The sequence below is a fragment of the Stegodyphus dumicola genome, chromosome 3, assembly GCF_044657685.1.
Source record: "Stegodyphus dumicola isolate Sdum_Otavi_A_Nest chromosome 3, ASM4465768v1".
Taxonomy (NCBI): Eukaryota; Metazoa; Arthropoda; class Arachnida; order Araneae; family Eresidae; genus Stegodyphus; species Stegodyphus dumicola.
In genome coordinates, this window is record NC_140770.1 from 191151087 (window position 1) to 191295265 (window position 144179).

Sequence of the window (144179 nt, forward strand, 5' to 3'; positions counted from 1 at the left end):
TCGAAGATTAAACTTTCCTTCATACATTATTTCTCGAGATTTTTCGATGAACTGGATCATCTCGGATTTTTTGTCAAAACTGGCAACTACGTTATCTACGTAGAAGCTACGCAAGAGTTTAGCTATTATCTCGGTATCATATGAAGAATTTTTCATGTACTTTTGTAGATGGAATTCTATAACAGCTGACAAAAGGAAAGGACTACTCTTAACCCCAAATACTACCCTAGTATGACGAAATATTTTCGTTTTCCGTTTTTCCACATCATTCCACCAGAAAAACCGAAGCCAATCTCTATCTTGAGGCCTTACACTGATCTGTAAGAAAGCCTTTTCAATGTCTGCTATAGCAGCAAACTTGCCTTCCCGAAATCTCAACAAAAGAGATGGAATTAGTTCTATCAAATTTGGTCCACACTCCAAACACTGATTTAGAGAAGGAGACGATTGTTTCCTCGCAGACGCATCAAACACCGGACGAATTGGTGTTGAGCTATTTTCTTTGATCACCGGTCTATGTGGCAAATAATGTCCATAGTCAACCGCAATATTTTCTTTAACTTCTTCGATCACTCCTAAGTTACACCAGTCATTAAAAACTGCATTGTATGAAGAAAATAAATTTTGAGATAAAAGTTTCTGGGTGGTAGATTGTAGACGTTTCAACGCTAAATCCTTGTGGGTGGAGAATGGTACATGATTCTCCGCCCACGGAAGTGCGACTTCATAACGCCCTTCTTCGTTTAGAGATACAGAATTTTCGAATTGCAATTTTGCTTGCAAATCCCTTTCCTCTCTAGACTTTTTTGTAACTGGATCTGTTATTCCGATAACATCAAGCCTCCACAGTTCTGACAACGTGGCATCAGAAATATGTAAGGATAACGAAAGCGTGGAAAAGGAATTTTCTATTTCATAATTGTCAGTGTTCGCTTTCCCCATGACTGTCCACCCAAGTCTTGTACTTACAGCAACTAATCTTCCCCAAGGAAGAACTTCGATTTTACCTGTAAATAAATTTGCAGCAACATCTGCCCCTAACAACAAATGAATCTCTTGGGGATTCTCCTGAAATAATCTGCAATTTTCAAAAACATCACTGACGTAAATTCCTCTTCTTCTAAGTTCCCTAATCCAGTGTATATTTTTGATTTTAGGGACCGAAGAACATATTTTTCTTTCATCCAATACATTGATTTCGCAATTATACCGTTTATCTACGCTACCCAATTTTATTCTATAACGTTTATGTTTTTCCGAAACTTCTATGCCACCGAAAAGTCCGTGGGTTACAGTTTGTTCACCTAAGCTTCTTAATTGTAACCTTTCTGCTGCATACCTGCTTATGTATGAGTTTTGACTTCCGGTGTCAATTATCGCTCGAACAAATTGGTTATTCCCTCTTCCATATATGCGAACAATTAAAGTTTGCAAATATACTTCTGAACATCCTGCTTGATTTGAAAGTACTTTATTTTCTATCTGTTCGTTTTTTTTAATTTCCGAAACCTCGACAGAAGGATTTTGTTTATTACACATAATAGTTGCATGTTGTTTTTTACAAATAGAACAAGTTATTTTTGTTCTGCAGTTTTGAGCCAAATGGTGTAATTTTAGGCATTTATAGCAAGCACATTTTCTTTTTAAAATGTCCCTTTTTTCTTGTAATGATAAGCTGGAAACGAAACTACAGTCATAAATCTTGTGGAATTGATTACAGAAGACGCAGTTCATATTTTCCTCTCTGCATTCGGATTTTGTAAACAAATTTTAATTTAATTTGGTTTTGTAAACAAAAATAATTTGGTTTATTATGTCTATTTGAGAAACCATATGCGCTTTTCGTTGCAGGGGGAAAAGAAGACTGTCGCCGATCGGATACTTTTTGCTGTTGCGAAACCGTTGACCTTGTGCGTTCGCGGGATGAAAGTTCTGCGTGTAAAAATGACATTAAATCTTTTATGTTATAATCGGTGCCAACATTTTGTGTTCTATGAAATTCAAGCGTTAATTCTGAAGGCAATAACTTCAAAATCATCGGACACAGCAAAGCGCTGTAAGATTCCGATACAACATCTAACGCTTCGAGACATCTAATCTGCGTTTGTACTTTATCATACAAGTTACGAAATGTTTTTATGTCATTCGCATTTTTTAATGATTCAATATTCAGCAAATTATTCATGTGCGCATTAATAAGAATGTCTCTCCTTCCAAAACGGTCGTGTAAGATTTGAATTGCTGAATCATAATGTTTCGGCGATAACGGAAGTCCTTGAACGCAATTAGCAGCTGTTCCTCCTAAATACGCTTTCAGGTAATTAAATTTGTCTACTTTGTTCAATGATTCGTTATTATGTATTGAGGACTCAAAACTATTCCAAAAAGTAAGCCATTGACTACTGTTCCCATAAAATACGGGAATCGAAAGTTTTGGTAATTTAACATTAGGTGTGTCTTTTATATTTTGCTGTGTTTTCGGTGCATTTAAGTCATGATTAAGTTCCTTAATCCGTTTCTTAAGCCTAAATTTCCATAACGTTATCTTCTCACGATATTGTTCTGTAATTTCGAATTCATTTTTGAATTCATCTACACTCAGAATTGGTTCAACTTCTACATCGGCATTAGCTAGTGTTTCGGCTTTAGCATTAAGCTGTTCTAACAATTCTTCGAGCTCATTAATACTACCTTCAGATTTATTTAATTCACTTTCGATTTTCTTAAATAGTTTTGTAACGGCAGTTCTTAAGATACTTCTTTTCTTTTTTAATTTATCTACTTCAGCCATTATCTTTCTTAGATTCAAACACTTACACAAAAAATATACGTCTCATGAAAAACAAATATTTAACTCTTACTTAGAAAACAAAATTATTCTTTTGCTGAATACTTCAAGAACAAGTATTAAAATCTTCAATTTTAATATTCAGCTTTTGAAGTCACTTTATTAGAACTTTTCAAAAAACCTGGCGTCCCTGTTCGGGCGCCATAAAAATGTTGCATCAGGTTCTTCTATTTACAATAAAATTAATGTAAAATTCCTTACCTGCTGCATCTTCAGTGTTCACGACGCCAGGCTTCTAATAATTACGTTTTCAGTAAGAGTTTCTATTACTGCTAACAAGCCATCTTGTCTTTTAAATATTTATTGAAATAAAAAGCTAATATACACTATTTACAAGGTAGGTGATAACTATTTTAAGACAGTAGATTTTTAGTTCTGAGTCTTTACGCTCCTCCGAGCGGTTCCAGTCTCTACTGGTTCTCGAAACTTAATTACAGCAAAAGTAAAGGAAGAGATGCCCGCCATCTAGTGGCAAGAATGTGACAACTCTGTCTTAGCACTCGAGAGTCCAAAGGTCCTTTCTCCTACGGCTTGGCTCTACATCTACTCCATGACCTATTCCCATAATATTGTCAACAAAAATAGGTCGCTGAGACAAAACATGGCAGTCATTGTGTTATATTCTTGAAAACGTAGAATAAAAATTTAAAATGGTAAACAGCTCAATTCCCATTTATTCCACAGGAAATGAATTCAGATTGTATTTTAAAGATAAATGTTTTCCTCCGCAATTTTAAACAATAACTTTTCCGTACAGCAATTGAAGTGTCAGAGCACCAAACAAAGCGAAGATTCTTTTCCAAAATATTAAGATTAAAATTTCCATTTTAATGAGCCTTATCCTTTCCATATTTTTTTTCAAATCTTGTACCAAATATATCTAGTAGCTCTTTTTACACGTTAGATACAAGAAACAGTTATAATAAAATATGTTTCTACACTCATGTCCATAAATTAAGGATAATGCAAAATCACGCAAAGGAAGAGTTAGAAGCAAAACAAATTTTACTTATTTGTAAAGCTTATTTATTAAGCAAAAGGTAAGGAGCAAACAAAGATGCTATATGTTTGATATTATTAAAAACAATTAGCGATTTTTTCTCCCTGGAGCAAATTACAAAAAACAAAAGAAATATTTACAAAAAAACAATATTAGATGGTTGGTATGCTTGTTAATACATTGTATGTCTCCCAGACGATGCAATAGAGTCCGTACAACGCCTAGGCATGCTGAGTATCAAATTACTGATCTGATCTTAGGGGATATGACACCACTCACAAAGCAATGCTCTTCGAAGTTCCGGTAGACATGTAGGAGGAGGTTGAAGGGCTGCAACTCGTCGGCCAAGCATGTTCCACTCGTGCTCTACTGGATTCAAGTCCGGTGAGAATGCTGTCCAGTCCATACGGGTGATATCCTCCGATTGAAGGCATTCGCTTACGATGTTTGCACGGTGAGGACGTGCGTTGTCATCCATAAACACAAATTGTGCGCCCATAGCGCCCCGAAACAAACGTACATGTTGTTCCAGAATGACGTCCCGATAGATTTAGCTTGCCATGGTTCCAATTTGAACATGCAGGTCAGTTCTGGAACCCAGAATAATTCCACCCCAAACGAGCATTCCTGCACCACCGTAACGGTGTCGTTCAATGATGTTTTCGTGGTGGTAACGGGTACCTGGAGCTCTCCATATGAAAGTCCGGCGAGAATCAAACTGCTAGCTAAACCTGGACTCGTCGGAAAACATCACACAAGCCCACTGTTGCGGTGTCCACAATGCATGCTCTCTACTACAGGCTAACCGCAGAGGACAGTGAGTTGCAGTAAGTGGAACGCATCTGACAAGTCTACGAGCATATAGACCAATCTGCCCTAAGCGTCTGTACACGGTCTGCCTTGAAATTGTTGTACCAGTGGCTGAAGAGAGCTGACGAGACAGGTCTGAGGATGTGCTTCGCCTGTTTCTTTTAACAGTAACTGCCAAATACCGGTCCTCATTCTGCGTTGTAACTCTGGGGCGACCTGTGCTGTAACGTCTACTCACATTACCATCATTTTGGAGTCGTTGATAAAGCCTGGAGATGACACTCTGGGCAATTCCAAGTTCGTCTGATACTTCCAGTTGGGTACGCCCACATTCCAGGCGGCCGATAATTCTACCACGTAAAAAATCATCCAAATGCGTCCTTTGTGTCATAACTATTCGGTTATTGCACTGAAATGCTGATAAAGCGCCTGCGAACAATTTCACTTCTTTGCCTGTATTCCTTATATATCACTCTCTTACACTCTCGTCATTGCGACGTACCATCGGTGTCATCTGGTTACTTCCTGAAATTTGCATATGATTCTTGAAGATGTGTGTAATGATTTTACAGGTGATATATTTATTTTAGAGTTCGATTTCCGCGTGACTCCGAATTATCCTTAATTTATGGACATGAGTGTAAATACAAAATCTTAAAGGTAGTCATCGCTGTAATGGAGAAGTTTCCAAAGTTTTAAAAATATACCAAATAATTTTATACAGTGATATCTTAGTGTAGTAAACAAATTACTAATGCAACGTAAAAGTTAGCGCCATTGAAGAAAATATTTTTTCAGTATGTATCTAGGTGTAGTTTTGTTGGAATTCATTCCCATTTTATTGCGTTCAATACAGTGAGATAACAAGCTTCTTTTGCAAAATTCAAGAGAAGAAAAATAATGACTCATTTTCCAAATTAAATATTTAAACCACAAATATCATTTTAAAACATGTTGCTTTCTCCGTGCTTGGATCAAATCTCATATTATGCTCTTTCAAGACACTAGAACAAAGAGACATTTTGAAATGTCAGATGCTGAATAAAGTCCTCGTAGTAGTTTAGTTTCTAAAATTATCCAGACTGTTGTACACAGTTAGCATCACGCCGGTTAGATTTCTGTGTGTCCATCTGTTAGGAGTAATTTTGAAATGCGTTCTTGCACTCATTTATTTTTCAGATTTGATTTGTATTCTAGTCTACGTTAAAGTTATCGCCGCAGGTGAATGGTGTTTTTGTAACGCACGAAGTTGTTGTGTGTTATTTTAGTTTGAGTTAATAAAGGGTTATTTTGCACCCTTCTTCTGTGCTGGTATTTATTTCACGCCTCTGCGAAAATTCGGCAGGTTCATTGTAGGATCTATGTCAGTGTATGTGGAAAAGTAGAGATAGATCTTACAAACTGTTTTTATAAATTTTGAAACAGATAATATAATAAACAAATGAAGAGATTCAAAGTCACCACTCTAGTTGAATAGGTTACAAAGCTTTACAAATATTTCAAACACTTTTGTAGAGTTCTACATAACAGTATAGATTTTGATATTTTTTTGTCATGTTATAGCATAAAATATCTATAAAAAAAGAAGATATTTTGTAACATAAAATCTTAAACCAGGGATTCTTAACGAAATGGGAATTTCACAATTTCAAGGGGGGAAATGTCGTTAGCCTTTTATTTAGCTGTTAAATATTTGGTTCCAGTTTATGAATATTAAAAACTACTTTTATTCAAATTTTGGTATTTATCAAAAGTTTCCACACTTTTTGTTGTTTAATTTATAAAACATGTTAAAAAATCATCTAAATCTATATATGTATATATATTTATTTTTTAGTATTGAAAAATTTTTAAAATGCTAACAATATTCTAAACTCTTGTAAACAGTTACATTTAACATAACAGTCTTTACTGAACAAATAGACTCATAGTAAAAATTAGCATAATAAGAAAAAAAAATCATTTTTAATAAATTTTCTTTATTACGGCAAATTTATTAGAACGCTATTCATTTTTATCGAGATTAATAAATTTGGACTGGGTTCCAGTGAATTTGCATTTTCAGTCAACGAGAAATTTTCTTCCTTAATTGTACGAATTTTTACATTGAATATCTTAATTTATTTAGAAGTAAAATACATTAACTGTTTTTTAAAATCTGTTTCAGTAAAGTATACGTTACAGTTATTAACATGTACACAAAATTCATCAAATGGTAAGTAAATCTTAAACAGTTCCGAATGTTAAGGAAATACATTCATTCTGTAGGTAGACACATTGTTCGAATCTTCCTGCAAATAGATGTACACTGTCAATTAAAATCTATTTCGAACGTTTTTTCTTTCTGTAGTTAAGTAATAGTAAAAGGTTTTAAGCAATAAGAAAGATGATTTATAGGAGAAAAGAAAGATTATTTACTGAAAGATAAATTTTGCTTTGTACATTTATGTCAAATATTAGTAAAACGTTACTTACATGGCACAATGAACTAGGCAAAATAAGATACGCGAATAAGTTCTATAACATCTGCTTGGAAACTGATTCTTTCACTGAAAACTATATTAAATCAATATTGCATAAGGTAATTAAAGGCTTGCGTGTCTGCTACATTGCAAATATCAGATGTCAGTAACTGAAAAACATTCAAAAACTCTTTACAGTTAGAGATTTTGAATATTTAGATGAGAAAAATAATAGTCCCACAAAATTTCAATTCTCACGTGCTTATTTGCTTCATTTAAAATATATTGTTTTGATGATAAATTTTATCATTTTACATAAATCCATTAAAATCTATTTCGACTTTGTAATAATTGAATTTTTAATTTCGAATATATTATCTATTTCGAATATGTAATTACTGAATTTGTAATTTCTAATATATAATCAATTTCGAATGCGTAACTAAATTACAATATTTCTTTTCATCTATTCTTTTATATTTTATATATTATTCTTTACATTATCGTGTAAATAATGTGCTACCAATATTTGTCATAAGTATACAAAACAAGATGTTTACTTACTTAGTCAAAGATTCCTTTCTTTCTGCATTTGAAATTTTATTAGCAACTTATACTTTTTATTTAAAAATCATAATAGAGTTTCAAGCATACGGAGAAATTAGAAATAAAAACTGCTGATTAAATAGAATATCTTCGAAAATGATGAAAGAAAATTCTGTGTTAATGTCAGAGTATCTTGCTGGTTTTATTCTACATCTTTGAAAAGGAGAAAAGTTCGAAGTAATTTATCTATTTAAATTACATTTTCGATCAATAGATGCGAAACATTTTGAATCTCATGAATTTTCTATTGAGTTTTTTATAATGGTTGATTATGTCTCAAAGCTTAATCTTGTTTCCTAAAAACGCATGATTATAGACTTTAGTATTTGTGCTATTTCTGTTTACGTATTTGATCAATGCAAGATATCTATGCTAATTACATCTTCTATTTCAAGAAAAGATAAATCTATCTAAAGAATGAAAATGGCAAAATATCATTATTTTTATGAAATCTATTCTTGCAGATATGTTTAGAAAAATCAGAAGTGATTTTACAAAAATGGGTTATTTATTTACTTTTAATAATGTAGTTTACTTTCTGATTTATTTATTTTATTAAGTGCCTTTATCAGAGCTATCTTCTGGATTTCTGAATTTTTATTGATTTATTAAATTAATAGGTGAAACATAAATAAAATTGAACATTTTTACAGAAATTTCTGTTTAACATATTGTAGAGCACAAAAATGCACAATAAGATACGCGTATCTTTGCCCTTAATGAAATAAAATACACTCGTTTCAAACATATGACATAAAACGATACACTTCAAATAACAAACATTCATCTAAGCTAGGTGTAGAAATGTCACTGGTATGACTAAGAATAGACTTTATATCGATATATATGATTATATAAAGATAGAGAATTAATTTTTTTAATTATGGAAAAGCTGAGGTCTGAGGTCTGAGGATCTCATCCCTATATCGGCGACCAGTCAGAGGTCCATCTCGAATGATGTAGAGGTCTGTGCGCCCGTCAATGGAGATGCCATCATACACCAACACTCCCCCATCGCCAAATATGACACTTTCGTGCACGAACGCAGGATTGTTCCTACTGCCACGGTCCCTCCAGATGAAAATACGCCTATTATCAGGATGAACAGAAAAACGGGACTCGTCAGAAAAAAGAACATTGCTCCATTCATTTCCCTCCAGTTCACATGCTCTGTTGCCCACTCCCTGCGGTCGCGACGATGGCTTGATGTTATTCTAACACATACCATCGGTCGGCGAGCATACAGACCTACACCATGGAGCCGGTTTCGGACAGTCTGAGTTGAAACCGTGGTTCCAGTAGCCGAGCGAAGGTGTTGTTGGAGAAGAGTAGCATTTATATATCGGTGTCTCCGAGCCGTTAACACTAAATAACGATCTTCGTCGGGCGTTGTTGCCCGTCTACGACCTTGCCCTGGTCTTCGGCCTGCACTTCCAGTTTCTAAGAAACGGTTCCAGATCCTGGAAATCACACTTTGTGACACTCCAATGGCTTGCGCTACTTCGGCTTGAGTTTGGCCCCCTTCTAACCTACCAACAACTCTCCAAGCTCCTGAATCGGTTAAATGACTTCGCTGAGACATCGTACTCATCGAAACAGAGCAATCACTGAATGCCGATCATCTTTCTGTTCATTTTCTTTTATTCAGTTGAAAGTCAAATTTCATTCGCTGCCGCTGAAGCGACGTTTTTGACGTCGAAATCAAAATTAGCATACTCCACAGTTTGAAAATCAGAAAAATTTGCATTTAGATTCTCTTCTTCCATTTTCGGCAAAAAAAAAAAAAAAATCGCTTATATCTTTATTTTACATAAAACTTACAATATCCTTCATTTCTTTTGAGCAGTTTATTTAATAAGTGTTCATTCATGTCACAGGCTAAGAAATATTACGAAAAAAAACTAATAATTTTCATTTTCAGAACTGACGAAACAGAGAAACAGAAGAATACAGATGGTTTAGCCCAGGTCTGTCCAAAAGATGACCCCCTGCCTGGTTTGAGCTCTCCAAGTAAGTATACAAAGCCATCAAATCTCCAATTAGGAAACAAATTTGCTTTTCTAACTTTTGAATATTTAAAATAAGAAAATCTGCAGCAGGTATGACAGAACACTTTAAATCAATATAACTTTCCCTTTACACTATATAAAGAACTATGGGTGAACAACAGATAACACACTTATCAAAGAAGAACGTGAAATGTTGCTTCTTTTCTCTGCACCTCGAAGACAGCACAGTCCATACCACATGGATCAGTTCTTAATTTTCATACATACAATACAAAAATACTCTTATAAATAAAGAGGAATCAATACATGTGTTCTTTTCAGACGCAATTACACATGGGGTTAGAACTTCATGAAACTTTATATAACCAGAACATTGAAAAGTGGGTAAAAGTGTAAGTTGATACATCTAGAGGTGCCATCCAGCTGGCATAGTGGTTATTGACCCTGACTACCGTAACGATGAGCCAGGTTTCAAATCTCGGAGGAGGCATGGTTATAACTGTTTGTCCCTTCATATGAGATAACGGTTAGGTGCTTCCATAATGAAATGGCCACCACTTGCGACCCGTGTTGTGGCACAAGGCTAATGGCTATTAAATAAAGCGTCCGGCCATTGAAAAAATAAATTAAATAAATTTGAAGATTTTTGACAAATGATCAGCAATTGTAATGTATGATGTATCTGCAATGGCAGAAGCGAAATCGGGATAATAGGATTATTGGAAAATCACTGCATAACCCGCACGGTTACATAACACTAATAAAACATAAAAATTAATATAATAAATAACTAATAAAACAAAGAAAAAATTTGTAAAGATAGTAAAAATTAAAAATTTTATAAGGAGCAGTAACAGAATGCTTTTACACAGCCAATAACACCAAAGGATAATGAATCCGAATACAGAGAACTTTAATATCAGTTGAGGTACCTAAGGTCAACTAAGTTACATTTTCAACTGAGGAGAAGCCATATTATTTTGTTTCTTTGAACATTATCTTCTTCCTTTGGAAGCCTTCATACATTATTTTGTTTCTTTGGACACTATATGCCTAGAAAGAGGAGATTTAAAGTATTATTTCTGTTCTAAAGTGGATCTTTTAATAGATATTACAGACAATTTAAATGAGTTTAACTCTTTGAGATTATATTCACCTACTATTTACGTTTAAAGGATACATCAACGGATTCTGGAAAAAACATAAACTGTTGCAGGATAAGTTAAGGAAACTATTTGGAATAATGTTTCTTTCGAAATTGTTTAGCATTCTTGTTCGATGAAGAACTGCCGTTGTGTTCAGAAAATAGAACTTTATAAATGAAATATATACAGATTTTTCTGAGATCAATAGCAGTATAGCAATGCTTAGTGATCCATTCAAAACTTGTATTAATGAACATGATGGAATTTATAGATTCTTTAGAATGATTCTTTCTTCTGAATAAAAGTAGAAACAAAGCCAATCATTTTTCCAATTAATGTTATATTATTTGCTTGTGATGGGGAAATGACAAAATATCCTAAAGAATCTCGGCAAAAGATTTCAGCTATATCTTCTGCAACTAGGAATAATAAAAATATCGGTGGCTATCCTGACTCTTAATGATTAAATGAAAATAATCGCGTCCGTCTATTACATTGAATAAAGGCCCTCCACCCGGTAAGTAAATGCGTTTTTTTCTTTCACATTAGTGACAATGGATTCCTTGTTTCAGTAGATGGAAAATTACCTCAAGAGGTCAAATTAGATTAATTTTTAAAACCTAAAACTAATCGATGGTGGAATAAGAAAACAATAGTTAGAATATCTAAATTCAAAATTGCAATACATACACATCATAAACAGGAATTCAAAATACCTTCTTGTAACATAAAACGTTGTCATTCGTCCAAAAATGTCATCCTTTTAAACGCAGACAAAAGATTGTAGCATATCTCTAAGGCGACATGCACATATTTCAGTTCCACATTCGATTCGATGAGAAGAGGAAACGTATTATTTATCTAAAGGCTTGGAAAAGGAAAACAAACTCTTGAAACATTTCCTGGTTTGATAAGATGACAAATATTCTTAAAGAATTTATCAGGCGCTTATAAAAAATTCTGAAAAAAGGCACTATCTTTTAAATAAGATTAGAAAAAAGACTCATTGCTTCCTGTCCGTCAGTGAAAGAGGTTGCAAAAAAAGTTTCTCCTTCGAGATAGGTCAACTCAGTCAATCCAGTTCACTTCCAGTGTCCATTTGTCACCCAGCTGGTGTTTCATCCATCATGGAGCTAGAAGAGGCATTCCTTATAACTCCAACCTTCTTTATTTCCTGGCGCGTTCCTCGCCTTCCGCGGAAAAGAAGTTCCTCGATTATGGTGTAAATTAAACACTTAAAAAGAAAGACGGCGGAAAGATTTATGGTCAGCATGGGGTGGAGACTGCAAATCAACGCTTCAAGCAGTAAGATTTTTTTTTCATCGAAAATCAGAGTTCTGCGATAAAAAAAGGTAGTGAAAATGTAGTTGAAGGTCAGGCTTCCGTTTACTGTTACGAATGGAAGTTTAATACCTGGTTAGGAGTAGTTCCATAACGATTTCTAGTTTAAACGTTCTAAAATTATTATTTTTTCTAACATTATCAAGTGATTAAATGATAGCATGTCCATTTCGCTCAATTTATATTCGTTTGCGCCACCCAGAAAGGAATATATCATGGGCACCTATCTTTTAAAGCATTATTTTTCCTGAATGAGAGATTATTTTGATTTACATAAGACATCGATGACTGTTTTAGTTTCATTCAGATTACTGTGTAAGTAGGCCTATCAGCGTTAAAAATCTTAGGAAAGCTACAATTTGCAGAATAAATAAGAGATCATAGCAGGGAACAGTGCAAACCGTAACTCTCATCCTGAATGATTCCACCCAGTTACGGACTCTTATCTCGTTTTACTAGTATTATTTTTCCCTTTCTTATATTTTTTCTTTACATTACTTTCGCAGAGAATATTGTCTGATATTACGGAATGGCTCTTTCTATACGTTCTAGTTAAAGCTGCAGGAATCTGAAAACAAAAACATTGTGCGTCATTCCAGGTAAAATAAAATATAATTAATAGCAATAAAAACAGACTTGAATTGTTTTATTAAAACTTTAATATAAACTTTGCAATAATATTTATGTCGCAGAGTACCATTCTCTTCCTTTTCCAACATATTCACATACATTTAATTCAATTACCATCAGATGAGTTTGAGGACAAAAAAGATTTGCCTTATTCATTGTCGCTGCTCTACAGCCACTCAGTTATTTACGAAATCTCTGTGATAAAATTAAATGTTTTGATGAACGATGGCATTAAAGTCAGGATAGGCCTGTGCTAGACAATGGTAAATATTGCAGAATGATAAACAAAGGGTTGAAGGAATATACGAGTATAAACAGATGTTTCCTGAAAGTATAGCAATAACCACTAGCCTGTTGAATAGCAACTGGGCCTGATGATGTTTACGATATATATGAAACTAACCATCATTAACAGGATGCATATCCGCAAATTACTACACGCTTGTTGCTATTTATGCCATATTAGAATACATCTGTCACTAGCTGAATGCATCTTTCTTTTGTTACGGATCCACAGTGGATGTTCTTGGGTAATCTATAGAATTTTTAATCATCATCAGTGATTGATAGCTCTGCTTCCAGGGAAAAAATCTTAGATTATTATAGAAATACGACGCATAATACTTATGGAATTAGATCTGAAAATAGGTCTGACATGTTATGCTCATGAGTTCGTTACGCAACTTTTGCAGTCTACTGCTGGCTAATAATCGTAATAGCTAAAGCAGCTTTTATGTACATAGGTAATCCAATTATGATAAACATCGACACGCTAGTACGTGCTTATACGTAATTAGTTAGACATAGTGTTAGTATGTGCGACTAGCTAATAAGTAAATCTCTGTGATATCTGTTTCTTTTCTTCGATATTATTCGAATTTCTCTCTGAACATTTGATAATCTGATACTTATATGGCTAAGTATCAGATTATTGGTTATTCTGACTTTCAAAAGTGAAAATTTTTCTGCACTTATCAGAGCCTCAGTGAGTTTCTTATAGTGTATGTCACATGTATAGTCTGGACGACGACATTCGGCGCATGAGAAAGATGTGAAAGTAGAAAAAGAATCGAGGCTTCTTGCTTTTGCGGTAGTAATCTTGACTGTAATTCTCTCTGAGCTTAAACCATCTGCCTACATTTATGTTGCAACCAGTAGCACGTTGTTAGGAAGTACTTACTGACTGTTAAAGCGTTTGTTGATTACATATAGTGCAGTTTGCCCTCTTTGAAGCAAGTTTTTATTAATCAGGAAAAAGAAATTATGTATTTCGGGAATTTCTAGGTAATCTTGACATTACCTTTTCTATTTTATTTTTACAGGGCAAAAGTACTGCAGAATATAACGTTAACTATTAATGAAAAGTGCAAGTCTGGATCAGTTTTAATTATTTTAAGTCTAAGTTCACTATACTTTCATTATCATTACAAAGTAAAATAATTGATTCGAGGCGAAAATAAAGATAAGTTATAAGCGATGCGTTATAATATAAGTTATCGTTCCAAAACTAAACATTCGATAACAAGGCATCCATGCGTTATAGGCGTTATAAAAAGAAGTTATAAGCATTACAAGCTCCATTGTCAAATTTAGATATTTACATGGGACTTCGGAGCAATTTCAAATCTGTAGCACAGGGTGTATATATATATATATATATATATCTGTGATAAAATCAGAACTCAGACGTAAGTGACCAGCAGGAGTCATAATAGAGCAAGGAAAAAGACGAAGCACTGTTGGGTTATCCTATATTGAAGAGGAAGTATTCTGATTGCATCGTAAGCTAATGTGTTGACATCGTAAATAAAATTTGGCAGTCGAGGCGATTTTAATTCCATTTTTATTTCCAATTGACGTATGTGGCCACAGATCATTTGACATCCCACTCGTGCCTGTTCAAGACCATTTATATTATTGATATTATTACAATAGGAAGCAGCATACGGAAATTACATCCAAGCATAGCACAGACAGAAGCTGAAGTCAAACTGTGTTAGTTTTGGTTTTCAAAGCATTTTTATTGGATAGTTAATATTGCTGTAAAATTATTATTGGTTGCTTGAGTTTTAGTTCAATTTACATCACCAGAATTACGTAAGAGTCATATGACGTAGATTTTTCTCGACGAAAATGAGGCAGTGCAATTAGATGTTGCTACCTTTAGAATAGAGAAGAGAAATTAATTTACAGTGCTAATTTAATCTTTTACTTTTTCTTACATATATATGTGTGATGAAGTCAAAACTCAGACGTACGTGACCAGCAGGAATTTTGATGGCGTAAAAGTGTTGATCCATACTGAATAGAAAATTGGAGGCGAAGGCAGATTCTTTATTTCAGCAAACATATTGTGGCCACAAACAAATTGGCACATTAATTGTGCCTATTTCAAAAAGCTTATATTTTAGACAAATTTGAAGTAAGACATAAGGAGAAAAGAGACAACAGTACGTCTACGCCAAAGCGTTGAAAGCATGCTCAGGGTGAAATCTTAGTTCAGACTAAGTTAGTTTTGGTTCTCAACACATTTCGATTGGATAGTTAAAAGTGCTGTGAAATTACTATTGGTTGCTTGAGTTTTAGTTCCATTTACATCATCAGAATTATGTAAGAGTCATATGACATAGATTAGTCCTGAAATGAGGCTGTGCAAGTAGAGGTTACTATTTTAGAAAATAGAAGAGAAATTAATTTACGCTGCTAATTTAATCTTTTACGTATTCTTTATTTTTCTTACATATATATATATGTATATATATATATATATGATCGACTTTTTAATTGGAACACCGAAAGAGAATAACTCCCCCCTTAGTGCTAAAAAGAAAATTTCATTTATCTGATAATCCAAAGATTAGAACTCTGAGATGATTAATTTTATAGTTAAATAATGATTTATGAGAAAATTCGATAAGAAATAAAATGTATCTATACTGAATTTTGAAAAAAAAAAGACTTTAAAATACTGTACTTTTATCGGAGATATATTTGTATAAAAAATGTAAAGAAACTCTGATTGATTTGTTGCCCACCAGCGACTGAGCGGTAAAATCGTTGAACACTGGTAGTTCGGCTTGGGGTTGGAATACCGGAACGGGCTGGGTGCATGGGCGTTTACGTGATTTTCCCCATGCATACCTGTATACAAGCGAGTTTCTTTCATACCTGTATACAAGCCAGTTTCCCTCATACCTGTATACAAGCCAGTTTCCCTTAGAACGTCCTCCACGAAGACACTCCTCCCGGTAAGCAGATAGCCCTCGAGTGCTTTGTCATAATCAAATAAACCAAACTGATTGATTTATCGGAATCCAAGAATGATTTCAAAATTTGATTCTAAAATAGCAGAGAAAGCAAATTTTAAAAATATTGAATTCTGTATACAAAAATTTAAGATCTAAGTAAAATTATTTGCGGCTTTTGTGTAAAATGTTGTTCTAGCAGGCCGATAGAAACTCATGTACCACTAAACATTAAAATGATGTAATCGTTTTCAAAATTAAATAGCAAAAATTATTTAGAAACAATTATTAGTACATAAATGCAAGAATTAGATTTATGATAAAATTTTACTTCTTTCATAAGAATAGGTTTAAAAATGATTACGCAGCTCAATTTTTGTAAATTAACAACGTTAACAAATTCTGTCAATAGCTTATTTCTTCTATAAATTCTTTACCGAGATCTCTCAGTTTTTCATATGATACAGGTGATAATAACAAGACTAATTATTTGTTTCAAAATAAATCTTTGTAGAAATTTGCATGAGATTTCAAAATGGCTTTTAAAGCTATTATTTAACCGGAACGAGCTGCATCATTAAGGAAGACTTAAATTCGAAGCTAAAGCTCTTTGTCCTTTTTTTTCGGATTTTACAGACACAGGATGCCCATTAAATATTGAAACGACCGGAATTTAAACTATTCCAATTAGGAAATCTTTTCGGATACATAATTAGAGTTCGGTTTAAAACTTGAAAGTGATGTTCTGTACTTATTATTTAAATGGAAACAAATTTGTGATACTGCCAAATGGGAAGATATTTTAAAGATAAAAATTGCATTCTCTATACAGTGTTTCTAAGAGCATTCGTTGCTTCCAGCTGCAGACAATAAATACTTGCTTAAAAAGTGGGAAAATTTGTGGCATTAAAATGTTTTAAATAATTATTATTATTTTAAATAATTATTATTATTAAAATATTTAGATAGTTATTATTATTAAAATATTTTAATTTAAACAAATAAAATTTTTTTAATTAAAGTTTAGTTAAAAGCAGAAAAGATACGAAAACTAATTAAAGCTTTCGGGCACTTTTTGATACACGTTACAAAAAATGATTTTCTGGTTAGTGATTTATATATGCAATAGATTGCAGAGGTTTATTACATAGACAGAGCAGTGAAACTTGTAGACAAACGTAGCTGTAAATTCATGCAATTTATTTCCGGACAAAATAATTTCTGAAACGCATATTCCCATTCCCTCATCATCATGAGTGCAGTCTGCATCCCACATTTCTCAAAGCCGTCAGAGAGAAGCGAGCTGCAAGGTGTTAGCTGAAGCAATCAAACCATGAAGGAGCGTCGCCTTCAGAAGACTGTGAGACAGTCAAAAGGTTTTCTTCTAAGAGAAATCTTATTCGCTTATTGGCAAAAACGTACTTCCATTGCAGCTTTATGTATAGTGGCATGATACCGATTAATCTGAAATGATGCAATATGGATTGATATCTTTTAAATTGTTACTATTTTCAGTACAGAAAGCGCAAGACCTAAATTAAAACGAAGGGTAGAAGGGACTATTGCCAATTAAAACAAGTTTGCTCTATGTATTTTTATCCTGCACACACACATACATAATTCATAAGGTATTTATCCCGCCTTCTTGGCGTGCCTTCGTGGTGTAGTGGTCTGCATGCTGGGCGGGTATTGCAGAGGTCCGTGGTTCGATTCCCAGCGAAGGGGTTGCTAATTTTTCATTTCTCTTGCTTCAAAACATAATCCTAATGTCTTTACAAATTATATGTATATATATAAAGTACATAATATGCAAGAGGTAATTCTAATTTAAGTTTGTATTAGCCTTCGAATCCCTTTTGTAATTTCGTTCTTTATTTTTTTTTGCTCTCTATGGTAAAAATATTAATACGTTTATAATAAATCTTTATGAACTGCGTCATTTCAAAATCATTTACTATCATATGATTCTTACACAATGCTAATGAAACATGTAATTCTATAACGGCAAAAAGGAAACTGCTTGTTTTATCTAATTATAATGAAAAATTAGATCTTTTAATGCATGAAGAGTCAAAGTGTGGAATAATATTCATTTTTTAATGTAATAATAATATAATAATCCTCGTGCTTTTCTCAAGCCTCTGTGTGGCATTAAGATATTATCCGCTTTTTCTCAGACATCCTTAAGTGCAGTTAGCTTTGTGAACATGTGAAAAATGCGTTAATTAATTCAGAACTATAGTATCATGAACTTAGTTTCTCAGTCTCTTTTATATGTGATTCTATAACTATCACCTTTGCAGTTTTCATAATCACTATCTGTGGCAAACTCAATGTATTCATTACATGAGTATAAATGTTTCTTGTTTGCACATTAAAAAAGGGATATTTATCCCCTTAATCCGATTCCTCTAAGCAAATTCCCTTTTATGTTTTCGAATTATCCCCATTACCAACGCATTTGTGAAAATATTGCTGCGTAGGTACGGATTCGTAATGGGTTCAATGCACACAGAACACAGAACGACAGCTTGGTAGAATTTATTTTACCAAAAGAAACACTTTACAATTCTCGATATCTCCAGAGAAATACTCATGCAGCTCTTCTCAGTATAACAGAGCACAATCAGTAGTTATACTTCAAACTACTAAGAACGTTGAACACAACGCAATGCAAAATGCATCTAAAAGGCGATTTTCAATACTCCATTCAGCTCTGTACCAACAACTCAAATTCTAGTACCAACAACTCAAAATTACTGGAAGCCATATGAAAGCCGTACACGGTTAGAGCTGTATACAGCATCAGTTACGGATATTCAGTTAATATAACCGTTATTGTTACAAAAAGGCCGGACCAAAATGTCGCAAAATAATCGCCAAATTTCCCAACTTTTGACGATTTCTCCGAGTGAGTCGCTAAAACCATCGCCAGTTTGGCGATATCTCGTCAGTTTGGAAGATATCCATTTATTCAGTGTTAAACAGAATTCCCACTGTATTCTTACTTTTCCGGTAAAACTTCGCTTCTTTAGATTCCCATATTAAATTATACAGAAAAATACATTTCATATATTATTTCACTAAAATTATTTATGTATATACAAAATTCGTAACATCTCCCCTTTCCCAAAGATTGCATGTCCCGGACATTACAATCCCTGGACAGGAAGCCATACTTACAACTAAGGAAAATCAATGCAATAATTTAAATAATCAAACAATAGTTTCAATAAATAACATCTAACAAAACAAATACTAAATCAATCAAAAATGCATATTTTTTTTTATTTATATATAAATATGACCATGGTCGTAGTATACTATTTACATTGCATACACTATAGGGACTATTTACTATGGCCATAGTAAGTGGCTAACCTATGGTAATGAACGACTTACGTTTAGAATTTGATGAACTACGGAATCCGAACTACGACATTGTTCAGCCTGTTTGGAACTGTGTAAGGAATGTCCCGAGGAGACTGTAGCTTGGGAGAGAATCCTTTCCGTCAAATCGGATTCCATAATTACAACTTGTCAACTTCGTTGAATCGATGTCCTGTATCACTCGTGTAGTATCGGGTCACCATCCCCGGCCCAGGTGTTTGACTGTTCTTACGCACTTAATTTTTTTAATGTCTTTCTTTCTTATCGGAATACTTGTTAATTTGCGGCCAGGTTTGTGGATTATTAATGCTTGTGATTTTGTGTGTGAAATACGGAGTTTTATTTGTTGACATAGAGAGTGAAATATTGACAGAGTACTTTTAGAGTTTTCCTCTAGCGGATTGTGCATGGATCCGTTGACAACAAACACTACGTCGTCTGCAAATATTACAATGATATTCGTATGGCTGCGCCATTGATGCTGAATGATTTTGTTGAAGGTAATGTTCCAGAGGTCTGTGCTCATACAGGACCCCTGTGGGCATCCTCTCGTTTGCTGTTTGGTAACTGTTATATTGTTATAATTGCTTATACTTTTTCGGTTGTTTAGGTATTCTATTGCAAGCAGAAAGAGATTTTTAGGACAATCTATCTCTCTGAGAGCCTGCTTGATGGCTGGCCACCAGAGAGAGTCAAAGGATTTCTGAAGATTGAGACATAGCAGTGCAGAGTGAAGCTGGCGGCTCTTATTTTCTTGAATGTGCGTTATGACAGCATCGATGGCGTGTGTGGTGGAATTACTGGGTTTAAAGCCATATTGGTGCTGACTGATCCTGTTTTCCTTGCAAATATGGTACTTAATCCTAGTGATAAGCAGACGTCCTAGAAGTTTGCCTATGGAGGGTAGCAAATTGATGGGCCTGTATGAGCGAGGGTCCTCTGGAGACTTGTTTTTCTTCGCAAACGACACTGTCTGTCCGACATTAAAACAGTCTCGGAAGCAGTGAAGTTCAAGGCATTTATTTTAGAGGGAGAGCAGTATTTCTGGATTTGTTTTGCACATGATTTTAAGCAGTTGGTTAGAGATCCCATCTGTGCCAGGCGCTTTATAGTTGTTTAGACTTTTGACAGTATGAGTTAGTTTATCCTTGGTAAAAGGGCGATCGTCGTGGGTGTCTGGTATTCTCGTGTCTTCTCTAATTGTTCTTTGGGCAGGAGTGTCTTCTTCGTCGTCTTCTAGGGAAACATGGTTCAAGATGCTACTGAGTGTGCTTTCTGTTATTTCTGGGCTGTTGAGCGTTTGTGCCGTACTGGTCGCGTTGATATGAGTTGGGTGGAACACTTTGGACGTGGCCATTTTATACAATGAACCATAAACATCTTTACTGTTGGTACAATATCCATTCCAGGACTTCAATTTAGCTTGTATGATCATCTTTTTATAGATAGCTCTTTGTTTATTATACTCTAGCCATGCTTGCTTACGCTCTTCCTGATCGATGTGTGTTTTCATCCTCCTGCGAAGAGCTCTTGTCTTTTGTCTTGCTGCACGCAACTCCTTAGTCCACTAGTTGGTCTTGCTGGTTTTATTTGCGGTTTTGATAAGCCTGTTGAGATAACATTTGGAGTTGTTGGGTTAAATACGATGCACAGTTATTAATCTCCTGTTTGGTGCGACTTTCTGTGATGTTTTGTAACATTCTGTGCTTTTGAGACGAGTAGCTGCGTAAACTTCTTCTCTGAGGTTTTGTTGATTTTGAATCATTTAAATTGCATTCTTGGGCTATTGTAAAGGTAATTATTTGATTATCCGAGATTGAGCAATCCTCTCTTACTGTGCGGTAAAGGATCTTATTGGTGAGGTGATGAGTGGTAATTGTCAAATCCAGCCAACCTTGTCCGTTAGTAGTGGTGAATGTTGGTGGGTCTTCTGGGATATTATGCAGTATCAACTGATTGGCTTCGATATATTCTTCCATTGATGTACCTCTCGGCGTTGTGTGAGGGTATCCCTATAATTGGTTTGGTGCGTTAAAATCACCACTTATTACATGACGGTACGTTGGATTGCGTAGTGACTCTTGGATTATTTGCAGTATTTCGTCTAGATCTTCTGCTGGAGAAGTGTAAGCACTCGTCAGTAACAGCGTGGTGTTTGTAGTTTTAACTGCAACTGTTACCACATCTCTGTGCGTTTTGACAACAATAGAATTCCAGTTTCTGTTAAGGATTATTATTTCGGCTCTTGGAGATTGTGTTGACCCTGGCTTTTTGTGGCAATAGGTGTTCCATGTAACGGGTAGATTTCTTAACTCTCCTTCATTGCAGTAAGGTTCTTGCAGAAAGATGATGTCGTGATAATCTTCTGACAGGTATTGGATAAGGTGATCCGTTGCGGTTTTCGATCGCTGCATATTCAGGTTCAGCGCTTTGATATTGTTGGATTTTGCTGGGTGATCGATTAAGTGGATGACAGTATTTTCTTGATTCGTTAAGGGATCACTCATGATAAGCTGTACGGGATTTTATTCTTTTCACTTCTTCTTTGAATCTGGGACACATGTAGGTATACGCTGGGTGGCTTATTTCGCAATTGATGCAATGGGCTTGGTTCGTTGTAGTACATTCCTTTTCTTCATGAAATCCACCGCATTATGCACAGAGTGGACGATACTGGCAGTCTTCGGTGCGATGATTGAAAGCCTGGCACATAATACATCTGTGGGCAACTCTTTTATGACATTAGTGCGCCAACCGAAAAGAATTGAGCTCAGTTTCATGGAAATTTGAAAGGCCGTCGGTGTACATTCAACAATCCATTTTATCTTATTATTGCGGTCTTTTAATTTGAAGAGTGGCTTGAAATTATTTTCGCCGCAGCCCGTATTCTGCGCTAGGGTATTCCCGTATTCTGCGCTAGACAACATCGGCTGGCGCGTATGGTGGAAGCTGGTAGATTATGACTTTCGGAGTTCTTTTCCGTGGGATTTTAGTCTGCAGTTTTCTCTGAATTTTTCAGTAGTTTTTCGATTTTTTCCGCGTCCTCTTTGGTGTTGCACTTTACTGAAAAACCTACTTGTTTTATCGGTACGATTTTGCTAATTTGGTTCTGAACTTGTTGTATGGGAATTATTTCCTGTAGTTTTCCTGGTAGCTTGGACGTTCCGGGCGTCGTCTGCGTAAATTAGGATAGTATTATCATTCCTATTCTTAGGTCGGTCCTCTGGAGTTTCTACGTGACCATAATTCTGCTTGTTTTGTAGGCTGTCATGACTTGTAATTTGTAGTTGTTCATTGGTAGGTGTCGAAGAATTAACTTCTTGCTGTTGGAATGTGTTCTGTACCTTTTCGGTAGTGGAAGTTTCATGCGTGCCCTCTTTTATATGACAGGCGGCGAGATCTCGAAGTGTGGTAATAAGAAAGATAAACTCTTCTCGCTGCTCTTGCGGTATCATTGGCTTGGAGCTAAACCTGGTATTGCAAATCTTCAGGCAACGTGCGTCAACATTTGTTGGATCAAATGTGAAATCCGTATTGTTTGGGAGGTTATGAATAATTGTTCCAGTTAAATCAAGTAGGACGTTCCGGGATTCCGTGGGGGTGCCTTCTGTGTAAGTGTGTGTTTGTGACCTTGTGTTAACAGGCATATTTAAGCAGGTAAAGGAGCTTATACACTACAATACTAATTAACACTAAAATAATTCACAATATTACCAGAAAAACTGTATAGTAGTAATGGAGAAAGTAAATTGCTCAATAACAATTAAGAACAAATTTTGACTAATGAACAAGTTAAAATATATTATCATACAATCAATCAATACAGACGGCGCAAAGAAAGCCCTAGTGAGGTAAGACTAAGCGGAAGAAACAGGTAGAAGCATTTAATTAAGGACTGCTATTACGCAGTCCTTAATTAAATGCTGCACATACACTGCTGAAACATTCTAAAATCATAGCAAATCATAAACAAGCAAACAAACAAACATAAACAAACAAAGTACTTATAAAAATCACTTTTTACAATATGTTGAAGCAATTAAGTGTGTAAGCTATGAATGGCAAAATATTACGTGGTACTGAAGTATGCAGCTAGTAGTAAAAATTAATTATCCATTTAAATAATCGATTAATAATATAACATGGTTGAACTTGAACGCAATTAAGTATCACTTAAACAAAATCTTACAGCAAATAATGTGCGCAAGTAATGACTGGCTAAATAAAACGCGATACCGAAAAATGCAGTTAATATTTAAAGTTAATTAAGCAGTAAAACAATCAAATTAAATTATTCTTGAGGGAAATGAAACACAATACAATATCGCTTTTACAACATTCTACAGCAATTTATGTTCGTAAGCAGGGAACTGCAGAATAAAAGTGGTACTGGGAGATACAGCTAATAGTAAAAATTAATTAAGCAGTTAAAAAAATATATATAATTTAAAAATAAACTTGAGGGGATTGGTATAAAAGTTATTGAGTATAACAAAAGTCGTGTTAAATGTGGAATGAGGTGGTCAACAGAGCATTAAAGTTATGTTAATTACACAGTCTAGAACTTTAGGAATTTGAATTGGAAACTGTTACACTAATTAATTTTTAAACATTACAGCCTATCTTGGAAGCGTTGCATCTTCTGTTATTCATCTGTGAAGTTAGATGGCAATCCAATTAAACACACTACGATTAGTTCACAGACACTTAAAACAAACACACTGTTTATGTATGATTATTCGTTTAAGAAGCTGAAAAATTCTAAGTCCGGATAAATCGGTGAAAAGTGGTAGAATCCGTACTAATTGTCCGATTTCTCTGAAATTTAGAAACGTTAGACCGCCGGATGATGAAACAGTAGATGGAGGTAATTTGGAATATCTATGATGATTACTTTCGAAGATACGCAGATGCTGATAATTGGCCCAGTGGTTATTGTTGGTGCGAGGTCGAATGGCCTTGAATATCACATTGTTAATGAATGAGAATCCGTTGAAGAAGCTGAAAAATTCTAAGTCTGGAAAAATCGGTGAAAGAGTGATAAAATCCGTACTAATTGACCGGTTTCTTTGAAATTTAGATTTTTTAGATTTTTGGATTCGCCAGGTAATGAAACAATGAATGGAATTAATTTAGAGCTTCTATGATGAGTACTTTGGAAGATAGGCAATTGCTGAAAGTATGCCCAGTGCCTATTGCTGTTGCAAAGTCGAATGGCCTTGAGTAAACAGGATGTTGGTTGAATGGAGACTTGACCGATGGAAGCTAACGATCACGCTTCAGTAAACTGGCCTCGTGCTTAATTCGTAATTTGATTAATTGAGGCACTTCTAACAATCCTAACGATATAAAACCACTATCAAAGTTTTCATTGTTGTTTCACGCATACGATGATATAACTCGCATGCGAATCCAAGCAGCGACTGAGCTGTTATAGGATGAGATCTGCAGAGATCCGTGACTTTGCATTGTTAGCAAAGTGCAAAAATTGAAACATCAATTACTTTTGAACTATTTATTATACATCTAAACTTTTTCATTCATATATGTAGCTAAGCATGATACTCGTATTTCAGGAGATATAAGATTTACGATGGTAATTGCAGATATTCCGTAGTAATGTGGTTGAAATGAGGAGCGAAGATAATGCGTCTTGCTCACTCCAACTACTCAGAGGGATGTACTAATTATCAATGACAAGGAGGATGTATTTGTTGCCATCCGCAGTTCGTAGCAGAAGTCCCAGGATATCCAAGGATGTCAAAGTCCTGCGTTCAAAAAGGCGCTTTACATTGTAACTTTGCACTTCCCAGGGATGCGTTTCTTCAGTCTTTTCCGACGCGCACAGACATCGCAAGATTGGCACCACCTTTCAAGTCAGAAATTGCATGATTCCAGTAGAAGCTTTCTCGAACTCTCTGCAAAGACTTCATTATTCAAAAGTGCCTCCTATTGGACTCCTATGTAATTCCTTAAGGACGTCCGGTCTCCGGGATCTTAGAAATATCATCTGTCATCGGAATGCCTTTCCGCCATTTTATTCGACCTTCCGGTACAAGATGCCATAGTATGAAAAAGATGATATTTAAAGGAAGGTTTTAGAGAGTAGAATCAGAGCGTGTTCTGCCTACTGAAGGCTACATTGCTAATTTGATTTCCATGCGAGTAGTATTCTGCGACACAGCGTTATTCTAGCTTAGGCTTGTTACCTCGACCTTATGTCAGAGCCAACTTCCTTGTCCCTGTAATTCTGCAGAAGTTAGGCTAACTTACTTCTCTTAGTTTTGTTTAATTTATTATCTTTGATTTAAGGCATAATCGTTGGCTTTTGTAAGCACAAGTAGTGTCATCTGTGAACTTTTATTTTGTTTAATAAAAGGTCCTTTTACAGCATTTTCTGCCTCTGTAGTACTAAAAGACATAGTGATAATTCACTACAGAACCTTTACGATATTTCATACATTTTATACTTGCAAAGAGAAAATGCTGTAAAGAGGTCATACAAACATCAGAATCCTCATTACATTGCCAATGCATGAAGTTGAAAACATCATGGGAAGGTGGTATTAGGCGCCTTCAGGCTGTTGTATTGATACAGCTTATTCTCGTTTGTTAAGTATATTACAATCCACATATTTCTTTAATTAAATAACTGTATCTGTAAGGAGAGTTACCGTTATTTTGTACCATATGTGTGATAAGCAAAGTACATTTCTAATACTCTTTAATGGACGGATTCTAACGCCAATCTCTTTATATCCTGTTATCTCGATCCAATATAAACTCGAATAATTATGCAGTAATTTTGCACTAATACGTGTTCAACAGTAAAGTTTGCGTTTCAATATTTTGATATTTTCGATATGGTTTTTGTTTAAAACGAAAAACAAAATATATGCGTAATGTTTTATATTTTTCAAATGCCGTGAAGAAACCCACATCAAGCTGTTTATTTATTTGTTGTCGTTGTGTCGATCTTACATAGAATAATGGTTGCCAGAGCATACTCCAAAAAGTGTAGGTGATAGGACTTCTATTTTTCCAACCAATTTTGACATAGAGCATTCCGGGTGGTGATCTAGGGGTCTCCCATCCCTCTCCCATTCCAACACGAGAGGACTTTTGGGTCGCCGCAGATTTAGAATGTCCCTATGCTGCACGGACACTATACATTTACAAACATCCATGTCTTATCCGGAATTCGAATCCGAACCTTTCTATACCGCAGTAGACTATCTTAACCACTATACATTCTGGGCGACTATTTATTTTTTCCTCTTTGCGATTATATCCTGTCATCGATATGTAGATGGTGTTGGTAATCGACGATGCACTCTCTTCTATATAACTTTAAAATATTAATATGCACTAAATAATACTCGTATAGTTGAAGTTCATGCCTTTTACCTAGATTTCTTACACATACTCACAAAAAACAAAATTCACACAAAATAGAATTTTATTTCATGATGTATAGCATGACTTCCGGAATAACTTCCGGAAAATCCTAAAAAAGAGAGAAAAGCAATCGGCATTTGACATGTTCTTTAACGTCCCATAAACAAAAAATGAAAATTATTGATTAATATGCCAGACTATATGTATGTATTATTTTTTTAATACTAAGAAATTTTACATCCTTTTTTTCTAAATTTAATTTTTACATTCTCCAGAACGATTTAATCGATTTCCAAAAACTTTCTATGGTAAATCCATGCTCAGTTAACAAAAAATTCGGATAGCGAACATGGTCTTGTAACAGATTATGTTGATTCATCTATCAGACACTGTAAGATAAAACTGTGGCAATCACATTTATTTGATCTATTAACATTTTCAATATTCATTTGTATAAATAAATTACGTATAGACGATATAGTCAGTAGGAAATAATTTTAGTACAAATCCAGCTAAATAATACAATATGAAAAATCTAGCATAAGCATTTACAAGTTCTCTATAATATATTCTCATTACTTAATGTCGTACATAACAAACTATCTATAAAAATTGCATATAAAGGAAACTTTTTTAATGTTTAGTTATTTAAATTTTACGAAGCTGTCTAAAATATATTCTTATTTCCTCTTGTCTCTATTATTTAAAATAGTACTTCTTTTTAATGGGTCGTTATTACTGGATAAGTAGTTGCATTTTCCCATTAATTAAAACCTTGTAAACAGCTACATAATTCAAATTTAAATTTATTAGTCTCTGGTTCTCTTAGTGCTAACTCTCTTTCAAGATTACCTCAAATTTTATGAGAATTCAGAAAGCCTACGTCAAATTAATTTAATGTAAGGCTCCTTTATTATGTAAAATACGTTTAATTTATAAAAGAAATTTATGTTGAAGTGAATAATTACAACGCCTACAAGCTAACTGGTTCTAAAATTAAATGTTATTTTTCTAATATGAAGCAGTGTATAATACACTTTTATTTGTAAAACTCTCAGGGAAACAAAGCAAACATACGAATAAATGGTAATTTGCTGAAAATACAAAGCAATGTGTGTAATGTATGTAATTAGAATTTCAGAGCGACAGCGCGTGCGTGAGCTGAGAAGCTGGAGATGAACTGCTGGTTAGTCGTAAAGTACAGACTTTTAGCAAAATGTTCAGCTTAGCAACTCGTTGTCTTGCAGCGATTTTTAATAAGTCACTATGCTTCCTCGACTACAAAGAACTAATATAAACAAGGTATGTTTTTTGAATAAGAGTTCTACTAGAAGGAAGATTTTTCTATTACGAATTCGAAGCTCCGTATGGGCATAATCCTCCGTCGGTCATGAGTAGAGGGAGCAGTGCACTCGAATGAACAGCTCAGGTCGCTACTCTGACAGGACAGGGGTAAGCGTTCGGGACACCAGGACTTTACCATATACAGATGATACATCAGTATGGCGTCCCGTGATGCTACTGATACAGTGAAGCAACCTGAAGGAGCTCCGTGCAAACATTTCAAAACATTTTCGTGAAGTTATTATTTAAAAGAATCTGTATACTAATATAAAGACGTTTTCGTAAAAGTTTGCTGTAAAAGGTAATTTACAATATTGCTGATTTTGTGATGAAATTGTGGATTATTTATTACATAGTTTTGAAACTTGAGTTCGTTTGTAGTTAGTCTAACGTTATCATGTGCTTGTGTTACGTTAGCATGGAATAAAGAGGTATCATCAACATGACAGAGACGGACCACATGGCAGTGTCTTTTCGGCAATTGGCACAACGTTAGAGCATTGCTATATTTGGGCTATTGTGGGCTTCAACAGTTTGCTGACATCCGTTGCGCCGTGGATTGAGTGAATGCACACTTTTCTTACGCAGGATTCCCCTGTCCTAAAACCACAATAAACTCATTAATAGATCCACTAGAAATAAATTGTCAATACCACTGTCTTTTCCAATGAATCGTACTTCAATTTTGAATATAGTGATGGTGGAGTACGTAGTAGAAGCTATAGGCAGCAATTTTTGAGCGTTAAGCTGAGCAATCACAAATAGTAAGGGTCTAAATCGCCATTTAATATGGTGATCAATCTCATTTGATTCATTGAACCCATACGTGAAGTAAATTTAGATAGAACAATATTCTTTCGTATGTTTTTAGAAATGTTCAAGACATCTCAACACGTCAGACACCACTTTTCAGATCAAATACTTCGCCTATTAATCATATCTGGTGTTTCGTGGAAGGCAACTCGCTCATGAAACTCAGCAACCGGTGCTGCCATACGGCCGGCAAAAAATTTAGTAATGAAAACATTAATATTTTTTGCCATACGACTGTCAAAATTAACCATATTAAATTAGACCACACTAAATGGAAAACTTAAGGAGCCAATGAGATTGCACCGGCGGCAAAAAATGCGTAGCGCCGACCCTGGATCTGACAAATTTAATATAGCGTACCATTCATTAGGTACACATTCATTATCTTTCCTTTGGTGTAATGCCTTTAGGAGTTCTAGGTCTCGTTACAGAACATGGCGGCTTCAGTAAGTCCTGATTTTTGATATTAAAATGCTCGTATTTTTTTTTTCCAAATTCAATCTCTTTTTTATACCACTATTCGTATGTGGAATAAGTTTCATTCAATTCTGATCATTCCTTTCCAGTGTTGCAATTTTCACAGCAAAGGAGTATATAAATTCACTTATCTCTTCCACCGGTTATTTAACAAATTATTTATAAAATTTAAAACATTGTTTTGCTATGCTATTCAACTTTTTCATCATACTGAGGTTTTTCTGAAATTAGTTTTAATCGGATGTAAGTAAAATGTGCAGTTGTCAGGAATATTAAAATGTTTTTTTCTTGCTATGCTCTTTAGATTTGTTTGAACATGGAACTGTCAAAGAAATCTGACGGAAAAACTTTAATATTGAAACCTTTTACATATGTATATTGCTCTAGCTTTCCTGAATCATTTTAAAATAGAAATTATTTTGAGAATAAAAATACATTTCCTCTTCCTTTTCTTGGCAAAGACAAAATTCTGGAAGCACTGCAAACTTATATAAAATGCGCTTCATTTTGGAAAATAAATAAAATTTCATTTAACGTGAATTATAACAACTTTCACCTTCATATATTCTTTCTTAAAAAGTGCATATAGAGTTATAAATATGTTGCTATTTAGACTGATATATTGATTCATATAATTTCTACATTTTAAATGAAAAGGCAAATCTAAACAAGTCTATTTGAACACAGTGATATTTATTGCAGAAAAACTAATTTAATTATGTTTTCAATTACATCACCAAGCTAATTTCCAAGATAAATGGTTCATCTTGAAAACATGGAAAACCGCAATTTTAAAATAAAACGTGCAGTAGATACAAAATGAGAAGGTACTTTTTAAACGCCTAGTGAACACAAAATAGCTCCGAATGATAAAGAAGTAACCACACTTGTATTGATCTTATTTAAAAAAAAAAAAAGTTTGTTTGGAAAAAGTTATTCAAAACATGTTTGGTAAAAAATGTTTAATTTAAAAAGATTCAAAAATTAACCTACGTAAGTGTTTGTAAACTGTGAATAAAGATTTTATATTTGATAAAAAATACAGTAGTAATGAAACCTTAAATATTTCGTTGGTTATGCTTTCGTTAAAAATAAAAACTATTGCTTATACTTTTATAAAATTATTTTATTTATTGTTTTCCCTTTTCAATCATGCAGGACGTATCTAACGTTCTTAGTCTAAATGCATATTACCCTGCTATGTTATAAATTGATGTTATAAATTCTTTCGCTATACCACCTGGTCTGTCTCTAATTAACAGCCTATCTCTGATTAACCGCATTAAACTTTAAAAAAACACTTTTAGTCGATCATTAAAATCTGAATTTTTTCATATTTATTATTATTATTATTATGATTTAAAAAGGGGTTATTAGTACCAAAATGGGATTTTACGTTGTTTCATTATAAACGACGTATCACTTTTCAAATTGTGTCTACTAAATGTTATCGCTCTGTATTATTTTTAAAGAAATTAAATAATGAAAAATCTACATACATGTATGTATATTCCTCCATTGTGAAAAAATCGACGGCACCCAGAACCATCAAATTTTGAATAACGTAGTCCTGCACCCGAACATGTGCACCTAGAAGCAAGAATTTAGTGTCTCGAATTTGTTTAATATTTGATTTCGTATTTTGTAGCATTTAATGAATTTTTTATTATAAACTCAACGGTCTGACAGCAAGCAGTCACAACACTATTAGAACTTTTTTATCTCCAGCTCGCGGTACTATTGCCATTCGATAAAATATAAGATGTAATTAACAAACAATAATTACATCTTTCAGGATTCTTTGAGTTGTAAATAACAAACTCAGCTCTATAAAAACAATGTGTTGCCGCAGCCGGAAATAAATACTTTTATCCTTTCACTCGCCAGCGTGTTACCATTCAGTAAACCATAAGATATTTTCTATTTACTCTGGAACTAATTAGAACTATTCAATATCTTTACGATAATATTGTAACTGATTAAAATTATTAAACGCTTTTCTTTTTTATGACAACTATTTTAGGCTGCTGGTTTACAGTTATGGCAATTTCTAATACCCTCTCTGGAATTCTAAATACATATTATTTCGAAATATTTTGTGATTTTGCTATTGAATTGATATTTATGTGGCGTAAGTGAGAAGAACGTGATCCTTAACACATAAAAAGTTAATAATAAAAAGATACAAAAATTGTTGGTGATCTTATTAAGAAAAACTGAACATTGATATGATTACCTGAGAAAAGACTGGAAAAAAAATATAAAAGTGTTTTTTTATGCCAACACTTAGCACTGCATCGGGAATTCTAAACATATGCTGTTATACAGGTTTTAAATTTTTTGTGATTTTGGTGTGGAGCAAGTTCGAAGAAAACGATGGTTAATAATAGAGTTAAAAAGACAAAATAAAGTCTGCAGCAGTGAATGTAACTGCAAACTGGTAGATTGCGAGCTCAGCGAGAGCGTAAAAAGCCTTAACAATCCCTTTTGGCGAAGGTTAAAATGTGAACTCTTTCAGGATTTCGATTATTATTATTATTATCTTAATAATATTTTCAATCGAATTTTCATGTTTTAAGTACTTTATATTAATTTAGTTTGACAATTTTATTTTGTCTTTAAACTACTCGTATATGTGCATTGTGTCTGAAAATTCTAATCCCTAATACATGGCACCATTTGTATAACATTTTAATCGCATCTTCTTATAGCGGAGTATCAAGACATTTTTCTTCATTGCCATTGTTATCATTTCTCGACTTTCCAGATATTTTCAGGATTCTGTTTTAAGTTATTCTGTTCAGCGTGATGCCGATTTAAAATGTTTCCAAGTATAAGGTTTAAAAAGTAGTTTCTTTTTTAAACAATCCGATACCTTCGTTTTCAGCTAATAATAAAAATGTTTGTAGAGACATATTCCAGTAAAACGGCTTAACCAATTTTATGACATTTTAATCCTTTCGTAGTATGATTGATGTGATCTTTGGGAGCAGAACGCAGCTTTAAATATTCCATTGGTGCCCCGTAAAATATCAAGAAATTCAATAAAACATTCTGACTTCAAGAAATATCTTTCCTCTTAAAAAACGTGGCGTTACTTTATTATAGTAAAGAAATTTTAGAATAAATACATATGTGGTTATTATTATCGATCTTTTGAAACACCCTGAGTGACATTTTAATTCAGTCTAATTTTAATAAATTTATTTTATGAAAATTGCACAATATTTGTTCGTAAATGGTTTTTCGTGTCAATTTTCTTTAAGAGGTTTTCATGTGAAGGTATATTGATTCATCGTTAAAAATAATTTACATTCTTCGTTTATGTCAGGTGCATCAATGATTGTATTAATAAAAACCTAATTTAGAATAGAAGAGAAACACGCCAATGTGACAATCAAAATCGCAATAGCAACCTTGTATTTAGCGTAAGTATATTAAAACATTCAATCGATTTCGAGGGCAGCTAAAAGTCTCTCGTCATCAGGAGAACGAAATTACTAGAAAGGGTAAAAAAGAAGAAAAATAAAGCATTGGCAAAGGAGTCTCAGAAACACGTGGTCGTTATCAGCACTGCACGTGGTCGTCAAAAATCAGCGAAGTCAAAAAAAAAAAAAAAAAAAAGTGCAGTTGCCCTTTGCTCTCAATTTTTTTTTTACTTCGCTGATTTTCTTTGTGTTTTAGTCTATGTGTTATATGTTTGATCAGATAGCCTGGCTCAGTAAAAGTAGGCGGCCAGTATAACTCTGATTCAAAATACAGTTACGACCACGTGCAGTGCTGATAACGACAACGTGTTTCTGAGACTCCTTTGCCAATGCTTCATTTTTCTGCTTTTTTTCCCCTTTCTAGTAATTTCGTTCTCCAGATGACGAGAGACCTTTAGCTGCCCGTGAAATCGATTGAATGTTTTAATATATGTACACTAAACACAAGGTTGTTATTGCGATTTTGGAAAACCTAATTTATTTAAACCTATGACAAAGCTATTGATTTCCCCCCCCCCAAAAAAAACTGTGTTTGATATTTTTTCTCCAAACGACGCATTAGAGCTTATTTTTAAGGGATACAGTATCTGTAATACAACACGTTAAAGACAAGTGTCATGCATTATCGGTATAATGTCGTGTAGTCACTCTGCAAATCGTAAGATATTTATATTTCAAATTTCATCAGAAAACATGACAACTAAAACAAATGTGTTCCCACTGCTCGAATTAAAATATTTTTATCTTCCCCGTAGCAGTATTTTATCGTTCACCAGAGCTTAACATATTTAATTTTTCTTTCAAACTTATTCTGCTATTAATCAACAAACTAATGATTTAAGAGCAGTAAACGCACATTTATTTCAGTTATTTTTAATTAATAACTGGACTCATGAAACTACACAAGCTGGATTCGTTAAAACAGAATGTCCTTTTATTTTGTGTGTGTGTGTCTGAGTGTATTTCATAGAAATCTACAGCTTTTTTATTATTATTTTAATCAAAGTTTGCATATATGACCTTCACAACAAAGGAAGTTCAACCAAGCCACAAGGTTCACAATTAGGAACGTTGAGCTTGTGTTGCTCACTATAAATTCACGCCTCCATTGTTGCGTTCCATTCTTCAGCAGCATGCATTCTAAGCAAGAAATCTATAATTGTTTTCTCAGAAGAAGTAAATATCAATATTTTTACGCAGTTTCAGTTTTGAAATCACATCACTTATTTCAGGTTCACGTCGCTGTTGTTGCGTCCCCGCTATCACTTATTAACTAAAACCGTTATGTTGCGTCGTCTTCGTTTACTCTCTAGACCAGTGCAGGATTTTATAAACCAGTTAACACCTTTAAAGCAGAAAGTAAGCCCGAATTCTATCCGATTATCGTGAATATTTTGAAAGCGAGAAGATATCAGCAATGGTCGATAAACGCTCATTTCCGAAAAAAGACATAACCGACAACAAAGCAAGTAATAGTTCTTCTGAAACCGTCACTAGTGCCGTGTTAATTCTGCACTGGGCTAAAGGTTTATTCTAGCTATGTAAATTTTGCTCAATTTACCTTGCACCAAAATAAGAGAAAATTCACCGCTTACTACGATTTCGAAAAAACTACTGCATTCACCTAAACAAAGCCTCTTCACTCTGCATAAGGCCCGGAGTACGCCGGTACTTCAGCTAATCTTATACGTTCATGAACAACAATTAATATTTATCGGTAAAGAACAATCATCATTTATTCACATATTCAAAAATCTATATTTATTCGTTTATTTATGCAAAAATATTTACATTTATTCATATATAGCAAAGTCATTATCATTATCAATGTCTTTAGTACATTAACATAAAGCTTCAAACGTCGAATTCCGCTTCATCTTGCGATTCCATTTCCGATAGAATTATTCTACCTAATCTCTCAATGCTAGCCATACAACTCCTCTTAGATGAGCGCTCCTTGTTCCTGCTATGAACTCGTAGGGCATTTATAATGCAACTGTCAGTGATTTTATCCCGCAAATACTTCATCCAAGTAACTATCTCTTGCACGTCATCGTACTCTGATCAGTATACACGAAGATCTAGCTTCTCTTTACAAACTTGAACGAGATTCAAACCATAAAACTAGCTGGGTATTCTAATTACACTACGACAGTACATTTGGAGAAATACGGCAATTACTTACATTTGCCCCACTTAAAGTGGCTGAAGATCCAATGAATCAAATCAAGATACTGATAAGTTTCCATTCGACATATTGCAGTTCGGACGTCCTTCATTGAGCTTTTTATTTTGAAGCTACCAAACAAATAATGTATATTATCATACATATAGTACTAATTTCAAAAACTAACAATTTTTAATTTTTGTTATGTACGGTAAACTTTTGCCTGTTGTAGTTAAGAGCAATATTAGAACAGAGAACACTTGCGTTTATGTCGCTGTCGCTAAGTTAATAGGATATTAAGCTAATCATGAACTAACTTTGCGAATGATATATCTACACGAAATGATTTCTCTGTTACCACGTGTTCAATTTTTTCTGGCCTATAAACCTTAATAGAAGTTTATAAATGTGAATCGTTCATTTCACGCTTCGTTATATTTATAGGTATACGTTGTTAAAGCTATTACACTATTGACTGATGATAAACTATAATACAATAAAATTTATCGTCTACTACTCAGTATTAATCCCCAGTTTTGCAACTGGCATCAAGTATGTGGAATACTTCTACTTGGACTTTACATATTACAATAAGAAATAAAGAAGAATTGATATAACAATTATACAGCAATAACAGGAGAAAATAGGAGGAGATAACCATAAAATAAGAAGTGATTTATACGAGAAGGGAATAATTTATAGCTAGCTTTAAAACTCAACGTTGTGCAAGCGAAAGTATTACAGATATACACATAAATATTTACAGATAGTGACGTAGTTTCAGGAAGATGGAGCTTATACTTAACGCTGTTTCAGCAAATCGTGGTTACCAATCGAGGGATACCTGCCTAAGGGAAGGGATGCCTTCGTAAAAGGCTTTTGCAAGATAAACTGCGTGATATACACGTTTCACAATGGGGTAAACCACGAAAACTCTCATGCAACTTCACCGTTCTCCGGGATTCGAACCCCAGATCTAACTACTAGTGTTCAGCAACTTTACCGCTCGGCAGACTGGTGGGCAACATAAATCGTGGGCGCTATTTAAGAATCACATGACATTGATTAGTGTCGAAATGACTCAATTGGTATTATAAGTATGTTTCTACAAAGAGAGCGGTAAAGAGGGCCGTAACCTCAGAAATGAAATAGAAATGAAGTATGTTTCTATTTATAAGATTTATTATTTCTGTTCACGCTTCGTTATATTTATAGGTATACGTTGTTAAAGCTATTACACTATTGACTGATGATAAACTATAATACAATAAAATTTATCGTCTACTACTCAGTATTAATCCCCAGTTTTGCAACTGGCATCAAGTATGTGGAAAACTTCTACTTGGACTTTACATATTACAATAAGAAATAAAGAAGAATATTTCTTTTTATAAGAAAAGAAACTAAATTAAAAATGATATTAAAGAGCTGCTTGCAATAAAAAAAGTTTTTTTATCTTAGCTATTTTTCTACCTTAAATATGCATACGTATGACATGAAATCCCGAAGAATAATGGAACGATTGCGAAAATGGGATATCTTCAACTGTATTTTACATATCATATAGTTTTCCCTCCGTTCACAATTTACACTTACAGAGACAAGTGTGCGCTCTCTTATAAGCAGCCCTAGCGCACGTTATATTAGCTCATTTTCAATGATTACAATACAAGCGTTTTTCACACACAGTTCTAGTACTTTACCTGTACTGATCACAACAACCGGATACAATAAAAATCGCTAACTATCTTAGGTGCAGTTGATAATTTTCTAGCACAATATAACTCTAACGCAGGCTTCTGCAACCTTTTACGCAGGGGTTCCAAGTGATCCATTTCATAATGACAATTTATAATACATAACTTCGAAAGCCTAGCTTCGTTTTTTTGTCCGCATGCGTTTCATCTTACAAATGTGAGCAAATATTTTCACACATAAGATTTATTTTAAGTAACAACAGGAGAGCAGCTGCACTACCGAAAATTCAGATGTTTGTATTCGTCTTAAAAAGAATAACTGTAATCCACATGTAAACTAAACTGACGACAGAAGTTCATAATCAGGCTACTCGTTTATTACCGAAAGGGAAAATAACGTTCTTTCGTTTATGTTTGTGTATATAATAAAAAGAATAATAATTTTAATTTTTATGTTTAGAGTGTATTCTAATTATTTTCTCAATAAAATTTATATTATTATTCGCCAAAAAGCCCATTTTTTAAAATGAAAATACTTCTGACCCGAAACGTTTTTTTAATACACACATTTCGGTTAATTTTAACCAGCAACCAAAACATTTTATGGACGCCAGCTCTAACGAATGCTTTTTATTCTTTGCGCGGGAAGCAGGTATTTCCAATAGATTTATACAGCTGTATGTAGAATATACTGACACATTACATGTGGTTTCAGTTATATATTTAAAGGAAATCTATAGTGAAATACTTCATAAATATAATATTTATCCTATGTTATCCTATGTTATAAATAAAAAATTAAATGTTTACTTTGTAAACAATGAAGTAATAAAAGTTTTTAAAGTACTCTTATCTCAGAGATCCAGTACCAAGAAATAAAACCAAAAAACAGTTATAAGTTGTTTTTAGGAAGGATATAAATTCGTTAGATACAGTAACAGAATATATAGTATATATGTATATATAACCATACAAAAAGTAATATCTTCGCTTCTGATGAGTCTTCATCCTTTCCCCCTGTCCAGCCTTCTTCAGAGAAATTCAGTTCAGATGACCACATGACTATCATCCATCCATCATGCAACGTCTTTCTTAATACAACATAATCCTCTGTCTCCTCTCTGCCTCTCATCCTTTGCTTTGACGGGTGTCTGACAAAGGTATGATTGATGAGAAGTAATCAGCCAACCTCAAGTCCAACTATATGCAGAATAAATCATTTTGGGATACACAGTGATGATCGCACATGTTGCAGATGAGATTTAGAAATCCTTGAGGAGGATTAAGACCGGGAAGCGTAAATATTAACCACCGCGTTATGTGCCAGTTCGATTATTCAAACTTAAACTGTCAAAAGATGGAATGTACATTTACCTGTTAGATTTCGGTTGTTCTAAAATCAGAGGAGTTAATAAAAAAATTCGAATAATTTGAAACCAATTGCGTTATGACATTCTTCTAAAGTTTCAGCCAAAAACGTTCTACCCCCTCCGATTTTTATTAAAAATACATCTCTGAAAGATCTTTATATATTTAATTGAATCTGAAATAGCCCATCATTATTACCATATAGCACTATATGTTTTGTCACATATACGTATACGCACATACATATATATGTATATAAAATGAAAAGTATGTAAATTAAAATTCTAACTTAAATTTGCAATAGCGCCTTAATTCTTCACTTTATTTCAAGCATTTCTTGTTTCTGTTCTAAAATTAGTTATTGCTGATATGAAAATATTTTAGACTGAGTCCTTTTTGATTAATTTATAACATATGATTTTTCATAACGCTAGGACGAAAATAACTTACACAAACCTTCACCTAATATAAATGTTTTGGAGTACTTAATCAGCAAATGAAATACTGAAATCAAAACTAATTCACATTGAGTTTAGATTTCGTCCTAAGCACATGATATTTTGATTCTGCTCCTCGAACAAGCTAGATAGCTACTTGCTGCTGCTACTCTTACCGCAAAGCTATCAAAAATGTAAATGTTCTGGAACATTCACCATTACTGCACTACTATCAATTTTTCTACGTTATAAAATCGGAACACGAATTCGTATATATAGTTTTAAGTTTCTAATTTTAATTAAGCACATCCCCATGTGAAGAAAACGTACTGCGCCTTTTTGCATTATTATTTTCCTGCATTGCGAAACCTCTTCACAAATCGCTATCAGAACTCTAAGAATTTCGAGCTACAAATACTTCAGCGGCTATACAAGTTTTACAACTGACAAATTTTTATTTTTTTTAATTTCCTGAATACTCCATTCTGGTTATGTAGTTTTCTGTGCTAATACAAATTATAACTTCATCAAAGTTTATTTGCGTCAATCTTGTCAACTTCTAATAAAGTCAAAAATTTCGTCTTAGAACACAGATTAAACTCAAAACCAATATTGAACTATTTCTTCAAAAATAACTAACGTGTTAAATTTTTGTAAGCCATAGCACAGCTTAAATTGGGATTTATTTCATTGCTTTCATAGTTTTAGCACTCCGTTTGGGGCTCTCCTTCCATATTTAAGTATTTCCTTGCTACGAGGTTTAATTGGTTTACCCCTATGCCAATATAAATGTAAATAAGTGTTTCGCAATAATTGCATAGATACCAGAGCAAATATATCATTTTGTCATGAATATCCATAATTCAAAATCTTCTCGAAGACAAATATGTATAATTTAAAATTTAAAATCCTAAACATAAAAAATATTGATAAACTAAAGAAGATTTTTCAAATATTTTACACGCCTTTCGAAGATTAATACAAAATAAAAATTAATATATTTCTTAAACGTTATAATTACGTTTATTAAATTACATTTTAGAAAGCGCTGAACAGATATTTTATAAATCTTTAATTTAAAAGAAACTTTCACTCATAAATTTCAAAAATACTTTGATATTAAATTTGTTTGTTGTAGCATAAAAACAGTTTTGACAGCTATTGAATTTTTACCAATGAGTAAGAAACAAATTTTTGTTTTGCCTTACATTTTCTAAAAAATATGAAAATATTTAAATAAATCTATACTTTTTCATAAAATTCGTAGCATTTAATATACTCGGAATTGAACGCATATATATAGCCTATAATATACACAGAATTATTACTAGTCCATAGTTTAAAAATTTTAAAATGTCGTCATAAAGTGATGTTTTAGCTGTATTGGCACAATCTCAGTGCCTGCATGTTTTCTACAAGTCTAGCTCTTATCAATGCAAATATTTAATAAAACGTTAAATAAGCATCATTAATTAATTATGCGTATATTGGTAATGAGTTTTTTCTCTCGTCCATACGTACTGTCTTGGTGAAAATCATTAAAATGCTCAGGTAGCAATAGGAAGACCCATTGTTCGAATCCAGGCGAGGGCATAATTTATTTCTCATGTTTCTGCCTCAAAGAACATGATACCTTCTATAGGACATCCAAATTAAAATGTAGGGTCCGATAAGCCGTCACTGCTTGGATTTGATCGACTGGGTTTTGTAACCTCGACTGGGGTTGGAGAGAATCCGAGCAATTATATTATTTACATGTCCATGCTCTTACGATGTAAGTAGTTAGCATGTCTTGCTAACAACTGTAATACCGTGGTTCGAATCCCGGCGAGAGGGTATTTGGATATTCATCTTTTCTTTCACACAAAGCCCTATTTTCTACCCATTCTGTATAATTGGCCGAAAAAGGGAATACAAATGAAATTAGACATGATAAAATTAATTACAAAAAATCAGCTTCACTTGATGAATATTCAGAAAAATTAATTCATAGTTATTTCGTGAAATGATGAATCCGAGGAAGGGGATCACAAAACCTCAATCATGTATTAGGGAACTGTAAGTGAAACGCGATAAAATTCTCGAGTAATACTAGAAACGATTTTTTTTTATAAATATGTAACTTGTAAAGTGTTCAAAATAAAATTAAGCGGGTGAAATATTAAGAACATTTTTATTATTAAAAACAAATAGACTGTTTAAAAGGAATTAATAGTATTGCAGGAATGTACAATAGATATAGACTTGTAAAAGGAATTAATTGTATTGCAGAAATGTATAATATGCATAGACTTTTAAAAAGAATTCGTAGTATTGCAATAATGGATACCATGTATAGATTTTTTAAAGGGAAAGTATAGCAATGAGTACTTAAAAATAGAAACACTTACAGTACTCATTTACCTATGTGAAAACTGTAAAACCTTACACAATGCCTGCCCGTTCTTCGTGAATTTAAACTTGGTCGAATTAGCTGCATTCAGTAATTTTAACACTCGGTCAACCGTGGCCTTTTACTTCTGAAATATTTGTAATTCAATTTAATTCAATAATCGCAACTGGTATAAAACATATTATTAGTTTAGTAATTATTTTACTGCACTTCATCTAAAATGGACACGCTTGTGTTTCCAGATGTGCATTCAGTTTGATGTTTTCATGCGTCATCTCGTGTCATCGCTCGATTATAAAAAATATATATATTTATAGTTTGAGCCTTCACATTACGTTTTTAGAGAAAAAGTATAATTTATATCACACACAATATATAATTTATGCCGTGCCGTGTTGCGTTTTAATATTAAAAAATTATTCGAAATTTGGTTCATCATATTACAATATTTATAAGAGTCTCCAAAATTACATTCTGATTTGTGTTCCGTCATTCGATGCGTCGGATTGTTGTTCCAATATTTAAAAAAATATTTATAAATTGATTCTTTACTTTGAAATGTTTGTATATATATTTTATCTCAAGTTGCATTCAGCTTTTTAACTTACAAATTGTTTATTCAATTTGACAATCGTTATGTCTGCATCATATCATTCTTACATAATGTCATCATTTTAATTTTAAAATAAAATATTTGCACTCAGCTGCTTCAGTTCCAAAACTAAAGGAGTATCATCTTGTCCTATGTGAGCAAAACGCAAACCATCCTGAAAAGGAATTATCTTTCCTTCGTCATGGAATTATATGTCATATTCAATAAAACATGCAAATATTTGTTTAATTTAAGCAAATACAATGCTTCTTTAAAATACTGAAGTATATATTTCTCTTTAACATATTTCAAAATTTTCAATTTGACTGTGATACGTAAATAATTTCTCTTTAATATACTTCTAAATTCTCAAAAGAAATTTTAATTATTTTGTTTTACTGATATTACGATTATGGTTTCAATTTTACTGGGATAGGTTACCGATAAATCACTATATTTCAATTCACAGGATTCCTTCCAAATATATCTTTCATGATCTGAGCTTTTATATAATGAGAACAATACATAATACTTAGAAATACACAAAATATTTTCCCATTTTAAATATTTCAAATTTTCAGTTCAAAATCATATTTCTTATTCACTTTCAAACAAAAGTATCAAATATATTTTCAAAAGAATTTCTAATTTAGATGTGAATAGTAATTGAAAAAAGTAATGTACTTCATTTCCATCCATGAAAAAAAGAATTTGACTGTGATGTACATTACACAGTAGTTAAATTCCTTTCTCATTAGAGTGGTAAATTTATCTTTTTCAATGAATGGCAAGGTAATTTGTAATTCTGTGAAACATTTAACAATTTCATGATAAATAAACTATGCAACTAATATTAAATTGTATTACATTGAAATTTAAGTTAAAATTACTATTAGCTTCACTTTTGTTCATATATTGCAAAAATGCCAATCTGTTCTCTTTTATTAATATGCCAGACATATATGCGCCATTGAGAGGATTTAAAACGTTAGCTGGTGCCAGAGGCTAATTGAAAATATGGTGTTAATCGTTATATGAGGAAAAACGTTTGGTTGAACAAATCAGGTTCAAAATGTTTGAATACAGTATGAAATTTTAAAGCTGTACTATGATAGGCAACATAAACAAAAAGTCACAATTCATCATATTTAATATTTCCTTAGCTTATGTAAAAATAGATATGTAAATGTCTGTTAAGATATAAAATTCTTAAGAAAGATATTAGATCATAAATAAAGTTTCCAAGCTTGAGGTTTGCGATCAGAGCACATTTATAAACCTCGGCATAATTAAAAACTGATTTATTTGCACAGATAATGAAGTTCCAAAAGGTCACTGAGATATTTAGGAGGAAAAGATGGTACTTGCATGTGCAGTTTTCAGTGGTTACAGAGAAATCTTAAAGTAAGCTTGAAATTTAACCGATGTTGGGTCATTCACGGTGTCGAAAGCCCACTTCTGGATATCTCCAGCACAGTAATGGCATTCGATAAACACTGTCCTTTTTCTCATTGCAGTAGATCTATGTTCTCTATCAAGCTAAATATCAGCCTGGTACAGTCTGTTTGTGTCACGTCTTAGACAGAAGCATATTTACGAATCGTACCACAGTCGTCGTATTCTGACGCCAAACTTAAAATCTGTTAAGGCTGGATTTGATACATTGACGTCTTTTTTATCACCATACCCTAAATAATAATCTCGACCAGCGTTTTAACGTACCCGAAGTAACAATGCAGTTCAGATGACCATTATTCTACGGGTCTATCCTTAATTTATACATTCTTCCTTGTTCTCGTTAAAAAATGCGGTCTCTCCTTCTTCACTTTCCATCTTACGCAATTTAGCTTTCTGGAAAGTCTCAAGAACACACTAAATAACAGTTTTATATACTTACATCACACATGAGGGTGATATACCTTCAGAAATTATCCTTCATCTCGCACATTCTTGCAGATCATCAAACCACCACTCCAGTCTATGTTTACGTTATTTCCACAGCTTTACATTTCATTTTCTTTTCCTTTCTTCTTAATTTTACCTAAACTTCTCAGAGTGTACGTCACTTAGCTTTCTTTCTTTTCACTTCGCTCTCCTGTCTTCCTTTTCTTTACTTTTGACAAAATTTTTTCATTCTTTAATTCATCACCTAATTATTCATGAAAATTGACATCTCATGCAACTATAACTTAAAGGGTCTTACACTGTCGAAGACTTTCCAAAACAGGACAGAACTTTTTCAAAACTAATATAGTGCACAGCAATTAAAACTATGAAACGGAATTATCCCTATTTCACGCCAAGAAAATTCAACTAACACATTTTTCATCTCCTCTGCTTGGCAGCAGGCTCAGGGGATTAGTCAAGATGAATCACGATAAAAACGATATGCCTATTAGACATCCCAACTAAATTTTATTTCTTAATCAGTTCAACAATAAAAGTAGTCCCATGCTTAAAAAAGGGAATAATTTTCCTAAACCTACGTCTCACCTAAACTCTTAGAGCGCTTTTTTCTATACATTTCCAGTTTACTAATTTTAGACCTTCTAGCTGTTTCAACAATCACACCCCAAAGAATGATTTCCTCTAAACAGCGTCTTTCCACGTCAGCGAGCCTCCACTCATCTAAAACGATTTGGCTTATTAAAAAACAAAGAGTATATCTCTTTTTAAGGGAAAATAATCCGTTACTCACAATTTTTTTCTTCACCTATTTTTCTTAGGGGCTTACCACAGCAAAACTTTCTCACCATTTCTTTGACGGTATGCAAACAAACAGGCAGTGTTATCCCTGAAGCCAGACTGGTGCATAACATTACGTTTTTCAAAATGACAGTTGTCCAGCTCAGCAAAAGAGTATACAAAATGTTTAAGAATGTTGCAGATTTCTCTTCATTCTGAGAGATATTTAAATGCTTGTAAAAATTAAACACTGGAACCATATCAAATTTTATCACCCAGAAGTAGAGGGAAATTTATCACGTTTATTTTTTGTTTGTTTTTCATATTTCACAAATGCTCAAAGTATTCACCTTTGTTTGTGCGGAGGATTTATAATTTATATTCGATAGACCAGGGATCAAAATCTTTTTTTCACCATTACTAAATCACCATTCCCCCCTCCTCTTCAAAGTTCGAAAAATGAATGTATACATATATCTAATACAGATTATTGTTCAAAGTGTCTTATAAAGTTTAAAAAAGTGTAAAAAATTTTGATAAATACAAAAACTTGAATTAAAGTAATTTTTTACATTCATAAACTGAAACTAAATGTTTAACAGCTAAATAAAAGTCTGACTGCATTCCTTCCTCTGAAACTATGGAATTCCCATCTAGTTGAGAATCCCTACGATAAGCCATTTCAACTCCCACCCTTGCCTTCATATTATCAGATAGACAGACAAAGGAGGCACATGTTTTGTTTTATATCCACTAAATCTGTCTTCTCGCAGGGCGAAAACACAAGCTTATATATTCAATTGAAAAAACGACATTACTGATACGGGATAAAGATTCAGTATTTTAGCAGAAGAGAGGTGGTACAAAGTCTATGTACTTGACAACATCAGACTAAAGAGTGTCACGCTGGATTAAGCTCAAAGACTGGCCATTAACGTTTTAGCTCCCCCTTTTTAATCCGGCTTATTAAATTTCATAATGAATATTGACTGAGCCATCCTCGCAGTTGGTATCTGTCATTGCAGTAAATTTTGATGCATACAGTTTTGAGTGAAATCGATAAGGATCTCTTCGGTAGTAAACCCGAACACTTATAAGGTATTTCTCCCGTCTTCTTAGCATACCTTCGTGATGCAGTGGTCAGCACGCTCGACGCGTATTCGAGAGATACGTGGTTTGAGTCCCGGCGAGGGCACTGTTCATTTTTCATGTCTATTGCTTCGTAATAATCTAATGTCTCTTGTTGTGTGGTGCTTTTAAGAAGTCACCACTAACAAATTAAATTTTCCCCAAATCTAACATATTAAGGTGTTCGCGCAGTATTGCGTTGTGATATTAAACGAACAATCCTTTTCCATTTAAGACTGGTGAAACCCATGTGTGAAATACAAGGTAATGCAAAATAAACACATACTAAATTTTATCCAACTTGAATTTTATTAAATTTTCGTGAACAGCAAGGTAAATAACTGTCAATAATCTGTGAATATCATAATTAAACAAAAATATATCTATCCACGGGGAGAATAATTAATTTTAACAATTTCTCTACACACACTATTATTTCATTTCACAGTTTTCATACAAAAATTTCGGTGATTTACTCTCTCGATTTAAAACCTTAAATTTTTTTAGCAAACAATCTATCGCACTAATTTAAAAACTAATATTGCACAAGATATATGATACTAAAGCCGGTGAAATAACCAAACCACCGGTAAGCAGGAAAATAATTAAGTATTCATGGAATTCATATCTTTTTTTATAAGCAACTTCACTCTTAGCTCGAAAGTAGTAGAAAACAGTTAAGGAAAAATATTCAAGATTTTCGTTATAGAATTTATAATTACCTACAACTCACTACTCCCCTTAACAATCCTTAGAAACCCAAAATTTATGTGCGTAACATTTAACAGGTACCTTAGAAATAGGTGGTTACACCTTAAAGAAATTTTAAATTTCAAAATCCATGCTACGTTTTACTTGATGTAGATGTAAATTTAGAGACTCAGATTTTGGAACCTACGCTTTAAATTAAACTATGCCTCAAGTATTCTTAGAAGTAAATCCCCTTGATTCTTGTTTTTAATTTTAAAAAAATGAAGTTCGAGTTGGAATTTCCACAATTTTAAGTAAGCCGTACAACAAATAAGAGTAAATAACTTAGCTGGAAACTTCTGGGAATGAAATGGAATGCCGTCCAATTTGTTTATCAGAAATTCCACCTCCGGATTTGCCAGAAAGCAACCGCTGGATATGCTGGAAATAAAGGAGGACTGACTTGAATCAGGGAAGAACTGGAGAGCCGGACATATAGGTGGCTATGGCAGGAAGATTAAGGACGGAGCCTCTCACTTGCATCAGGGAACTGGAGGGCCGGAGATCTAGGTGGCTATGGCAGAAAGATTAAGGACGGGGCCTCTCACTTGCATCAGGGAAGAACTGGAGGGCCGGACATCCAGGTGGCTATGGCGGAAAGATTACGGACGGGGCCTCTCAATTGCATCACGGAAGAACTGTAGGGAGGACATCTAGGTGGCTATGGCAGAAAGATCAAGGACGGGGCCTCTCAGTTGCATCACGGAAGAACTGTAGGGCAGGACATCTAGGTGGCTATGGCAGAAAGATCAAGGACGGGGCCTCTGGCTCCCAAAAGAAATGGCGTTCCTTAATTTTAACGACGTTTGAGCCATAAATTTTATCATGTAGGTATATTTCAAGTCGCTGACTTCTATCAATGGAGTGTATGAGTTTTGCCATCGTGTTGCATTAAGGGAGAAACAATCTCTTACTTCAGGATTACTAGGTCACTAAGGACCTACCATCAAGAAAATCGTACAGCCGCATTATATTCTTTCAACCGCTGAGAGACGCGGAGCAAGGACGATTGAGTGAGCCTTATCAGTGTAAACAGGACAGCTAAAAGCTTACCCAAAACTGTGTTCCTTCCCCCATTTACTCCTAAACGGCGAAAATTGCAAAAATTAGTTACATAAACCTCATTAACTCAAAATCTATTTTAGCTATTGACTTGAAAGTAGATTTAAATTGAAGAGCCAATTTTTCTGTTTCCAATAATATATGGGTTATGTCTAGGTAAACTTAAATTAAGTATAATTAAATTAAAAATATTACGTGAAAAAGAACTTAGTTCCATTGTCTAGTCAGCGCTTGCACAGAATAACAAGTGAAGAGTACAAAAATACATTAAGTAAAAATACATGTCGTGTTAGCATAATTTAGAATATAAATATTAATTTTTTGAAAAATCATAAATTACTTCATTAATTGAATTTCGCTACACAACACTCTACAATGGCGACCAAACTAAAAACTTTGGTGGATGATGATTCTGCACCACCAGGATTTGGAGATTGGGTCCCCTAATCCCCAGTCGCTTTTCAAAAGGGGGAGTACATAAAGAATTTCTCCTTCCTCCTTAGCATGCCTTCGTAATCAAGAGGTCAGTGGTTCGAGTCCCCGCAAGGGTCTGCTCATTAAAGGTGTTCATACAATATTGAGTTGTGATATTAAATGAACTACCCTTTTCCATTTAAGACTGCTGAAAGCCTTGTGTGAAATACAAGATAATGCAAAATAAACACACACTAAATTTTATCCAAGTTGTTGAAATGTCTCCTACTTCGAAATAACCTAATGTCTCTACACACTCTGAAGTGAAAGAGGTAACCAATCACAATATTTTCATTCATTTGTGGTATCAGCCAGCTTTCTAGTATGTGCACTGAATTTTTTCATAGCACACAATGTCTGCTGTATTAGCAAAAATGAATACATTGAAAATTCGTGAAATATGTAAAAACCAGTGTAATGTATTTCGATATCTTTGGTAACTTATCTGTAGAAATTTATTAGCGTTACACGGGCACAGGAATACCCCTGTAAAGAAAAAATTCAATATTCGTACATGTTCGAAGCTTTAACGATTTTAATTAAATATGCCAGATTATGAGAAAAAATTCTGTAAAACCGCGAAACGAATACTAAAAATAATTTCGAATTTGTTTAATCACTTTAAATTGATGAACAGTCTCAAGGCCTTCCAGGAATATTTTATAAGAATATTATTTATGCATTTTCTTTGCGACACATATCGCAACCACTTGCCATTGATTTCAAATAAAATCATTTGCATATTTAGTGTTATTTTCTCACTTTAGAATAAATTATTAATATCTACATTTTATACCTAATTTGTAAATGTAATGTAAAATACATAAAGCTTTCATTCACATGGTCCTGCTGCTATGATAAAAGATTCTTTTTACTAAATATTCATAAACAATTAAGATTTAAAGCTAGGTAAGAATCTCTGTGTTTTCCTTTCAATACCGAAATTTTTACTCATAAATTGCTGTAAACTGCTTCATATACAGCTTATTTTCTTGTGTTTTGTTGGAAGGTAGAGGATCATACTGTGTACAAAAAGAAATGCGTTCAACAAATTTTTTGACGCTTCTAAATGAGGTTAAAGATTTCAAGGTAACTTAAATTATAATTTAATATATCAGCATATAAAAGTTTTGTGTAAAATTACTTAATCATTCAAATAAAGAGCATAAGTCAGGAGATGAAAAGATAAGAAGCTGTAAAATAAAGTTATGACCTTTTTGTTAAAGTTCTTCATATTTGTTCATTCTTGTCATTTAAATGGTACCATGTATAGTTAGTTATCCATATCTATTAAATATTTACCGAGAGTTTAAGGAAGGGGAATGTGTGGTTTTTCACCTACGCCCAATAGTAGCTATACTTTGAAAGAAAAGTACAGGCTCTGATAATGCGAGTATTTCATCACACAAGAAAACATTTTTTCCCTTCCTTAAAACTTGTACTAGAGGAATTAAATGAATAAAGTTCTCCAAGTAAGATGCTGATGTAAGCAAGTCGAAAGAGAAAAAAGAAGCATGCAAGTCAAACTAATCGAACTTCACGTTTTACAAGATCCTGTGACATCGATATTAAGCTAAAGGTAAATGTTGCTATCTTATCAGGATTGAACACTATGCATACGAAAATACCTTCAAAGCATTTCCAATAAGAAAATAAGTTCTGATAAAAACTTGGAAATGTGTTTAAGATGCGAGCGTTTGAAGGGCATTTTCCCTTAAGAGCATTTTTTATGCGACGAAAACCCTAGTTTCCGGGCTTCAAGCTGCGGGACAATAAGCAAAGTAGAGGAAACTATTTCGCACTTTCGAGAGCGAAAAAATCCTTGACGCCGTCCCCCATTGCTTTCATTCACCATGCAGCGAAATTAGATCACAAAATGCACAAGAGGGACTTGAGTCATCCATCATTTTTTTGTCACTTGTTTCAGCATGCAAAATTTTAAACAAAAACAGGAAACTGGTTGATGCATATAGCCTGCATTGTATGTAAGATAAAAAACTATGAAAGGCTAATTACAATAATAATTAACGCAATGTATTCCTACTACTTACGGAATTCAATAGTAAAACAGGACATAAATGAGAAAGCACTCCTTGAGAAGCTACTACAAATGATGGATGAGAAAATCCTGTTTATAAATCAATAGTTTCAGGAGTTTCACAGAACCTTAGAAAATTCACTTAACTTGCCTTATTTAAAATACGGCAAGTTAAGTGAATCGCAATCACTTATCGTATACATAACTGAAGAGCTCAGATAAGAAATGGTGAGAACGTTCTTACTTTTCTAATGTCTAATTGTAAATTCTCCATGGGAGCAAACCCCACTTCACATTAGCATTATATTTTGAGCAATTATATCTGAAATAGAAAGCTATAAACTATACAGGACAGGGTACATCTAAAGATCATTTAACCCTTTGCGGCACACTGTGTCCGGTGTGGACACACCTGAAACTTTCCTTCTATACGTACAGAAAAATTGAATGAAAAAGTATTTATTTATAAGTTACTATAGGTTACTCTGAACCTTCTTTATTTAGAGTAGATGGCAGCTCAACTCGAAGCAGTCCATATATTTTAGACATGTTTAGTTCTTTAAGACCCTCATTTTTCAAAGAAATCTTCCATAATTTTTTAGGGTATAAAAGGTATTGTTTGAAAAGAAATTTCTATGTTAATTTTTGTTGTATGCTAATTTCTTTATTCTATATTAGCTTTAAATTTTTACCTTGAAATCTTCCTTAAAATCACACGGTGAACCCTAGGTGTGTCCAGACCGGGCTCGCCGATAATCTAGGACAGCTAAGAGTATGTATTCTTTGTTTCTCCGCATCTCATCGGTCAGTTCATTGACAACAATGCTCGTTTCAGCACTCTTTTCGAAGCTGTATTCAATCAGTGTGCCCACTTTAGGCACACCCACAGAATTAAAACGGTAAGTGCTATCTTCATAAAATTTTACTTGTGTACTCCTCTATGCCTAATTAGACTGCCTATCTTTTTTTTTTTTTTTTTTTTTTTTTTTTTTTTTTTTTTTTTTTATCAAAACTCCAACTTTAAAAGGTAGCGTACCGGAAAGGGTTATAAATGAGGACTGCTTATAATGGCCAAGAAATGTATTAAACTTTGAATAGGAACTCATTTTACAATGTAATTCTGAAATCTGTGTGGGTCTTTGAATCTAAAATGAACATATAGTTTGAAGGAAAGTTTTCTGGATATTCATGCATAAGAGGTCATAATAAATATTTGGTTGTAATTTATGAATTATTCTGAATTAGTGGAAGTCTCTGAATCAGAGCAACTAGAGAAACCGCGCTATGCGATGGGACGTTTGCTGACTATGCATGCATTAGAAGTGTTCAAAATGGTTGGTCGTAATTAAGACACATTAACACGACGAATAAATACTAATTCAGAAGTCAAACAACAAAAATCAGCTTTATAATTACAAAATTTTCACAGGACTAGATTCGATGGTTTTACCGAACCAACATCCTCAGCTGCAAAACCGCAAATGAACAAGATAGGAATTAATGATAAGATAAGATAAGAAAGCCTGGACAAGAATAAGCAAATGGCGCCATCTGTTGGTGAAATCAGAGCTAAAACATAATTTCTATAAAGGTCGAAGGCAAATTTGGATTGGAATTAGGATCGTTAACTAGAACAGAAAGAAATTTATGAATGTGAAATGCCTCCAGAAAATCCAATTCTCCAGTGGAAGATGTTTTTGAATAATTTTGGCAGCAGAAAAATTGAAAGTTTGATTTTCGGACCAACAATGTTGAGCAACAGAAGACTTCTGTGTTTCCTTTTTTCTAACATATGCCTCATGTTCCTTGACGCGAAATTTTAAGGCTCCCTTAGTTTGGCCAATGTAAATTAAACCACACTGGCAAGGAATTCTATAAATACCCCAGGAATTCATATCCGGAACTCGGAATTTTATTGATGGGAGAATAAACAACCCGAAAGTTAAATTTCTGCAAAATATGTGCAACTTTATAGCTAATTGATGAAAAGAAGGGAATGACAACAGAAATTTTATAATCTCCTAAAACAAGAGTGTGCCTTTTAGTGTGTTGAGATGAGAATTTTTTAACTGCTTGATTAATAATGTTGGGTGAAAAGCCCCTGTCAATAGCTATTGCTTTTAAATAATTTAGTTCTCCATCAAGGGCTAGTTTGGAGGAGCAAACTTAAAGAGCACGGAAAACATAGGAATAAAATGAAGCTAACTTTTGTTTAGTCGGATGACATGATTTAAAGTGTGGTAGAAGGCAAACCGATGAAGGTTTAGGGTAAACCGTAGTACTGAAGTTGGATGTGTTACGTGTGACCAGAATGTCGAGAAGCGGAAGCGAATTGCAAGTCTCAAGTTCAAAAGTGAACGGAATAGCAGGATCAATAGAATTCATTGTTGAAAGAACTTATGCTTGAACTGAATAGCGTAAGTTCAGTTCACTTTTGAACTAACTGCTATTCAGTTCAATTTTGAACTTGAGACTTGCAATTCTCTTCCGTTTCTCGATATTCTGGTCACACGTAACACATCCAACTTCAGTACTACGATTTACTGTAAACCTTCATCGGTTTGCTTTCCACCACACTTTAAATCATGTCATCCGACTAAACAAAAGTTAGCTTCATTTTATTCCTATGTTTTCTGTGCTCTTCAAGTTTGCTCCTCCAAACTAGCCCTTGATGGAGAAATAAATTATTTAAAAGCAATAGCTGTTGACAGAGGCTTTTCACCCAACATTTTTAATCAAGCATTTAAAAAATTCTCATCTCAACACACTAAAAGGCACACTCTTGTTTTAGGAGATTATAAAACTTTTGTTGTCATTCCCTTCTTTTCATCAATTAGCTATAAAGTTGCACATATTTTGCAGAAATTTAACTTCCGGGTTGTTTATTCTCCCATCAATAAAATTACGAGTTCCATTTTCAAGGACCCCATTCCCGATATGAATTCCTGGGGTATTTATAGGATTCCTTACCAGTGTGGTTTAATTTACATTGGCCAAACTAAGAGAGCCTTAAAATTTCGTGTCAAGGAACATGAGGCATATGTTAGAAAAAAGGAAACACAGAAGTCTTCTGTTGCTCAACACTGTTGGTCCGAAAATCGCACTTTCAATTTTTTTGCTGCCAAAATTATTCAAAAAACATCTTCCACTGGAGAACTGGATTTTCTACAGCATTTAACATTCATAAAAATCTTTCAGTTCTAGTTAACGATCCTAATTTCAATCCAAATTTGCCTTCGGCCTTTAAAGAAATTATGTTTTAGTTCTGGTTTCATCAACAGATGGCGCCACTTGCTTATTCTTGTCCAGGCTTTCTTATCTTATTTAATCATTAATTCCTATCTTGTTCATTTGCGGTTTTGCAGCTGAGGATGTTGGTTCGGTAAAACCATCGAAACTAGTCCTGGGAAAATTTTGTAAATATAACGCTGATTTTTGTTGTTTGACTTCTGAATTGGTTGGTCGTAGTTTACCAATTTATTCTGTGTCCATGAAAACCTTTGAATTTCAATAAATGGTATTCAAGCTGTACAAAGCGGTATTTCCTTAGTGTGCATGCGTGATTCTAAATTGTTTGTCGTAGGTACATGATTCGACTGTTTGACATTTCTCGGTCGCATGATAAAATTATGTTAGATTAAATGTAAATTTACAAGAAAGTATCTAACGCTACAATAACTCATATGGTATTCGAATCAAAGGCTTTCTGCACTTAACTTTGCATCCACGTTTTAAGTCCTTACGTTCAAAAGATTGCATTAATTTAAGTTCTCCTCGGAAAAAATAGTTTCTTCTTCTAAATTTGGCACATGTGATCCATTTTATATGATCCTTGACATTTCTCAATTTGGCTTAAATTTATCAAAAGCATGCTTTCAGCTCTTTAAAATCACTGTGTAAAACATTTACATTGTAGGGTTTATAATTCCTTGTCTAAGATGAAACGTCTAGGAACCTAGTAAACAATGTAGTGACTTTACTCTTTTATTCACTCAAATAAGAATAACAGTCGGCCCTATCTCGGGCTTACAGGAAGCCTCTACTCGGGCTTTAGTTGAACCTTCCTTAAATACTTTGTTCGATGTTATGCAAATTGTATTTCTTCCTTTGTACCGAGAAGCGGCGCAGACGCAAATTTGTTAGGTTTTTAAAGCTCGCGTTTAGAGCTTCGAGGTTGCTGTGAATTACTGGAGTTTCAACTAGGCAGAGGTTCTTCTGAGTTTGTGTTGGTAAGCCGCCACTGAAGTCGGAGTTTGTGTGGTCTTCGCCGTTCCTCAACTAACCTAGTGTTTGAAAGCCAATAAAGAAGTTTCGGTCAACGTTATGATTCTGAGGTTTTATGGGTTCTATACTGAAGTAATATCAAGTCAATTTACAGTCCACTATTTTTAACAACGGAACGTACATGTTTTTTGGTCCGTCAGCTACGGAGTCGCAGTAAATTTGGTGAGTCAGTGTGTTTTTTTATCTTTCTTATTAGATAATGGAATTTATAACGCTTAAGACTAAAAAGCGTGTAGCTAAAGCTAAGTTAAGTAAACTGAAAGAGAAAATTACAGTGACTTACGATTCTGCTGATGTTGATCAGTTAGAACTTTTTAAATCTAGATTAAATAATTTAATGACCGAATTTTTGGATATTTTTAGTAACATATTTGTAGTGTGTGAAGGAAAAGATATTGATGTATTTATAGAAGAACAACAGGTCACACAAGATACTGTTGATGAGTTAATTTTAATGCTAACCAGAGTTAAGAATGTTAAAGACATTAGTGTGGAAACTAAATCTTGTGAAATAGCGAGTATACGCTTACCTAAGCTAACTCTTTCTGTATTTAGTGGCAGTACTGAAGAATGGTTATCATTTCTTGATTTATTTAAAACGGCGATAGTGGATTATGACCGTTTATCAGGTGCACAAAAGCTACAATATTTAAAGGGTTCTTTAAAAGGAGATGCTTTGCGGATTGTTCAAGCTTTAACTATTTGTGACAGGAATTTCGAAACAGCGTGGCATTTATTGTGTCAAAGATTTTCACATAAGAGAGAATTACTTTCATCGTTATTAAAGAAAATCTTCTATTTATCAAATTTACAAGCTGAAATTCCTAGTCAGATATTAGCGTTAGTAGACACTGTAAGAGAGTGTGTATGTTCGTTTGAAAATCTAGGATTCAAAGTGGAGCAATTCGCGGATACTATTTTAATGTTAATAGTACAGTTTAAATTGGATTCTTCGACGAGAGGATGGTGGGAAAGAACATTAAAGAGTGAGGAAATACCAACACTTAATAATCTGCTAGAGTTCTTGAAATCTCATGCCAGAACCTTGCAAGCAGGTAAAGCGCAAGGTGTTAAAAAACAAGTTACAAAAGACAAATTAATTTCATTGGCTTCAGAGATTCGCGCGCAGTGTACGTATTGTAAAGCCGGTCATTCAGTTTTTAAATGTAATAAGTTTTTAAATTTGAATGTTCAGGAACGCGTTAATTTTGTCAAGAGAAATAATGTTTGTTTTAATTGTTTGGTTTCAAATCATAAAGCATAAAGTTTCAAATCATAAACTTTAATCATAAAGCATTGTTTGGTTTCAAATCATAAACTTTAATCATAAAGCATTGTTTGGTTTCAAATCATAAAGCATTTTGGTTTCAAATCATAAAGATGATTTCGAGTGTAGAAGTGCACATAAATGTAAAAAATGCTTTAAAAATCATCACACACTACTGCATTTCGAAAGAGTTCAAAATGAACCAAAGGCACGTAAAGGAGTTACGAACAGTTTGAATGAATTATCAGTGACGTCTAAGCCATTTTTCCTGCGCCAGAACCTCGCGCTCAATCAGCTGGGTCAGGGGAGAATATCGCAAGTTCTAGTCCAGTAATTAAATCTTTTGTTTCAGACTTTAATTTTCAGAGTGAAGTTTTATTATATACGGCTGTTATTAAAGTGTTAGATTCATCGGGTGAATACCAATTGTGTAGAGCCCTCCTTGACCCTGGCAGTCAAGCAAGCCTGATTTCAGAAGATTGTGTACAAAGGCTAGGGTTAGCAAGAAGAAATGCCAAAGTTTTTATTTCTTGTTTAGGGTCTTTGGATACGAAAACTAATGAAATTACGGAAATAAACTTCGTTCCGCATTTTCCGGCGAAAGTGTCATTTAAAACACCAGTATTTATCATTAATAGAATTATTGGAACTTTGCCGCATTTTACATTGGATAAGAAGTACGTTGAGGAATATAATGATTTAATGTTAGCAGATCCAACATTTTACAAAAGTGGGCCTGTTGATATACTTTTAGGCGTAGATATTGCCTTACCTCTTTTAAAGGGAGAAATAATTAAATGCGAAGAAGGTAAACCGGTAGCTTCTCGTTCTGAACTAGGATGGATTATTTCAGGTAGTGTGAATAATACAACAGAAATTAATCCTACTATCTATGTTAATAATATACATGTGGAAACTGATCAGATGCTGTTTGACTTTTGGAAATTGGATCCTGTACCTACATGTGACATGCTTACTAAATCGGAGAGAGCATGTGAAGATTACTTCAAATCTACATACACAAGAGTGGAAAGTGGGATATATACTGTGAAATTACCGTTTCACTCTCCGCCTTCTCAGCTTGGAGATTCCAGACAATTAACTATGCGTAGATTCCAATCTTTAGAAAATTCACTTCTAAAAAGGCCTCTGATATATGAACAGTATAAGGATTTCATGAGGGAATACCTTGAGCTGAGACATATGGAGGGAGTGCCTGAGGGAGAGATTCTTATTGACTCTACGTATTACATGCCTCATCATGCCGTATTAAAGGAATCAAGTACTACGACTAAACTGAGAGTTGTTTTCGATGCTTAAGCTAAAAAGACATCGGGTCTTTCATTGAATGATATTTTGATGGTTGGGCCAAGAGTTCAGCAAGAGCTGTTTCCAATTCTTCTACGGTTTAGAACTCACAAAATTGCAGTATGTGCCGATGTAGAGAAGATGTTCAGACAAATTCGTGTCCACCCAGAAGATACAAATTGGCAACGAATGCTTTGGAGGGATAGTCCTAGTGAGCCCTTGAGTACATTTAGATTAGTGACAGTTACATATGGGACTACCTGTGCGCCATATTTGTCTACTAGAGTAATGAAACAACTTGCATTAGATGAACAAGTGAGATTTCCTTTAGCATCAAAAATTGCCCTTCGTGATTTTTATGTTGATGATTTGCTTTCAGGGGCACAAAGTGAAGATGAAGCGAATGTTCTAGTTCAGCACTTGAATGAAGTGATGAAAAGGGGTGGATTTCGCTTAAGGAAGTGGATTTCAAACAGTTCAGCTATTTTAGAGAATATTCCCGAGTGCTTACGAGAATCCAGTATTTCTCTTGAAATAAACAGTGACAAGAAAGTAAAAGTATTGGGAATTAATTGGAACAACTCTAGTGATACGTTTCATTTTTCGGTATGCATAAGTGATAAATAGTTTACTAAGAGGACTATTTTATCAGAAGTAGCCAAAATCTTTGATCCAATGGGATGGTTAGCGCCAACAATAATATACGCGAAAATATTATTACAAGAGTTATGGAACTTACAGCTGGGTTGGGATGAACTCGTTGATAAGAGAATAAGTAGAAAATGGAAGCGTTTCTATCTAGAATCGCCCTTACTTTCAAGCTTACAATTTCCGAGGTATGTCTTGAGTCCGAAGGCAGTAGTTATAGAAATCCATGCTTTCTGCGACGGTTCAGAAAAGGCATATTGTGCAGTTATCTATCTCCGAACAATCAACCTTGATTCGTCAGTCAAAGTCAGCCTTCTGACATCGAAAACCAGAGTAGCGCCCTTAAAAACCTAGTCTCTTCCGAGACTAGAGTTGTGTGCTGCGTTACTTTTAACCAACCTCTTACATGCAGTATTATTATGCATAGAACTGCCTATTAGCAATATTTACGCATGGACCGACTCGCGGGTTACATTGGCATGGGTTCATCCGAACCTCGCCGTTGGCTACCTTTTGTGGCAAATCGAGTTGCAAAAATCCAGGAAGCTGTTCGAGGTATTCAATGGAATTATGTTGCTGGGAAAGAAAATCCTGCAGACTGTGGGACCAGAGGCTTTATTCCATCAGAATTCCTACAATGTGAGTTATGGATGAAGGGACCTCAGTGGTTAAACGAATCCCTAATTCATGTACAGCAAAATTCAAGTGTAGAATTAGAGAGTGAAGTTATGTTGAAGGAATTGAAAAAGAGTTTCAGTTCAAATGTTTCCAAATTTGAAGAGCCTAGTGTGTTTTCAAGATTTTCATCATGGTTAAAGTTATGTCGAGTGTTACCGTGGTGTTTAAGCTTTAGAAATAATTGTAGTAAGTTACCTACAGAGCGTATAAAGGGTTATTTATCTACTGAAGAATTCTGTGAAGTTACTTCTATGATTGTTAGGATTGTGGAAAGAGCCGAATTTCCAGAAGAATTATTCTGTTTAGACTCTGGTAAACCCTTGAAGACATCAAGTAAATTACTGTCTTTAAGTCCTTTCTTGGATTCCGCGGGAGTAATGCCTGTACGCGGAAGGCTCAGAAACTCTACAGTTTCAAATAATCAGAAACATCCTATGATTTTACCTAAGAATCACAATATTACGAGTTTAATTATTAAGCATTATCATGACACGTATCTTCACGCAGGTACGCAGCTACTCACTTCTGTCATACGACATAGATTTTGGATTGTGAATGCTAGAGATATTATAAGAAAGTGTATAAACTAATGTGTTATCTGCCGTAGAGTTAGAGCGCATACTGCAACTCAGCTAATGGCAGATTTACCCGCTTCAAGAGTTACTCAAAGTAGAGCTTTTTCTCGTGTAGGGATTGATTTAGCAGGAACATTTAACGTAAAATATCGTCCGGGTAGAGGAGTCAAAATCTTTAAGTGTTACGTATGTCTATTTATTTGTTTTACTACAAGAGCAATACACTTAGAAGATTGTTGGAGATCTTTCAACAAAATCATTCCTCGCGACACTTAAGCGGTTTATAGCTCGTAGAGGCAAACCGTGTGAAATTCACAGTGATTGTGCAACGAATTTTATAGGAGCTAATAAAGAATTAAGGAAAGCCTTTTCTATTGTTCAACGAGATGAACAGCTACAGGGTTATATTTCTTCAGAAAATATTAAATGGTTATTTAATCCTCCCTCTGCCCCTCATTTTGGAGGGCTTTGGGAATCGGGTATCAAGTCTATGAAACATCACTTAAAAAGATGTTTAGGAACACTTATTTTAACATACGAGGAATTTTTGACATTAATAACCCAAATTGAATCCTGTCTTAATTCTAGGCCTTTGGTACCAACTTCAAGTGATTGTAGCGACTTGGAGGCGATAACACCAGGACACTTTTTAACCAGAGCGGCTTTAAGCGCTATTCCAGAATCTAACCAAATTCAAGAAACCATGAGCTGCAGTGACCGTTGGAGGAACGTGCAAAGATTATTTCAGCATATCTGGAATCGATGGAGCAGTGAGTATTTATCTAGATTGCAGCAGAGACCCAAGTGGTGCAAGTTACAACAATATCTAAAGATTGGTGATATGGTTCTTATTAAGAACGAAAATCTACCTCCGCTACGTTGGAAATTAGGTAGAATTATTAAAGTGTATCCTGGTCTGGATGAGAAAGTTCGAGTGGTGAGTTTACGCACGTCTAATGGTGAAATAAAACGACCTATAGCAAAGCTATGCGCTTTGCCATTTAATTCCTGATTTAGAGACTTTAATTTTTATTTTTCAGGTTTATGCAGTTCAACAGTTTAAATTTATTGTTTGAACCCCCTTGGGACTTCAAGGCTGGGGGTATGTTCGATGTTATGCAAATTGTATTTCTTTCTTTGTACCGAGGAGCGGCGCAGACGCGAATTTGTTAGGTTTTTAAAGCTCGCGTTTAGAGCTTCGAGGTTGCTGTGAATTACTGGAGTTTCAACTAGGCAGAGGTTCTTCTGAGTTTGTGTTGGTAAGCCGCCACTGAAGTCGGAGTTTGTGTGGTCTTCGCCGTTCCTCAACTAACCTAGTGTTTGAAAGCCAATAAAGAAGTTTCGGTCAACGTTATGATTCTGAGGTTTTATGGGTTCTATACTGAAGTAATATCAAGTCAATTTACAGTCCACTATTTTTAACAACGGAACGCACATACTTCTAAGTTGTGAGTGGAAACAATAATCGATGGGAAAGGGTTTCAAAATTAAAATAACTGTTATTAAATTAAACTATGTCTTACATATTATAATGAATTATAGCTTTTATATAAATTATTGATAATAATAAATAAAATTTTTCAAATAATATGGAATCAGTAGTCTCTGAATCTAAGGAACTAGAGTAACTGCGCTCTGCGAGGCGAAGTTTGCTGGAAATGCATGAGTGAGAAGTCACTTTTTGCGCCTAATACTTTGCACCTACATTTTTTAAGTTCTTACGTTCAAACGGTTGGTCTGCTTTAAGTTCCCTTCGAAAACCACGGATTCTTCTTCCAAACGCGTTTTTCAAGGTATAAAGTGCTTAAAAATATTCTTACATTTGCAATTTGATGTGAAAAAGTATATATGTACACTTTTCCCTATACAAACTGTTTCAAAAAAGTTGCTGAACTGAATATCTCTGAACGTTTTGTTTCAGTTTAAGAAAGGAATCTAATACGTCAGATATTGTGTGACGTCTTTTTGAACTAATGTAAAACTTAACTTTTTTTACCATCCCGCTTTATAAAAAATTACAATCATTAAGCTCAGCCTTATCCTAAAACTGATTTTATATTAAAAAATTGTTCCGCTGTAATTTATAAAATTATATGCAAAGAAATTTCTCAAAATGTCTAAATTAATCCGTTTTTATCCAATTTCCTAAACATTTTCATTTAAAGATACCTATAACAAAGAGTCTTTGAATATGGCACTGACTCTTATTCCATTACGCTTTCCAAGAATAGAAAGAAAAATTCAGCTTGCTAATTAATCAGCTTGCTTTTTAACTTTTTATTTCCTTATTTTACATTTAATAATCATGTAATGAAGAATATCGTTCTGAAGACAGTAAGTAAATAAACACAAATAAAATGTGATGCGTATTTATAGAAGAGATAGCAATTTTAGTAGGAAATCTACTTACCGAATTTGTAAAAATGAACATAAACATATCAAATATGTGTGAAAACATTCATCAATTACGTTTCTTATATGAACTATCGAAATCCTTAAACAGCAGACATTATACAGGATGTCTGAAACAGCCTTTAATTACAGCGATGTCGCACTGAATTTCACCTGACAAGTACTCCATTTAATTAGGGTTCTCAGGTAAAAATAATTTGGTATAAAATTTTCTGTAAAGGAATAAATCTGTTAAGTAGCAATCAATGTATTTTTACGTAGATTACTTTTTTCTGGATTTTCAAAACATTTGTATGCATCCCATAAATATTTGACACAAATATATGACTTAATAGCGTTTATAATGCAAGTAATATCTTCGAAATAATTCTATCTCGACATTAAAATTTAAATTATTCATGCATTTAATGTAAATAAAATGCATAATTTTTTAGCTTCCAGCAGTCTAGACTCTTTGTGACATACATGATGAAATGTTCGCTCACAAAGTAAACATACTTTCTCACTTTTCGCAATTCAATTATTCAAATTGGAAAATTAGAATAATTATCTCTATGGATGAGATTTAAAAAAAACGCTTGTGTATATATAAATCTGTGCATAGTATTGCTGACATATGCAATGATTCCTAAATGACATATGCAATGATTCTTATTTAATTTCCTAAATGATTATGCAAAGTAATAGACATCTATGAACACTTTTACATCTGTTTCTGTCCTGAAAATGGTACATTTTTACGACTTCAGAGATTTTTAATATGTTTCAACAATTGGAGCTAATTGGAGATGGTGACAGGTGTCATAATATCGGTTTGGCAAGAACGTAATTTAGGTTTTATAATGTGAAATAAAGCTCAGTTTTTTTCTGTACAAAAAATAACTGAAGAAAGAATCACTCAAGTGTCTTCCCTTCTGTTTGATGATCGAATGCCATCTTTCTGGTATCTCAATTAATCCGGGCTCAAAAAGCTTTTGGTCTTTATCAGAAAAAAAAAGCTTAAATTTGAGGTCTTCGTTATCACTGAAATATTTACTATATTAGAAGTTTCGTAAACTTCTAAATAAACGATAATCCGATAGTGCAAGGTCGAGGATATATAGGGGATGCGACGACACTTACCAAACCAGCTCCAATAACATTGCTGTCTGTACTAAATATGTTTTAGGTTTCGCAACGCTGTGGTGGAACACAAATCCTTTTCGATTTGCCAATTCTGGGCTTTCATTTTTTATTGTTTCCTATAGTTTCATAAGCTGTTAGCAGCAAGCATCTGTGATGATCTTTTGGTTTTTTGGAAGCAGCTCAAAATACACAATACCTTTGTAATTCCACCACATTTACAACATGATCTCTTTCTGATGCAATTTAGCTTTGGTTATGATTTTTACTGATTCATGATACTTGGACCATGACTTTTTTCGATTAATGCTAATGAAGATGATTAATTTTTCATCGCCAGTGATAATTCGTTTAAAAAAAAACAGTCGACTGCATTACGTTTTAAATGCTTATCCCTAACACTGAATCATTGTGTTAAGTGAATTTCTTTCAAATCCTGAACCCAAATATTAAGCTTCTAAACACCTTCAAGATATCTTATGTGATTTTCAATGCTGTGCATCATACATTTAACTATTTTGCAATCTCATGCACAGTTATATCATGAGTCTTTTCAGTTATGGTTTTAGTTTTATCATAATCAACTACAGAAGGTTGGCCAAAACACTGGTTATTTTGAAGTGAAATATCTTCGGAATGAAATTTTTTAAACCGATTCTGACACGTTTTCTGTTAAGCAACCAACACCATAAACTTCACATATCCCTTTGTTAGCCTCAGCCTTTCTTGCCTTTATGAAAATAAAACTGTAAGCCGGAAAATGTTTATTTTTGCACTTTATGTTAAAATTGATCCTAAATTCACAGTGGTAAACGAAAATACACGCAATTTTTCATAAACCAACTAAAAATGTTAGCTGCCAAATCGGAAAATGAAAACAAAATTACGTTTGACAGAAGAATAAAAGAAACGAATATTACCTAATCGATTTATGCAAATCGAAATTACATTCTTGCTAACCGAACACTTCGAAGACAAAGTCAAGATTTGAAATTTCACATATGACCACTTCAAAATTGTACCATGATTGCAAGAACCTTTCCAAAGCTCTGAACTTAGGGGGAGAAAAGTGGCAGTAAATATAGTTTGGAGGAAAATAACCAGCATCATGCAAGGACCATTTCATGGAACAGCCACGCAATACTGGGTCAACACTGCAATTCAGTGTTGGAGCCCCTGAAAAATATCAGCATGATAATTTTTTAGAGTTTTTTATCGTGTAGGTTTTGAGAGCGGGTACCCATCTAAAGAATTCTTGAAGAAATCACTCCACAAATCTATTCTGTATCCGAGGAGCTAAAGGTATACAGAGCCATCTCTCTGGAACTTAATAATTTGAATACTAGTACATGTAATGATTCAAAATGAATAGCTCGGCCTGGTCAATAGCGTTTCAAACTGTTTCTGGCAATTCAAAGGACCTGATTATAAAGCGACAACAAGAGATTACGCAAGCTTGGAGGCTTTTAGAAAGGGTATGGGTTTTGTATAGATGACATTCACTGAAAACCTTGGTACGTCTACAAACGTCTCTGATAAATGAACACTAAGAAATGTGCATTCCTGATACATTACGCCTGTTTATGCATGTCTCCCTCTGATTGATTCGGACTCTTCTAACAGGACTTCGCGCAACCACACAAACCTGGAGACTCCGAAATATGGTTATACTAACACTCATAATGTGAAGTTTTCCGGTGAGCACCTAAATCACCAGATCTCAACATTATCTAATGCATATGGCAGCCGTGCTGTGAGCAATTCTTTCCCTTCTTACATGACAGAAGTACGGACACTTATTAATATGATGATATTCACTACAAGCAAAATACTCTACCATACTCTTGAAGTCAATCTTTCTCTACGCTCCCTTAAAGATAGAACTAGGTATAAATACTGTACTGGTACAATCGATTCCACTTAATTGGGACACATCAGGACCGGGCATTTTGTCCCAATTAAACGGATGTCCCAATTAAGCGAATTTCACAGTTTTTTAAATAAATTTATTTGGTTTTGGAAATTAAGGCCAATAACCGGTAATAATATTAACAACGCATATTTTTTTCAAAAATTTTAATAAATGTAAATTAAAAATGGGAAAATTATGTATTAATATTTATCTAAAATTAATATGAATCTAAAATTCTAAATTAAAATTACAAAAATGAGTCAAGTGTAGTCTGATTTTTGTTTTTGTAGCATTTCTTTTCTACAAAATCAGCGCAGATATTCAGTGCGGATGTAGGGCTCCCTTCATTTCCTTCCTGCATAAAACAACGCTGTAACGTGGCAATACATTTTTTTTGCTTCCTGGTTAGTCACAGGCACAGGTGACTCATCATCATCAACGTCATCTTCGTCTAATTTTCTACGTTTTGATTTAATACCATCTACGATTGAATCCTCACAGTTTTCATTATCATCGTAACATGGTAAATTGTTATCTATTCTTGAAAATTCTTCATAGTTGATACAAATAAGAACTTGCAACACATCCTCATTTTCTTCGTTGCTTAAATTTTCGGAAATTTCTAGGGGTTTAAAGCCACAATTAGTAAAACAGTTCTGTATTGTAGTGGCTTTTATAGCTCGAAAACTATCAGCGACAAACTGCATTGCTTGCAAAAGGGAAATTTTTGAACTTATCTCTCTGGCTGTTGTGAAAGTTGTTAATAAATTTTCATCAATGGATTCTAATATGTAATTAACCAATTTCCCACGATACAAAGTCTTAAAATTTTTTATTAAACCCGTGTCCATTGGTTGCATTAAAGATGTGGTATTAGGAGGAAGAAATTCCAGCTGTATATTTTGTAGATTGTCTAAATGAGGGTGTGCCGCACAATTGTCAACAATCAGCAAAATTTTTCTTTTTTTATGTTGTAAATTTCGGTCCCGACTGGTAAGCCAATTTCGAAAACTTTCAGAAGTCATCCACACATTTTTGTTTGCATGGTACTCCACTGGTAAACCCTCCATGCTCAACCCCTTAAAGCATTGAGGTCTAGCACTTTGTCCTATGATCAGTAGCTTTGGGTTGTCAGTACTTGACATATTTGTACAGCATAACACAGTAATGCGGTCCATCGCCTTTTTATAACCAGTCAGTGCAATGTGTTTATAGCATAAGGAACCGTCTGGCGTACCACGATAATGTAGGCCGGTTTCATCAGCATTGTAAATGTCATCAACACACAAATTCTCTAAAAAAGTAGGAATTTTCGTATTTTTCCACTGTTCGAAACTTTCCTTGTCGGCACTGCCCTTTTCACCGTGCGCTTTTTTTAATTTAATGTTGTGTCTTGTTTTCCATCGCGATAACCACCCGTCAGTTGCTTTGAAATCATTGCGGCCCAGTTTTTTAGCTAACTTCTCTGACTTTGCCTTCAATATAGGGCCGTTGATATTTACGCCTCTGCCACTAACAATAGAAAACCATTGATCTAGTGCTTCTTCGACGTCTGGGTCCTTCCCCTCGCGTTTCCTTTTGGATCTTCCTGCTTGTCCTTCTTGTAAAACCAATTCTTCATGCAGTTGACTTTCTTGTCGTAAGACACCCGATATGGTAGATTTTGGTACTCTAGTTATCTCAGCGAGCGGCGATAACTTGTATTAGGTGTCTGGCTTTTTATTTTATCTAGCAAAGCAATTTTACTAGAAAGTGTCAAATCATTTCTTGCCATTTTGGCAAAGGTTAAATTTTTGAACAATAAGTTTATGCACTGTTCACGCGCGATGTGTATTGTTGAGTGAATAAATATGCAACAATCGAAACAGTCGTCACGTACGAGGTGTAATGGTAACTGAATAAGAACGCCCTTGCGCTCGCTTGTGATGCAACGCATACACAATCAGCTGTAAGGCAACGCATGCGCAATAAGCTGTAAGACAACGCTCCGTAACAAACTCGTAATATGTACTCTCATCTTAAATTTACTGTTCCAATTAAGCGGAATGTTGTCCCAATTAAACATATAAATTTTCTATTGGCTTCTTATTTTGGTATCTGTTCTTTGAGATTAGTCCCAAATAAGCGGCTGTCCCGATTAAGCGATGTCCCAATTAAGCGGAATCGACTGTATTTACTTATGTACTATTAGGTATAATACTATCCTAGTACAATACAGGGTATAATACCGTATATACTAGGTATATACTTTGTACTACTAAGTTTTGTAAGGTAAACGTATAAGGTATTTCTCCCGCCTTCCTAGCGTGCCTTTGTGGTGTAGTGGTTCTGCACGCTGGGCCACTATTCCAGAAGTCCATGGTTCGATTTCCGGCGAAGGCTTTGCTAATTTTTACATCTCTCCTGCCTCGAAATAACCTAATGTCTCTACGGTGGCGCCCGAACAAAAAGGGTATTGAATGAGGCTCCTCCACACCCAGGATTTGGCGATTGGGTCCCCTGAAAATCCCAGTGGCCCTTTAAAAACGGAAGTATATAAGGTATTTCTCCCACCTTCCTAGCGTGCCTTCGTGGTGTAGTGGTTCTGCACGCTGGGCCGGTTCTGTGGTTCGATTCCCGGCAAAGACGTTGCTAATTTTTCCTCTTGCCTGCTTCCAAAATTAATCCTAATGACTCTACAGACGAACCAGATCTTTTTAGCATTTAAGAGTAGTGTCTACTGTTGCCTTACATAGATTAATCACACTTAACGTAGTACTTGGCATTCTCCCTTTTTGTAAGCATTTTTTATTTCAGTGATGACTTTATTTTCTACTACAGTTTAAATTCTCACTTTTACGACTTACTTATTCAAAATATAGTGGTACGTAACTTAAATACTTAGATACTAATTATTTATTTTAGGCGAAATAATCATCGTTTTATTTGACATGTTTAGTCATTTCTGAAAAGCAGAGAGCACGATCTTATATTCACGACTTTCGTCTTTAAGATCTGATGAAGTCTACAAATTCAAAGCAGGCCTTAAAGACTCTGCCCATATTCTTAAAGTAGATGTTTTTGCAAATGTTTAACACACATATCAGAGAAAAAAAGCAAAACATTTGAGATTATATGTATAATTAACATAGACATTACACGCTTTTTATAATCTCATGGGGAGGTAGGTATTCAAATGAAAAGCGCTCAGCTCGAATCTGTGTAATAATAGAGCGCGTTTAACTGTTACATTATTTTATTTAGCATTAACTATTTCTATTAGAATTATTTTATTTTGTAACAAAATATATTTGTTAAAATAGTTTCAAAATGGATAATGGAAATACTTCTTTAATGCAGCTTCCTAAAAGAATATATTTTTTTATTTCTTTTTCTAACTTACTGCACATTTTTTTAAAATTACCTTGCGACTACTGATGTTTCTTCACAAAAAAAAAAAAAAAAAAAAAAAAAAAAAAATTTAAACATAAAATATTTCGTCACTGCACATTGAATAAAAAGAGGTTTATAGCAAGTTAGTTTTTTGGAATATCTCTGAATTTCAAAGTCAAGAATATATGACTAAGATCCAGCTATTTCCTATACATTGCTCTGACGTTTAGTTGGACTATCATTTTCTTCTTTTGTATGCTTACATTTTACAACCTTAGGATTATATATAAAAAATAACAAAATATTTACGTAAATTATAAAAAACAAGGTTTGAAAATCACTGCATATTATGAAATAAAAATCAAAAACGAGCAACTTTATCCTTAAAAATGTTCAACTTGCCAAATCCAGATAAAAAATGTTCTAGTGCTGAATGGGGAAGAGAAGAGCTATCAGACATGTTAAATGACAAATTTATAAAGTAACTAAATGTTGTCAATGCTTTGTCTCAAGATGCTTTTCCTGCTGCAGGAAGTGACTTTCAAAAATATTTTGTGAATATAAATACTTTTGTGAGTATTTTTCACAGAGCTTGGCAAGTTAATAAGATGACGCTGCTGATGAATCATAAATCTTTTATTTCATTTTTTGCTTTGGTTCCTTAAAAGCATTCCCTGAAAATAAATTTTCTTTATAAATAAAATAACATTAGGTAAATTAATAATACTGAGGAAAACGAGTACTGCCGGCAGCTGGATCAAACTTAAGATTTATCGAACGTAGCGTCATATATTAACATAGCCAGTTTAAATCTGTCTATAATCTTTTTAAATATGCCTTTTTTTAAAATAGAAACTTGAGTTATTTTCAATCTTTCGATTTGGCTCGTAACTATGGAACTCTTAAGTAATAAAAGTTATTGACTAAATCCTTAACTTCATTTCCTTTAGCGTGTATAGTTTCAAAAAAAAGCACTCGAATGAAGGCTGATTGGAACTCCAGTCTCAAATGACGTGGAGAAAATAAATGCTGGGAGGTGATGACGACATGAGTTACAATCGCAAATGGGAGATCTAGTAACGGCTTTGAAGTACTCTCTTTAAATTAACAGACTATAACTGTGTCATGAAGTATTATAGTAGACGGAGAAATATGCGTAATATAAATATTACTTAGAAAGTTTCTATCGATTTTCTTCTTTATTTCTGAGAATTTCAAGCCAGATATTTGCACATATGTCATTTAAAATCCATTACAATTATGTAGATTTTGAACGCAACTGGTGTCCGAATTCGTGCGCTCCTACCGGATGTACAGATATTCATACATACAGATGTACATACCTATATCGTCTTTATAATCAGCCTTTGCAACTTTATATACAATGGAATGAGATGAGTCTTAACTTGGCTACTAAATGGCGAATACAGATTACTGCAAATACAGAGACGCTTTTCATGGTGCACTACTCACATTATGTAAATTTTCATTACTCACATTACTGTAGAAAAACACATTACTCACATTATGTAGATTAACATATAATAAACATAATGTTCCTCAGAACGTATAATGCGATAAATATGTGAGAGCACTGTAAATACCAAGCGTTCCGAAACCAAAAGGATGACAGGATGACGAAAATTTCATGAAACTTGAAATAGAATATAAATTAACATATGTTTAGGATTCTCATTTAAATCCATGTATATTTTTCCGAGTTGCAGTTAAAGAGTTTTCGAGCTGCACAAGTAAAGTCTATTAAAAGAAAGCAACTAGATATTGTCAACTTTAACACTTGCAGTGCCTGTATTAATAAACTGAAAAGTTAAAGGAAAGAAGTAACAGAAGAACAAATTTGTTATTGCACAAATTTTCTCTGCTTAGTATACACGCACTATATGTACATATATTATTATAAAACATAAACATAAAGTTACAAAATATAAATTAATTATCTAAGATAGCAAAATAGAATCCTGATTTAAAACTCTGTTTAATTTATTTATTTTTATAGTAGATTAAATTTCATTTTATTTCAGATTGCTATTTTATTTATGTATTTTGTACGTTATAGTTAATATGCTCGTAACCATACGTACAATTTTTTAAATATTTATGAAAAACTAAACAATATATTATAGACCTAAATGGTAAAAGAACTTCAAAGAAATCAAGGTAACTAAATATTTCAGCAGCTTCACTGAACTTCAGCGACCTCCAAGCTTGCCTAATAATCTGTTTTACGACTCACGAAAATTCATAGCTCCGTAAATGTGAAAAAGCTGTAAAGTAGTGAATATATTCAAGATTCGCCCTGAGATGAAGAGAGAATTATGATATTGACTTTTATGGGTTTGTGGATTTGGAGTGATTGATGATAACGATGAAGAATCGAAACACAATTTATTCATCAGTATTACATAGGAGAGATACAAAGACACGTTTGCAGCCGTCGAAAAACTACGAGAAATTTTCAGCTCATTAATCAATACACACCTATGAACGCTAAAGTTACTATTACATCTTTCTGAACCATGTATTAATGCTGAATAAAATACCATAACTAGCTCAAATAATCTGAAGACAAGAATAATTAAAAGAGTGTATATATTTTTGACATTCAAGGATTTAACTCCATTATGTTATTAAAATATCAGTTTTAGAAAGACAAATCACTATCCATTGATTTAATCCTAATCTTGGCTTAATCAATCAATGATGGTTTTGGACGTATGATTTGAACATTGAGAGTTGTATAAACTAATGTTATAGGTGGTGCTGAGAGTTTTAATGGCAATAATTTTCATCAAATATTACATCTTGAAAAACAAACTGTGGTGTTTCTGAACCGCTTTATTTTTTACGACGATATTTTGTACCACGATGTTTAAAGAATTGAGATAATTTCTCTTTGCTTTACTGTCTCCCATGATGTGTTGTGCCATGACGTTTTCGCCTTGCGTTGTTTTCATCGCGACGTTTCCACCCGTGGCGGCATTGACTATGAATTAGAAATTTCCATTCGAAACATCCATTCTATAAAAAACGTCGGCGATTCATCATTTGCCAACCAATTGCGATGATGTACCACACATCATCTTGAGACCAGTTAAAATAACTTAAAAGTGATAAAGACAGTGAATGTCCTATAGTGAATTTTTGTAATTCATACATTTAGATATCAGTCTCTAAAGATGGATCCCTCCCCCTTTGCAGTTTGTCAAGAAGACGTGTTGTCCAGTTGCTGAGCGAGTGAGACATTTCAGCTCTGACTCAGGTCTTGCTTCATGATGCCTGTTTTGCAATCTGGATTATAGCTTCCCAACGTGAGCATTATGATCTATAAGTGAGTATTGAGGTGATCTACATAAGACCTACTAGTCCAAAGGAAATAGAAAGCAAATGAGCAATAAAAGAAAGTGCTTGAAAACTGTGAGTGTCTAAACACTTTTAAAACAAACATTTAAACATTTATTTGATTTATCAAACGTTGCAGTTATGTACTTTAGCAGAAGTCATATTAAAGTAAGCCAGCCAGTCCTTTATATGTGTTAATTTAAGCTGCATATTTATTTCACTATTCCAAGGAAAATAAAGTTATGGCCTACAGTCAAATATTATTATAATATGAAGACAAATGATATCCAATACAATCATGCAGTAATATCCAATAACAACGTAATGCGTTCTTTGAAAAATACCATGCACGTGCTGGTGTAAATACCTATCAGATGCTGGTGTAAATACCTGGTGCTTATCAGATCTATAATTGCTTCGAGGAGTCTAATCTTTACCAAGAGCTTTAATTAATATTTTGATGATGTGCAATTATAATAAATAAAATATCTAAACCTTTTCAAGCAGTTATTATATACCAGTCATAATATTTAAATCCATGCAAGCTAGAATACTTGTGAACTATGTAGCTAATTATAGCGCAGTTCACTAACATAAATGATAATTCAAAGAAGGGTTAAATTTACCTTTTCTTCAATTCAATAATGATTCACAGATGGCTCCTCTCGGGCTTACAGGAAGCCTTCACTTGGGCTTTAACTTAAGATAGAAAATTAGAAATGTGTAAAATGAATGAAATAGTGTAATGCTAACTAAACTAAAACCATTCGAAGCTGCATAGAAGTAATTAACAGAGATTTGGCCTTTATTTAAAGCTCAGAGGCGAATACTACGTGTGTTTCGGCTCAATTTTAAAAACTGCTTTGAATGCTCAGAATTCAAATTCTTCATGTACAGTAGTTGATACTAAATCAATAAAATTATTAGGTTTGGAGTAGTATCCAACGCAAGACGAGTTTACTTGTCACTTTGGAAATCTCGAAAACAGAGAGTGTTCTACTAAACGAATAATTTTATCTTCTATTTCGAAAATCTTTGATCCACTTAGTTGGTTAGCACCTTTTAAAGTTGCAGCAAAAATCTTGCTTCAAGATATATGGAAATTACAAATCTCGTGGGATGATCCCTTGCCAGATGAAATCAATCAAAGTTGGAAAATCTATTGTGAAGATATCGCTAATCTTGAATGCATTCATATTCCTAGGAGAGTATTATTGCCCAAATCTACAAATGTAGAACTTCATTGTTTCTGTGACGCATCAGAGAAAGCTTACGCCGCAGTGATTTATTTAAGATTTTCAAATAATTCTTCAGTTTCGGTGAAGCTACTAACATAAAAAACTCGTGAATCTTCCCTGAAAATAATTTCTGTTCCTCGTTTAGAACTCTGCAGTTCTATTAGTGCATTTGGTTCAAGCTGTGCAGAATTCATTGCAAATTTATGTTGACGATATTTACGCATGGAGTGATTCAATGATAGTTTTGTCATGGATACAATCAGAACCAACACGCTGGCAAACCTTCGTAGCCAACCGCCTTTCAGAAATTTAATCAGTCTTACCTTCATCGAATTGGAATCACATAAAAGAAAAGAAGAATCCAGCTGATTGCGCATTAAGAGGTCTTTTGCCTTCAGAGCTTTCTACTCATGACTTGTGGTGGACAGGTCCTCAGTGGCTTAATTCAAATAATAATCCGTTCTCTATCAACTTACCAATTTCAGAAGAGTCTTTAAAGGAACAACGTAAAAATATTTCTTGTTCAATTGGAACAGTCGCTTCGCAAATTCCAGTCCTTAATGAAGTTTCATCATTCTTGAAACTTAAAATAACCATCGCATGGTGTTTTCGGTTTGCGAATAATTCAGCTAAATCTACCGCAACAAAGATTAAGGGTTATTTTAAAACCGAAGAATTGCAATACGCTTGAAAGGCAATTGCTAGAGTAGTTCAAATGGATGAGATTTTTAATGAATATAATCTTCTGAAAAAGAATCAACCGTTAAACGCACATAGTAAGATCATTTCTTTGAACCCCTTTATCGATAAGAATGGACTTATACGCGTCGGAGGAAGATTAAGACAATCCAACATCGCGCAGGACAGAAAATATTCTATTTTGTTGCTCAAGAAACATCACATAACACAGATTATAGTGAATCATTTTCATGAATCCCATCTTCATGCTGCCCCCCCTGCTATTGCTATCAGTAATTAGAAGAGAATATTGGATAATCCACGCTAGGTCAGTTGTAAGACAATAGATTTGGAAATGTGTGAAATGTCATCGTGTACGAGCTAAAACATCTATTCAGATAATGTCTGATTTACCATCGTCTAGAGTCGTTCCGTCAAAGGTTTTCTCCAAAGTTGGAATTGACTACGCCGGGCCATTTCAAGAAGCCCAGGCAAGGTCGAGGAGTAAACCCAATGAAATGCTACATTTGTGTATTCGTGTGTTTTACTACAAGAGCTATACATATTGAATTAGTAGGTAATCTAAAATCAGAATCATTTATTGCCGCTTTGAAGCGCTTTGTATCTCGAAGAGGAAAACCAATAGAAGTGCATAGCGATTGTGGCACAAATTTTATTGCTGCAGATAAGGAATTGAAAAGAGTAATAAACTTCTTGAATGAAAATGAATTTGTTAATAAATATTGCTCTGCTGAAGGTATTAAGTGGATATTTAATCCTCCCGCAGCGCCACATTTTGGAGGATTATGGGAAGCTGCAGTCAAATCTACAAAGTTACATCTCAAGCGAACCATAGGTGAACAACTTCTAACGCAAGAAGAATTTACGACATTGCTAGCTCAAATTGAAGCTTGTTTAAATTCGCGACCTTTATGTCCGATGTCTGAAGATCCATCAGAATTTTCTGCACTTACGCCAGGCCATTTTTTAATTGGTACTCCGCTAACTGCCTTACCTGAAGAAAGTTTACACAATCAAAAATTTCCCATATAGGTACGTTGGAAACTTGTTGAGAAATTGTTTCAAAGCTTTTGGAAAAGATGGTCCAATGAATACATTTCTAATTTGCAACGACATTCAAAATGGTTGAAAGTGCAACCTAATTTAAAGGTTAATGAATTAGTTATCATAAATGAAGACAATTTACCCCCGCTAAAATGGAAATTAGGAAGAGTGCTGGAAGTTTCTCCTAGCTCAGATAATATTGTGCGTATCGGGAAGATCAAAACTGCTAATGGAGTTTTCAAAAGGCCAATTCACAAACTTAGTGTTTTGCCTATCAATGATGAAGTTTTTTTTTTTTTTTTTTTTTTTTTCCTAAAGCATTATAACATTGTACTTTGCTTTAACTGTAATTAAGTTCCTGAATTGTATCAAGGCTTCTGTGCATCTGTTTTGCGAATAATTTAGTTTCATTTCATAATTTAATATTATTTTTTCTTGTGAATATTTTAATGATACATTTTTTCATAATTTAATATTGTTATGATAATTTCATTTTGTAAAAGCTATTTAGATTTGAAACGATGTTTCAACGCCGGGCAGGATGTTTCGGCCACCAGAGCTCTCTGCTTGTCTGTGAGATATTATTTCGCAATGCGCAGATCGTATGCGCAGCTCGCATTTTGTTCTTGCATTCTTGCAAACGCTAATTGTAACTCTCTCGCTTTGCTGCGTGCTGTGTTGTGTTCTAAAGTTAAAACTGCCGAATAAAGGTTAATCTACAGTGCACTCGTATTGATGTATTCTTATGTTTATTAATTTAAATTTAAGATATCGCTATGCTACAACGTGGCTAGGAGGCAGAACAGTCTGCACTAGGAACTTCTAAGCTCTTCTACTAATGTGACCGAGACTTACACTTAAATACTGGTTCCACCTCATTTACATTAAACGCTATCCTGAAACTTCATCCTGGCAGGGAATTTTAGGTGGGAAATAAGAAACTAATGGACAGCTTATTGAAAAATAAAAACAACTATTAGAAAATTAAAATAAATCCCTACACAGTTTCAGTCAGAATCCACAGATTCCTTTAAGAAGATATACAACCTATCATTTTCGCAGGCTATGGAGATGATGATAAAGCACAAAAGAAGAGTTAGAAAAAGAAGGAAAAAAACAAACAAACAAAAAAAGAGGTGAACCAAAAGAATTTGGAAAACTACGCTCAGACGGCTAGTAAGTTTTGTACTCTTCAGTTCACATTTAAAGGTAACCAAAGGAATTCAGTTAAAATGTATAGGAAGAATTCTAAAGGCCAATAGAAGTCCGCACTTTTCGTAGACAGGGACGCATATTAGATGCAAAGCATGGCTGATCATTATTTCCACATGAAAAAAAAAAAAAAAACTAGTCACAGTGTCATCCTAAGAACAAGTATCGAAACGTCCCTTAGGATAGAGGTTATGTACGTGTCTTGAGTGACATTCATTTAGATACATAGACTTGTGCAGACTAGTTGGACCGTAAACCTTGAATGTGACAGGAGCTCCCAGACTGCGCTATCATGTATTGCCAGCAATTACATTAAGTGCTTCTCTTTCAATGAGGGCATGAAATTGTTTTCGACATGCACCAAGTGCAAAGGACTTCAGATTTCTGCCAAACACACTTTGGTCTGTTTGGACCTCTCTACGGAGGATTTTTATACCAATCCCCTCCTTCTGCTCGATTTTTTTAGAATAAACTGGATCAGCAAGGATCATCAGGTGTTCGTTGGCGACTCATCAGGTGTCCACTATGCCTAATACGGTGGGGTGACAGCTTCGGCGAACTCGGCAACGGGCCTTCACGACGAGTGCGCATCAGTTGCGACTGAAAAGGCGCTGGTTCGCCTGCACATGTAGAAAAGGGGTACGAAGAATGGGCACTGAGCTGGTTGACTCTCCAAAAGCAGGAGTTAATAAAGTTAAAAACCGCATGTGCGAAACCAAATTCGCTTAAGCATTTCTTACGCTACTTGAGTAAGCTGGGCCAGAAGCTTTTGTCACAACCTCCTCTTTTACGAGCAAGCAAGCGCTTTTTAATCGGAAAACTTCCACATTTCCAAAAACTCCCCGAAAGAGATGAGAAATATCTGCAGCCACGTCAAGAACAAAACAATATAAAAATTTCTATATTTTTCCAATAACAATTCAACGTTTTAAATTTTACGCCAAAAATCTCAACAAGGAAAATAACCCTTTTCGTGGGAGGGTTCTCCTGGAAATATGTGGGAAAACATACATCACCTGTCAGAAAGCGACTCTGGAAGCTTAAACACTGCGCTTTGAAGTGGAAACTTTGAAGTCGGGAAATCTGCACCATTTCTGCTACAAATATGTGTTTAATTGCGAGTAACTTCTCAAGCATTCAAGCTAGGCTAAAACATACAATTCTGCCAAAAATGCACAAGTTTTCTGTACAAAGAATGTAAATTTCAATTAGTTTATATTTTCTATTTTTAAACTGAGGTAATACTCCAGAAATACTTAAAACACTAGTCTCTTTAACACAGAATTAAACCCAAGAGACCTATTTTGAGTTTTCCAAAAATTAACCACAGTTTAAAAAATTGACTAACTATAATTAACTTTACTTATTAAAATTAATACTAGCAAACACACAAGCTGATTAAATCCTTAATTAATATTACTAGTAAGGTGTGTAGCTGAAATTTAGGATACACTTTGAGTAATCATTTCTAAAAGTTACATTTCTTCAACACCTATCGATATCACCACCAGAGTCAGAAAATATGGATTCTTAAAAATTAACTAGAAGAAGGAGTAAACATTAAACAAAACCTAATTAATATTTACACACCAGACTAGTGTTAAAACAGCACAAAAGAAAAACAGATGACTAATTTTAATCGAGATAAAGTAACACGCCGAACAAGTATTCATTTACAATTCAAACAACAAAAATCAGCGTTATATTTGCAAATTTTCACAGGAATAGTTTTGATGGTTTTACTGAACCATCAACCTCAGCTGCCAAAGTGCAAATAATCTGAAGTTTTTAGGTAAGACTAATAAAATTAAAAGTTAAAAACCAAATTTCACTTTAAAGGACAAAAAGATTAACACTAACAAACTTAAATTTAAAGTTAACCATTACACCTTGCAAACTAACTTGCAAAAATTTAACTTTCAACAATTACTTTAAACCAAACTAATAAAAATCAAAATGAATAAAATCCAATTATTGAAAAAACTGAATTACGAAGAAGTAAATAACTGATAAATTGAAATTAAGAAACAAAATTACATAACATGATTATTTATTCAGATCCAAAAAAAGTGCATCAATTTCTATTTACTTGGTTTTGTACTTAAACAGATTCATTCCTCAAAAAGTACGTATACCTTTGCATTTATCTTTACCCAAATGATTTCATTTGTTGAATTTTAATATGCACATTGCTTTGAATAACTTCCCATTTATAAATAAAACTATAATATCTGGATTTATATGGTAAATAATTTTAATTTTATTTTCACTAATTTAGGAAAAATACACAATTATTTTTTAATTATTCTAATCGATTCGATTATCGTCGGCCACCAGTAATGCTCTTAAAGCAATGAGAAAAATATTAATCAGAAGAAATAGACAAATTTAATAATTATACCAAGAAATTCCCTAATTAAATTTAGACGTATCCCGCGTTATTTTCATTTAAAATTATTATTTGATTGAATATGAGAAATTTGAAAGTTATGCATCAATAATCTTATTAGTTCAACCCACTCCCAAATTAGAATATTAAAATGCCTAAACATACTTTAAACATTTAAGAATGAATGATGCCGAAAGTACAATGTAATTCGATTAGGAGTCACAGAACATTCATTTCAAATATCGGAATGATAATTTTTAATGTCTCGCTAAAACCTCGCTTTATATTGCATTAAGTTTAACAGGAAAACTGATCTTCAACCTCGAAAATGTTTATGTAAAACGAGAAAAAATGAAAAGGGAATAATTTTATTTGCGCCTAGGTGAAGTAATAAAAACTCAGCAGCAGTAAATCTTTCCATGTCACGAATAAAATAAAATTTAATTAAACGTTTGTTTTCTGAAATGATAATTAATAGAATTCCCTACTGATTTCCCCTTGAATTTGCCTTTACTCCTATTTTTGTAGATTGAAAATTTAAAATATTCAAGAATACTTTTGAAATCTCTTATGTCTAGTTTTAATTACGATGTAAAGAAAAATGTATTGAAAAGTCATGCTATTTCAGATAGAACATAGTACATTAATTTGTTGCAGTTGAATTTATATGTTAATTACGAATCTTTAAGCGTTGCGTTAAGCTGAATCTTGCTTTGAAACATGAATGATTAATCTTTGACTGTTCTTAAACGCAATTTGAGATGTTGTAAATTTAAGACAAAATTTTAATATGTACTGGGAATAGTCGGCGTTTAATGTTCAGATGCGAATTTTTTCAAATTATTCTACAAATATTATCTGAGAAGAAAATAAAGGATAAATCATTTCTAAAAATCGAACAGAACAGAAACAAGCCAACATAAAATTTTAAATTAAGCAAAAAAGAACCTTGGTTTGAAATAAATTTTCAGGAAAATAGTAATAAATTGTGAAAACCTAAGGTATTAGAAAAATGAAAGCGTTAAAAGGACTGAAAGGAAATGGATTGGAATTCATATCATTAATTAAGAAAGATAAATTTTCGTGAAAATTTTCAAAAAACGCTATTTCAACCAATTGGACAAATTTTATGGATAATCGTTCTAGGACCAGAACCCCAACTATGATTAAATATACCTTCGTAATCGCAGTGTTGTGTCGTTTTTGAAATTACCTATAAGGTACCCTACTAGTTGACCACAACATAAAAAAAACTCAATTCAACAATAAGATACTAGTATCAAAAGTAATGATTATTGTGTTGTGTTTATTCCGGATTAACCCTTAAGTCAATTTGAGTAAAAGACTGGTAAAAATCATGAGCACACAAAATAAATTTAACCATTGATTGATCTAGAAAAACTTATTTATTTAACTCTTATGGCAATTATATATATATATATATATTACTTGGCAAATCAAAATATATTCCACTAATTTAGTACTATTGCTTTATAAATCAAACTATTACTGAGTAATTATTTCTTAACATTAGTCTTAGCTTGGCAATCAAGTAAACATACCAAATTAAACTATAAATTAATGAACAGTAAACCTCCCCGGGGAGAAAAAAAAATATAAATTTTACAAGTTACACCTTCCACTTCACACAGAATAATCGATACACAAGAAATATTATTGCACTCAATACCATCAAACAAACAATAGTTACTGCACATAATAATTTTTATCATTTTTTTTCTGATTATAAAAATATAGTTTAACCAAAAAAATTAAGTAGTTACATTATTATTGGTACTATTACTAATCCATCCTCACCATGAAATAACTCCAAAAATTCTATTAAATAATTTCTTGAAAAACTTAATTTTCTTTACTATTAAAAGTTACAATAATTTTAATAAGGTTATAAATCTTTGTTCAATCTACTACTTTTACTTAATCGACCCTGTTTTCTACAGAGTTAAGTTAAATTTGTCAACTACAAAAAAAGAAAAAGTTAAGTTTTACATTTACATTAATTCAAACATTTAACTGCAGAATTCTATAACCTTTAAGTAACCAAGATAAAAAACATAAAAAAGGAGAGACTTAACTGTGGCTGGGAAACAAGAAGAGTCGAACCACATGGAGAAGAATAAAAAATGAGAGAGCCCATTGAAGCTCAGGAGAACTACTGGCAGCAAGTGATCACTGGAGCCGAGCATTTTTTCTAGTAGATTCTAGGATGAACAAGCGAGGTTTCTATACGGCTAAATAGTTGAATACCGTCCCGGATTTGGAGATACGAGGAGCTTATGATAAACAAATGAGGATCTAATATGGCTAAATAATTGAATACAGTCCCGGATTTGGAGATACGAGGAGATTAAGAGGAACTAATTTTCAGGCTATTTTTCCGGACATCTTCAGCGGGAAACGACGAATCAATTTCTACAGGGTCCAAAAAGCAACGGTTGTAAATTAACTTTCCATTTCAGAGTATGCTAAAGCTTAATGATTTCTTTCTTTGGCATCGTACACGACTACCACAGCGGCAATCAGATGGTTGAGAGCTGGGAGCACGCATCATTTTTCTAGAACTTTACTTCTTTATATTGTTCTTGTGATATACAAACATACACCAAAAAAAAAACTGATGAAAGAATTTAAATTTTGCGAAGACATAAATGCCCTTCCACTAAGACCCGCGCTCAAAGCGCTTAGCCAAGAGGCCCGTGTTATATAAACAACATAAATTCATACTTAATAATTACAAATGAACACCATATTTGTGAAACAACTAGAGAAAAAGTTCATTCTGTGTTATGCGGTAGGTAACTGTGTGTATAAGTCACTTAACTGAACATATCAATCAATATTTTAACAATAACATACTAAGTATTGTGGGCAGTCATAGTGAAACATAAAAACAAAATATGTAAACAAATCAATAATTGCGTTGTGAAAATATTGTTAACCCGTTCTATGTTTAAGGTCCAGTGTAAAAGATAATTACAATAAATACAGACAGGAGAATAAAATCAACTTACGTTTATTTAAGGTAGGAATATATTATGATTACAAAACATAAAAAGAGAGTCATGACATTCACTATTGTGTTACAATTAAAACGTGGTGGCTGGTTATTGAACATAGCTGAAGAACACTAAATAAAACATACCTTTAAACAAACAGGGTTAGTGGGGGCCCCAACACCATAAAGGAAATTTCACACAAAAATCTTGAGACTTAGAAGGTAATATGACTCGGAATATCTTTACAGGCATTTCGGCATAAATAACTATGGGAAGGAAATGATAGAAGTTAGCGTAACTGAAAGTAAACAAGATATGATATCAACATCGTCGCGGTCTGGCTCCGTTCTGCCGATCAAACAGCAAATTCCGTCAAGAAGGTTCGTTGAGGTTATCATCTGCAGTCACTTCAGTTTCCCTTCACGGCTTAGCATATCGAGTATGATGTATATTTCCCGAACTTTCGGGGTCTGCCAGGCAGAAGATAGAAGAAGCTCTCTTCTAATCGCTGCAGCTGCATCAGGCCTCAGGAAAAAAATGTCAGCGTCGATCCATTCCTCCTCTCCGTCTGTCTTCTGTCGTCTCCGTCTCTCCCTGTCTCCTCAAGCCTCTCGAAAAACACTGCGCAGCCGTTTTAGTAGCTGGCGCGTTTTTTGAAAACTTGGCGTAGATGGTGACTAGCAGGAAGCCAAAAAAAGGCAACCCACACTCTGGATCTTCACGGAAAAGGGTTTCCCGACTACCAAAAGGAGCCGTTTCTCGCCATTCCATCCATTCCATCGTTCAACTTCCAAGGCCACACCAATGTGTCATCACAACTGCAGGCGGAAACAAGGGGGAAGAAACTAGCTTCGCTCCAGAGTCCCAGTCGATAATGCAGATCTTCTGTCTCAACGTATATTTTCCCCCACCATAAGTATGCTGTAGAACATCACCCTGCTAGCCCTTGTCCAGCAAAACAGGGTCCTCTTTTCGCGAAAACCACATGGTAAAACTATCAAACACTTTCGCCCCGCACACATGGTGGAAAGCTTAGCCGAAAGGAATTTTGGGGTGCAGTACAATTGCTGATAAGAATTTCCGCTGAAGGAAAGAGGGCAAGGGGTGAAAATCTCTGAACTAAGTTAATACAAAATGACTTTGTAAATTAAAAAAAAATGAAGCTTCTAATTACACAACATTATAATACATAATAAAAATGTCAGCACTGTAATAATTATTTCCTCAGCCACCAATTGAGACTAAACACAATTTATCCAAAAGAAATACAAATAGAATCAAATTATTTTTCTTCTTCCGCCAGTCAGAAAGTATGTATTCGTTTAAAGTTAAAAGAAAGAGGGATACCAATTAAATTACTCAAAGTTAAGAAAAAAAAATTTAACACACAAAGGTGCAACAGCAAAGTTTTAAAATAAAAATTAAAGTTAAAAGTTAAACAACCTTAAGGGTCAAAACAACTAGAACAAAAACAAAAATCTTAAGTCCCTAAACTCAAACCAACTTTAAACAACAAAAAAAATTAGAACTTCAATTACAAATCAAAACTGAAATAAGCAAAACAACTTAAGCTTAAAAAAATATATAACGATTAATACATAACAAATCCTGAATTGTTATGGAAAATTATTGTGTATTTTTGTTGTGTATAATTTTTGCGTATTATTTTACTGTGCATAATGTATTCTTAGTTATTATATTATTTTACTGTGTTTAATGAATTTGTATTGAGCTTATTTAAAATTAATGTATAATATATAATATTGTTAAACTTTACGGCAAAGCTCCCTTAAGTTTGGCAGAAAATGTGTTACAGTTAAAAGGGCGCGGGTGTATTTCCGTTTCTCACGCGTAGGCTTCTTTGGAGGTTAGAGGTCACTGTCCAGCTGCATTTCCCCTTTTTTCGCGGGGGTTGAAAACACGTGTTTTGCTCGTTCAGAGTCGAATGGTTCTAGGGGCGGCGATTTTTTGACAGAGTTATAGGTTGGAAAAATTCTTCTGTTGCGTGGGAAAGAAAGGGTCTGTCATCTTGTAGAAAGTTCTGAATTTCTGAGAATTTCAGTGGCTATTTATTACCTTTCTTTTAATTGGCGAAAGGGAGTCCAAGTTCCTTAAGATTGGCTAAATTTTTAGTTTTAGTGTTGTTTGAACCAATAGTAATTTTGAGGCGTTTCTTGGTGTGTGTAAACCGAGGTTTCTTAAGCCGTTGCACGGAAGGCAGGAGGAGATCTTTTTGGACTGAAAAAGAGATTTTTAGAGAAGACTTTTTTAGCAAATTTTTTTTGGAGCCTTAGCGGGTTTGCTACTTTGACGGCGGCCCCTACGCGGCCGGCCGCGGTCAGTGAGGTGCTGAGATGTAGCGGAGGAAAAACGCGGCGGTTCTTCGGGGGTCGACCACGGTGTAAAGTTAAGTATTTATCTCCGAGATTTCTGGGTACGGAGGGTCCGAGACAATGCGGGTGCTCGACATGTTGACGGCGGCAATTCTTGCAACCTATTATTTTCAATTTCGTGGCTGAGGTTTCTTTTTCTCATTTGTGGAACAGTCTGAACTGCTCGTTCGTGCTGGAGTTGCTATTTTGCTTTAGAAAAGATGGAAATTTGGATAGTCGTCATCGCCTGAGGTCTGCCTTGGTCTTTGTCTCCAGTTTGGACCTCCTTCTCTTATCTTCAGTGGAACTTCGAAAACGGGAAGTTGATTGAATTAATGTGCTGCTTAACGGAGGAATTTGAAAACTATGAACTATGAAAAGGCTCTGGTTCCGGAAACAACGATGAAGATTTGGCAGTTAATGTTTCGGCGATTGGATCTGGGCAGCTCCTTGAGTCTCTCAAAGGCCGATTTCGTGAGTGACTTTTTTTATTTTCAGTGGTGTTTTATTTTGATACATAATCTTTTTAAATTTGGAAATGTTTAATACTAAAGCAAGAGTTGTCATGTTAAGTAGATAAAAATTGAATATTTTTACCAAACTGAGAAAGTAATTTTTTATTTAATGTTTAATAGTCAGAAGTGAATTGAACTAATTGGAGGAAGTGAATCTTTGTTTTAATGTTTAAGTGCTATGTTCAATATGATTTATTCTAAATTAGTCTTTTAAATGAATTTAATCTTCTTGAGTTCCTGCTAAAAATGATTAAGAACCGTGACGTGTTTCACGATGATTTTTGTATTAATGGATTAATGTTAAATATGAGATTGATATGAAAAAAAACTATGAGTAACTTAAAGGACTTTTGTAGGGGTAGTCTGGCCAGCTATCTTAAGTTATAATGTGTGGGAATTTTCAATAAATGTGTTTATTATCTTTAATATTGTATGTTTTTTTGTGTGTGTATTAATTGTGGTCTACTGTATGTCACCCATGTGATCCTTACGGAAACATGGTTATTTTATTCGAACCTGGGTAATTACCTCTATTGCGGTAGTAGAAAAATAAGTTTTAGTGTTGGTGACTATACGATCTGTTTACTGAATTTATTTTGATTATGTTGAGTAAACTTCTTAATGGTGAGTTTGTATCTTTCCCCGGTGTTTTGAAGAATTCTGTGTGGTATTTGAAATGTTAAAGGTTTAAGGCTATCTCTAGATTTTGTACTGAAATTTATGTGTTTTCAGGTTGGAGATATAAATTAGTTTTAATATAGCGAAAAAACGACTATTTTACCGGAAAAAGGGCACTTCTTCCCCCCCCCAAAGGAGAAATTACAATGGAAACGGAAAAAAACTACAGCTCATAACTAAAATGCATAAAGCTCATAACTAAAATGCAATTCAAGTTAGGAAAACGAAAGTTATGTCAAATTAGAGAGCTAATTTTTCTGCAACTAATGATATTAAATACTAAGAAATCAAATTAATTTTTAACCTGAAAAACTGAGTTTATTACATGAACATTCCCTATATCTATTGTCTGAGTGTACCAGATTGAAGGCGCAGTTCGCGTAAACTCGAATAGCCGAAATAGATTACACTAGAATTAATAAGCCAAATAAAGGAATATAACCAAACTTGTTGTGTAGCTCTCGGACCCACAAACAATGGAAAAGGTTTACATAAGTAACTAAATACGAAGAGGAAAAAAAATCATAGTAAGTGTTGGTACCACATGTTAATCACAAAGAGAGATAAATGTACCTATTTACAATTAATCCTAACATGAGTCATGTTTAGCACATATATAAATCCTACCACATCAATGGTTAGCAAATCCAAAGTCCTACCATAATAATTGGTTAGCAAAATTCCATTAGTGAACGGAGCAAGAGGGTCAAGAAGTGTCCCTGGCACACAACTAAGCATACATCAAAACAAAAATAAAAGTGTTGTCAAACAACACGTGACACGCCCTAAAATAAAATGTGTAAAGAAAAATGTAAGATCACGATACCCCCCAAAGGCAAATCAAGTGAAAAGTGTGTAAACAAACAAAATATATGTAAATAAACAAACACCATTGAGTATACGAGTGTTCAAAGCAAAACAATTCAAGAGCTACTGGCGCTTGACACAAAATATAAACAAACATTTTGTGTCAAGCGCCAGTAGCTCTGGCTTGACACAAAATGTAAGTTCTTGCAATCACCATTTGAAGTGACAATACCAACTCAAAAGTACGTTTAAGGAAATGTCTACTGTATAAATCATAATTTTCCCTAACACACATAATTTCACTTCCCTAAGAACAGACACCCCACCAATACGAGAGGGCATACGAGTAAACACTGCAACTGTACAGCGCAAACTAAACTACTAATAAATCCTTAGAAAAAGAAATTAAAGTGAGTAGCACTAATTTGAACAATAGACAATCACCACGAAGTGTTGGCAAGATAACTATCTAGTCAAAAATTCTAATCGAAACAAATCCCGACTACCATGGCTAAGGGATTTCAAGAAGAGAGCAAAAAAATTTTGAACTTAAGGAAGTGGAGAAAAGGCGGGGGCCAGCCCAGCAAAACCTCCAAAAAAAAAGCAAACAAACCAGGCTATTGAGACTAGAAAGTTCCACTCCAAGACAACTTGATCACAACCTTACATGCCAAAACATGTAAAATCCTAATGCAACACTCGACCAAGGATAAGCCAAGAAGACTATACAACTATACTAATTGATTACAAAATTTAGCTACATAGAATACAATTACCAGAAACAAATAATTATTTAACAAAAATTGTATACAAAACACATTATATATTCCAAAATAATTCAATTCCCTTTTTAGACACAAAACCATGTGTATCTCTAGGCCTTAGATGGTAAGGTGAATCGTGTGACGAGTTCTGTACATTATCTGCCAAAATTGAGTCATCCTTTTGAAGTGTGGGAAAAGTAATTCTCTCTGGTACCTTCGTGAGTCTGTCCACGTGTATCGTCTGAATTCGATCAGGATTTGTAATTGAAGAAATTTTATTATTGACTTTAGTCACTTGCTGAATAACCCTGAATGGTCCCTGATTCAATTTAGAGAGTTTTCTAGCCATATCTGGCTGAACTACTGGAGTGTATAAATACATCAAATCTCCCACTTTTATGTCCTTATCATGAGAATTCTTTCCACGTGAATTTTCTTGCTTATCAGCAGCCTCCGTTAAATTCTGATTTACTAATTTAAAAGCCTTTTGTAATCTCAAAACCAAATCTTTAGAATAGTTGTTTGTGTCATCATAAGTTCTAATATTGGTTTGCAATAATAAATCAATTGGTAAACACAAATCCCTGCCATATAAAATAAAAGCTGGACATTCCTGAAGTGCACTATGACGACCAGTTCTGTGTGCCAATAAGGCAAAAGGCAGATGTCTATCCCATTCCTCCTGAGTTTGAGAAACTAAGTGGCTAAGATAATTAATTAAAGTGGCATTTAATCTTTCAACTACACCATCAGACTGTGGATGATAACTCGTAGTAGTATGTTTAGTAACCCCCAATTTCTTATAAACTTCCGTTATAGCTTGAGAAATAAAATTAGTACCCTTATCTGTAACAATGTGCTGATGTATCCCATGAGTTGAAATAAATTGTTCTAATTTCTCAATTATGGATATGGATGTGGTGTCTTGCAAAGGATAAGCCTCAGGCCACCGTGAAAAATAGTCAGTTACGACCAAAATATATCTGTTGCCTGCCAAAGTAACTGAAAGGGGACCCACCATATCCATCGCAATTCGCTCAATGGGACGGGTAGCCATAGGCATTCTCATAAGGGGAGCCTTATGAGCAGGTCTATGACCCCTCCTCTGGATACAGGAATGACAGGACTTAATGTAATTGTGTACCTGTTTATGCATACCCTTCCAGAAAAAAGACTTTTGAACCCTATGAAGTGTTCTGTGATAGCCTGAGTGTGCAGCAGTAGGAGAATCATGATGTTCCTGCAAAATTCTTAATACTAGTGTTTTAAGAACAACTAGCCTATCTTGTGTCTGCCAACGTGGCTTGGGTTTCCTGTATTTGCAATATAAAACATCTTCCTTTACAAAAAATACCTGAGAATTTGGTGTAGGAGACTTATTATTCTTAAGATCATTTACAATCTGCTGGCAAGAAGGATCAGAAGCTTGTTCTTTTTTGCATAATTCTAACAATTCAGGAGTAATGGAAGTTTGAATTAACTGTGTAACATTTACTGCTCTAGATAAATAGTCTGCTGTTAAATTTAATCTACCAGGTTTGTGAACAATCTTAAAATCAAACTGGGATAAACCCATAATCCAACGTGCAATTCTAGAAGTGGGATCTTTAAGTTTTAAAACATGAGATAATGAAGCTTGATCATAATATACTGTAAATGGTTTACCAAGAAGATATTGTCTAAAATGTGCAGTGGCCCAAACAACTGCCAAAATTTCCCTCTCTACAGTACTATAACGTGTTTCAGGACCTTTTAATTTTCTACTAGCATAACAGATTGGATGTTGGAAACCGTTAGAATCTTCCTAACACAAGACAGCACCCAGTGCATAATTAGAAGCATCAGTACACAAGGAAAAAGGTTTAAGAAAATTAGGTAAAGCCAAAATAAGTTCATTCAGAAGTTCAGCTTTTAGAATATCAAAGGCCTGCTGAGCTTCATGTGACCAATAAAATGGAACTTTATCTTTAGTTAGCTGCGTTAAAGGAAGTGCCTTTTGGGCAAAATTTGGAATGAACCTTCTGTAAAAGCCAATAAGGCCTAAAAATCGCCTAAGTTCTTTCCTATTTTTAGGTGCAATAAAACTCTGAATGGTCTTTAAATTTTTATCGTCAGGCTGTATAATACCTTTGGTAACTTTATATCCCAAATACGTAATTTGTTCTTTCAGAAAATGACATTTAGAAGGCTTAAGTTTTAAATTATGCTGTTTCAGTCTATCAAAAACTAACTTCAATTTTTCCAAATGTTCCTCAAAAGTTTTAGAAGCAATGACAATATCATCAATATAAATCTCTATTTTTAATGGTGAAAGATTGGCCAAAACTATAGACATCAACCTTTGAAAGGAACTAGGAGCATTTCGCATGCCAAAAGGTGTTCGTTACAACTCATAGTGTCCAGAAGGAGTCGAGAAACCACTTTTGAATGTGTCATCAGGGTGAATTTTCATCTAGAAAAACCCTGAAGTTAAATCAAGTGTGAAAAAATAATTCGAATCTCCTAACTGTTCTATCAACTCAATCATGGAAGGCAGACGAAAACTGTCTTCTATCGTTTTCTCATTCAACATGCGGAAGTCAGTGACTAAATAGTAGGTGTTATCCGCTTTCTTAACAAATAAAACGAGCACTGTAAGGGCTGTCACTTTCTTGAATGATGTTAGCTTCAAGCAACTCTGCCACCTGTCTATTTAGTTCATCCCTGAGATGGTAAGGTACTTTATAAGACTTTTGCCTAACAGGAATATTATCACGCAAGTTGATGTTGTGTAAGATGGTGTCACACCCTGTTAACTCAGTGACTGAGGCAGCAAAGATGTTACTATACTAATTGAGAAGGTGTAATAATTGTTGCTGTTGCTGCTCAGGTAAATGTGTAAGATCAAATTCACCACCCCAAGACTCGAAATCCTCACCTGTTTCTATGGTGGTATTGTTTACAAGTTCAGAGTTATGTGTGATGACATTCACAGGTTGGGCACTGGTCAATTTCATTCCTTTATTGAGATTAGAGTATTCGCTGAAAAATTTGCAATTTTGACATAAAATTCCTGAGATGGAGAAGTCTGATTAACTGACCTGGCTATGGAAAATTTACTTTGAGCATGTTCTATTAAAGGTTCAATCAAAACAGTATCAGTAGTAAAATTTGCAGAACGAGCAGTGAGCTTAATGATATTTTCTGAAAAAGGTAGTAATTTATCTTTGGTTACAGAGTAACAAAATGACTGAGAAACTGAAGTAGAGAAAACATTACTATTCATAGCACTAGGCTGACTTAGATTCCATTTAAGAATTACATTTGATCCTAACAGTTGAGAAGTGGAGAAATCCAAATGCATATTATTGTCTGCAAGAAATTTAGTTCCTAATAAGGCACCATACTGAGACGAAAGAGGTGTGTCAGTACTCAAAAATTCTGTTTCAAAATATTGTTGTTGAAATTCTACTATTAAATTCATTTTCTTAGTTATTTTTACTTTTTCTGCAGCTATACCCTTCAAATATATATTTCATGAGACCAATGAGATTTTACTTCCAAAACATTTAATGTATTTAGCTTCTATGATGTTTACAGTTGCCCCTGAGTCCAATAAAAACTTTACTTTATTCCCCAAAATAGATCCCTCTACAATAGGCAAAGACGCCTCACTAGTGGATACTGTAAAAACCGATGGCACCTCCAAAAGGGTTTTAGGAGATGAAACAGAGACTGGTTTCTCCCCACCCTGAATTAGTTTAAATTAAAACTTGATGCTTGGGGATTCAAAGCATTTGTAGCCACACTTGTGGTATTTGGAGTACCCGAAACAGCTGGTGTAGTGTTATTAGGATGTCTCCTGGCTGTTTGGTTATTTCTAAATCTCTGTTGACCCTGTCTAGAGTGCTGATTAGGCACAATATTTGCATAGCAGTCCCTGCTAACATGCCCTATTCTGTTGCATCTGTAACAACGAGGCTGTATGGGTCTTGAACGAGTACTTTGTGATATTAAACTCTGCACCTGTGTTTGATAAGCGATAAGCGATAGAACCCAGCATTTTAGTAAGCTGAGCTATATTTTCTTGTTGCATTTTAATAGCTGTAGTGAGCTCTGAGTTGGTTACTGATGGCGTTGTAACTGACTTTTCGTTTGCTGGCTTAGCAGCATTCACCACTCTAACCTCAGCTGTTGCAAAATCACTACTAGAATGGCTCTTAGCCCACATGTCTTCCTCAATAATTGCATGCTGTTTAGCAGATACAAAAGTTTTGTGATTCTGTGGCTGCAACAAGCGTCGCAAATGCAATTGCAATCCTTCGATAAACACTGGACAGAAGTAAATCCTGCCTCTGTGCTTCTACTGCAGGGTCACTGCTTCTCTCCACTGGTACAGTTTTGTACGAAAGAGCATCTATACGTGCTGCAAATTGGCGCACTGACTCGTGTGGTTTCTGAAAAGCCTGAATAAGAGCACGGATGTTAGAGTGCAAATTGTGCACTGAACTGAACCTCTCCTTCAACGCTTTCACGACATACTCAAGACTGGCTTCTTTCTTTAACCTAGGATTATTCCTAATTAATTCAGCAGCCTCACCTGCCACCTTGACTCTGATCACTGTTAACTTATCTTTATCTGACCAACCCACATGAGTGCCAATGAGATCAATCCTATCTAAGAAGTCATTCAGACTAATTCCCTTCTCTGCAACTAAGAACAGAGGAATAGAATCCAGAGGATCAGAACCAAAAACTGATAGAGACATGACTTCTTGACTCCCCTCCCAATCTATCATACTATTACTAGCCGCTCTGGCTGCTCGTTTTGACACTTTCTTTGGCATTTTAAAACTGATATCAGCAATTGCCAGCATATAAAAGTAGGGATGTATCCCAATGTGTGATCAACAAGCGTGCCTTTTAACTTTATGTTGCAAACATACAGTTGCAAAACTGGGAAACAGTAATCCACAAACTCAATATGTAAAAATGCAATACAAAATTTTGCACATAAAGAAAAATACTTAACTAAACAAATTAAGGTACTGCGTGAAAATGTTTGTGTTTGGATACAATAGTTTCAAAGTCCAAATGTGTATGAGTAGTACAACTCTGGTATGCAACCTTAAATAATATGTAAAATACACTAAATACGACCACTGCATAGGCCTGTCACTGTAACCGACTAACGGGTAGGGTTTCAGTAAAAAGCCTAGACATGTGGAAGAAAACTTTCACATAAATATGCAATAGTACACATGAGAATCCCCAGTTTCAAGCCAAAATTAAGTTCAATTATAAGTGCGAGCCAAAAGGTGGTGCAAAAATCACAGCACATAAAAAAATTGTTAGGTGCTAAGTTCGTTCGAAAGGGAACGGCACCAATAATGTTGTGTCGTTTTTGAAATTACCTATAAGGTACCCTACTAGTTGACCAAAACATAAAAAAAAACTCAATTCAACAATAAGATACTAATATCAATAAAATTATCATTATTGCGTTGTGTTTATTCCGGATTAACCCTTAAGTCAATTTGAGTAAAAGACTGGTAAAAATCATCAGCACACAAAATAAATTTAACCATTGATTGATCTAGGTATGGTGTATTTAATTACGGCAAAGCACACTAGGGCTATCTGCCAAAGGGGAGGGATGCCTTTCGTGGAGGACTTTCTAAGGGAAAACGGCTCGTATACACGTTACACATGGGTAAAACCACGAAAACACCCGTGCAGCCAGCCCGTTTGCGAGATTCGAACCTCGGACCGAACTACCAGTGTTCAGCGACTTTACCGCTCGGCCGCTGGTGGGCCTGATTGATCTAGAAAAACTTATTTATTTAACTCTTATGGCAATTATATATATATATATATATATATATTACTTGGCAAATAAAATATATTCCACTAATTTAGTACTATTGCTTTATAAATCAAACTATTACTGAGTAATTATTTCTTACATTAGTCTTAGCTTGGCAATCAAGTAAACATACCTAAATAAACTATAAATTAATGAACAGTAATCCTCCCCGGGGGGGAAAATATATATATAAATTTAACAAGTTACACCTTCCACTTCACACAGAATAATCGATACAGAAGAAATATTATTGCACTCAATACCATCAAACAAACAATAGTTATTGCACATAATAATTTTTATCATTTTTTTTTCTGATTATAAAAATATAGTTTAACCAAAAAAAATTAAGTAGTTACATGATTACTGGTACTATTACTAATTCATCCTCACCATGAAATAACTCCAAAAATTCTATTAAATAATTTCTTGAAGAACTTAATTTTCTTTACTATTAAGTTAAGTTACAATAATTTTAATAAGGTTATAAATCTTTGTTCAATCTACTACTTTTACTTAATCGACCTTGTTTCCTATAGAGTTAAGTTTAATTTGTCAACTACAAAAAAAAAAGTTAAGTTTTACATTTACATTAATTCAAACATTTAACTGCAGAATTCTATAAACCTTAAGTAACCAAGATAAAAAACATAAAAAAGGAGAGACTTAACTGTGGCTGGGAAACAAGAAGAGTCAAACCATATGGAGAAGAATAAAAAATGAGAGAGCCCATTGAAGCTCAGGAGAACTACTGGCAGCAAGTGATCACTGGAGCCGAGCATTTTTTCTAGTAGATTCTAGGATGAACAAGCGAGGTTTCTATACGGCTAAATAGTTTAATACCGTCCCGGATTTGGAGATACGAGGAGATTATGATGAACAAATGAGGATCTAATACGGCTAAATAATTGAATACAGTCCCGGATTTGGAGATACGAGGAGATTAAGAGGAACTAATTTTCAGGCCATTATTCCGGACATCTTCAGCGGGAAACGACGAATCAATTTCTACAGGGTCCAAAAAGCAAGGGTTGTAAATTAACTTTCCATTTCAGAGTATGCTAAAGCTTAATGGTTTCTTTCTTTGGCATCGTACAGGACTACCACAGCGGCAATCAGATGGTTGAGAGCTGGGAGCACGCATCATTTTTCTAGAACTTTACTTCTTTATATTTTTCTTGAGATACACAAACACAAACCAAAAAAAAAATCTGATGAGAGAATTTAAATTTTGCGAAGACATAAATGCCCTTCCACTAAGACCCGCGCTCAAAGCGCTTAGCCAAGAGGCCGGTAGTACTTTCGGGGCGAAGATCCATTTCCTCGGCGGAATCAGCTGTCGCCTCGAACAGCATCAGGAAGCAATTCAAAAGGGCAAAAGATGTGTAAAGTCACCTCGTCCCACAAAACAACCCGTTAAAAGGAAGAGGCCGGAACTCCATCTTGGCACAACTCACTCCTCGCCAAAAGTTAAACCAGTTGCAACTACAGCATTCCTTCATGTTAGCAAACTCGCCAAAGCCACCACTTTGAAACCCCAACGGAAAATCTAAGTCGCCAAGCCATCGCCAGATAACCCCGCCTATTGAAAGGAGAAAACTTGGAATTTCAACAACTCTGCAAGTAGCCCCAACGAAAGAACGCTGAAACTCGAAAAAACGACTATTTTACCGGAAAAAGGGCACTTCTTCCCCCCCCAAAGGAGAAATTACAATGGAAACGGAAAAAACTATTAATTAAAGCTCATAACTAAAATGCAATTAAAGTTAGGATACCGAAAGTTATGTCAAATTAGAGCGCTAATTTTTCTGCAACTAATGATATTAAATACTAAGAAATCAAATTAATTTTTAACCTGAAAACCTGAGTTTATTACATGAATAGCCGTAATAGATTACACTAGAATTAATAAGCCAAATAAAGGAATGTAACCAAACTTGTTGTGTAGCTCAAATTTTGAATAATTACAAATTAAAATTTTGATTTTTATGAATCAATTAATTATATTAAATTCGCTACACAAAAGCAGCAATTAGAGTACATTTACTAGAGTCCTAATTTTTGAGAATCTAATGTTCAGAACAGATTCTATAACTGCTAATAATTTATATGATACGTATGTTATGGTTTTAACTAGCTAAATTTCTCTATGTTGATAGAAATTGTGATTTCTTTTCATGTTATACGTGAACAATCATAATCCCGAATTTTAAATTTCAGAAGGCACCTCATTTTCTCACTAATAGTTCTGTACATTTCTAAATGCTAGAGTCTCAGTTTTAGTCAGATTTATTATACATCTTTTTTCTTCTTTTTTTTGCAAAAACCGTTATAGGTGAATTTGTTCAATATTTATTATGAAATTTCTGTTATTATAAGATGTCGAAGTAAAAGTAGAAAGTGCTTAACAGCAAACTAAACAAATGAGTCATAGCTTGACCTACTACATTTTTTTTTTTTTTTTTTTTTTTGTAGGCACACCATTGTCTGTAGCCACCAGTTTCCTTTGGGGTACTTCGTTTTGCCTAAAGAATAACATTTAAAATAATTCAAACTTGCACATCTTCCTCACACATTTCAGCAATTCAAGGAATTCTTTTTAAATTAATTAAATATCAAGCATCACAGCAAATACATTTTTATTTATAAATGGTGGTGTGGTGTGTTGGTGTATTAAATTATGGCAAAGACCACGAGGGCTATCTGCCTAAGGGGAGGGATGCCTTCATGGAGGACTTTCTAAGGGGAACTGGCTCGTATACACGTTACACATGGGGAAAACCACGAAAACACCCATGCAGCCAGCCCGTTCGCGGGATTCGAACCTCGGACCGAACTACCAGTGTTCAGGGACTTTACCGCTCGGCCGCTAGTGGGCTACTTATAAATGAAACATATCTCAAAATTTTATTGCATAAACTATAACCATTTCTTGAACTTTTCGAAGCCATAACTAACTTGATCACTTAAATTCTAGTCCGTAATGTACGTATACATTTATCAGAAATGAAGAAAGTAAAAATACATCGTACAAATACAAAGATTAGCAATCTTCACTCCACAATCCATTTTTGCAATCAATGAATGGCTAAAGGTTTTTTCAACAATTTTTTTATATAAAGGATGAATTTGGTAAAATTAAATTTTAGATAAATGTCTCAGTTCCTAGTAATTTGACAGAAAGCTTTCTTAGTGAAAATATCAGAACAGAAAAATATCCTTTAAATGTCTGTGTATTCTTCAGCGTATGTGTAATTCTTCAACTATAATATTAACAGAAAAAAATTCAAAATGTACAGCGCAATCGCGATTTAATGCTGTGAGACCTTTTATTTAATTCATTATTTAGGTTTGTTTATAATGAAATAAAGTGAACTCAATATAGTAATGTATAATGAAGTACACATAACGTAATACTGTAATAAATTTCCAATAGGCAACGCGGAACAATGCCATAGCTTTAGGCATTTATATAAATTTTAGGATTAAAAATAAAAATATAGCAGTATAGAAATTTCACATTACAGTCTATCACCTGAAAGCGTTTTCCGAAAGAAGTTAGCCAAACTTTCAAATATGTATACCTTTTTAAAACATAAAAATTATAAGAATAAAAAGGAAATTTCCGTATAATCACAAAATTGATTGATACCTGAAACTGTTGTAAATTAATTAGTCAAGAGAGACTTAATAATAAATTTTCCTCAATTTTAAGAATTTCCTTCTTTGGCTGGACTCTCTGCCCGCGGACAGAAAACAATAACCCACTCTAAGAGAAATTTTCAGACCGTAAAAAAAGTAATTAGTAACAAATGAAATAAATAATTAGAGTTAGGATGAACAAACTATTTACATGATTTTGAAAATATATGCATACAAAATAAAAATTTGTAAATAAAAATTTGAATTTGAATTTCAATAGTCTCTTATTTCTCTATTTTAATTTGGTTATTTCCGCTTTCCGTTCTAAAAATGGCAATGCTTATAATAAACCTCTCGAAACTACGTCATTTCAATATTAATAGTTGTCATATGATTCTTACATGACGTTACTAATACATTCTCTTACAAATACGCATTGGTCAGTCTTAATTTTAGAAAATATATATTAACCAATAGAAATTATATCGCAGGTAAAAACAAAATCATTCTAAACGTGGGTGTCATCTAAGGTACACTTGGTTTTGGTTTGTCTTGGTAGCTAAACCTGCTGATGCCTGCTGCTTCAAACGTTTTCCAAATATTAACGGTAATGATTTAGTTTTCCAAGAACAGGCGCATATTGCGCCAGTTTATCTATGCTGATTCAGAAATGCGAGAGTAAAAGAGTGTTTAACGAGAAATAAAAGAGTGTTTAAATCGGCCATGAGGTGCAGATACGTCGTATATTGTAACAAAAGCTTTATACCTCAAAACGCCATCAACGTACCCATATACATACATAACACGTGTATATATGTATTTCTCTTTTTTTTTTTTCCTTTGTAAAAATTATTCTAAAGTCGTCATATGATATATTCTATACTGGCTTAATGTAAAACTTGTTTTATTAGATTTCCCTCCTTTCCCAACGGTACAAAGTTTCGAGATCAGGTCTCATCCGGTGGGAAAATAATTGATTTACCCACTACACAGTAACCCTTCTAATGACCTGTCTAATGATGCAATAGTATTAAAAAATGTAAATGTTCTGTAAAATGGCCAAAAATATGAGTTTAAATAAAAATGGAATTTAATATGCCTTAATTGCCAAGATTCCTGTTTATTAAGGATTAGCTTTCTACGTAAACAGAAAATTTTTTCAATTCAATATGTTGTTTACGTGTTTCACCAAATAACATTGTTACGTCGTTTTCTCTTTTATATCACACACACACACACACACACACACACACATATATATATATATATATATATTAGTACGCACGCCAAAAATTTAATAAAAACTGTGGCTCCGTGAAAACTTCAACATAAGCATATTTAGTTGCTATAAAATGTGTGAAAGAGGAGAAAAATACAATATTTGAATATTTACAAGTAAAATTAATAAAAACTAAGCTATATGCTAAACTAATTTATTAATTTTTAGCACAGTAAAAAAACAAATAAATTGAACGAGGTAAAATAAAAATAGTAAACATTATGCTAAACGAACAAAGTAGATTTTAAAACACAGTAAAATACTAAACAATTGATCAAGGTAAAATGTAAAAATATTAAAATTAATAAGCGTTAAATGTTTAATTAGCTCAATTCGAAGTTCATTTTGGCTTGTCAAGGGAAATTTTTAAAATGAATTTCGAACCAAGCTAACTCCATTACGCGTTCCACCAAAACAGACAATTGAAACTTTGCGCGACAAATTTTTTAATGAATTAAATAAACTATGTCAGAAACCTTTGTCTCAATTCTCTGTTCCAATTTCCCGACGCGTTCGCATAAATTGACACATTAAGGTGTAAAAATTGGAATGGCGTGCGTGCTAAAATTTATCTTCATTGGTCTTTTTTTATTTGTTCTTACAACTTTTAATTATATATATATGGATAAACAGAGAGGTAAAGTCTGATAATAATTAAAAAATTAAATTTAGAATTTTGTGGATATATAAGAACATATATAAGAACAACATAAAATAATAAAAACACTGAACTCATTGAGCCGAGTAACAGAGCTGGGCACATATGTGTATATATATATATATATATATAAATCCGACCTTTCACATAAGCTATTCTTTTATGTAGTTTCCTTTTATTCATTACAGAAAGTTTCTGAAAATGATTAGCTTATTTACAAATTCATGATTTTTGGTACTTCAATCATTAGTCGTTTGATGGTACCAATAGTCTTTTTATTTCCTTGTGCGAAATAAAGTAAGTATTGTAATCAGGAAAAATTCCGGGTACCGTATTTCAACGAAAATATCCATTTTGATCGCTATCGAATGCAATTTAACTATGTTTTTCCGTGACATATGTACGTAACGACAATATAAAGGACTCATTTTCCACAAACGAATTATAAAACTGATTTAAAATGGATTCAGAAAAGATTATTTTTGTGGCTTCTGTGCGTATGTCTGCATGTATATAGCATAAGTCAAAAACGAGTAGTCTCAGAATGTCGAAATTTTGTGTACAGAACTGCTATATAACATGGGAGTTGTGCAACGCCCTTTATGTTTGCAATCGGCCTCACCAAAAGCAATATATATGCCCAATCTGTTACTCGGCTCAATGAGTTCAGTTTTTAATTCTTATATGTTGGTAAAATGTGCATTTTTTGCCTTAAAAATGTTTAAATTATGTTCTTGTTATCTTCCGGTTAAGGCTTTTATTCTTTTAATAAATCTGCATGTAATATTTATAGAATTTTCAACAATTAAAAAGTTGTTAATTGTGGCTAAGCCTAATTTTTTACCATTGCAGCCACATTTGTTTACATTTGAAACTTCGCAGAATAATGAAATAATTTTTTTCTACATCTTCAGTGTGTTTTTGCACACCGAAAATCTGCCTTCTTTCCTGCTGACCGAATTACTTGTTCTTGCGTAGAAACTGTAATTTTAACTGTATTTGGTGTTTTATGTTTTTCTATATCTCAATTTTTATTGAAAATATTTTGAGGTTTTATGTATTTTGGCCTTGCGCGAAGTGAAAACTCAGTTAATTGAATGAGAAATATATCTCTAATGAAATTCGAGGAAATAAGTTTAAATGAAATGCAGGAAAAATGCATATAATTTAAAATTCCGTACAAAGAAGTCATGTTGTGTACACATCAGCTTTTTTTAAATTAATGAAATTACTTCAGCTCGAAGAACAGAAAGCGGGAAACTCAAAATTCCTTTAAAAAAAGACTTCTTTTATCTCTTTTATTTGAAAGAAAGAATTTTTTTTATCAATATATCTATTATAAAAAGGCATAATATAATTATATAAATATTTGAATGTTAGTCAAAAATTCATCTTGTGTCGCTTTCGTTTATAGCATAAATGGGCTTTTTTAGCGTATTTCTGCAATGAGTAAGTTTCCATCATGCAGATTTACCACCTGTCACGCAAACCAAAAGGAGGGAGAAAAAGCAGCCATTTAATTTCTCACCACGCGAAGACTTCTTTCTAAATTCCTCACAAATCACGCAATAACTCATTAAAATTCTTGGTTTTAATTAAAAATAGTTATTGCAAACATCGAAGACCTTACTTTTTTTAGGTTTTCTTTTCCTGCAGCAACTAATTCCAACCAGATCACGTGAAACGCTTTTAAGAAGAATTGTTCGTCTTCATATGAATTGAAGTATACGCTTCGCTGGTCAACTTTCGAAGAGTTTAAAACCACTGTTTGCTCATAAATCTTCACCATGTCGAAAAGAAAGTCTTTTACCCCAAAACGTGACGCTGAGCTTCAAAGGTGGAAGGTAACTTCTGGTATTAGTCGGAGGAGCAGTTAATTACAACTGAAGCGTGTTGGAGAAAATTTACGATCGACGTTTAGAGCTGAAGATAATGAGGAAATTTTCTTGCACTAATCTGATTATATTCTTGCGAATGGTAAAAGCAAAGGTGTCTAGCATGAAGCAGCTCATCATAGGTGATAATGGTAGACAGAAATTACACTTTTGATTCTTTGACATTCTTTAGTACTTTATTATCAAATGGCTTTAAATCTATGTTAAGATGGTTTGTCACTTGTGCCACTGAAAGGTTACTAGTAAATATTTCATACAGATGAATTATTGAGAAAATATTATTTCATTCATACATTTTTCCCCTTTTTACTCAAAATTTTAATTAAATAACCTATTAGAGATTCATATTTCCGCTTAATTATTCGAATTAAAATAAACGCACTGCACCAAATATTAAATCGTGCTGGCAACTTATCTATTTTATCAGACATCAATTATTAGTTTTTATAATTTATAGGTCGGTCAAGTGTCTAAATTCTCCTAGCAACCACATTAAATTAGATAGAAAAGCAATTTCTCTATGTTTGATAAGAAGAAATAAAGCAGTCTTGGATAACTAATTATTTTTGGTCAAACAAATGTACTAATGTACTGTAATATCTTAGCTAAAATGGAATTCCTTGAGAGGTAGAATATTGAAAAACTGGGTAGCGACTATTTGCTAAGCTCTTGATTATAACAAGTCCAAAGAAGGCTTAAATTTACCCTTTATTCCAACTCAATTAACAGATGTCAACAGAAAGCCTCTTCTTCGGCTTATAATAAGCCTTCACATGGGCTTTAACTCAAAAGAGAAAATTTTAAACTAATCTAATTTTAGCTAAAATAAACGAGCCTAAGCGGTACAGAATTAACTAACAGAGTTGACCTTTATTTCAAATCCCCCGGCGTATACTTGCAGGCACGTTACAAAACGGCCGTATATAGCAGTAATATAAGACTAGAAGCGATAACGTGGCCGAAAGGCAGAATACGCCGGTTTCCTACCCTCTTCTACTAAAGTGACCCAGACTTCAGCTTAAATACTGGTTTCTACCTCATTTACGTAAATCGTAATCCTGAAAACTCATTCTAGCAGGGAAACATATGTGAGAAACGAGAAGTTAAAGGAAAGGGCTGTTCCAATATAAAAGTAACTATTACAAAAATAAGTAAACCCTGCAGTAAAATGTTAATATTGCTTCTGCTAATATTATGTATGCTATTTCGTTAACATTCTGTATGCTGTAATGTATGCTGCTAACATTATACATGCATCTAATAGGTTAATTTGACTTACTACAACCTCAGCATAAGTAAAAAGTTATGTTCTTTAATTAATGACATTAATATCAATTCAGTTCTTTCTGAATTTTCAAAATTTCAATATTTTAGTTTCTTTCAGATTCGATTTCTGTTCTGTCGACAGATGACGCTACACTTGTTTTCGTTTTTCAGGAAATCAGTAAGTAGAGACATGTTGATTTCCGTTTTAAATATGATAGTCATTCCTATTATCTTTATAAAATTTTTAGATGATAAAAAAGAGACTTGTACCTTCGACCGTTTTTGAAATCGATAAAATTTTATCCAAAATCTGCGCATTCTAATCTATACAAATCTACTTTTATTGCATAGTTTCAAATTTTACATTGATATTTTATTATATTTTTTACATGTTAAGTTATTTGCCATGTGACTGGAAACCTATCTGCCATGGAAAAATGGTTTTGTGAAAAATATTCTAAAGAATAATGGCTTAGAGTATCCGCGGAGAAAACCATGGAATCCTAATATAATCAGCTCATATAAAAACTGAAATAAAAAAACCTAATGTTGTAAGGATCTTAAGTTTTACTAACGTTTATTTTATTTTAAATCTTTACTATCACTTCTTATTTTCTACTTCCGGCCAGAATTAAAAGCTTTAACTTATTTATGCAAATTTGTCTTGCGAACGCCAAGTACTTAAGTTGTGGCTTTTTGCCAAGCAAGAGAGAGGAAGGAGTGATTAGGAGCGGGCCGCTTGCCATTGCAGTTTTACTCGGTTGCTGGTTGCCTTCAAGGCCAGAGGTTTAATCCTCTTGATAATTTTAAACGTATCGTAGTGTTAACAGTTCTCTGTACTACATACGGCCTTTCTGTTAATATACGGACAATCTTCAAGTAGACATTTCAGTAGACTTCAAGTAGAAGTGTTTATTAATCCAAAGTTAAGTCTAGTTAGAGTTTAGTTAATATTTTTATATTCTTACGTTCAGACCACAAGTGGTTGGTCTCTGTATTCCGAAGTCCGGAAATCATTGTAAAGAGAGAAAAATAAAGGGTTTCGTATACCCTTCCTGTGTGCCTTGTCTACTTCCCAAATTTATTGAACATAGCTTTAGTAAGCTCCCTGTTCCGAGTAAGTAAGGGGGAACACTGAACCTGATAATGTTCAGAGATATTATGCACTTATGCATAAATGAGCCCCATTGTGTCAAATGCATAAAAGAAACAATGAAGTTTTCGTTTAGTAATTGACGAGAAATAAAGACGTTAGTCTTATAACATTATTAAAGAAATTGTCTGCTTAGCAGTAGACGAATGAGTTAGAATATACCAATTATTCTTGCTGATTACCTGTTAAAAATTATTACGGGTTGTAAATTTTGCTAAATAATATTTGGAGTATTTAATTTCTGCAAAAAATAATATTTGGAAATGTAATAAGTGTTTGGTATAGAATTAAAATAACATTCCGGGTATTTTGCTTTTCTCTAAAACCCAGTTGTCGTTGATTGTCCAAAGTTGTGCAAGATAGCAATTGGAAAATTATGTAAATCAGAAATATCAATTCTCTGTTTAATAAAATACATTAATTGCTATGTATTTCTTTAATTTTGGTGAAAATATTTCAGATGAAAAACAGAAGTTAACGAGAATTTCAAATTATCGAAGGAAATATGCTCATCACAATAAATGAAATTTTAATTATTTTATTATAATAAAAATACACATTAAACAAACAACTTAACCTTTTTGCTTTAATTTGCATTATGTTACCTGTCTTTTAAGTTATACTTTCCCATACTTGTCTTCCTAAGAAATAATTTATACGTATCCAAATATCGGTTGAAGAGTGGTTGGTGAAAATATCGGTTGAAAAATGATTAAAGAATTTATCTATTAAAATAGATAGATATGAACTAAAAGGTATTTTTATTATTAATGAAACTGTTCTTTGCTTTAAACTTATGCCTGCAAGAAACCCTAGGTTTCAAAGCAGCTAAGTATAGTAAAGGAGGTCTCATTGTTTTATTTGTGTGTAGGCTGACAGTATGGAAAAAATGACTCCATTATTTATGCGAAAGTTACAATAATCAAGGTGCTATAACAAACATGTTATAATTCTACCATTAAAATTTAAAACAAATAAGAATGCGTGAACGACTGTGAACATGTTAACAGAATTTTACTTTATCCAGAAGGAAGTAAACAAGTTATAAAGAGATAAAACCGCAAACTTTTTACTTTTTATAGATAAATGTACCGTCCATCTTCAAACTACGGATTTCTTGTAATATGTGAAGGATATTTTCTACCTGGAAAATTGCACTAGTGTAGTACAAACATTAGATCTGAGTGTCATGCTTCATTTACTGGGGATTTTTTAATCCAGAGTCAAATGAAAAGTTAAGGATGGAAATGATGATGAAACTCAGATTATGGCTGAAGAAGACTGAAATTACTGGGATTAGGCATTACCCTCGAGAAATAACTAAACTGTGACGCAATGGAGAGATATCTGACTTATGCGCTGTTGAAGAACTGATTGAAAACTTTGTATCAGAAGAAAATTTAAGTAACGGGGTTGAAAAAGAAATAATCTCAGTTTATTTTCGAAATGCTATCAGCAACTAGTAATTTCTTTGTATAATAATACAAGTGAGAAAACATTTCAAACGAACTAAATACGATTGACAGAACATGTCTTAAAAAATAATATTTGTTTAAAATGTTCTTGTAAAAATATTTTACATTTTTATGATGATAACTTAAATCTTAACTTAGATATGCATTTTTTTATATTTTAAGCAACTTCACACAGAAGTTTGCATTATTATGATTTTAAAGATATTAAATTTATATTAATATCATTTTAGAATCTGAATTATATATTTTTTAATTGCTTAACTGTGTAAAATACTAATACTCAAATTTATTTCAACAAAGTTAATGTCTTAAATAAATTGGAAGTACCAGAATAAAATTGTGTAATACTGGTAATACATTAGTAGTATCTACATATATATATATATATAAAAAACTAAAACGTTGTACCGGCTACTAAAAAATTAGTCTATTTCAAACCTTTCTAAACCTGCTTAACAGCTCTTGAGCAGTGAAGATCACTAGTACTTTTTCCTCTTTCCACTACGACAATTAGCCAGAAATTAATTTCTTTTGTTACACTTCAAATGGTCAGTTTAAAGTCAAAATTTCAACAGAAGCATCTTACATTCGAAAGAGAGTTCCACGACCACATCTCTCTCGCATTCTACAGATAAATTCCAACAAGTCCATGCCTACACCCTCATTAACTTTCTTTACACATCCATTCTCTATCCTGATTCGAATTCCAAATTCTATTCTGACTAAAAAGAAAGTAACGGACCTGTATGTCTTTAAAAGCTAGCAAGAACATAAGGTAATTAATTCATCTTCTGGTTATTTATATATATTATGTAAATTTCTTTTCCATGTATTTTGAATTTTACCTTTTAGTTTTATGTATATATAAATTTTATTCATCTTTTCTTACATGTTTTATTATTTTTACAAAGATTGCATCCCGATCATTATTTTTACAAAGTTTACTTTGATTTAAAATGATTAGAGGCGAATGTACATGGGAGCGGGGTATTTTTCTCAAGTAAGAAAATAAAACTCACCCTTGCAACAATAAATCATGATTTTAAGATTGATTTTAAAACTTGACTGAACAGCCAATTTCTTACTGAATTCTACATTGGTGTGCAAAAATTAAGGACGAAGTCGAAAAATTAGCATATCAGCTGAACGAAGAGGCAGAGCGGACAGAAAGACCAATCAGGAGATTAAGTAAGGTGATGTACGGTAGCACATGCGCAGATAGGCAGATAGACGTAATGGGGGAGTGTCTGAGTAGTATAAAGCATGTTGTCGGTGTAAGATCAGTATTTCTGGCATAGAGATTGCACGCCGTATAGCATATACGGCCGTATAGCCGTATAGCCGTATAGCAAAATCACACCGAGTTGCTGCCTCAGCGAGAAATGGCGAATAATCAATCTGTTAGACGACATCTGGATGCTTTTACCCGAGGTCGAATCATTGGGAAGTTGGAGGAAGGACGCAGTGTGACAAGTAAAGCTGCAGAGTTCGGAATTGCTCACAGCATCGTTTCACGGCTTTAGAGACAATTTCAAACTACAGGAACAGCTTTCCGGGGGTTTAGTAGTGGTCGTCCACGAGGCACCACACCCGCAGATGACCGGTATATTGCCTTACAGGCCAGAAGAAACAGGCGGCAGACAGCGGGAGAAATCGCTAGACACACGACACAGGCGACTGGACGACCGATATGGCCAGAAGACTGCACGGTGGTGGTCTGTTTGCACGACGCCCTGTACGGTGTGACGGTGTGTACCTCTAACGCCTGCCCATCGGAGAAGGCGTTCTCTGTGGTGCCGGGAGCACCGGAATTGGAGAGACAATGAATGGGGAAGAGTACTCTTTACAGATGAAAGCAGATTCAGTCTGAGTAGCGATTCTCATCGCATACTAATCTGGAGAGAGCGGGGAAGCCGCAGTCATCCCTCGAACATCATTGAAAGGTACAGGTATGGAGGTGGCAGTGTTCTCATTTGGGGAGGCATCATGCTTGGTAGTCGTACAGGCTTTCACATCTTCGACGCAGGTTCAGTCAACGGGACCCGTTATTGTAACGAGATTCTTCTTCCATATGTGCGTCTTTTTAGAGGCGCTATGGGTCCGCAGTTCCTTTTCATGGACGACAATGCACCATGTCATCGCACAGTAGCTGCCGAACAGCTCTTAGAGAGTGAGGATATTGAACGTATGGTTTGGCCGGCACGATCTCCGGATCTCAATCCCATCGAGCATGTATGGGATTTTCTAGGCAGACGCTTGGCAGCTCGTACCTTACCACCAGTAACAATTCCGGAGCTTCGATTGGCGCTGCAAGACGAATGGGCAGCAATGCCTCAACAACTCATTGACACCCTCATTCTCAGCATGGGCAGACGCTGTGAAACCTGCCTAGCAGTCAGGGGAGATGATATCCCCTATTAAAGACCGGATGTTTCTTGCTGGACACCCATCACGGGGATGTTTCGGCCTTCAGCCGCATTGCGCTCCATGCTACTTTTTCAATAAAGCTTCTTTTTATCCCTCTGATTTCTCTTTTAGTAAGTGTTGCTTACATTACTCATGACCTTACGTATTGGGGATCTTACGGTATTAAAAGTGTTGATTTGGAAAGCTTTTGTAAAAAGTTATATTGAGAAAAACCGTCTCGTCCTTAATTTTTGCACACCAGTGTAAACAGCGCTTATACTTCAACTCATCTCACTTAAATTCAACTTACTTAGCTTAAACTAATGTTACTAAATGTTTTTTTGCCATCATAATTCTTATTTCAGAAAAAGGCGAAACACCTTCGCATTTATTAATTAATGTTAATTGATCGTAATTTGGTTTGTTCCCCTTGGAAAATGAACTGATTTCTGATCATTGACGATAATTACTTGGTTTATTGATTACATTTTCACATTAAATTATACATTTTTAAAGTTTCCATTTTTAATTTATTCAAGATTCATTTTTGAGGCTTCTATTTTAAATTTATTCAAGACTAGCAGCTTCGCTGCCAGCCTTCGTCTGGCTTTTAAATGTATCGAAAAAATGGCTGAAGGGAACACCAAACGTTAAATTTAAAAATTGCGTAGAATTTTACTCTGCAGAAAAACTTCATAAAAAAAGTTATTACGTATAACAAAATTAGAATGAAATAAGCAATATCCTTTAATACAAATATTAATTATCCTACTAAATAAATTAACCAACTTCACTTTTCAAATTCTTAAGAACTGAAATGGTATAAAGGAGGTTAAGAACTTTGTTTCCTAAAAAAATCACTCAAAACTTTTCAATATCTTAAAAACAGTGAAATGAGCAATAAATAACATAAAACAATACAAAAAACAAAAAGTTCTGAAAAGCAAAGTATAATTAATGATATTTTATCTGTTATTTTCAAGAGAAAAAATTACAATGAATTAAGCTATATCCCTTAATACAAAAATTAATTATCCTAATAAAAATATTAACCAACTTTCCGTTTAAGAAAAAAGATGATGCAAAACTTTTCACTATGTTACAAACAGTGAAATAAGCAAAAAATAACATGAAAGAAACTCAAAAAACAAAACATTCCGCGCACATTTTACTCTATCAAAAAAATCAATAAAAATGTATTATATATATACAAAAATGACAACGAAATATGCCAATCTCTTAAAAACAGTGGCATAGGAAATACGATGAAAAATTGTTGCCAAACCCATATTTCTAAAAGAATGAAACTATTCGAAATGATACGATTTCATCAAAAATCTATCAACAACAATAAGAAAGGAATGTTGTTGCCAAAATCACATATTTAAAGATGTGAGATGTGAGAAGTGTACTCGGAAGCTTCATTTAAATTTTTTTTTAAATACAAAATATTATTATTTTTCCAAAATTCTTTTTGTAAAAGCAGTGGCAAGGAGGAAAGTTTAAAGTGTCCAAAAATCAAAGAAAAATAAACTGTACATTTTTAAAAATAAACTTTTTTAGAAAAAATCCCGTTGAAAAGGTGTTAATCTTCTTTTGTTAAATAAATTCGTATTTAATCGATTTATTGAAACACGAAATTTATTTTAAGTTCGTAGAATAGCTAAGTGCCTACTTTTTATGACGATGTGAAAATGGAGTGTGTAGAGTAAAATCTCGCTTGTCTGACTGTCCTATAGCCCATTATGTCTCAAAATGATGTGATTTCGTCACAAAACATAAAATAAAAAAAAAAATTAATTCGAATTTCGAAAAAATCGCTTCGAGGTGCACTGGCTTTTGTCTAGATGCACCTATGTACCAAATTTCGTAGCCGTGGGTCTATTAGCTTACGCGCAGCGCGAACGAAAGTCACACACACACACACACGCAGACAGACTCTTTGTTTTATTATATGTAGGGATTCTGTTTTTAAATGCTAATGAGTTACTTCATTTCCAGATTTCTAATTTCCTTTGTGAAAAGGAGATAATACGCTAAATAATATATTAGGACAAACTACATGTAAGTAGAATAAAGACTATGTAAAATATTAAATTAGCAGCGTAAATTAATTTTCCTTCTCTTTTCTAAAAATAGTAATCTATCTGCATTGCGTCATTTCGAGATTAATCCATGTCATATGACTCTTAACATAATTCTGATGATATAAATAGAACTAAAACTCAAACAGCCAATAGTAATTTTCCAGCAGTATTAACTATCCAAGCAAAATGCATTGAGAACCAAAACTAACTGAGTCTGAATTAAGATTTCACCTTCAACATAATGCACTTGATTTCTAAGCTTCGGACTAGCTGGACTGCAGTCTGTCTGCTCCATCTTTCATGCTGCAAGTTTATCAAAATTGTAACATTTTGCAAGAGGGATAAATAATGTGCCAACTTGTTTGTGGCTGCAGCATATTTCCTGATATAAAAGTTGAACTAAATCTACCTTGACTGTCAAATTTCTTACTCATTGCTGACTGGAGTTTCAACACCTATACTCATCAAAATTCTTGCTGTTCGTTACAGATTCAACCGCTTGCGTTCTACTACAGAATCTATTACATATATATGTTTGTGTATGTGTTCTACGTCGTAAATTAAAATTTCGTTTATACATTCTTCTCACATATACATCGTTTGTGAAGGTTCCCTTGAAAGACATGAAAATGGTCCTCCACTGTACCTGCTTTGAATTCCAGACAAAAGATAAATATATATTAGAATTTTTTTCCTTTTCCTCAATATTATTACTATTTATATAAGCTTTGATAACTATGTGGAAAATAAAATTCATAATTTAGTTGAAAATATTTGTTCGATGTATTTTTTTTTTTTTTTTTTTTTTTTAAATTTCGTTAAACTATTTGCTCCTTTCTAGCTGTTTTCAAATAGCGCATTCGACCAAACTGCAATTCCAGTTAGAGTCCACTGGCCTTTTGCATCTTAGAAATTGCCAAATGTGAATCGGTCGTAACGGTATATAAAGGGATTTTTTCATGAAATATCAAATAGATAGAAATGTCAATATAAATGCATTGGGTACCTGTGTAGTCGAGAACGAAAACCATCCTTGCCTCGTCACTCGAAGTGCGCATGCAAAACTCATGCAGGGAACATACAAAATTTGGAGGGAATATTTATGTGCTGATTTCCGGATTTTATTGTATTTATTACTATACTGTAAATTTCCAAAACCCCGGAAGAATTATGAATCAAATATTTTGCTTCGATCAGATGAAAGTAAACTTTGCGTCAAATGTGATTTATCAGATTTATCTGAAATCTGATTATTTTTGTCATTTCAAAATGTGAATTTCCCGAGAAGAATAGTAAAATGCTCGCTTTTCAATGAAAGTAAAACAAAATTAAAGTGTCAGTTTCCGGAAAAGAATAGTATTTTTCTGCTTTCATTAGAGAAATAACAAATAAAATATTGCACATATAAGATGCAGAATTTAAAATCCGTATTGTTCCGATACACTGAAGCCAGTCGCAATAATCTACTTATAAACTAATCACAGAAAAGAAGATTTTTAAATAATTACTCACCAAATTCAGTTAGAGAAAAAATTTAACTTTTGCATTTATTTTTATTAGAATTCATCTGGAAGGAAAATGAAACTAGATTATGAAATCGAATATTCTGTATTTTTGGGTATGTTCTTAAAAGCTAACATTCTTGCTTAACTCTAGTCTAATTCTAGCATATTCTTTCACGAAAGAATTGTTTGTATAATGCATACATAACTCTTATCAATAGAATTCATAACTTTTATCAATAGAATGTAAAGAAACAAAACCCTGATCAACAATTACAGTGGTTCTCTGTAAGACGACTAGACAAGACTCCAAGTGATTCTATATAATGTAGAAATATACGTCCTAATATGACTGCTGTAATGACTTCCGCTGATTTTTATAATAAATTTAGCCTAATGAAAAATTCAGCTTAAGCATTAACCTTTGGAAACATTCTTACTTAATAACAAATTAGAATATTAAAATTCAGTCTCGCGTATAAAGCAAAAATATATCAAAATATTCTTATATTTTAACTTTAAATTAGGTATAAAATCAGCTTAACTCTATCGATTCTAAAGGAGATCAAACACATATCCCTCCAGAACTGATAAAGTTCCAAAACTGATAAAGTTTTAATCAAACTCTACTCCACACTGAAGTTGCTGTTTTACCTAATTTTAAATTTCTTATTGGCGTATTTCTCTTTACATATGGTTTTAAATTTCGCTTTGTACTTCCAAAAACTATCGGTATGTTTAAAAATATTTATTTAATGATGTCTAATTACTGATTTTTAATCATTTCGTTTCCTGAAATTTTGAACTTCATGTAAAGCAAATCTAGCGTCTTAATTTTTGTATCCCTTTATTGCACTTTTCTGCTAACGTTTTTTGCGATAGGCCAACGGCAGCATATTCCGAACCATTTAATCGTGTTTTTAAATTCATAATTTTTATACTTTGTTTTGCAGACACATTAATTTTATGTTTCTGAAACTTATTTATCTAAAATTTATCACTTAAAATTTGTAAATTTGAAAATTTCAAACACCAATTCATCTATACATTTGAATTTCGAAATATGCGAAGTGATTGCAATATCATTAAAAACAGAATTAAATTACCCAGGAATGAACCTACAAATGAATGATTAAACTAACAATAAATAGAATACTCAGGAATGAGCATACAAATGAATGAACCTACAAGAAACTACAAATAAATGTTCAATTGATTTTAACATTCATTTGTAATGCTTCACAAAATTATACAGGAAAGCGATGAAAAAACTCGTATAAGAAGTTTAAATATGCAAGAAAATATCTTTAATCAAATGTTAGCTCAAAATAACCGAATCAAATCCTTACGACAAATAACATGTTGCTTTGAATAGATAAAAATTAATGAATCAAAACTACTGTTTGAATCATTAATTTTATCATTAAGTAGTAATTAGGAATTGTGATTAATTATTGGTTAAATGTAGCTTCTTTATTTGTTTAATACGTAAAACATTTCAGTTTTACGGAAAGACAAATTATTTTCATGCTTATCTTTATATATATTTGAGGGTTTTTGTTGAATTAGGAAACAGAGTCTTAAGAGAATCACTTTATAATTATCATTAATACTCTGACACGTTCACTAGAGTTCCTGAGCAAGATTAGAAAAATTATGAAATACGATAATTATTTCAATATGTTATATACTTTCCCTAAACACTGTATATATTCATTCTTGTGGAACGAAAATTGCTAACATTTATACAAAGTATTTAAAGGAGGTCATGATAAGGCTTCTATTTAAAATATGTACATTAAAAAAAATGCAAATGCTATTTAGGAAATAAAAATAATAAAATGTTACAAGTAAATATTTTTTAATACGTAAAGGAAAGGAACAGTTGTAGAAAGTTTATTCCTTTCTTGTTAAAGAAAACAAAACAAAATTTTAACCTACACCTTTCATCAAGAAAAGAAATAATTTTATTCTGAATTACACTTAATTATATTTTTTATAAATATATATTTTATGAATATTTATAAATATATAAATTTATAAATATATAAATATTTATAAATATATTTTTTACAAATATAGATTTACGGTATTATATTTATTATATTGTGTATTTATATTTTGCATGTTTGTCGTCTGGCATTGTGTAGAATGCCTAAGTGTGAAATATTAATCATTTCATATTTTTCCCAAAAGTGCCTAGGCATTCTACAGAATTCAATTCGCTATACTGTAGAATGCTGGGTTTCATACTTTGTCGGTAACATATGCATTATGAGAAAGCTGATTGTAATTTAAATCAGTTTCAGGTATATTTGCAGTTAGTTCAATGACGATCAAACCATCTTCTTGAAGTGTCATCACTTTTCCGTATCTGACAGTGTCACTTTGTTTGTTTGCTGAAAATACAATTTAATTATATTTATTTTAAAGTGTACCTTTTCTAGAAAACAAGGCATATCAGTTATAGACTTAAGAAAGCTTAGTGTGACACCTTCGCTTAAAATGAATTAAGCCTAAACAACAAATATATTTCAAGAGGAAGGTGAGGATTTCTTTCAAATGCTGTTGAATAAAAAAGCATCCAAGACGTATATTTCGCCGGTTTTATTTATTTATTTGACAAGTAGATTTTGATCTGAAATTTCTCAACGCTTCCTAATCGGGATATGAGAAAAGCAGCGTTAAAGTATTTGTCACGGTGTCACGCACGATGGTGATATAGGAGATTTGTTGGCAGGTGCCCCGAAAATTTTTCCCAGAAATAAAAACATGTTTTTCTCGGAGCATCTTTCGTGTGAACAGGGAGAAAGAAAAAGACAAAAAGTGCCTTTGCATTGACGCGACGAGGGAGGGAAATTCCTTAACGATTCGTAAAAGAATTTGAAAAATGGATCCGGAAATCTTAAAATAAAAAGTTTCAAAAATATTGAAAGAGATGGAGAATTGGCAGCTGCCAGATTTTCTACTTAAATTTTATTTTACTCCCAATTTTTAGGTTAAAATGTATAAACATTGATAGTTTTGAATATATAAAGGTATTTTTCAGTTGCAACTCTTCTAACGGAGATATATAAGCATTCATTACCTAAATTCATGACGACAAGCAGATTTTTGTAAGATTATTACTAGGCGATAAAATATTTTAAAATAGGTAAAAAGAATTAAATATAACAGCAAAAATATTTACTTCTCATATCTCTTGCAGTATTTCTACAAATTATTTAAATAATTTTATCAAGGTAAACCATCTTTTATTGAAATTTTACAGCAAAGAGAATTTTAAATAGGTAGTCATTGCAATTTACGGATCTTCAAATCATCACAAATCATCATGTTATTTGGATAAGACCACATTCTCATAAACTTTAAATCGGCTTCGACATTGTAGATTTTTTATAATTTCAATAAAATTCTATCATTTCTTTAGAGAAATTCATAAGTTTATCATGGTGATTATGAAAAGAAATTTGAACAGCATTAATTATGAGCACAAAGCAAAATTTCTTTAATTAAATAGACAGTACCATAATTTGACAGTTCAGTATTACATTTCGAAAAACGCCCCTTTAGGCGTAATATAAAATCTCAAACTTTCATATTTTTAATTTTTTTATAATTTTAATTCATATAATTTAGGATTTTATAGCAAGACATCTTTGTTCCAAATATAAATTTTATCTGTGAAATGTATAGTGAAGTCTTTGGAGAAAAAGGACTCGTTTTAAGATTAGTATAATAATTCCGCAATTCAAGTCTTTATAAGACCCAAGATGTTAATATGAAGGAAAGATTTGTAGAAATTGAAAGACATCTTAAAGGGAAAAACATAAAAATATGCTGTATCATCAGTTCTGTATCACAGATATTCTACTTGTAAGCTCAAGGTCTCTCAACCGGGGGGCGGGACTTCGCCCTAGAGAGAATTCATAGTTTCATGGAGAAATTTCGTCAGCTTTTTATTTACCTGTTTGGTATATAGTTTTAGTTTATGAATATAAAAACCGATTTTCATTCAAGTTTGGGTATTTTTCAAAATTTCCTACACTTCCCCTCGTCCTTGTTTAATGTATATATTAAATTTAATGTATAGATTAAATTTAATATATAAAATTAAATTTAATATATGGATTAATTAAATTTCCCCTCGTACTTGTTTCATCTATATATTTAAATGTAGACTATATTAAAACATAGTCTACATTTAAAATAAATATTTATACATTTTTCGAGTTTGGGAAAAAAGGAGGAGAGAATGATCGTCTGGCAATGGTGAAAGGGCTGCATAGGGAATCCCTGTGTTAGCTGATCTGCTAATTACATACTCTAGGACAGGGATGAGCAAAATTTTCGGACGCGGGCCAAAAATCGAAAAAAAAAAAGTTTCGCAGGCCAAGATAAATATTTCTAAAATTTTTAAAAAAGTATACAAGTAATACAATTTAAATGTGTTAATGAGATGAATGAAATTGCGATTTCATTTTTAAAAGTTCCTTATAAGTTCTTTATAAGTTGGTGTCAGAAGTGGGATTTGAACCTATGCCCACATTCGTGGACCAGCAGGGTTTATATAGCTTTTGGCTGGTGTTCGAGATTATTCTGGGCTAAACCGGTAAGAATTCGTTTCAGAAGGTTATCCATCCGCCTATGGCATATCGCCAAATGTCGCCAAATGGGCGATTTCTCGCCAAATATGACAACCCTGCCTTCTTTTGCTAGTTTATGGCTTATAAGTTCCTTATAAGTTCGAAGTGAGATATACTTATTCTAAGGAACGGGGCTAAATGCTCATCTGTCAGTCTACTTCTAAAATAATTCTTTCTAAGGTTCATAGTTGAACCACTTATAATATTGTTACGAAATGTCCAGGCGCGGTGAGATATCTCTCTCGCAAAGCAGGTTTAGGGTTGCCATAAACTAGCAAAAGAAGCCAGGGATGTCATATTTGGCTAGAAATCGCCCATTTGGCGATATGCCATGGACGGATGGATAACATTCTGAAACGAATTCTTACCGGTTTAGCCCAGAATGTTCTCGAACACCAGCCAAAAGTTATATAAACCCTGCTGGTCCACGAATGTGGGCATAGATTCGAATCCCACTTCTGACACCAATTGTTGCATTTTTCTTTTTCTGACACCAGTTGTTACGTTATTTTCTTCCTTCACGTTCGTACGGGGTTCGTATGGATTTGTAGTGAATAATGACGACACTACTTGATGAAGTATCGAAACACACTTTATTGGCCAGTATTGTCAGGACAGCTCCAAAACACGTTTTACAGTCGTCGATGAACTACTATGAACACGCTGACACGATCAGCGACAATGCCTTCAGGTCATCAGGCTATCACGGTGGAGACAGCTTCACTGCAAAGCACCAGAGTACAGCTCTCGACTCTGCTCAGTCGTTCTCAGAACTCCACGTAGTCTCGACACTCTCCACGCTACAACTCGCGATGCACTTGACGACACACAGAGCACGGCTCCCGACTCTTCGGTTCAGTGGTTCCCAGAGTTCAACACGCTCTCTCGACGATGCACTAACCACGATACATTCGATTCACTACGAGACTCTTTCGGTGAACTCGACGACCCACTCGGCACTCGCTGCCCGGCTGTCAACTCGATCGACTCCGCAGTGATTGACTCGCTAGACGAGACACCAACTCGATACTAACTCTCCAGCAGGGTTTATATAGCTTTTGGCTGGTGTTTGAGAACATTCTGGGCTAAATCGGTAAGAATTCGTTCCAGAAGGTTCTCCATCTGTCCATGGCATATCGCCAATGTTGTCGCCAAATGGGGCAACCCTGCCTTCCTTTGCTATTTTATGGCAACCCTAAACCTGCTTTGCAGGAAAGCTATCTCACCGTGCCTGGACATTTTGTAACAATAGGAAGCAAACATAGCACTGATTTTATGGGCGTGAGATATTAAATTTGGGAAACTTACTTTCGATAATGAATTGTAAAACTCTAACTTTGCCATATTTAGAAACTGCTTGAGATGATTGTTAGATTGCAACTCATTTAATTCAAGTTGCTAGCCAAATTCAAGTTGCAAATCTGAACACACTGCTTCACAATTTACTTTGAAAGGCATGGTAAAATTATCCAATTCTGTTTGACTGGTACTGAAATCATGAGATCTGGACACTGTTTATCTTCTTGAAAAAATTTTGTCGACCTGATATTTTTTTGCAAAGACTTTCTGCATTATGTTTTCTTTCATATTCGGACACTGCTTCGTAACTGTAATTCTTATGCTTAGATATGAAATGACGGGAAATGTTATATTTTAACTATGAAATGTTATATTCTGACTGAAATGTTATATTCAGCTATAACTAACAAAGAACTTCCCGCTTTTAACACTTTACCGATTGAAAGCTGCCTGTGCTTGCTATTTTGTTCAATTTATATTTTGTAGAACAAAAATATAGAAAGTAAAAATATCATTAGTTCTTTGAAAAAAAGGAAGAAAAAATAATATTAGAAAGGAAGGGTAGAAAAGGAGATGGATATATAATATATAAATATATATTTCTTTTAATTTTCCTTCGACCGGCAAATTAAAATTATATCCGCCGGCCGGTATTGGCCCGCGGGCCGTAGTTTGCCCATACCTGCTCTAGGAGAATACGCATGCAGAAATGCTGTAACTCTTTACATTCTCCCGGCTTTCCTCTCAAAAAGCGACTTTAATACCAGTGCCACTTTCTAAACTAATAATTATTTCGGAATCAATTTTATCCTTACCGAGATTCAAACAGAAGTTCTACTAATGCCAGCTAGATATGCAGGCTATTTACATCTCGACAACATATACGAGAGAATGCATCAATTACTTACAGATTTACAAATTAGTTAATTTAAAAAGGAAGAACAGAAATGAAAAACTGTTACATAAATCATTCATGTTAATTGAAATTTTCGGAAGTTTTAATATTTGAAATTATACATAGGAAACTCTAGTTTATAACCAGCCTTACTATTTCCTTCATTTATATTAGCCATTTACTTTTCCCAGGTATACAGATCACGTAGTTAAATTGCAGTTTAATTCATCAAAATGATGAAATTACACTCAACGTGAACTGAGTATCAGTTCCGAGTATCTAAATGAGCCTAGAATGCATAATGCCAGATACATAGTATTCTGATCGATACCAGATAGCAGAACATGTCATTACGTCAACAAGCTTTATGAGAACCAATGCTAACAATCCATTAATTATAATTATCGCATCGATAATTCAAATCAGACCGTACCTCTGGAATCAATTCGTCCATGCTTAATTCAAAAGAGAATCCATTCGAAATTTTCCTTTTAGTTCTTTAGGTTGAAGGTTTCAATAAGTATCACAAATATTACAAAGCTTTTCAATGCTCTAATTGAAATATCTTTACAAGAGCAATTCTAGTCACAATAGGAATTAATAAACAAATTTAATTAGTTTTATACGAATTTTGTTAACTGATGAATATTTTAAAGCTGGATAATTTGCTAACTACTAGATTTGTCATAAATCAAAATATAAAAGAATAACCATATTATTTATTCAAATATAGGGTAAGTCAAAATGAAACAATTTGAAATAACTCAAATCTCAGATAGCGAAGCTTCTCAGTTGTAAACTCATTATCCAACAGAATTTTCTCGCATACGTCGAAGGGTTATGAAAATGACAATATTTCGTTCAAATGAATGGCACATTTGGCGTATTTACTGTTCATAGTTACAAAAGTTACTTGGAGTTGCAGAACATTTGAATAGCTAAAGTGTAAAAATTACTGATGATGGCATTCATGCAAGTGATACCTTGGCCGGGAAATGAAAAAGGCAAAGATAAAGAAAGGAATCTGCATCTTTTGCTTCAGGCACCTAAAATGCCGAAAAACATTATTTTAGATTATTGAGCGTATGAAATAGTAACTGGAAACCATAATAAAATTCTTGGAGCATGTCGATGTAAAGTTTAAAATAAAATAAAATGCAAAGCTGGGTTGGTTAAAGAGTTGGGAAGAAACAGAACATGCTTCAGCTAGAAATAAAACAGCTTTATTTACACCCACATATATCGTGCTCCCAGTATTTCGTCCTCAAAATCTTTCCTTTTGCAGAAATTCAAGAACTTATCTCGAAATGCTCAACTTTCAGGCATTTTTTTCACTTATCATTAGGGTCTGTTTCTGTTTCTCAAGGTTTCATCTTTATTAGTTCTTGGGATATTTGTAGCATATCTTGTCAGCAATGTTACGCATATATTGGCTGAACTCCAGTTTTTCTTAATTCGCTTCTAAAAATATTATACTCAAAGCTCCTGCATTTGATTAAATAGATTTTGTTGAAGGCGGTTCGTATTGATAAAAAAATATATATTTTTTTAATAATTAGAATTATTCCGATTCTGCTTTTTTTTCCCAGTGCTTTCAAAATTCTAATATCTTAGCTTTCTTATTACTATTATCCTCAACAGATGTCGCCACGTTTGTTTTTGCTTTCACTCATTCATTGCTTTCAACGCAAAATGCTTGTCGCTCCTCCCAATTTTACAGAAATATTTTCACTCTTGCAGAAGATCACTTCTGCAGTTTCTGATGTTCTGAAATGCCTTCAAAACCAATAAATTGTATTCAAACGCTACACTGATATTTTCATAATTTTAATTGAGATTATTCGCCACAAACTTACCAACTATCCTAGTTTTAGTTTTTTATAACTTTAAAATTTTATAATTCGTTTAAAACTTTTATAATTTTAAAATTAATAATCTGTAACCTTCGTAACTTTTTAAGCTTTATGAACACTACACAGACATTTAGAATTAATTATAAGTAGTAGTTTCAAAAAGGAAACGCATATTTGCAGACGCGCGCAGAGGAAACTGCAAAATATTCATAATAATATTTCTACTGTTTATTGGCTTACTCAAACAATATTTCTTTTATAATCCGTACTTCTCATGTTGCGTAATCTTTGAGTCGTTTAATTGAATGAACACCGAGTAAAATGTGCTTCGAGTAAAATCATTAATTTCAGAAAAAGAGTCTCGAAAAGATTTCTGTTCGTAATTTACGAACTTGTACAAGGTCGAAATCCGAAAGTTAGTTGCTCAGAAGAATAATGTTTTAATAACCATGGTAAATTTTAATGAGTATTTTATTACCAAAACGTGTTTCACAAATCACTGTCTTTTCATTTAAATATATCTGCTGCAGGTGCATGCGTAATTGACTCGTGACAATGACTTACTGCAAAGTAGATAACTCATGCTAGAGTTATTTACTTCGCGCAAATTATTACATTGCATATTCATGTTGCTCTAAATTGCATATTTATACTTTTATCTGTATAAATCTTAAACTGCTAACTAATATAGGAACATCATACTTTCATTTAAAATTGTATTACGTATGTAATGTATACATAAACTGGTGACCAAATTATTAAGTGGAAATTCTCAAAACCTACTGAATAAAATTTGAATTAATTTGTAAGGTATTTCTCCCGCCTTCGTAGTGTAGTGGTCTGCACGCTGGGCGCATATTTCAGAGGTCCGTGACTCGATTCTTACCGAAGCCGTTGCTCATTTTTCATTTTCCTGCTTCCGAAATTCCTAGTTTTCATTCTAAACTCTACAAATTTATTCGAGGTCACAGTTATAATAGCATATAAATATAAACTGAAAACTCGAATATAAAACTAAATGAAAAAATAATTACATTGTGAAAAAAGTAAAATTGAAATAATATGTGAATGGTGAAATTTTAAGTTGAAAACATGTTCTTACCAAAATTGTAACACATAACAAAATACAGTTTTATGCTGCAAGTAAGAGTGTTAACTTTGCAACTAATTGAAAATGTGCGACGCCGTCGGTTTAAAAAAAATGCATCACCAAGATTTGCTTGATGTTTACAAATATTACTATTCATAAAAGAGAAAGTCCTAGTTACCTGAGTGAGTAGTAAGCCTTTCACTGTTTTTAATACATCATTTCGATATATATTTGAATACACACAGAATTCTCTAATGAATATATGCAGGAGTGTGAGCTCTTTTATCACCATTTTTTCCCCGTGTTATCATGTCCATACCATCACAACGGTAATGTTCCTTAATAGTGACGTGAATATTTTATGTTTCTGACTCTGTCTAGATATGAACAAATTAAAAACCAGATAATATGCTGAACTTCGTATCATCACTAAAAATAATACAAGACTCTCATAACTGGCAACAAATCTGATAATCTGATATTCTCTTTTTCTAGTTTTGTTTATGTGATTACGGCAAAGCCTTGAGAAAAATCTACCTAACGGGAGGGATGCCTTGGGGAAAACTTTCTCGGGGAAACTGGGTCATATACATGTTACATATGGAGAAAATCACGAAAACGCTCATGCAACCAGTCCGTTCTCGAGATTTGAAACTCGGATCGAACTACCAGTGTTCAGCGGCTTTACCGCTCGGCCATTGGTGGGCTTCTCTTTTTTATAAAAATCCCTCATTCTACGTGTGGCCTTCACATTAAATCTTCTCCATACAGTTTGCCGCAATTGAAATTTCCAATGGCCGGTAGAAATGCATTTGCCTAATACTTGAGTTCCTATTTGAGACGGCTAGTTACAAGAAGAGCCTTATTTTGAGAAAGTAGTTGTTTGATTTTCTTATTACAAAATTGATATTTCAGCATAAAAAAAACCTTCGAGCTTCATAAATATGGAAATGAAGCACTGAACTGTAAAACATCGATGCAGAAAGTGTTTTGTGTAAAATGTTTTGGACCACGTTTTTGGATACCATTAAGCTTTTATTTGAATTTCAGAAACACATTTATAAAGCTAGGTTGAATAATAATAATTTCTTTTTTTTTTTTTTTTTTTGCTTATTTCATTAAAAAATAAATCAAACATATTAGTAATTTGAAAAATATTACTTTCTCTGCACATATGAACACTTTTGAACACCAATATATACCTATAAAAAGAAAATGTGTGCAAAAGGCACCTTGATATAACATAACTGGCCTATTAAGATATATTACTGTTCATGTAATTGCGAAAATCATTGCAATATCTGAACGAAATAATGGATTTTATTCTAATATCAATATATTTTGATATAAGAACTAAACTTAAAACTCATTTAGAAACAAATAGGTAAAATTTTCACGATTTCACTCATTTTAAAGTTATGACTTGATTCAGTTTGAAACTAAATTCCTAGTTTTATATTCCAAACATTTATCATTAGAAACATTTATATTCTAAACATATTCTACGTATTAGGGGTATGTCTTGGAGCAAAACATGTGCATTGAATATAAAATGCTGATTTTTATAAAAACCTAATGTCCTGTGGCATTTTTAGAAGTATTGACAATGCAACAAAGACAAATTTGCATTCGGCATCACTCTCGTACCTAAGAAATATGCAGAAAATGGCAAGCAACTTCTTGTGTGAATAATGTCGCTTTAGGATTCTGCTCAAAATATTTAGCCGAAACTCTAAACCACAAAAATGGATTACCCTTTCCGTCTGTGTTATCTGTAACTTGGGTAATAAATGCACAGCATATACTAATGATATCATCTTTACATGTGTCAACAGTAATGTGCTACTAAATTGGGTGCAACACACAAGTGCTCAATGCTTCAGTAATAATAATCCCAGGTTACGTTCTGTGTCGGCTTTTGAGTTTGTGTGAATATGAATTACGTTGAAATTATTTTATTATTATATAATGTTTGTTTAGTAAACTGATGCATGATTTTAATGCTCCATACTGGAGCGTATAGATTTAATCATTAAATTTTTACATGAAGGACGTTGCCAATTAATGTACATGAAATTACCTAGAATGAATTTAGTATTTGCTTTGGTTCCACTCAGACTTGGCACGAAACGCAAAGCTGTTTCAGTGCATTAGTTTAAATCATTTTATTGTTTCTCATGCCATTTTCTTTATTGCGAATCAACGATTTTCCTCTTATACTTTCTCATATGCGCATAGTTATAGTTTTAGCCCTAGCTTATTAATGTGCTGCCTAAACCTTTTTAATAGTGAAATTATTTTAATAAAAAATAATATAAAAAAATCTGAAAGTGTTCAGATTTTAAATTGCGTCCAAAGTAGAGTTTTTTAACGTTTTGTGTGCTACCTTTATTTATAAAACATCGTGTGCTTCGAACTCAAACTATTAAATTCAATTCAACAGCAATATCACAAAATAGTCCAAAAAGAGTATATCTTTAATATTTCCGATACACAGTCTCTCGAGTTGGAGATGTAAATGTTTTTTTTTCATTCTCCCCCCCCCCGTACAATGTTGCGATTGCTCACTTTGAAATCGTTGGGTATGTTAATCAAAAATTCCTCAAACTTTTACAAAATATGAAATAGGTAATAAAGCAAATTCCAAATTTGGGCTTCTGGATGCCCATATTCGAGTGGAGTATTACGTTATTCAAAATTTGATGTCTGTAAGTACGTTAGGTTTTTTCACAGTGGGAGAAAATTACATACGTTCATGTAGATTCTTCATTATTTAATTTATTTGAATATAATGCAGGGCTCTAATATTTGGTGGCAACAATTTGAAAAGCTTTAGAGTCATTAGGATATTTCTGAATGCAGGAAACATGAAAAATAAGCGATGCCCTTTCCGGGACTCGAACGGGGACCTCTCATATGCGCTCCGGTGTGCTACAGTTACACCCCGAAGGCATGCAGAAAGGAGGGAGAAAATACCTTATTAAGTCAAGCAACGCAAAATTAGTGAATTTTAATTAAATTTTATAGGGAACAAACGCAAAATGCCAAAACAAAATTGATAATAATTAATAATTAAAGTTATTAAAATAAGTTGCAAAATTCATTGAAAATAGTCCAAACAGAATTTTAAAAAATGTTAAGAATTTCACTAATTGGTTTTTAACTAATCAAAAAACATGTTGAGAATTATACTAACTAGTTTTTAAATTATTAAAAATAAAGTTATTTATATTACTAATTGGATGACAGTGAAAAATAAAATATAACTTTGTACGGATCTTAAGTTTTACTAACGTTTATTTTATTTTAAATCTTTACTATCACTTCTTATTTTCTACTTCCGGCCAGAATTATAAGCGTTAATGTATTTATGCAAAGTTTGTCTGGCGAACGTCAAGTATTTAAGTTGTGGCTTTTTGGCAAGCGAGAGAGAGGAAGCAGTTAGTCGAAGCAGGCCGCTTACCTTAGAAGTTTTACTCAGTTGCTGGTTGCCTTCAAGGCCAGAGGTTTTAATCCTCTTGATAATTTTTAAACGTATTGTAGTGTTCACAGTTCTCTGTACTACATACGGCTTCCTGTTAATATAAGGCCAATCTTCCACGTTTATTATTTTAAAGTTAAATTAGAGTTTAGTTTTATTTTTATATTTTTACGTTAGACCACAAGTAGCGGGTCTGTGTATTCCGAAGTACGGAAGTTATTGTAAATAGAGAAAAATAAAGGGTTTTTTATACCCTTCTTGTGTATCCTGTCTACTTCCCACAGTGATTGAACATAGCTTTAGTAAGCTATCTGTTCCGAGTCAGGTCCTTGCATGTTCCCGAAGAAAGTAAGACGGAACATTGAACCTGATAGTGGCGCCCAACGAAGAAGAATAACCATGGCAGAGTTTCAAGAAGAACCTGTGCTGCCTGCAGAAGCGGCTCAGAATCCAGAAATGCCAGCTGCCGCCCTGGAAAGATTTGGTTACATCGTCCAGACCATGCGCGCTTCGATGAAACCAGAAGCAACATTTAATGGAAACTCACCGGTAACCAGTTTTTTGGAAAAATTGGATGACCACTTCATGCTCTACCCCGTGCACGAATTTCAAAAAGTTACCTTAGCTACCAGCGCTTTGAGGGCCCAAGCGCTTAATTGGTTCAAATGTATAGGCAGAAGTCTCTTGGGTCAAGCAGGAAGTCCCACCTATACTTACGAGAATTTCAAGACTGCCCTACTAAAAGCCTTCCCTGTTGTAAGGGATCGTGCGAAATTAGAAACGGAACTTTTTAGTATATATCAACAAAGAATCGAAAACCTCTCAAGCTTTATTTTAAGAAAAATTCACGTCTTCAAGCTCTTGTATGGAAACCGTCCGGATCCTGAGATAATTCAAGTGATTTTGCCGAGGTTACTGCCCCAAGTGCAAGACTTTATTGAATTAAGAAATCCGACTACACTGGAAAAGTTATTTGAGCTAGCAATCCAGTTTGAAAGTAGAAGAACGGCGGACATTGAAAGAAGACGCCAATATCAACAGCGAAACCAATTTGGTGCGCCAAGACTACAGCAAACTCAAGCACACGGCTACGGAAGCAAAGCGAATCAGTGGGCAAGGAAACCCGAGCATTCAAAAACAGCCGGAGAACGTCGACAGTTCAATAGCAATCCAGGAAAAAAGTCTCAAGGCCAGTGGAAAAAGAAGGAAAGCACGGAAATGAAAAATAAGTTAAACTAAAACGGATTTCTGCTGACGGGAGGGTGCGGAAGTCCGAAGGCCAAGAAAACCCCTCTTCCTTCAAGTTAAATACAGTAATGGTGAAAAATTTGACTCTTCCGAAGATTGAAGTGTTGGTGAATAATATCCCAGCCACCGCACTCCTGGATACAGGCGCGCAGTGTTCCTGTGTGGCAGAAGAATTTTTTAGGAAGTATTTTCGGAAATACCGCATATATAATTCGGATAATACGACAGTGTTAGCGGCGCAAGGAGAAAAATGTAAGTGTATAGTAAAGTACCGCTGTATGTCCGTATCAAGGACGAACAAGTAAAGGTGATGTTTTTTATAGTAAAGAATCTGCAAGTTTTTTATAGTAAAGAATCTTTCAGAGGCACAAGCAACGCTGGATTTTAATGAAACGTCCCTTAAGCTGACAATGAAACCAGTTCGTGCAAAAAATGCTGAACCGCCGATGTTAAATCTTGACCACCTGCCTAATGACGAGCAAGGAAGAATCCGACAAGTTGTAAGTGAATTTGCTTCGTTATTTAGTGATACTCCAGGATTTACTCAGGTTACTAACCATAGTATTGACACCGGAGATTCAATGCCAGTTCGCCACAAAGCATACCGGTATGATAAGAATAAGGAAAAATTATACAAAGGCATATCACCGATATGCTACGTAAAAAGTTCATAACGCCCATCTCAAGTAGTTATGCTAGCCCGGTGGTTTTATGTAAGAAAAATAATGACTATCCTTTGACACATCCAAAAAGGTGGAGATTCGCAATTGACTACCGTAAATTAAACTCCATAACTAAATATCCGGTAGATCCGTTACCTATTATTGAAGAAATTCTAAGGAACATAACATCCACCAAAAATATGACGACTTTAGACTTAACGACTGGTTATTTTCAAATAGGGGTTAGGCCTGAGGACGTGCCTAAGACTGCTTTTACAACCAAGTCTGGCACTTATGCATTTTTGCGTATGCCGTTTGGCCTTTCAGGGGCGCCGGCAACATTTCAGCGATGTATGGACATTGTGTTAAGACCTGTTCTTGGAAAGTCCACATTTATCTATTTAGACGATATCATTATTACTAGTGATAATCTCGACCAACATGTACAGGAATTAAGACAGGTGTTTTCTTTATTAAATGAGGCCGGTATAAAAGTTAATGTCGAAAAGTGCAAATTTGGAGCCCCTGAATTAAAATATTTAGGTTACAAAATATCTCAGAAAGGAATAGAGACAGACGAATCAAAAATAATCGCTGTACAAAAGTATCCGACTCCAAACACAGCAAAGAAGCTCTCTTCTTTTCTAGGACTTTGTTCATATTATAGGTCCTTTATGAAAGATTTTGCAGCTATCGCTGAGCCATTGTTAAAATTAAAAAGGAAAAAGGCAAGATTCTCGTGGACGGCCGAAGCCAATAGTGCTTTCGAAAAATTAAAACAAGCATTAACGCAAGCCCCTGTGTTGAAATTTCCTGAAAAGGATGAGAATTTAGAAATTTTAGCGGATGCTTCGGATTATGCGGTAGGAGCGGTACTTTCGCAAAATCAACAGCCCGTGCCATTTTTTAGCCGAACTTTAAATCAAACACAAAGAAACTATTCCGCGACCGAGAGAGAGGCACTTGCAGTTCTGTTAGCAGTGCAAAAGTTCCGAGTCTATTTTGGAAAGGCGCCAATAACAGTGTACTCTGATCATGCGGCGGTAACTAGATTGTACTCAGGAAAAAACTTATCCCCAAGGTTAATAAGATGGGCACTCAAGCTACAAGAGTATAATCTGGTAATCAAGCATACCCCCGGAAAGGAAAATATCGTAGCAGATGCCTTATCCAGAATTAAAATAGATGAAGAAGGTAATACCGTAAAGGTGGCAATGCTCACAGCATGTACAATAAATTCCCGAGAAACTGTAATAACCGAACTGGGTAAGGATCCTGAGTTTGGAAGCATTTATGAGTATTTAAAGGATCCTGAAAATTTTAGCCACCAAGATATTGTGGCGATAAGAAATAGGGCGGCCCATTACGAACTAATAGATGGTCTATTATTCTATACAAAAACTACGAATTCCAACAACGAATTTCGACCTGTTATCCCAGCTAGTCTTAGATTAAATATCCTGCAGGAGCTCCATAACAGCCCTTTAGCTTCTCATGCTGGTATTCGAAAAACTATCCAACGCGTACGCGAGGCAGTCTATTTTCCTGAACTGCAAAAGTTAACAAGGACGTATGTCCAGTCCTGCCCATAATGTGAAGCAGTTAATTATATTAATTTCCGCCCGGCCGGGTTTCTAAATAGTATTAAATCCGAATTTCCAAATGAAATAATTGGCATCGATTTATTGGGCCCTTTCCCAAAAAGTCAGTTAAATAAAAGTCGCTATCTCCTTGTTATGGTTGATCATTTTAGTAAATGGACCGAAATTGTTCCCTTAAAACGAGCCTCCTCGAAATTAGTTACTGATTCTATTTTAAATAAATATATTTTAAAATACGGGGCGCCCCTAAAAGTTATATCGGATAATGGTCCACAATTTGTAAGTAATGTATTTGAAGACATGTGCCAAAAACTGGGCATACATCATTTAAAAATCGTCCCGTATCGGCCGCAATCAAATATAGCGGAACGTGTCAATAGAAATATAGTGAAAATTATCCGTAGTTATGTTAAAAATTTTCATAAAAGCTGCGATAACTATGTCAATGAATTTGCTTTCGCCCTTAGGACCGCAAAACATGATACAACGGGCAAAACTCCTGCTGAGTTATTTTTAGGCAGAAAGATTATAACGCCGTTAGATAAATTATTTTATGTGCAAAAAAGAGCCCCAGAATTTAAAATGGGTCATATACAAAAACTAATTAAGGAAGCAAAGAAGAATACTGAAGTAGCATAGAGAAAACAAAAACTATATTATGACTTGAAACGACGGGGAGTAACTTATAAAGTAGGGGATGAAGTTTTAAAAATTAAGCATTCACTTTCTTCAGCACCAGAAGATAAAACTGCGAAATTTTTTCCACGATTTGAAGGACCATATGTCATAGAAAAAATAACTCACGCTGTAGTAGTGTTAAAAGCTAGAAAAGGTGAAACCTGCTCCGCAAACATTGATCAAATCAAACCCTACTATGATCGTGATAAAATGAAAATTTTCAAAGATCTTTTGCAGGATCCGGCACGGCAGACATCGCAGGCACAAGCTCCAGAGGTTTAAAAACGACAAGTACAAGGGCAAGCCATTAAGAGGCAGGAGCAAGTGAAAAGAAAGTTTCCCCGCGGAAAAATTGAAGGTAGCAAAGAAAAGAAGCCGTTCCACCGTCCAGAAAAGAGAGCTCACAAACACCCCCAGAATGAAGAAGGGAGAAAGACGACGTATGCAAAGAGAGCCAGGAGAAATGACGGCAACTATAACCCGGCTCTAAAACGGAAGATCTACTCATCCGACAGGACTCTCCGCAGCAAATGTCGCCGAACTGCGGAAGGGGCACCAGCGACGGAGGAAAAGTTACAAGGAAAATTTGAACGGCCAGCAACGAGGTCCAAGCAGGAACACGAAAGAAGTTTCCCGGTTCCGCCAAGACCAGCTGCCAGCAAACGACCAAGACCACAGGCAGAAGCAAAAAAGAAGGTATTCAAGGGTGACCGAACTGGAGAAAAAAGAAAGCATCTAGAGGAAGGCACTGAAGGGCGATCCCGTACAAGAAGGAGGATAAATCAAACAACAATCTGCACTACCTTTCAGGACTGGGCCCAGAAAAGAATGTCCGAATATCACAAAGATAAGTAAAATTTTATGTTACTTTGCAAACTTAAGTTAATCTTTCATTCTTACTGCAAGTGGCAGATTTCAAGAAGTTTTACCTCATGCGAGGTCTACCTTTGTCGCCAAAAGGGCGAGAAATGAGTTGTTACCGATTTTGGTATTACGTTTTCAATTACTCGCGCGTAAAACTAAAGTTGATGTATAATAGCGTTGTGTAAAGACTTAAATATTGTAAAACGTTATTGTATAAATATTATTTAAAACATTCTGGCAAGAAAGAAGTTTTAGTCTGAAAGACTTTTTGAAATGTATTATTTCAATGTAGAAAGAATTGGCACTTGCATTGAAAAGAATAGAAGTTAACAATGTACTACTAATGTATGTTTTCAAATGTATAAAATTAACGACATGTTAATATGTTCTTATATAAAATGTGAACTGTTATTTTAAATGTTAAGAAATACCGTGATATGGTAAAATTGAAAGTAATGCTAAAATGTTTTTTATTCGTGTGTCTGTAAAAAGACTAAATCATGGTGAATATGTGTTAAAGGTTGAATGATGTAGTTAGGCTCTCTGACGCTACACTTCAGAGTTAGCCACTTTCAGAATAGTACCTCAGGGTTTATAGTTGAAATTAGGGTGTGTTACGAGGTGTTGGTATGTTGAATTTTAACACCTTAGTGTTTTGATTGTAGGAGGAAGTGTTGAACACATAGACATAAACACATTCGTGTTTGGTGTTCTTTTACAACACATGTCAGAGAGCACGGGGAGAGATAACTAAAATAGTTATGAATGAAATAAGAATGTTAAGAGAAATATAATTATACATGTTACTTGCCATTTCATTGTGTAACATTTCATTAAACTAGTTTTCCTTCCAGATCTCTGGAAGGAACCAGATTTGAATAAAAGCTCCTGTTTAGATGCAGTACAGATGAAAAAATTGTGTGTCCTGGGAGCTGCTATTGTAAAAACAAATTTCTTTCTTTTAAATTTCTAGTTTCTAGCGAAAAATGCTTGTAAAAGATTGGCCTCGCGTTAGATTCTAGAGCTAAAAGTTTTCAACAAGGTCGTTTTAGACCTCAGTTTCAAACTAATTAAATCTGGCGGGAAGTATGTAAGGATCTTAAGTTTTACTAACGTTTATTTTATTTTAAATCTTTACTATCACTTCTTATTTTCTACTTCCGGCCAGAATTATAAGCGTTAATGTATTTATGCAAAGTTTGTCTGGCGAACGCCAAGTATTTAATTTGTGGCTTTTTGCCAAGCGAGAGAGAGGAAGTAGTTAGTCGAAGCAGGCCGCTTACCTTAGAAGTTTTACTCAGTTGCTGGTTGCCTTCAAGGCCAGAGGTTTTAATCCTCTTGATAATTTTTAAACGTATTGTAGTGTTCACAGTTCTCTGTACTACATACGGCTTCCTGTTAATATAAGGCCAATCTTCCACGTTTATTATTTTAAAGTTAAATTAGAGTTTAGTTTTATTTTTATATTTTTACGTTAGACCACAAGTAGCGGGTCTGTGTATTCCGAAGTACGGAAGTTCATAGCTTTAGTAAGCTCTCTGTTCCGAGTCAGGTCCTTGCATGTTCCCGAAGAAAGTAAGACGGAACATTGAACCTGATAACTTTTATCAATGAAATATTTATATTTGTATTATTATTTTATTATTTGAAATATTTATATTTTTCAAAGAAAATATTGTTATTAGTAAAATGTTCCTTCCATTTAGTCAGCTAATTAATTTTATACCTTTATTTGAAATTTAAAAAAAATGGTAATTTTTCTACACGGGCATAGTTCGCAATTTCAAAAATTAAATTTGAAAAACTCTTTAAAACTTTATTTTTCCTCTTGGCAATTACTAGTTTCGTCCTGGATAAAGCAGCTTTGATTATTTTAAATTATAAATGCTATTATTAATATTATTATGACTGAGCATATTTAAAAATGGTGGTCCTGTAAATGCGAGATAAGTTTTTTTTAACTAAATAAAAAGTACATTAAACATTTTGCTAATTAGAAACTTACTATCCCATGGCCAAATAAAAATCACATTTTGTTTTTCAGAGCCATCCCCATTCATATGAATAACGACTATTGTCATAATATTTTGTATTTTAGTTAAGAAACTTCGGAATTGGGATTAGATAATTGGTAATTTCGGGAAATATGGCCTACAGCAACTTTTCACGACTATATTGTTTATCAGTTCTCACACGCGGCTGAAATATATTTCTTTAATTGGTTAGTATGAAGGAATTTCTTCTCATCTGCTCGGAAGGTATAACGCTAGCTGAGTTATGCATTTTTCAAACTTTTGGAACTCTGATTTAAAATATTTATTATCACTGACTTATAATAATAATGGCACTTCGCGCATAAAAACACATAGAAATGTTTTTCTTACTTATGATTTTCCTAATATGAACATAGTAACTACATACCAGAAGGAGTCTTCTTTGATACTAGAAGCATATTTATTCTTCTTTGCAAGCTGCTACCTTTGAATATCACTAAGTCCAACATATTGTTGCGAAATGCTCAGCTGCGGTAAGATAGCTTCCCCGCAAAGCAGGTTTAGGGTTTCCAGATAGTGACAAAGAAAAGCAAGGTTGCCAGATTTGCCGTGAAATAGCTCATTTTGGCGATATGCTATAAACGGAACGAGAACATTCTAGAACGAATTCTTACTGGTTTTCAAGAGAATGTTCTCGAAGGCAGGTGAAAAGCTATATACACCCTGCCTGTACTCGGAGTAGAAGAGTACTTGAGTAGAACAGTAGTATGTATGTTGAGTTCAGTAGTAGTGTTTTGAGTTCAGAGATTAGCTTGACTGAACCCAGTCAGGAGCTGTACTTTAGTGCTTTGCTGTGAAGCTGTCTTCACTGTTGTAGCCTGAAAACTGCGTTGCTGATTGTTTCAGCGTACTTATCGAAGTTTCTTGATGACTGTAAACGTGTCTTTGGAACTCTCCTATGTAATACGCTCGAATAAATTGGGTTTTCATTCTTCATCAAGTGTTAACGTCAATTACCCCAAATCCACGAACCCATAGAATGCAACATTATAATTCTGTCTTCATCTCATGGCCAATTGAATATATTCACTAATTTACAGCTGTTGTATACGAATTTTCGTGAGTGGTAAAACAGATTACTTAAGTTTATTACGCAAGCTTGCTGGTTGCTGTAGTTCAGTGAAGCTATTGAAAAATGTATAGTTACCTTTACGTTTATTACGCAAGCTTGGTGGTTGCTGTAGTTCAGTAAAGCTATTGAAAAATGTATAGTTACCTTTACTTCTTTGAAGTTCTTTTACCATTTAGGCCTGCAATGTGTTTAGTTCTTCATCCAGAGTTAAAAAAATTTTAATAATTAAAAAAAAAAATTATTACGTATGATTGCGAGTACTGTTACGAGTATGTACAGTATGTTAAACGATAATCTTTACACAACTATATTTCTTCTAGTAATAATAACCAATGATTATGAGCATTAGAAAGCACTTAAAATTATTACTCCAGTCGATTGATCTATATATCCAGTCTATGGGCTAAAGAAATAATGTAATATATTCCACTTTTCTACAAAGGTTAGAGAATTCAAATCATTTGATACTAGATATTTCACCATTAAAAGAGAAATAAATAAACTATCATATTTAGCTAATATAAACTGGAATTTAATTCGAATATATTATTGGATATGGTATAGAACTGCACGTAGTACACAAATATACAATGTATATACATAAATGTTTTATAGCCTTCAGATGTATATGGAAGTGCCCTGAAATAGCTATACATATGATAAACGTTTAGGTCCACTACTACGCAGAACAAAAACATTTAAAATAAAAAGCAGTAACAAATAAATATTGAAATGTTATCCTTTAAATATTAATTACGCATAAAATTATAATTGTCAGTTAAATTTGCAAATATATGTTCTCTAATTTGTGAGGAATTAAAGCACTATCCTATGTATGCTCTCAGAGTGTAAGTAAATAGCATTTTGAGCCAGAAACAGCTTATCACCACTTACATTTGTTCGACTGGCTGTCGTGTCGCTTCCCAGCCACTCTTTAAGTGAGGTAGAGTGAAGGCATTATCGCGTTCTTTCATATGTGCTGTTGTACTGTGAATTGCTAGCAAATGAAGTATGTGGTTATAGTCAAGACGACGGAAAAATTTAATTTGTTCCGTTTCTGTTCCGAAAATCTCATGTCCTCTACGAGTTAAGATTCTGTTTTCACATGCAATTATAAGCATCCTCAGGTGTTACAGTTAAACTGTGCAGTAATTCTTTTCTCAGATTTAACATAAATATGATATATTCTTCAGTGTTTCTGCCTCGACATATAAGTTACGAAATCAAGGATTATTTACAGTATCTCGTAAATTTACCGAAGAGAGAATTGCATAATATTCAAATTATTTAAATAGTTTCTGATGAAAAAAACAGACAACTTGTATGCATTTTAAATCGACGCTTCCGACAGAGGAGAAATTGTGATATTGCAATCTCAAGTTTATGTGAAAGTAGCTCTGCAAACATAATAATAGTTATGTGAATTAACTCAGTAAGGAATTCTACATTGAGTTTTGCAGACAAGTTGTTTTTGCTGACTAAAGATCTACTTTGATTTCAAAAAGACTATTAAATGAATGCTAGTTAACTCTAATAACTAACAGTAAAATAAAAGTACTGAGCTATTCGTTACAAAAACAGGAATTTTACGATCAATGCTTTTCCTGTCTACAACTTAGATACCAAACTGTAAGTTAATAAATTAAATCTAGCGTAAAAGAATTTTAACATTAAAAGTAGTATAAAAAATGCTTGATTAGGCCTTGTCCTTGAAAAAATGAAACATGTGTGGTTCCTATGTTTTTAAAAAGAAACCAGGTGTTCTTAAAATTAATACATAGAATATATTTTTTAAAGACTTATGTATTAGATACATTAATTATCTAGACATTTAAAAGCTTTACAGATTTATAAATCTGTTTCAGAAATTTTAGCGGAAAAACAGAAATGTTGATATTAGATGCACAATTAAATAAATAAAATGTAGCGTTAGCAGCCGCCCAGCCGGTGTAGTGGCTAGTGACCCTGACTGCCACAACGATGGGCTCCGGGTTCGAATCCCGGAGAAGACATGGTACACTGGTGTGCAAAACTTAAGCAACAGGTGTTTTTTTTTTGCATAACTCCTCGAGAAATCATCTGAGAGACATGAAATTCAGAATTAAGAGACAACATTTTGTATTTAAACGATGACGAAAGCATAATTGCGCTAAAAATGAATACAATGCATACAGTATGAAATTAAACAAAAATAGGCTTTATTGAACTTATAGTATCCTTATACATGATTGTCTGTACAAGAGGAAGAACAACAAGCAGATGTTCCTTACTATGGGATATGCACTTCCCTTACTGCAATAGTTGCTTCGAACGGTCTCTCCATACTCAGCACCAGATTGTCCAACAGATCTTGAGGTAAGAGTGCTCAATCCTCAATCAACATCTGTTTCAGTTGCTGGGTGTTCCCCGGATGATGTAATCGTGACACAAGGCATCTCCCCAAAGCATCCAACACATGTTCTACGGGATTTAAATCAGGGCAGCATGCTGTCCAATCCATTCGAGTAATATCTTCACTTTTCAGTAGCTTCTGAAAAGCAGGAGTCTGGTGTGGCCATGCATTGTTAACCATAAAAATGAAATCTGCTCCAATGGCACATCGGAACAGACGCACATGGGTAAGGATCACCTCCTGACAATAGCGATCTCCGGTTACAGAACTTCTGTCGAAATCGTGGAGCTCTGTCCGCCCGCTCAGAACAATGCCTCTCCAGACGAGATCTTCAGGATACCGTAACGGTCTCTTTCCGTGATGTTACTGAGATTAAACCGTATCCCGACCTCTCTCCGAATCAATTTGTGTTGAGAATCGCTTGTGGCACTGAAACGACTCTCATCTGTAAGGAGGATACGACTCCAATGATGAGATGCCCAGTTTTTGCGCTTCTTGCACCACTGTAAACGGTGACACCGATGGCCAAGTTTCAAAGGGATTCGCCTGCCGTCCAGAAGGACGGCAGGCGAATAAGCCACCTTTGTGAAGGTGTCTGGACACAGTAAACCGCGACTCTTGTCGCCCCGTTGCTGCTGTACACAGTTGTTGAACTATGGATTGTGGTGACTAGTTTCGGGCTCTTTTCGCCTGCAGGACAATATATCGGTCATCCATTGCAGTTGTTTGCCTTGGGCGGCCACCACAAACCTTTCTAATAGCCGTACCTATGGTTTGTAAGGCTCTCCAAGCGCGCGAAACGACACTTTTGTTGATTCCGAACTCTTCAGCTCTACTGGTAACACTTCGGCCCTGCTCCAGATCCTTCCACGTGTGAAGTCATCCAGATTATTTCTTCTAGCCATATTTCAAGAAAGAACTCCTTGTACTTGCAGCGAATGTCTTTAATTGCGTCTCCATCCTTCCTTTTATGGTAGTCTCGAGTTGAGCACGCCGACCGTACGCGTTTTGCGTACGCTCACGTAGCCTGTGACGTTTTTTTCTTGACATTTGCATACACATGACCTTTCTACTGAATTGCGTGTTCATTGTACTGAACGCAAGAACCCCTTTTCTACAATTTAATGGCTATTTGCTTACAATTTACATTTTTGCTTAAGTTTTGCACACCAGTGTAGTAACTCTCCGTTCCTTCATAATAGGCGACAGTGGCCGCCAATTATTATGATCAATTATGGCGCCAATATATTATGGAAGCACTTAATAAGTGGTTAATAATAACCTATTAAGTGCTTTCATAATACATTGGCTACCATTTTTGGCCTTTGTAGTGGCCCAAGCCAATGGCTAGCATTAAAAAAAAATTAAGCGGGTCAGCCATTAAAAAATGTGACGTTGACTATGTGTTCTATAGAAGATTTCTGACATCAGTTTATTTGCAAATTCCTCGTCTATAATTTTGTTTTACTTTTAGACAATTTTCTGCTTTCTTATACAAAATTCTATATACTGTAACTTATCTCAAGTTCCTTGTTACTTGTAATGTGCTACATTTTATTAATTTCTTTTTTTATTTTCAACGATGAATTTAAAAGCTAGCTTCTTTTAGACCCACCAGTGGACGAGCGTTATTGTCGTTTATCACTAGTAATTTGATCTGTGTTCGATTCTAGACGAGCGAGATGGTTGCAAGGGGGTTTTCCTGGTATTTCCCATAATAAACTGAATACAAGCCAGTGTTCCTTAGAAGTTTGTCCAAGGAAGCGTCCCTTCCCTTAGAGAAAGAATTCTTTGCTATAATCGAATAAATCAGAAAGACATTGTACTACTTAGCACTGCATTTTAGATTTCTGTTCTTCGATTACTAACTCTAAAATAATTTTGCTTTCCTTTATACTTATCTCAGTGTGAGAACATAAAATTCTCACGCCGCTACTGTAATCGTAATCGCTGGACTGCCACGTGCGCCGCATGCATGAAAACTGGACAGACTAGTTTTTCGCTCTCTTTCTGCTGACGACGTTTCAACCGAGTGTGTGGGGCCTTTGGGCCTCACACATCTCGTCCTCGTACTATGGAGCATCACTCGCGTCTCTCTGCTATTTTATTTTTCCCTGAGTTGGATAACAAGATATAGTCCATTTTCTAAAAAGTGCACGATTGAATGTTAAGTATTTTGGATGGAAATTAATCTGTCGTGATGCGAGACCAAAGGTAAACCTACATTGAATGTCTGAACTGTGCCGTTCCCAATATGTGTAGACATGTTTCGTCAACCTCGGGAGAAGCCGACCTTGTGCTCAAAGAATAGAAATGTATGATAAAAGAAGTGTCCTTTCGTTTAGAATACAACCACGTCACCTAAAATATTGAAATTAGAAATCAGTATTGAGCACTGTACCACCGATGTTCTTAGATTAAACAGTCGGACTCTCTATTTGCAAAATAGACGGTACTCGTGACACGCATGATCACATATCAGTTTTGTGTTTCTGAGATCTTCATGATGATTTTCGTATTATGTGTTATATATTAATATTTAAGAGAGGGTTTTTTTATGAAATAAATGTGTGATTAAATGATTCTACAAGTCTCATGCATGGGGGTTATTGGGTAAGTCAACCATTTTTGTATTCCTATTATTAAATTGTCAACGCAATGTACTCCACTAATTTTCAGGCTAGCTAATTTTATGCAGACATGATTTATATTTGATACTCCTTATATGATATCCTGATACACACCCGATTAGGAAGTCACATTTTCAACACCACACTCAGTGTTGCAAGAAAAGAGAATGTCATTTGCTCACATTAAATTGGGGATATTACATGAACAATTTTGTATTCCACAGCTTCTTTCACTATACTAATGAATTATCTTCTGCAATAATATTACGTTTATCATTAGATACTGTCACCATCTTTGCGTTTATTTTTATGTAGAAGTGAAATAGTAAATAATGCATATTTTACACTTGATAGGTGACATTTAGGCTGCGCTTTCTTCAAAGTTCAAAGTTCACGCCCACCAGCGGCCAAGCAGTAACGTCGATAAATACTGGTAGTTTGTCCGAGGTTCGAATTCCGCAAACGGGCTGGCTGCATGGACGTTTTCGTGGTTTTACCCATGTGTAACGTGTACACGAGCCAGTTTCCCTTAGAACGTCTTCCACGAAGGCATCCCTCCCCTTAGGCAGATAGCCCTCGAGGCTTTGTCATAATCACACACACACACACTTCAAAGTTCACTTTTCATTTTACTTCACATTTACTTTAATTAATATCTCGTTATTTGATCCCACGATGTGCCCCTCTTAGATGAAAACAACTTAGTAAATGTAATAATAAATATCATGTGTCATAAGCTTACTTTAAAGTGCGAAATATAAGATACTCGTATAAATTTAACGAATCTCATGCGAAATGTATATTAAAATCATCAGTGTTACATCTCATCATGTGCATCATGGCTTGCATATTTTTATTTTGTTCTCTAACGCAGCGATCTCCAAATATTTTCCCAAAACAAAATTAATTTCAAGTCGTAGAGCTTATAATATAATGTAACAGGCATGCACTTTAAAAGAAGTATCGTTATGAAACCTTACAGAGCCACCAATGAGCGAACCTTGTACTCACATCATATACGACCATAATTCGCAAGTGACCGAAGATCGCCATCTTTGTTGTACCTCCAAGTATCACTTTGCATAACACCTGGATTACGCATAATCCACTTTGGAAACCACCGCTCTAACACAAAGGAACATATCAAACACATACATGATTGAGGTATAGAAGAATCTACAAGGATTCTCTCAAATAAATTAAACCCAAATAATGACAAATTTGAAGCTCATCATCAAAGAATATATGCCGATTCGTTCTTTAAGTGCAGAATAACCTTACTTTAAAATTTCATTTGCCAAAATGATAGTCAAATTCTGTACGATAGGTTCTTTTGAAGAGTATAATCACAATTCAGATATCAATATTCATTTCTGGTTAGGAATATGTTTTGTAATGAACTGAAAAGATGTAAATAAAAAATCCTATCTTCAGATAGAATATTCTCAATTTGTATTATCAAAGTTTCCGGTGAGAGATATTTTGGTAAGGAAGATGCAATCCAGCCTTATTACAAATGTTGTCAGCGGCATCCTTATCTTTGCAGTATGTATCTCGATTTACGTAACAACATGTTTTCTAACGAATTTTACTTTGTATTTAAACTTATAAGGTGTTTCATGTTAATTAACTAATTTTTATGATTTAAATCCTTACTATAACTTCCCCTTTCTGTAGTCCTCATCGGAATACAAATTAGATGGTATAGAATTAAAGCCGAAGTTTTGAATGTTTTGGATGTAGATCTTTCAGCAGTATCACCTGCATTTTACGTTCAATCGCCCAGCTATATCAGAGAATATTTTGGCTTTAGCAGCCATTTTGCTGGCCGACATTAAACCTGCGCCACTAAAATAATAAATCATCTTAAAAGGCCAGTTTCTATAGTCTATGATTATAACGATAGTCTGAATTTGAAATTTAAACTTATGTTATTTTCAGTACCCACAAATGGTGGACATTATATCTTTGCACAAGTTGCACTTTCTGTTCATTCAAAGATTTAATAAAAAGGTTATATATATCTTTCTTAGGACATTCCTGTAATATTTTAGACGGAGCGATAACTCGCTTGTCAGTCTAATTATAGGAACAGAAGGACCTTCATTTATTTTCTACGCAACTAGAACTCTATAAACCTCTATAGAGCTATTCCTCTCTATTAATTTTCTTTCGAATTCTTTTAAGTCTAAACAATCAAAATCCCTTCTTTTTTCTCCATTCCATTATCAGAATTTCGATAGGTATTTAAACTCATAAAGAATACTTAAACTCATATATATATATAATTAAAGAACAATTGGACAATTGGAACAGAGAATTGAGACTAAAGTTTATGGCGAAATGTTTTCAATTAATTTATAAAAAGTGTTTCGTATACAGTTTCAATTGTCTGTTTCGGTGAAACGCGATATGAAGTTAGCTGGATTCGAAAATCATTAAAAATAATTTTCCCTGAAGAGCCATAATGAGATTCGAATTGGGCTAATCTACCATTTACCGCTTCTTTGTTTATGTATTTTGTCATTTGTCACACTTTAATTCTAATGTTTAAAATATGCTTTGCTTTGATTAGCATATTGCTTACAATTAGTACTGAATTTTATTTGTAAATATTCAAGTCTTTATATTGTTTATTTAATCTTTATTACACATTTCATTACACTTTACTTTACTTATGTTAATATTTTCACGGAACCACAGCATCTAAGCAAATTTTGGCGTACGAACTAGGAATTTTCTTTTAACTTATAAATAGCTAATAAATTATGAAATAGCACCACTTTAAGATTATCAGTTCACTTTCCCCACACTTCAATCCCATTCTTTCTGTAGAAAGGGGAACTATGTCATATCGTCATTGTAATTGACAGAGGTAAAGATTTGAGTCTAGCCATGGTCGTTTTTTGCTTTGTTGTGATATAAATGTGGGTAGAATTTCTATCTTTTTAAATTTCGGCAAATAGAAGAACAATTAATCAACTATTTAAATAAGACCCAATTCTAAAATCGTTCCCAAATAGTAAATATTATTTTTAAATTCTGATGTGGACACCCTATAACTTCGTGGCATTTGTTCAAAAATTGTAAAATACAAAAAAACCATTTAAAAAAAAAACATTTTACATTTAAAATTTTTTGTTTGTACGCAAAGATATGCAATTCGGCCAGCCGGCAAGAAGGCAATTTTTTTGGTGCACAGAACTGAAACATTTCTTTTGATTCACTCTGCAAAAAGTCATTCAAGGTGCAGAAACTGACTTACTTCACTATTCTACTGAGTTTCACGGTTCAAACAAATGGCGGTTAGTTAGGCTTAACTCGTCACGTAAACTTTAAAACTGTCGATAATTCTACAACTATTGGATGCAGATAATTAAAGTTATAAAAACCTTAACCGAAACATAGAAACCTCATAATTCAATCACTTAAAGCAAATGAACAGTTTATCAATATATAACAGTAAAAAAAAACTACGCTCGCGGAGCCAGGTAACAAAGTGGGAATATATATTTATATATACATTTGGTGCAGTCTATTGCAACGAAAAAGGAAGGTGCACAGCAGCAGGTTATAGCAGTCCCATACACAGAAAATTTCAGGTTCTGCGACTATTCGTTCTTGAGTTATACGAGATATATACATCGTCGAGACACAGACGTCGAGACAAAATCTCGTATGAATCCAATTTACAATCCTTTTGGCAGAAATAGTCCTTTGTTCCGTACGTATGTACAGATGTCACTCAAAAATATTGTTCAAATGGTCTCAAGATTAGTTGAAATTGATATTTTCATTTAAATATGATACCCGAAATTTTCCGCGATTACAATACTTACAAGGAAGTAAAATTATAAGTAGTACGCAACCACGCCAACTAGAACGAATTTCTCATAACTAATGAATAAATATTCCTTGATATAGCAGTTTTGATTTCAAATTAAGAATTCAAATAAAACAGATTACATATGAAAATTAAATGAATAACAGTTCATTTGTTAACACAAAGTAATAAAACATGAAATTCTTCCTCTAAGAAATCACAAATTATAGATCTTCGCCTTTGGAGTAAAAGTTTTCTGACAAATTGTCCTTTCATTTCGCATTTTAAAAATTAAAAAATAATATTACAATCAACCATAAGAGAAAAAGATATTACTCTTAAACAAGAATAACAACATTTTCAGACTCGTTTGAAAGAAAAGTTCTTTTATATTTCTTGAAATAAATCTTGAATTTTGATAAAATATTTGATGAGGTTTACATTTACTGTATTTAACAGAAGCTAATATTGCTTTAAAAAAGCTGATAATTGCGTCAGATAAATCTCACTCATAAATAAAATTTTATGCTGAATCAATAAATACTATGAATTTTATTAAAAAAAGTGTTTCTACTGAATATTGAAATCTCAAAGTATTTTCAAATGGAAAACTTCTTTTCATTCTAGTACCAGTTTAGGAAAACATTCAACAGCAATTTCGGAAAGCAATCATTAGTAGCTATATCCATCTAAATGCTAAATTTCCTTTTGATTTTATCTTACAAAAACATACATTTTGTGAAATTTCATTCATTACAAATGTAACCATAAAATAAGATAAGAAAACTTCAATAATATTTTGCATAATAAGTACACAAATTTCATTAAATGAAAGTGCAAACAAATCAGTCATTCCAAGATACAAATAAACTAACGTGGTTAAAGAAAAAAGAACTAATTCTCACCACCAGTCCATGTATATTGAACAACATTTCACTCTAGTCCATCAAAAAATCAATAGTTTGGAAGGTAATCAAGAAACTCCGCACTGATCTATTAAAAGACATTACATTGGACCCTTGAAAGGCTTAGTATTATTCAGAAAAGTAATTTCAAAAAGCTAAGTAATACAAGTCGTCTTATTAACGGAAAATACAGATGAGTAAATTTTTACCGAAACTGAAATATACTTTTCCTTTTTCCAACCTCCGAGTTAGTTCGCTTTTGGTATTTCATTTCTTCTTTTTTCAGGAGTTCTTTAACAGATATCACTTTTATCAGAAGATGAGTTTTCTTTGAGAGAACTTTACTCATTCGAATGAAGGTATTTGTTTTCAGATAAGTACTTTTGTTGCATACTTAAAAATAACGAATTCTTTTAAGCAGATGAAAAATGTTTTAAAACAGAAGAAGAAGTTTGAGCATAAAATTTATCTTTCGAGTATGTCTCAGCCTACCTTTGACTGTTAGTTCATTTTATATTTTTATTTGTTTACTTAACTTTGTAATTGTAGTTGTCAATCTATTTATTGAAGTCTGGAAACCTGGCTTTCATTTCTCTTTAGAAAAGTAAGCATCTTCTGAAATGTTTTTATTAAATGGTAAGAAATTACTTATTACAAGCTCTTAATAATTTCAGAATGTGTTTTTTTCTTTCAAAACGCAATTCAGTAACAAACATGTTTAGTGGTTTTAGAATTTGTTTTCTATTGAGTAGTTTAAAGTTATTATCTGCATCTTCAGTTTTGAATTTTTGTATGTTTCTGTAAGCTGTAAAGTATGCGAAGGATTTAAAAATCTTTCCTTGTTTAATGGCTATCTAGAAACGAATTTGGTTTCAATCATAGAATGATGTTTTTGCTTAAGCATTTGAGAAGCACTTAATGGACCGTTCATGCTAAGTTCATGGTGGACTTGTGATCATTTAGTTACGCAATAAATTAAAATCCCTTCTTCTTCAAATCTATTTTTCGTCATACTCACATTCATTAATTCATTTCAAATGCGCATTACAGCTGATTCCCGTTTTGATTAAAGGATTTCCTGTTTTCATGTTAAACTTCATGGGTTCACTGGAAATACATGGCGAGCCCGAAGTCCTCTCGAGAGGTTGGTTGTAGGAAAAGTGGTTGGTGGCACCTGTCCCTCCCCTAGTGTGCTGTCCATCAAAATTGGGGTGGAACTGAGCGAATTAATACTATAACATCTAAGTTGCTCAAGACTTAAGCTAACGACAGCCACACTGCCTCTCCTTCCCATGATAAACTTCCTGGGATTGTTCTGACGTCGCTCTCAGACATGAGAGATAAGTCACAACATACAACTACAACATAAGTTAAAAGAATTTTCTATGGTTCAAATGCCTGTTCGAAAATGTTTAGAAAATGCATTTTAATATTGCGAAAAGGATTAATATTTTTAATTTATTTCTAGATCTAAAATTACTTTAGGTTCTAGATCTTTTTTATGGTCTTTCTTCATAATATCATTGTTTTTAATAATATTTTGCAAATTTATGTAAATATTTTTGCTTATTAGTCCAAAGGGGCTTTGTCCCTGAAGGACTATTGTTTTTGTTTTGAGATTTTGCGTTGGTTCACTATAAATGTCCGTTTCACTTTTCAAACTGTTGCCACCAAATGTTAGAGTCCTGCATTATATTTGAAGAAATTAAATAATGAAAAATCTGCATAAATGTATGTATATTTCTAGCACTGTGATAAAACAACGGTACATAGAGCCATCGAATTTTGAATGACGTAATCCTACTGCGAATATATTTGGAAGCCCAAAATTGAAATTTTGAATTTGTTTTTATTATCGATTTCATAGTTTGTAAAAATTTAACGAATTTTTGATTAACAAACTCAAGAATTTCAAAGCCATCAATGGCAACGTTGTACAGAAAAAACATTTTTGTCTCCAGCGTGTGAGACTCTGTATCGGAAATTCTAAAAGGTAATGCTCAATTTAAAACTATTTTGCGGTGTTGCTCTTGAAATGAATTTTATGGTTTAAGTGCGAAGAACGCGATATTTAATAAGTAATGGTAACAGACAAAATGTTTAAAAAATACTCCTTTGGACGTAATTTAAAATCTGAAACCTTTCATATTTTCTTTTTTTCTTATTTTGTTTTTTATTTGTTTTTAATTTTTTTAAATTTTTGTAGTGTTATACATTGTTTATATTTATTTATTTGTTACCTTTTATGTAATAATATCATTGTATATTCTGATTAAAATAAATCAAAAATTATTTATTATGCTTATAAATGTTATTTTACTGTCGCACTCGTAATTCTGATTCGATTGATGGTGTAACTGCGAGAAAAGCTCATCTAGAATCTAAATCTATAACGAAAACCATCCTAAACTTTTGAAGATTTTTTTCACCAAGTTGGAAAAATATCATAATCTCTCGCCAATTAGAGAGCATTCTGTAAGTTTCTAGAAAACACATTTTGAAGCCCAAAGAGGCCTCTGTCTCTTAAAGCTCTCATATATGCTGAGCAGTGCTATAAATACAAATTCGCTTTTGAGTACAGCTTATTAGAATCATCATATACTATAGAGAATTCAGTTCAGTTAGTTACTCGAGAGAGTATGAACATCTGCTTATCAAATTATGCTCAAGACTTTTGTTCTATGGGTGATTTTGGGTTATCTGCAATATTCTTCGTGTGTTGAGGAGAATTCGCCTTACCTCTGTTATTCTCTCTTAGTTATTTTTTACTATTACCTCTTGTACGAGCTATGAATAATTTCAATAAAATGTGTATTTCTTCCTGCTTATCTAGTATGTTTATTAAAGAGATATGTATGAAACTGCAAAGGATCTTCATACAGATCATAAAGCAGTTAAATGTAGTTACTGAAAATGTAACTAACATTTAACTGCTTTATGAAGTAAATGAATTCATTTTTAGAGTTTCCTTATTTAAATTTACTGAATCACTGCATTTTTACAAATGTAATTGTTAAATTTTGAAGAATATTCTTTTGTATTAAGTTATGAATAGTTCATAAAAATGCTGGACACTTAATTTCTCGTTAGTTTTCATTAAAATTCATAATGCACTTTATTGTTATTTAATTATGCACAACTAAGCTGTTTGCATAATTTAGGAAGCTAACATTTTGACAACTCTTAAATTAGTATTTCTTTTGTAATTTGTTAAGAAAGATTTAAATTTTGTAAAACCTAAGAGCTCAATTAAATTTTGCAAACGCAGTATATCGCAAAAATTAAGAAATATTTTAATTTTTATGAATACAATTAAGGATTTTCATGAGCTCTTAATTAAATACTAACTAGAATCTCGACAAAATGGTCTCGGTGACAGATTTCTTGCAGACCAGGACGTTATAATCTTTCACTTTCAGACAAAAGTATTTTATTTCTTTCTAATTTGAAAATATTAAAATGAAAACTGATGCTAGATTTGCTTTATACATATACATAAGTATACGTATTTATATTTGCACATACGTGTGTATATATATATATATATATATTTGAAAATTCTTATTGCAGTTGACAGTAAATTATGCACGGAATGTAGCTTAGTAATTTAAATATAATAATTTTTAACAAGAGTAATGAAAAATAATAATAATAATAACACCCTCCCCCTTTAATATAATACATTATACACACACTCAGTTCTATTCAGAATTTGCTATAGTTTGCATTCAAATCTTAATTGTAACTACTAACTTTAAAGGCGCTGGAAAAATATTATTGTTATCATCCTCATTAGCATCATTTTGCACTCAAAATTTAATTGCAAACTGTAACAATTTTTATGCATGAGAGATATGATTATGGTTATATATTTTAATGATATTTAAGTAATAGAAAAGTAGTCTTTTATTTATATAATAATATTTTAATGATATTTAATTATTAAAGTAATAGTTTATTATTCATATAATAATATTTTAATGATTACTATTAGAAACATGAAATAAAAAATAATTAGGAATAAGGAATTCTTTTCTTTAACCGCAAATTAAAAACTTCAGAAAGCTTTTTAAGTGTCTTTCATGTACTTTCTGTACTACCAGTTGTACTGAGATAAGGATTATATTAATTAAAAATTAAATAATGGTGGCTTCTTAGACGATATCTCAAATAAATATCTTTGAGTGTATTGATATGGTAAAGGCAAAAGTTCTTTCTTCTGAAAACAGCTTATTAGAATCATCATATACTATATTAATATGAGAATATAAGAAAAATCATTAACGTGTTTTTCGTGCAAAATAATAGT